Source organism: Setaria viridis, chromosome 9 (genome assembly GCF_005286985.2).
Source record: "Setaria viridis chromosome 9, Setaria_viridis_v4.0, whole genome shotgun sequence".
NCBI classification, from domain to species: Eukaryota; Viridiplantae; Streptophyta; class Magnoliopsida; order Poales; family Poaceae; genus Setaria; species Setaria viridis.
Genome location: NC_048271.2, coordinates 48246198 through 48362178, shown reverse-complemented (window position 1 = coordinate 48362178; position 115981 = coordinate 48246198). Strand labels below are relative to the sequence as shown.

The 115981-nt window shown below is 49.5% G+C and overlaps 14 protein-coding genes and 4 pseudogenes across 17 annotated transcripts; 8 read left to right on the top strand and 10 right to left on the bottom strand.

Moving 5' to 3' along the window:
• Positions 1-3895: 3895 nt before the first annotated feature.
• On the bottom strand, positions 3896-5659 carry LOC117837055 (aspartic proteinase PCS1). The gene has a single exon (XM_034716616.2). It carries the CDS (start codon positions 5459-5461, stop codon positions 4079-4081), a length of 1383 nt encoding a protein of 460 aa, XP_034572507.1. The 5' UTR covers positions 5462-5659; the 3' UTR covers positions 3896-4078.
• A 5068-nt stretch (positions 5660-10727) lies between these two features.
• On the bottom strand, positions 10728-11900 carry LOC117840754 (E3 ubiquitin-protein ligase RDUF2). Its single transcript, XM_034721275.2, has one exon. It carries the CDS (start codon positions 11680-11682, stop codon positions 10849-10851), a length of 834 nt encoding a protein of 277 aa, XP_034577166.1. The 5' UTR covers positions 11683-11900; the 3' UTR covers positions 10728-10848.
• A 4881-nt stretch (positions 11901-16781) lies between these two features.
• LOC117835766 (uncharacterized) lies at positions 16782-18942 on the bottom strand. Its single transcript, XM_034715089.2, has 3 exons — positions 18584-18942; positions 18279-18444; positions 16782-17030 (listed from the first exon to the last, which is right to left on the bottom strand). Exons 1-2 carry the CDS (start codon positions 18884-18886, stop codon positions 18310-18312), a joined length of 438 nt encoding a protein of 145 aa, XP_034570980.2. The 5' UTR covers positions 18887-18942; the 3' UTR covers positions 16782-17030; positions 18279-18309.
• Positions 18943-19126: 184 nt separating this feature from the next.
• Positions 19127-22446, top strand: LOC117839166 (uncharacterized). The gene is made up of 6 exons (XM_034719437.2): positions 19127-19438; positions 19544-19689; positions 20298-20348; positions 21138-21359; positions 21447-21549; positions 21641-22446. The coding sequence occupies exons 1-6, from the start codon at positions 19353-19355 to the stop codon at positions 22185-22187; spliced, it is 1155 nt and encodes a 384-aa protein (XP_034575328.1). The 5' UTR covers positions 19127-19352; the 3' UTR covers positions 22188-22446.
• Positions 22447-22457: 11 nt separating this feature from the next.
• LOC117839165 (pentatricopeptide repeat-containing protein At5g59600) lies at positions 22458-24511 on the bottom strand. Its single transcript, XM_034719436.2, has one exon. It carries the CDS (start codon positions 24162-24164, stop codon positions 22755-22757), a length of 1410 nt encoding a protein of 469 aa, XP_034575327.1. The 5' UTR covers positions 24165-24511; the 3' UTR covers positions 22458-22754.
• Positions 24512-24668: 157 nt separating this feature from the next.
• On the bottom strand, positions 24669-29546 carry LOC117839163 (protein TOC75, chloroplastic). The gene is made up of 7 exons (XM_034719434.2): positions 28124-29546; positions 27544-27765; positions 27294-27401; positions 26556-26750; positions 26217-26465; positions 25422-25676; positions 24669-25242 (listed from the first exon to the last, which is right to left on the bottom strand). Exons 1-7 carry the CDS (start codon positions 29414-29416, stop codon positions 25003-25005), a joined length of 2562 nt encoding a protein of 853 aa, XP_034575325.1. The 5' UTR covers positions 29417-29546; the 3' UTR covers positions 24669-25002.
• Positions 29547-29870: 324 nt separating this feature from the next.
• On the bottom strand, positions 29871-33036 carry LOC117839164 (RNA polymerase sigma factor sigB). Its single transcript, XM_034719435.2, has 6 exons — positions 32642-33036; positions 31980-32519; positions 31016-31246; positions 30789-30929; positions 30480-30677; positions 29871-30381 (listed from the first exon to the last, which is right to left on the bottom strand). The coding sequence occupies exons 1-6, from the start codon at positions 32834-32836 to the stop codon at positions 30088-30090; spliced, it is 1599 nt and encodes a 532-aa protein (XP_034575326.1). The 5' UTR covers positions 32837-33036; the 3' UTR covers positions 29871-30087.
• Positions 33037-34156: 1120 nt separating this feature from the next.
• On the top strand, positions 34157-35498 carry LOC117837135 (uncharacterized). The gene has a single exon (XM_034716718.2). The coding sequence runs from the start codon at positions 34705-34707 to the stop codon at positions 35221-35223; it is 519 nt and encodes a 172-aa protein (XP_034572609.1). The 5' UTR covers positions 34157-34704; the 3' UTR covers positions 35224-35498.
• Positions 35499-44210: 8712 nt separating this feature from the next.
• Positions 44211-49967, top strand: LOC117835951 (SNF2 domain-containing protein CLASSY 1). The gene is made up of 6 exons (XM_034715286.2): positions 44211-44369; positions 44943-45037; positions 45200-45435; positions 45544-46905; positions 47656-47811; positions 47905-49967. The coding sequence occupies exons 2-6, from the start codon at positions 44989-44991 to the stop codon at positions 49801-49803; spliced, it is 3702 nt and encodes a 1233-aa protein (XP_034571177.1). The 5' UTR covers positions 44211-44369; positions 44943-44988; the 3' UTR covers positions 49804-49967.
• Positions 49968-52935: 2968 nt separating this feature from the next.
• On the top strand, positions 52936-54988 carry LOC117835911 (protein PSK SIMULATOR 1). The gene has a single exon (XM_034715239.2). The coding sequence runs from the start codon at positions 53405-53407 to the stop codon at positions 54815-54817; it is 1413 nt and encodes a 470-aa protein (XP_034571130.1). The 5' UTR covers positions 52936-53404; the 3' UTR covers positions 54818-54988.
• A 1056-nt stretch (positions 54989-56044) lies between these two features.
• On the top strand, positions 56045-68475 carry LOC117835762 (ent-kaurenoic acid oxidase-like; annotated as a pseudogene).
• LOC140221415 (uncharacterized) lies at positions 64882-66213 on the bottom strand (annotated as a pseudogene).
• A 454-nt stretch (positions 68476-68929) lies between the features above and the next one.
• On the top strand, positions 68930-77072 carry LOC117837368 (uncharacterized). 4 transcript variants are annotated; one of them, XR_004636329.2, is made up of 14 exons: positions 68930-69108; positions 69232-69321; positions 69456-69578; positions 70250-70417; positions 71332-71418; positions 71549-71673; positions 72182-72898; positions 72978-73094; positions 73232-73372; positions 73481-73555; positions 73646-73771; positions 74440-75358; positions 75707-75853; positions 76683-77072. XR_004636329.2 is itself a non-coding variant. In XM_034716976.2 (12 exons), the coding sequence occupies exons 1-12, from the start codon at positions 69088-69090 to the stop codon at positions 75176-75178; spliced, it is 2529 nt and encodes an 842-aa protein (XP_034572867.1). In that variant the 5' UTR covers positions 68930-69087; the 3' UTR covers positions 75179-75425. The 4 variants fall into 4 exon arrangements, 1 of the variants encoding a protein (XP_034572867.1); XR_011897165.1 differs by having other exon boundaries at positions 76045-77072; XR_004636328.2 differs by having other exon boundaries at positions 75707-77072.
• A 4451-nt stretch (positions 77073-81523) lies between these two features.
• Positions 81524-82815, bottom strand: LOC117839718 (AT-hook motif nuclear-localized protein 22). Its single transcript, XM_034720123.2, has one exon. It carries the CDS (start codon positions 82491-82493, stop codon positions 81681-81683), a length of 813 nt encoding a protein of 270 aa, XP_034576014.1. The 5' UTR covers positions 82494-82815; the 3' UTR covers positions 81524-81680.
• Positions 82816-86980: 4165 nt separating this feature from the next.
• LOC117839717 (uncharacterized) lies at positions 86981-93025 on the bottom strand. The gene is made up of 3 exons (XM_034720122.2): positions 91476-93025; positions 87541-88101; positions 86981-87436 (listed from the first exon to the last, which is right to left on the bottom strand). Exons 1-3 carry the CDS (start codon positions 92364-92366, stop codon positions 87335-87337), a joined length of 1554 nt encoding a protein of 517 aa, XP_034576013.1. The 5' UTR covers positions 92367-93025; the 3' UTR covers positions 86981-87334.
• A 2165-nt stretch (positions 93026-95190) lies between these two features.
• Positions 95191-95781, bottom strand: LOC117837827 (uncharacterized; annotated as a pseudogene).
• A 10333-nt stretch (positions 95782-106114) lies between these two features.
• Positions 106115-112128, top strand: LOC117840385 (proline-rich receptor-like protein kinase PERK1; annotated as a pseudogene).
• A 143-nt stretch (positions 112129-112271) lies between these two features.
• Positions 112272-115005, top strand: LOC117840386 (tropinone reductase homolog At5g06060). Its single transcript, XM_034720891.2, has 5 exons — positions 112272-112456; positions 112543-112750; positions 114088-114304; positions 114411-114517; positions 114626-115005. Exons 1-5 carry the CDS (start codon positions 112356-112358, stop codon positions 114815-114817), a joined length of 825 nt encoding a protein of 274 aa, XP_034576782.1. The 5' UTR covers positions 112272-112355; the 3' UTR covers positions 114818-115005.
• Positions 115006-115981: the final 976 nt, after the last annotated feature.

The following is a 115981-nucleotide window of genomic DNA, read 5'->3' as shown; positions in this document are numbered from 1 at the left end:
AAGCTTAGCGATGAAGGTTGATGTCGTATTGCTTCTCCTCCAGGGATGGCGCGATATGGTGGTGGAAGTTTCCAGCGCGTTCTGTGACGCAGACTCAGGACCCATAGACGAACGTCGCGCCCGCTTCGAACGCGACGGTGGGCTTGATGATGAGTTGAGCCATCGAGTTCGCCGGTGGATCTTTCGCGAGAGTCCCTACCTGGTGCACTAGTTGTCGGTGTTTAGACCCGGCAACCTACCTAGGGGTACCCGAGGTAGTATTTTATGCGTGGGGCTCGCCGAGATCAGGAACTCGATGGCGAACTCGAACACACAATTTAGACAGATTCGGGCTGCTTATGTCGCATAATATACCCTACGTCCTGTATGTTGGTTGTGTTGTATTGCTTGAACTTGTTTGGAGGGATCCCTGCCTCGCTTTATATTGCCGGAGGCAGGGTTACATGTCGTTTGTTTACATGAATACTAGTCGGATTCGACTAGAGAGTCCTACTCTAATTGCTACGAGTAGTTTCCTAATCCTCGACTAGTTTTTATTCTTCACGTAGACCACGCCGTCCTGCACCATAGTCTCCATGCCTGACACGTCTCGGTGAACAACCATGTATTGTAGGGTTGTCCAGACCTCCCGGTGGGCCCATAGATGTATGGCCGACAATCGCGCAGTCTTTTTTGTCGCAATGCCGACTACTTATTTTAAATATCTTCTCTTAGTGGTTGTTAATCTACTCGAGCAGAACACACCTCAATTCGTGAAAGTCTCGGATCTTCTGTCATGGCTAAACGTTAGAACGCGAGACAAAGATCTCCGTAGCGTCAGTGCCAGTACGCGTACATGAGATAAAGATCTCACACGTAGTGGCAATGGCTAAACATGGACTGGGAGCGTAAACATAATAGGCTAACTACTCAGGAAAAATGTGGCCAAAATAAGAGCGTGACACATAACATTTACATTACATTCATTACTGAAATTTATAAATTTCAGTAGTTTCAATATGCTACATAATGTATGCATCTCTTTTTGCAGGTCAAGCTTCGGTGACGATTCTCTAGGACGCTTAGCGTACTAACAATGGCTCCACTAGCTCCCAGGCTTGGGGGTTAAGCGCCAATTACTACTCGGAATATCTCCAGTGGCTCAGCTAGCTTCCAAGCTTGGGGGCTAAGTGCCAAATAACTACTTGATGTGGCTCCTACGGCTCACCTAGTGCATAAGCTCGGGGCTGGACGCCAAATGACTACTCGAAAGACAACTGGCGTGAAGACTAAAGACCCTCGGATTGATTAATTAATCATTCCAAGGCTCGGGGGCTAATTAGCTACATCCAGCAGTTGTTTTCTTTTCAAGACACCTAATTCTTCGATTCAACCTAAGGCTCGGGGGCTACTCCATATGGAGTGCGACTTCCGCCGCTCTCCATATCACATTTCAAAGATGAAGATTACAAAATCAAGACAATCAAGAGCTTGAGCACACCATAGCCTCATAGCAGCTTTAAGGAATTTTAAAGATTCAGCCAGACAAAGTACTCGAGAAGCACTAAACTACTCAGCGAGGGATCTAAAAAGTACTCAAAGACTGCTGCATTTGACTATGAAGCGCTAGGGAGCTTGTCGAGGATAGATCCCCAATACCCGCAAGGAAGGAAGAAGATAGAGTCCTACTAGGACTCCTCCTTATAACCGACTAGTAATCCCGTCCCCTGGAGTATATAAAGAAGGCCAGGGGTCTCTAAATTGGTAGGCGAAGACTTCATAGAATCACAACAGAGGACCAAATACCTAATATTATCTGAAATTAATTTCATTGCATAGCTACGACAAGGCTTATGCTAGGTGATGGTGATGGTAAAGACTAAAGAGCAAGATGAGAGTATATTGGTCAGATATTTGCCTACACTTGGTACCATGGGTTTTATCACAACGCTTCCTCTCGCACCATTTGGTTCAGAAGTGTGGAGAGCATATGGATTTTTTTCCCACTGTAAGATTGGACTCCTATGCTCCGTACCGGTTCTTTTTCCTTTGGGCATGCATGCACGTGTTATAAATTTATAAATCATAACCATGCTATCTGTTTGGATGAATCTCGTACTTAGTATGTCAGTGTGGTAACACTGGAGACTACAAGTGCAGAGGAACAACGCATATCAATTATTAAGGATTTGTGTTTGTACTTCTTTGTTTAGATGAAGTACCCTGATCCTTCTTGAGCTGAGTGATAGTGTTCACGGTTCTGTTTATGGCCAAGCAGGCTTGGTTACTGATCTTTTTATCCTTCTCTTGACACACATTATTATTTTTGCAAGCAAGAAACAATTCTGATGGCAACCGCGAATCAATCTAGGTGTTACTCTGTTTACTCGTGGAAGTAATGCATGTGTTTTCACTTGTAGCTTACTTATGTCCTCATGACGTGCTAAATATTTATGTATGTTTCATCCATATACATAAAGAAAACAAAGTGTTCCGTAAAAAATTGACCATTGCATCGTCTATGTATCTATTAGGCTAATTAGTCCAACACTAACCCTATGGATCATCGGGCATGCTGTCGCCTCATGGTTTACCTGAATTGCTGGTGGTTGCATCTTCTATCAAAATGTTTCAGATTATACATTGTTTGTTCTTCCAGGACATGTGAAGTTGAGCTTCCATTATAAATAAAAATGGCTACATTATTATGCACCTGAGCTCCTTTAACTCTTGTTTTAGAAAAAGGAAGAACCCACTTGTTCCTTCGGCTTTTGCTAATTCAAATAAAAAAAATCAAGAGAGACAAGAAAATGAGTAGTTGGATTCTTTTTTATAGTTCCTATATATGTTTTAGTGAAACATTTGCAAATTCTATTTGATGCATGTAAATGGACATTCTGTTGTAAGATGTCTCCCTGCTATGTATTCCATTAGTCACAGGGATTAATTTTCTTATTGCAGCCTTTGACCTAAATTAATAATCTTAACCTTGTAGACTACATAGAGGGATAAGATGAGCACTCCGAAGTTGCACGAGTTCCTCCATTTAGTGCTGTCAGCTTGTTACATGGTTGATTTTGTACTTCTTCAGAACAATTCTCATACTATTCTATTGCAGAACATCACAAAGAAATAAAAAGGCCTCTGCAGAGATTTAGGGCAACTCCAACCGAGACCCTTCTTGATCCCTTGCCTCATCTATGAGGGCTAAAACGCAAAAAAACTCTGGCCGGTCTCTCATCCGCCCCCGAGCAATGAGGCGACCTCATTCTCCCCCTCTCGACTCTCACTCATGGGATGCCCTCTCCTGAGCTCTCATCCGGCGACGGTACCAACGACCGACGCTCCTGCGCTTCCACGGAGGTTTCCCCGCGCCAGGTAGGTCGATTTCTCATATGCGGCGACCATGTAGTCTATGGGAACAAGCTCTAACTCGGGCCTGTTCGCTTCAGCTTATAAGCCGGCTGAAAAGCTGAAACGGCTGATTTGTTGTGAGAGGAAAACACTGTTTGGTGGCTGATAAGCCGGCTGAATAAGCTGAAGCGAACAGGCCATCAAGATTCTCTCCAAAAGGTTGATTGCGACTGTGATTTGAAAGTTATAGTTGTTAGATAACAAACATAATTTATTTTCACTACTTTTCGCTGATGAAATTTCGTCGTGAATTAAGTTTTGTGTTATGTATTTTCGATTCCCCCTGCCACTTCTCAAATTGAACTGTAATAAGATCTGACATAGTGACCTCTGAGAAGTCAGGCATAGAGCTAACTTTGGTCCACCACTCCGCAACCAACGCAAAGTGAGACCACGACGTTCTGCTCGGCAGCTCGCACGCTAGCCAACTGCAGACATTGGTCAACTCTCTCTCAAAATATGGTGTAGACACTGTCCCAAATTCGAGCAGAGGGCTGGCATGTGTAAACAACTAAATTACTAGTATAGCAGTTTGTCATTGGCTCGTATATTTGTTCGCATAATACAAAGTTGACACAGCAGCAGGTGATCGGAGAGACCATCTTCTCTACAAACGATTTCGCGCCCTGCTGGCGAGACCCACAACGTCAACGAGTACAGATGCCACGGCGCACGCGTGGAAGGCTTATGCTCCGCTGCCGAGGCGCTGGGTGGCGAGGTCGCAGCGCGCCGGCGCGAAGCCGACGCGGCCGTTCAGGAGGTCGTACTCAACCCACACGTTCTGCTGGTGGTGGTGCCCGATCACGTACGCCGACATGCCCGCCATGTCCGAGTTCCCGAAGGTCAGGCACCACACCGCCTCGGCGCCGCCCTCCCCGCGCCGCTCACCGGGCACCCTGTACAGCAGCTTCTCCCCGGCAACCGCCACCTCCGCGCCGCGCAGGACGAGGCCCACCTCCGGGAGCAGCCGGCTCGCCGCGGCCACCCGGGCCTCCGGCGCGCGGAAGCACGCGTCGAACGCGCCCTGGAACACGAAGCCCGGCTCGCCGAGCGGGGCCAGGAGCGGGCGCGTCTGGTTCAGGAACTCGCCCTTGAGCACCCCGTAGGCGTCGGCGAGGAGGAAGGTGAACTGCGTGCCGGAGTCCACCATGGTCTGCCCCGCGCCCGTGTGGTCCGGCGCGAGCACGGACTTGGGGATTGGCAGCAGCGCGGCGCCGACGCGGATGCCCTCCAGCTGCACGGAGTAGGCCACGCGGTCGAAGTACGGCAGCGGCTGCGAGATCTCGATGAGCGGCGTGTAGTTCAGCGGCGGCGCCAGGGCGGCGCCGTCGCCGCCGAGGACGAGGAGGCCGGGCCCGTAGCCCGGGCCAATGCAGTAGGCGAAGCGGCGGGTGGCCGTCTGCGTCACGAAGGACAGGGAGCCCCGGTTCATGCCGAGGAGCCCCGTCGCGGCCTCCTGGGACGAGCTGGTGGCGTTGCCGCTACTGCCGCGGCCGCCCGTGGCGGAGTAGTACGAGGTGACGCAGCCGAAGAGCGCGGGCACGGGCGGCGCGCCACCGAGGAGGAACGTGTCGGCTGCCAGTACGCCGTCGGCGGACGAGGCGTCCGCGTAGGAGAGCGAGACGCGGCAGGAGTTGGACGGCGGCGCGGCGCAGAAGGGCGGGACGGGGAGGTCGCGCCCACGCCACTGGCACTCCGGCGACGGGCAGCGGACGGCGCCGTACGTTGACGAGGCGGACGCATTGAACACCGCCGCGGGGCCCGGTGGCGGCGGGGCCGGCGCCCGCGTCCCGGTCCCGTTGCAGAACAGCCAGGAGAGCTCGCTGCCGGTGTCGAGCACCATGGTCACGTTCTGCGGCGGCGTGCCCACGGCCACCGACACGGTCAGGCTCACATCGTGGCGGAACCGGAGCTTGTTCGCCGGCGCCTGCGGGGGCGGCGGCGCCCCCTGCACCCGCAGCGGAAGCAGCACTCTCCCTCCGAAGCCAGCCTCTCCGTCCGCCGCCGCCGCCGCCGCCGCCACCGCGTGGGCGAGGAGAGAGAGGCAGAGGAGAAGGATTTGCTGCATGGCATGCGGTCACTCTCTGTTTCTAAACTGCCCGCGCGCGCGGTCGCGGCTTTTTTTTCCCGCTCCATCCGGCTCCGGCTCCGGCTCCCGCACTGTGTGTGGCACGAGTGAGGGGTGTTTGGATAGCAGGTGCTAAATTTTAGCACCTGTCACATCGAATGTTTGGACACTAATTAGGAGTATTAAACATAGTCTAATTACAAAACTAATTGCACAACCCCTAGGCTAAATCGCGAGACGAATCTATTAAGCCTAATTAATCCATCATTAGCGAATGGTTACTGTAGCACCACATTGTCAAATTATGGACTAATTAGGCTTAATAGATTCGTCTCGCGATTTTAGCCTAGGGGTTGTGCAATTAGTTTTGTAATTAGACTATGTTTAATACTCCTAATTAGTGTCCAAACATCCGATGTGACATGTGCTAAAATTTAGGACATGCCTCCCAAACACCCCCGAGCTGGACCGGTGGAACCAAAATTTGTGGCTCCATCAGCTCGTTGCCGGTCTGCGAGAGGAAGAGAGAGAAAAATAACTCTTGTAAATAGTATAGCTACAGCACATGTATAGTACGTATGAGGTAGAGCCGGAGCCCATGGAAGCTCCACCAAAGTGGCCCTAAATCTCGCTCCCCGCTGACTGCTGCGTCACACTCCTCCCTACTAATGCCAGCGACCCAGCGTCCGCCTCTTTCCTCCGCCCAGCGGCAATCGTACGAGGGCACGTGTCAGGCCTTTTTGCAGCAACAGTAGGTTACACTGCGTCAGGTTGCGTCCCTCCCATCCAAGGCTCGACTCTTCTTCTTCTCCGATCCCCGGCGAAGCAGTGGTCGGCGACCTCATCAATACGCGTACTGACTGTGACTGGTCACCGCTCGGGTTGTCCGGCCAGGTGGCGCCACTGGAGCTTAGTTAAAGCGAGACATGCTCCTGGACCTCAGGACCTGAGGGCTGAGGCTACAGATTTGGCGTCCATCAGCGAGGACTCCCGCCGGAGGCGAGTGGCTTTCAGCGCAGCTGCCTCGCCAACGATCTCTCGCTAGATTTGCCGAAAAGGGCCCTTGGCGTTCGGTGTAGCGCGCGCCAGTTCATGCTGCCTGCGGTTGGGCAACCCGTGGTCGACAGCTGGAGACCTGCCAATGCAACGCAACCACATCCACAGGCCCGTCATCTTCCCGTGCTTCCGTGCTTCCGTGCTTCCTTGCCCCCGTTCCGTTGCTGAGCAAATCTACATGGAAGTCAGGAAACCCCAAGATTGCCCGTTCCAGTTTTTTCACGGCAGCCGTGGCTCTGCCGACAGTGCCGAGTGGCTCCGACTCCGAGGACACGGCGGCACGAGACGATGATGGTGACGGGCTGACGGCCGGCTCCTGTGATCTGCCCCGCTCTGCCTCTGCCTCACCGCTCAATCGGGCCACCATCACCACCGGCATCATGCGAGAATGACGCGACATTTCTTACGAACGAACCTGCAGGCGCCTTTAACCTTTACCACATTCCGATACGTGAAGGGAAAGCAACGGGCACCACGGGCTACGGCATCGGCGCACCAGAAAATAAAAGGCACACAGTGAGTCAGTGACAGTGCCACCCAGTACGTCCTCAACGTGTGGGCCACTTGAGAGACCTGTCGTGTGGCATTGGCAACATGATGGAAAGATAGCGCAGGAAAGCCGTGCAAAGAGAAATGAGCAGACGTTTCATACGGTTTCATCGCCGTTGCTTCTGAAATTTGGCCAGGTGAGTTGTTCAATGTTCATGCATCACAGCATCAGACATACGTGGCTCGCACTCGGTCAAAGCGCTGCTATGATCACCAGAATCTACACACGAGACGTCGAGCTCGTCGTATTCAGTTCCGTTTTTTGGCAAATGATTAGCTTCTGCCGCTGGATACACATGTGTTGACCCGACACGAATCACCACTCCGGTTCTTTTCAAATAGAAGCGATCATCATACACACACATGGCGCACCAATCATGCGCAACTGAAGGCTGGTGCCAGACTGCCGGGGGCGAATAAGATACCACCGCTTGTGCAAACCATCCAATCCACTTCTGCTCTACAAAGCACTCATGGATCTGCACGGCAGGAACGCTCGTATCCTGCGTGCGACCACGCATTCTTTACGTTCTGATTGCTCAAGTTCGGGGACAACCACACAATGGAGTACTCAAATCTTGGAACCAAACAAAGTGGAGAAGGCTTTCAGAAAACATGGAGCCTCAGTGCCTCACCAAAGCGTTGCAAGGACGCTGCAGGACCATTCCTTCTGAAGCAACCATTATAATGCATGCCACAGGAAGGTGCGGCTACATTATGCGTGCTAACAGCCGTCGAATTCCTGAAAGAAGCACTGGATGATCCCACAGTTCCACACCCAACTTCTGCCGTGCTGCCAAGAACCGAGTTCATTGCACTGAAACATGGAGCTGGAAGAAGGTTCACCTCTTTCGATACCAAAAAATATTCTCCTTATTGCAGGAAGGTATGCAGAACATCCACATCGTTTAGCACTTCCTGCGGTACAGAATTGGCACATAGATGAAAAGCTGTCAATCTTTCCCAAGGCCTCTTGAAAGTCAGGAATGGGCATAAAGCATTGAGCAGTGAGCAGTTCGGGTGCTCATTCGGCAGGAGTCCTTTTCCTCGAGCACTCACAGTGATGCCCAGAATGCCGAAAGCTCTCCAGGACCAGGTCCACCAAACCACCACCAGTAGATTCCAGTGCACTGAGCCATCCTGCCATGCCAAACATTTCCCTGAATGCTATTAAGCTAGCCTCAAGCTCAGGTTACCTAACAGAAGGTGCTTACCTTACCTTGAGTGAAGACGAGCCCCCATGATTTGCTGACTATAGATGGCTTGAAATGGGTCCAGTCCTGCTTGACCTGACAGCTGCCTTCCAATCTTTGTCACGAATGGACCCAATGCTTGATCATCACCATGGCCTATGCAGTATGCATGCAAGGTTGCACAAACAGGCTGAAGAATCAACCGACATTCAGAGATGTTGATTGCTCAACAACCCAGATAATACATTCATCTTGACACATAACAAAACTGCTCACTGCTCAGCAATTGGCAATTCTATAATGATGCATACATAGAATCGGATAGGGTACTCACCCATGCCCCCACATCGCCAGTAATGATACAAGAAGAAGCAGACTCATACTGTACTGTTGTACTGTGAGAGCCTCACAAATAAATGACCATCGCCGCTGTCAGCTGGAGAACCTTGTGAAAGGTAAGCAGTCACATGGACCACTGAAATTCTTCATGTCAACCTGCAACTATAAGAAGCATGAAGGATAATTATCAAGAAAAGTATACAGCATTTACATCCGGAATCCACAAAAGATAACATTAGCAACAGAGATGCATAACATAGTTACATAGACCAACATTTTTATAACAATTTAGCTACAAAGGGTAGCAAGACAAAGAACCAGTGTAAAGGGCAAAGCAAATAACTAAAAACATAAAACAATATACAGTCACTGGACGAGTACTCAGAGGATAGCAGGAAAAGTAACTAGTTAGGATCCGCTGTGAGTTATTACTGATTAGCTAATATACAGAATCTTCCACAACATATAATGGAAAAAATAATTGGTGCGAGAGCAATAAATGGATTACAGCTATATCCATAAATAGTACATGACAGCCCAAACGAGAGGTAAAGGAAAATGACATGAACTAAACATCAACAAGCTTCACTAGCAGCAGTTGAATTGTTGCATGGACTTAGACCTGAAGAAATGAGACTGATTTCTTGCCCTTACTGTAAAGATATTCAATTGATGTCAGTTTATTTTTCCACCTGCAGATAGCAGAGCCCTTGCAAGCATGCTGTTTCAGCATTAATTTTGTAAACAGAAAAGATGTAAAAGAAGAGGACAACAAAGGCATGCAACTGCACCATACAGCTGGTTTTTCCTAGGTCAAATGGTACATGCAGTACTTAAGTGAGCAAAGTAAAGATCAGGATATGGAGAATTGTATGCAGTTTCTCAGGTACCCTTCTGCTTTTAAGAAACTCCTAAAAGTAGCCACACATTTATATCAGATTAAAGGCAATACAAAATAATAAGGCATGGATGAGGTGCTCTAAACAACAAACTGGAGCAAACACAATAGATATGCAAGATTACAAAAATCCAAATAGATGAAAATCACAATAGCTATGGCAATTTGTCAGTGTACAGCTCATATCATCATTGAAAATTCAGTATGTTACTATTTGAAAGGACATGCAGGTGAAATAACAAGGATCAATTTCATGGTTAGGCCAACCACTATTATGACCCATATGACTTGCAAACAAGATGGAGAGCTACATGGATGGACAAAGACAAAGAATGTCTGCTACAAGATAGCACCCCCGCTATCTTACTCATCATATACAAATAGCTGAAAATAAATAGCAGGGACCTTTACTACTAAGAGCGAAGTTAGATCCATGATTTGTAGGATCCATCTGGACGTGTGTTGTATTCAAAGAAAATTCATCTAACCATCCATAATTGGACATGTGGTAATTTAAACAGTTTTCATATAACACGACAATGCTAGATTTAGATGCTCTTTTTAATCACCTTTACTCATTGTGCACCAACCCAAACTAGCACCCACACTAGTTGAAAACACTAGAAATACAATTTAAAATCATGATATCTAGATATAGCCAATATATTTTTCTCGGTGCATACAAAGAGTGTGGTGACTTGAGGTTTCCTTATTTAGCAGAGGAAACAAAGGCATCAAACCTGCAGGGGAAAACAACCAGAGAAATTAAGAGAATAAAAATGGCAGGTCGCTACTTAGAAACATGAGCACAGCTAGGCTAAGTTTTGACCATTAAACATTATTAGCTAGTGCTGGGGCGACCATTGTTATGACTAATCCATGATGCACATATTTTTTTGGATTCAAACAATGACGGGGTTTAGCCTGCTGCACAAAGTAACATCAGAGAATTTTTCAATTTTTAATATAAAATATATGATATAGCAAAATGGAAATTCATCTTGATCCAGTATGTACACAAATGGTAGGGATGTAAATACAGCCAATGTTCTCTCTAACTACAATCTTGCAAAGGACTGATTTCCCCAACATTCATTGCTATTACTTCCTTGAAGCACTTGTTTGACCGAATTTGCTTGCCATGCTCAAACTAATTTGGTTGCCATGTTCACTCCAAGATGTTTGCTCATACCCATCTCTCGATAATTCTTAAATGAGACAAAAGAGGGGATAATGCAAGACCTTCATTTACATCAAAAGTCCCAAGAAATTATAATCTGGATTCCCTTCTTACACTAACCCTAGTTCTTCAGCACTATCAATTGAAAACGAGTTACCAAGGAAAACTGTGCTCAGCCACTAAGAGATTGCGACGAACTCGCTTGCCGGCTGCCATGACCGAAACAGCCAAACAGATTCCTAAATACACGGCGAATCCGACCTTCACCGCCATCCACTTGCCTCTCTCCCTCTGGCCATGTCACCCTCCTCGGGCCGACCCCGTTACTGAAGCCCCCATCCAGCTCGGTGTAGACGACCGGGAGCTGCTCTCTGGGCCCGCCGGCGAACCTCCCTACGGCAAATCCACCGCGTGGAAGTCGCCAGATAGTGAGCCCCGCATCCGCCTCCGCATCTGGGGTGGCCGCGGCCGGAAGCTCTTGGCGGCAAACGGGGCACGAGTTGCGGAGGGAGAGCCAGGGCAAGATGCAGTCTTGGTGGTAGACATGCTTGCACGGCATCTCCCGCCCGGCGGCGCCGGGCTCAAAGGCCTCCTGGCAGACCGCGCAGTGGGCCCCGCCTCCGGCGATCGTCACAGATGGCATGGACTCCACCGCAGCCTTCGACGCCGGGGGTCGCGGCGCCGCCGCCTCCCGCGAGAACTGGTCCAGCAGGCGGTGGAAGCCGGACCCCATGAGGAGGTGCTGGACGTCGCCGGGCAGCGGCCGCAGCCCGTCGCCCGCGCCGTCGTCATAGTAGAGCTCGAACCCGGACAGCGATCCGCCCCGGAGCACGATGACCGGGTTCATCGTCCCGCGCCGGCCGCTCCCGCCGCCGCCCCGCGGCGGCGGCTGCGGGAACTGCTCCAGGAAGCCGCCGTCGCACTCCGGGCAGACGACGGTGGCCGGAGACACCCTCACGAAGCGGCTGCAGCGGTAGCACCAGTACGACACCGGGGACGACTCCATCCCCGCAATCGAAGCCCCCCGACCCTCCGACCAAAATCGAGCCGGAAAACTTGCAGACTCACTCCAGCCGCAGATCGAAGACGACGGCCGGCCTCAGATCCAAGAAATTTCCGGGGGCGAGGCGCCGAAATCCCCAAATCGAACTCCGCCGGATTCGATTCGGGGGCTTTCGGGGAGCGGAGACGAGGAGGTGGGGAGGGGAATTGCGGGGTGGGTGAGTGGGTGGGGCGGTTTTATGTGGGACGCCGTCCGGCGGGGCGGTGACGTCCCGGGTGACGGCGACTGCACGTGGAGCGTGGCGATTGGGAAAGGCACACGCCGTTAGCTAGCGGCCGGGGGTGACGTTGACCGGTCAGCCGGCCGTGGAAGGTCAAAGGGGAAGGCCGCCCGGGATGGATGGATCGGCGGCGCCCGGGCGGGTTTAGCAAACCGCCGCGTGGATGGAAGAAGGGTGGGCGGTTTTGACTTGCGCGGTAAAAGGCGACAGGTTTAAATTGATTGCGGTTTTGGTTTGACGCTGGCCACCAGTTTGGAAACAGCACTTCTGAGTTCTGCAGCTGCAGGCTCATACTAAACATGGCACAGTAAATAAATTTGTCATATTGCGGAATATGAATTTATAGAGTAAATAAATTTGGCAGACTTGTTGACGCAACCCATCTAAACATGGCACAAACAACAAAGATGAACACTATCATGGCACTATTGAATTTTCTTTGCGTGTGAATTTACCGTTAGTTCAAAAAAGAAGCGTACATGCATTCTCGTTCTTTCATTTCCTCAACACTTTTCAAAAATTCCTATCTGACTTTTCAATATATTGTTGTACATGTACTTCACTTTTGCATCTGGGTGAAACGATTCCCAGTTATAGATGGCTCCGCGAATGGTCGCCGTTCTTCCAACAACTTCACTTTCAGTCACTTTCGAATCACCACTAGAGGCTCATCGGTGACTACAGGGGTCAAAGGTCTCCTGCCGTTACCACCTCAATCACTTTCTGAATTATTACAGCGCTTTTGCCGGGTTAATAAACAAATAACCGCAGACAAATTGACCTTCACGTGTGCCTACAGGCCACATGTACAGGCACAAAATAGCCAGATGCCAAAAGTCAGTAATGTTTGACATGTGCTGGAGTCCATGTCAGGGGAGTAGATCAGATCTACAGAACCAACAAAGAAACTTCATATGCTGTCATGCTCAATCAGACACGCTACATCACCCCTTGTCTGCTGAGTAATGAAAGAGAGCTGATGAGAAGCTTCCGGCCCATCCCTTGTGGTCTTGCCACGGCCTTTCTGCTATTCTAAAGTCTATGAACAGAGCAATTCAACACCAAAAAAAAAAAATCACACACCGGTATTGGCTACTAAATATATGAAAACATGATATAACCTTCGTTTATAAAAAAACAAATGATATAAGACATTATCCTTACAGTCTAAAGGGTTGTTTTTGTATATCAAACATGGGAGGTTGTCCTGTACTGTACACAACATATCCATTAGCCATTACCAATCACCATATAATGCAATCCCTTTTCACAAAGGAACGGTCCATATTCCAGCAACAGACAGCGCTTTGCAATACAGGGCTCACAACTCACTTGGCACGTTTCACAAAGGAACGGTCAAGTTATTTTGCTCATCAAGAAGAATATTGAACGTAAAAATATAGCATATATGGACCTACCAGAAGGTTTGGACAGTTCTAAATATGAGGTTGGACACCGAGACATATCTGACATGTAGACTATGGCGCAGGACGGCGTAGTCTACGTAGAAAGACAGGAACTAGTCAAAGATTAGGAAATGTACTCTGTCATGGGCCTCAAACTAGGCTCTCCAAGGTTCATATTAGAGGATTTCCTGCATAAGACAAAACTTCAGAGACACAACAAGTCGATCATGAGCTACAATTAGTACTCAAAGAAGGAGCAACAAGACATACCTTATAGATCTCCTCAACTACAAAGAGAGTTCTCCTGTAAAGCGCAGCGGCTTAATGGTCGGAAATAGTCTCTTTGGCACGGCTTGAATGTCGCAGCATGATCATCGCCAGCCTTAGCCGCCGCCTCTGCTCTTCGAGTTGTTCTTGCGCCGGCAGGGTCCATCAGAGCAACATGAGGCTCCGGATCATCTTCAATATTGATCACCTCCTCAATGACTGGCAACCTGTCTTGCGCAGCCAGAGCAGCCGCCTTTTCAGCATCCATCACCGGCTCGAGTATCTGCAAACCATCAATGTCATCTTGAGTAGACACAGTGGTGATATTGAAATCGCCTACCGGACGCGGGAGGCACATCTTCTGCGGTGACGGATTTCTTCACGGCCCATTTCGCAACAATGGACCGCTTCTTCTTTGGTGGCGGAGGAATTGCAGCTTCGAGCTCCTCATCAGCTGTGCGCTTCTTCGATTCAGAGGATGACCCGACCTTAGCAAATGGCTGGACCTTGACTTCAAAATTCTCCGCAGCATCCGAACTGGTGCTGCTGGAGGCCTCGAGTACTTCCTCTTCCTCGTCATCACTCTCAGTGCTCTCCACCATATGCACGCGAGGAGCAGCTTCACAAATATCTTCCGATCCGGGAGGAGGAGAAGCAGAGAAGTACAAGCTGACATCTTCCTGCAAAGAAAGTCAAGTTAGCACACCCAACAACTACAAAAATAAGTATTTGGAGGCTATGGCTACGGGTACTTACAGGCTTTGGCGGGTTGGCAGCATTGAATTCCCGCACAATGGTGGGGATCTCGCCCACATTTTTGAACATCCGCTTCAGGCTCACCATAATCTCATCTATATTGAGCTCATCAGGCGAAAGTCTGGATGGATCATTGACTCCAGTATACTCATAGCCCCAGTGGCATCGCTGCTGTAAGGGCTGGATTCTTCGCTTCATAAAGCTGAAGGCTACTCCAACTCCAGTGAGACCTTCTTGCTTTAGCTTGGCTATTCTATCAAGGAGTTCGGGTAGTTGGAGGCAATCCCCATGAGTTGGCTCATCCAACCACCGGTTGTTCCAGGTGGGACGATGCCTTGTCAGTTTGGGTAGTTTGAGATCGTGGTTGCCAATGTAGCACTACTTCTCCTTCCACTCGACATTGAAGTCTATCAACTCATACTCTAGATACAGGCTACTGAGTTTCTCCCGCATCTGGATACCGGCGCCTCTGACTACTTGAGTATGATCCCTCATCGGTTGCGGCTTTACACAGAAAAATTTTCGGAATAACTGAAAGTTGGGGCGGATTCCCAGAAAAGCTTCGCAGAAGTGCACAAAAATAGCAGTATGGAGGATTCCGTTGGGGTTCAGATGAACCAGCTCCAACTTATAATAATCCAGAAGACTCCGGAAAAATCAGAAGTTTGTAAGTGCAAGACCGCGCTCGATGAAGTGAGCGAAAATTACTGTTTTATCAGGTATTCCTCCAATGGTCACGGATTGCCGTAGGAGGATCTCCAATTGATGAAGTCTTGATCTTGGAGCAGCTTGGCGGCCACAAACACCTTGATCTCCTCCTCTTTTAAGAATGACCGCTTCCAAGCGCAACTAGGAGTTGGCGGCGCAGTCTAATCCGTCTTCCCGTACTTGGGTGCCGGCAATTGTGGCTCCTTCTTGTCGGACCTCTTCTTCTTCTCACCCTCGACTTCTTTGGATGCATCAGCCTTCCTCACCATCCTTAATGTCACGAGCTTCTTCTGTCGCATACGCTCGGGGCCTCAGTGGTGGGGGACGGCGGCGCTAGCGCTCGGAGATTGGGCAGCGGCAGCGCTAGGGCTACAGTATGGAGGTCAGAAAAGCAAATGGCAAAGGTGAAACGAAAAGGAATAACTTCCTCCGCTATTTATCACCGTGGCACAGTAACAACGGCGCGAATAAAGGAATATTCAGGTTTAACAGATCCGCAGATTTCACGGCACCTGATTAGCCGTTACCTCTATTCTCAGAAGAGATGAGATTTCCTTTCAGAGATGGTCACGTTGACCAGAGGTTGCCAAAGGCTCGAGGTTGTGTGTCATGTGTCCATCATAAAAAAAAAATTTCTGGGTTTTAAGGAAAAGTGATGCAAATTACAGATCGACCCTTAGCCTGATTCTTCGATTCAAACTAATCCTCGGGGGCTACTCCATATGGAGTGCAACTTTTATCGCACTTCCACATAAAATTCAAGATTGAAGGACAGGGGACTCAGTTAAATGAGGCTTGAGTACATTCTAGCAGCATGACAGTTTTTTTTACATTTGAAGATTTATCCAGACGAAGTACTCGAAGAGCACTAAGAACTAGTCGGTGAAGTCTAAAAACACTCGAAACTGTTGCATTTGACTAAAAAGTACTCAAGGGCTTGTCGTACATACATCTATAAGCCCACCAGAAGGTTTGGACAGTCCTAAATATGGGGTTGGACACCAAAACATATCTGACATGGAGATTATGGTGCAGGACGACGTAGTCTATGTGGAAAGACAGGAACTAGTCGAGGATTAGGAAAAATACTCGTAGTAATAAGAGTAGAACTCATTTAGTCGAATCTGACTAGTTTTCTTGTAACCAACCGACCTGTAACCCTGCCCTCGGCAATATAAGCCTGCCCTCGGCAATATAAGGTGAGACAGGGACCCCCCTCCAAAGCAATTCAATCCAACCAACGCAAAGGACGTAGGGTATTATGCTATTCAGCGACCCGAACCTGTCTAAATCGTGTGTCTGCGTTTACCTTCGAGTTCCTGATCTCGACGAGCCCCATTAACCAAAGCACTACCTCGAGCACTCCCCTCGGTAGGTTGCCGGGTCTAAACACCAACAGATGTAGCTTCCAAAAGTCAATGCCTAACCAGTCCAAATCCAACCTACTTCAGCATGAAGCAACAAAGAAAATATAACAAAGAAAATATAACATTTCAGTTTCAAAGTTGAAAGTGCATAATTCAACAATTCAGGCGGATTTGATGCTTCATACTTCAATCTTAAATTCAACCAAAGCGGCACAGGGTTTGAGAAATCACAAACTGTTGATACACCCCAACACCGGTAACACACACTAGCAAATTTTGGCATGAAAGGAATCGTGTACACCCCAGGAAAACACAAACTGAGTAAAACATGTTAGTACTTCTTGATTTGTATTGAAGTACAACATGTTGGCAAATGCAATTGAGGTGACATATAAAATTTATGAAGCATCTGTTGTACAATAACTTTTACACAAACCAGAATAAATGAGAAGAAATGGGGTTAACTTGAACAGAGCTAACAGAAGCAAGCAGCTAACCAGTCTTCCAATGACAAAATATCTGAGAAAAGCACACACTGAAGACTCATCTGCATCCGAAGAGCATAACCTGTATAAAAGTAAATGCAATGGACAGAGGAGTCAAGACTTAAGTATGCAGTATGATCTATGTGGTAGATACATAGTAAAGGTGATCGGCTGTATGGTCAGGCTTCAGATAAGGAACAGCAACATGACAATGTCGACCATTGTAGAGGGAGTATGGTTCACTAACAAAGGGAGGAGCCAATTGCTCTAACTACTAATTAAGGCAACAACTATTCATGAAAAATCTACAAAAATTCTTGACTCATCAGCTCGATGTGGAAGGCCTAAAAATTTGAAATATTCTGTCAGCCTATCCTCCTGCATAGTGAAAGACAGAAAGAAACGAGAGAAGAGAATGTAGAAAAGGAAGTGTTCATGTCAGGAGTACAGCTAGACATCTGTATGAAGTGGCTAAAAATTTGACTCGAGAGTAAACTGCATCATAGTCTCATTTATGTAAAACTGGAATTGTTTGATTTAAACTTCCAAGGTGGGTGCAATTAGTCAATTGAACTTGAGAATCACTTATTTAGGCCATTGATCTAGTTTAAGTGGTGTGTTCTAGGTCTAATTTCTATAGTCTCACACCTCAACACACATGAGCCGCTAACTAAGATGTTGTCTGACAGAAGGCAAAACTAAATATGAACACACCCTGGATGACTAGCTATCAAACTATCTTGGATTAGTCTCTATGATAGTAGTACATGAAAGCTGTCTGCCTGGGGCATTGCGAGAAGAACTTCAGCAGAGGTATGCAGAGACTCTTCATGAGGTTCGAAATGGTAGCCATGTGGTAGAATATCTATGAAGTACCAGCAAGGTGAATTCAACTAGAATATGCATATCTCTACAGGAATCATCACTTCCTCCGAGTGACATGAGCATACCTGCGCTATCTTCTTCAGATTACCTTCTATAGTCCCATCCAAGCATATTCTACAGGACCAATTGAGTCGTGTCCTTAAGGCATTCGCCTTTCCAAATTCAAGTCTTTATCACTTTCACTTGCAATTTATTTTAAGTGTGGCGCAATTCACACTTGATATAATATGTTGGAAGCATTCCACACTTTTATAAATGGAACATTCCTAGAACTAGTTGTACGGTAATTTTGTTTAGCATGTCCCGCAGCTGAACTGATCACATCTAACCTAAGTGCAAACTGCAGAGGGAAGCAAAACCTCACGCGATACTAAATATGCAATGTTGCATACACTGTCACAGCTATTACAAGAAGCTAAGGCGGAAGAGAAGAGCAATTGCTCACATTGGGGTGGCAGACAAACGAGAGGCAGGAATCAATAATTTCTCCTCTTCTTCCTGGACTTGGCCCTCTTCTGCCTGGCCTCCTCTTTCTGCTTCTCGGCCTCCTCCTTCTCAAACTTCTCCTTTTCCCTCTTCTGTAAGAAGTCCTGCACCGCCAGGTAGATCACCTGCATTGCACAAAGAATCGAGAGCCAGCCAAAAACACAGCCTGGCGAGATCAGCATCGACCATCCCATGATCCAACACCACACCGGCTCGCAAAACGACCAACAATTATTCGCCACTCATGGAGGCCCAGGCACGCACACCGAGGGTGAGGATGGAGAGGCCGACGAACGCGACCGTCAGCAGCACGGACACCACCGTGGCGGTGACGCTGTCGTCGTCGGCCGCCACCCTCATCGCGGCCTCCGCCTCCTCCAGGGGCAACTCCGCGTCGCCGGCCACGGCCGCAGCAGCTGGGCGCCCGCGCCGCAGCCGCAACCTCGCGAGGCGCAGAGGCCTCGAAGCCCCTCCACCCTCCGCATTCCTAGCAGCGCGCCTCAGCGGGAGCGGCCTCCGCGGCGCGAGGGGCAGAACTGAGAGCGAGCTCGCTGCCGCTGCCGCCATTATCCCGTCCCTCGCGCCCGTGAAGCGAATGAACGGTCGAAACGAACGGCCGAAAGGGAGAGATGGAAAAAAGGCCTGGGCCGTATCAGAAAACCTAGGCGGGCCAACCCCGGGGCAGCACAATAAGGGCCCGTTTCGGCCCACTGAGCTTCCGCGCCTGGGTCCGAACAGCCGAGTGAATTCCAGAGAGATCCGTCCCTATCCCCAACCTTCCTCCTCCAACACCACCGTGATGTGACGCATTCGGCGTTTGTTTGGCGTTTTGGCTCGTCATCCCTGACCTGCCTGTTCTATCCAGAACCGGAAATATCTCGCATCGCCGCGAACGAACGCACACGACACGAGGGAGACGCACGCACGCATCACCGGCTTCGGGAACCGCAGAGAGCAACCGCACCGGACGCGCGGTGGTTTGGTTTCGCCGGCAGCGCCGTGGGATCAGGGAGGATTGAAAGAGGAGGACGGGATGGCGGGGGATAGGCTGAGCTGGGCGGGGCTGCTGAAATGGAGCCTCTCCTACGTCGACGGGGCCGGGCCGTCCCGCACCATCAGGTAAGGGGGATGTTCGATTGCTGGTGGGAAGGCGGCTTGTGTCTTTCTTCCGGATGTGGCCTGTGGCTGAAGCGCGTGTTGGTTTTTGGTGGCGCCGATCAACAGCGAGGAGGAGCGGCGGTGGCTGGCGGAGGCGGTGGAGCGGCACATGATGGTGGACGTGGTGAGCCGGATGCGGGAGATCGCGCTGCTCATGAGCACGCCGCCTGCCGTCCTGGAGGCGCAGGGCATCACCCACGACGATATCGAAGGTATGGGCGCCAATTACCAGTTGCGGCATTGCACGCTGCATTTCCCTTATCTCCTGCTGGGATTCGCTGAGCACGTATGCTAGTGTTGGTTGGTGTCGATTTCAGCGGTCAAATTTTAGGTTGGATGATGCGTTTCTGTTAAAGGGTGATAGATATGGAATGGAATCAGTCAGCCTTTTTTTTCTTTAGGCAGCTTGCAGCTTAGATAGGCAATTCAGATCCTAAATTGGAGCACACTGTAACGAATAGGTAATTTTACTTTAGGGAGCATATATTAAGGAATGATTCCCCCTCTGAATAGAAAACAAAAGAAAAAAAAAAGTTTACTATGTCTTTCTGTTGTTCGACTTTGAATATTCTGTGGTTCGATTAGATACCAAATACCTCTGCTATTCCCAGTTCCACCATTTTTAGGTCGGTAGAGATATGTTCCTATGCGCCTTTATGATGTACTTCTAATATTATGTTTTAATAGAATCGCATGTCTGACTTAGTATCTGATAGCATTTCTCCCTTTATAGGCATGTTTTAATAGAATGACTGATTTAGTATCTCATGGCATTTCTTATACCTCATTGATACTAATCCATGTGCTTTGAAAATCGCAGGTCTGTTGAGTGAGCTGCAGGTACATGTTGAGTCTATCGACATGGCAAATGGTATGTCCCAGGTTCATGTTTAATTTTTTCCATGTCTTGTTATCGTTTCAGGTGTTCACAAAATCACATGTTTTGTATCTTATTTTGCAACTAGCTTCTGTTTTTATGGTAATAATCTTTGTATAGCCCCACCCTGACTTAAATATGGCTCCAATTGTGGTATATAACATGGTGCCTCCTTTGTGGGATTCTTGAGGGCCCTTGATGTGGATGGCTCATTGTGACCATATCTTTGCACATTATTCTACCCATCATTTGACCCGAAATTCCTCGGGAGCTGTCTGATATTTAATGTGTCAGTTGGTAATTGCTGCATGTTATAAGGTTTATGAATGTTGCACTTATTCACACATAACTCAAATTAATCTGCTTTTAAGTGAAATCTACAATTCCATCTGTAGGAGACCATGGTAGCACTTGGAGGCATGCATTACTGGTGTCAAACTGAATACATTCACATCATTGGATGATTCAATGGCATTAGTAGTTTCTGTTGAGGTGGCTAAACAAATGGATGGAGGCAACTATAGTGGTTTTTTTGGCAATAGAATATTGCTGTTCAGGTGAATTCTCAGCTTCCCCTTTCAATATGCTAGCATACAAAATTTCAAGGGGAGCTGATCCGTTAGGAAAAAAAAGTTGACTGGATGTTGAACTAACTGTTTACAATGAAGCAATAATATCCATTGACCTAATTGAAAATGTTCTTTATGTGAAACTGTGGATTTTTATGCTAATTTATTTGTTATTTACACGGTTATTTTGTTTTTCCTCTCTGCTGTGTTATAGATTTGCACTCTGTTGGTGGGTTGGTTCCAGTTATCAAGTTCCTCAGAAATTCTGACGCCCGTATCCGAGCAAAAGCAGCTGATGTGGTGACAACAGTTGTTCAGAACAATCCAACCAGCCAGCAGTTGGTCATGGAAGCTAGTGGTTTTGAGCCCCTCTTGTCCAATTTCAGATCAGATCCTGACCTTACTGCCCGCATAAAAGCTCTTGGTGCTCTATCTTGTAAGTATTTTGTCCGCATTTTTAGATGGTAAGGGTATATTTTATCATAAATTGCCTTGTCTGATGGTGTTCTTATTTATTATTCAGCCTTGATACGAAACAACAGACCAGGAGTTGCTGCATTTCGTTTAGCCAATGGATATACAGGACTAAGAGATGCATTGAATTCAGAGAGTGCAAGATTTCAGAGGTAACATAATTGATATGAGATTGTTAGTGCTGTTTTTTGGGTAAATGCCTTGCTAAATGTTCTGTCTAAGATGTTTTTCCCTATTTGGCAGGAAAGCATTGAGTCTGACTCACTATCTGCTCAGCGAAAGCCATTCAGATTGCTCAGTATTTGCGCAGCTAGGTTTCCCCTACCTTATGATGCGCTTGGCATCCAGTAATGACTCTGGTGTTAGAGAAGCAGCATTAGGGGGCTTGCTTGAGCTTGCAAGGGACATGACACTGGGAAATAGGAGTCTACTAGCAGAGCATGACAGGTTACGACGGCTTCTCCGGGGACGCGTAGAAAGCATAAGGAGGATGACTCCTGAAGATCTGGATGCTGCACGGGAAGAGAGGCAGCTCGTTGACTCATTGTGGATCGCCTGCTACAATGAACCGTCCATGCTCCGGAATGAAGGGCTCCTTGTTCTGCCTGGGGAGGAATCTTTCGAGCAACCTCCTGATGTGGCTGGTAGATTCTTCGAGCCAATGCGCCAAGCTTCTGCAAGGAGGGCACCCCCTGTTGAGAGAACAGGCTCAGGAGATGAAGCTGGGGGTGGAATGATTTTGCTTTTAGGCCCAGCACCAGATGGTGGATCAAACTTCCAGAGTCATTGATCGTTCTGGAGGTAGACCATGCATGACACCATGAGAGAGGAAGTTGTGGGATCGTGCTACTGCCTTGTACTTATAAGTGCTTCGGGTGTTATGTAACTAGGGATTGATACGTAAATAATATCCTGTTCTGAAATAACTAAATACCATAATGCTGCTTATGCTTGTATAGTAACTCCCAGTTACGCTGTGATTAAGTAGTTATAAATATTCCGTGTCTAAACGTTGAGTAAATAGTGTGAATGATAAACATTTCTGCTAATTTCAGTAGTCTGCACAAGCATTTTTTTTATACTCGTGGTAGCATCCAATACATCCATATGTAGGAAGGGGGATTAGATGAGGTTAACATGAATGTTACCTTCCTGCGCATTTGCTTCTGCAATTCTGGGGAACCGTGAATCCATGATCAATCAATTCTGTAGGAAGGGAGATTAGATGGTTAACTAGATGGTGTTAACCCTCATGCCCGTCTTCTGCAATCCTGAGGAACCGCGAATAATCAACAGTGGATCCATGATCAATCAATTCTGTTCTTTTCTGATGCCAGAGGAATGATTACGCCCTCGCCTATGGAGGCTCTAGCCAGCTGCAGCCGTCGAGCTTCTTCATTCGCCGTCTCTTTGCCAACCTCTTCGTCTTCAGGACATCATCCTGTCTGCCTGCGCTCGCCAGCGCGTCTGAGTAAAGCAGGCAATTAGCTGCATTAGCCGGTTCGACGGTCAGCAGGCGGGACGCTGCCAGCTCGGCAAGCTTGACGTCGCCATGGCTCCGACATGCCCCCAGCAACGCCCCCCAGACGAAGCAGTCGGGCTCCAGGGGCATGGCTTTGATGAAATCATACGCCTCGGCGAGCTTGCCGGCTCGGCCAAGCAGATGCACCATGCAGGCGTAGTGCTCCAGCCTCGGCTCAATGTCATGCTCTTCCTTCATGGCGCGGTACAGGCCCTTCCCGAGCTCCACCATGCCGCAATAGCTGCAAGCCGTTAGAACGGCGGTGAACGTCAGGTGGATCGGCCTTGCTCCGTCACGCAGCATCCGGTCGAAGAGGCCGATGGCTTCTTGGCAGTGGCCGGAATTCGCGAGGCCGAAAATCATGGAGTTCCATGTCACCGTGCTTCTCTCCGTCATATTGTCGAACAGCCGGTGCGCCTCGAGCACGAGCCCGCACTTGGCGTACATGTCGACCAGAGCGCTACTTACTGTGAGGTCTTGCTCGATGCCGGCCACGATGGCGTAGGCGTGGACTTCCTTACCACGCTTCACGTCGGCGACATTGGCGAAGGCAGGCAGGATGCTGGCAATCGTGGCCGAGCCTGGCAGGACGCGGGTGCCGGTGGACACCATTCTCCGGAACAGTGTGCGCGCCCTGTCGTAATGGAAGTTCAGCACCGACCCGGAGACAAGTGATGTCCAGGTGACCGCGTCGGGCCGGAACCCGTCGTCTTGCATGGCCCGGACCAAGTCCTCGGCCATGTGGTCGTCGCCGGCCAGAGCGAAACCGGACATGACGGCGTTCCATGTAACCAGGTCGGGGCGCAGGCCCTGGCCTCTCATCTTGATGGTCAGGGCCAGCGCGCGCTCCGGGAGGCCGTGGCGCGCGTATCCCGCGAGCAGCGCGTTCCAGGCGACGAGGTCGTCTCTGCGAGGCATTTCGTCGAACACCCTGCGGGCGCTGGCGACGAGGCCGCACTTGGCGTACATGTCGAGGAGCGCTGTGGAGACGACGGCGTCGGAGGAGAGGGACGGGAACCGGGTGAGGAGGAGCGCGTGGATGAGGCGACCGGAGGAGGCATTCCCGAGGCGCGCGCAGGCGCGGAGCGCCGTGGGAACGGCCGCGGGGTGCGGATCCACCGCGCCGCGGTCGCCGGATTGGAGGCTGGTGAAGAAGAGGTGGAGGACGCGGCTGTGGTGGCCTTGCCGGGAAGCACTCGTCAGCTGCTTCATCCATGAGCTGCTGGATGTTGCGCCTGCGTTCATGAGCTCTACGTCCGTTCAGGTTCTCATCCATGGAATTCGAACGGGAAAATGCAAGCCGATCGAAGTGACGTCCCTCTTGTTAATGGTACTATAAGATAAGTAATTAACTTCGTAAACAGGTGACGACTCTAATGTTCCAGTAATATTGATATCTGCTGTAATTTCTTGAATTCGCCCCGCAGCTTTAAGAACTTTCACAGGTAAACTTTAATTAGCAACCAAATCAACATATAAACTTATTTCCGAGATTATCTAAAATACACTATCAAAAGCTCTACAAAATAATCATACTTAAAACTATGCAACACAAATCTTGTCCGTTTTGAATTTGAATTTGAAGCCAGTATTCAAGTCTGGTTTAGGGAAAAAAAACAAGCCGCAGACGAATGACAACATTCAGATCCAAGGCATCGTCATGACTCATGACAAGTTAGAGCTTCGCTACAATACACAATATGAGAATGGAACAAAACTGTAATACTAACCAACTGAACAAATGGTAGATGGTGAAACGACTTGACAATTTTTAACAGAAGCGATGCCAACACAATTGACGGTCAAAACAGGAGACATGGCCAAATTTGTGAACATTCATATTCCTTTATGAGCTCCAAGCCCCGAAAGACCTGACCTTACATCCTACATTAAAATAAAAAACTCAACTCACACTAGTTATCACTCTTCCTCAGGGAATAACAAAGCTTCATTATTTCAGCAGAGCTTTAATGCCATTTGAATCCTACCACAGCCCACAAGCATCACTCTTCAGGTTTCAGCTGTGTTAAAACAGTGCCGCGTCGAAAATATGTGCCTTCCCAAGTGGAGGAATGAAGTGCACTCAAAATCTCTCACCAAATCTGAAGAAAATGGTCCCTGTACCAGCATTGTGATCTACAATGTACTCTCCTCTTACCAACCCAAGCTTGACGCCAACACCATATGAAGATCCATGACCAACACGTCTGAAGAATTCTGTAGGGTTCCCTTTCACATCCTTAGAACTCCCAAGGTCAGTGCCATGTTCAGCAAATGCATACACATGGGTGTTCCTTACAGGGATGCGCAACTCAGTAGCAAGCTGCATAGATAACAGACACATAAACTTTAGTTACCATATAACACTGTGATGCCATGGTGTCAATTACAGGTACAAGTTCAGAAGCAGTGAATCAGTACATATGTACGGCAACAATATATTTATTGGTGATGAGAATGATGCATGATATTGAAATCTGAGAATTCCATGATAATGCATACCTCAAGAATATTCCTAGAAGCACCTAGTTCACCGTTACTAAAGCCCCTAACAGAGTAAGGACCTCCGAGTGCAAATGCATCATAGCTTGGCAAATCTCCCACACAACCAGCATAATGACCATGAAGAACCAAAACAGCTGGTAGTGGCTTGCCAGCACCTTTCTCTTGATTATTTAAATTGATGAACTTTGTCATAGTAAGCTGATGACGGTTGAAGAATGGGTTTTTGCTTCCGATGCCAAGACCTTGGTCCAACTGCAACCAAGGAAACTTTATTCAGTCTATGTATTTTACCATAGGAAACTCTAGTATAACAGCATGGAGCCATTAAATAAGAACCAGTGCAAGTTCAACATAGAAGTTTGAAAACAATTAGACCACTGAGCCAAAAAAAAAATGAAGATAAACAACATATAATCATAAGTTTTACTGAATGGTTTGGTGCACTGTGCCAAGCCTTGAACTGAAAACAATACTTAATCAAAAGATTATACTCCCCCGTTTCAAATTATAGGTCGTTTTGGATTTTCTAAATACATAGTTTTTGCTATATATCTAGACATGACCTATATCTAGATGCATAGCAAAAACTATGTATCTAGAAAAGCCTAAAATGACCTACAATTTGGGATGGAGGGACTAACAAAGAGGGTCTGCCATGTCCCTTTTCAAGTAATTAAATATAAATGAGTCTTATCTTAAAGAGTCTTATTTAGAGCCACAAGGAAAACGCTTGAGCCTCAAAGGCTTACTTTAATGTGTGTCCTTGAAACCACGAGGGTACAGATAGCTTACCTGGAAAATGTATCTGTCTCCAATAACTGCACCATTTACAAACTCAGTATTGTCTCGAGTTATATTGGCCTGTAGGAATGCCATTCGATCAACTCCAGTACCACTAAGGGTTGTGGGAGGCCCATCCATGCTCAAACCACCACTAGGCATTGCTCGAGAACCATGGGTACAGATACTATTAGTTTCATCGCGTGTTGTAATCTCTTCAACCACAAGGCCATATGTGAATTTGCTTTGCCTCGTGAAGCTCTGAGAATCCAAATAGTATTTTAATTATGTTACAAATATTTCTTGAATAGGACTGTTCATAAAATTAAGTAAACATAATGTTGTGCAAACCTCAGTTATGTTGGCTTTAAATCCAACTCTATCAATCCAAACAGGTGGAGCTTCATCCATGTTGGGACCAGCAACAAAGACAGGACTCAGTTTCCTGGTGTTGAAGCAGCTAGTTTTGAATGTGCGGTTCTTACTACGATCGTCCACACCATCCAAATAAGGATGGACATACTCAAGCTTGAATGAAAGATCATCCTAAAGGTTAAAGAAAAAAAAACATAGATAAGTTCACAATGTAAAAAATATAAGCGCGTTGCTGCCAAAAAAAAAGTAGAAAACACACAAGAAGACACTTAGACAGATGTTAGTCTATCCAAGTACATATAGAAAACATCACCAACAAACACAGCAGTATCTTAATGATGCTAACAAAGTAACAATGACACATCGACTTTTTGTCAGAAAAATGCATCGCTTGCCAGTATGCTAAACTCCCATCATAATGGAATATATTAAGGCCCATAATACTTAAATATATTTCAACAGAAAAGCACTGAAGTTTCAGACTTCTGAATGACAAAAGTGTATGGTTTTTGGACATGAACTTGTAAACAATGACACATGCGCTTTCAATATGACAGTCTAATATAAGATCAAGAATGCCACAATGAACTAGCTCATTGTTAAACACATTCCTTTTACAAGTAGAATAGTAGATAGAACCAAGTGACCAAGGTAGCAGAAACCAAAAGCAGGGAAACAACAAAGTTCACAGAAGAAAGTTGATTGCCAACCAACCTGAGGGTTCAGCAGGTTACTGGATGTAACAGAACCAACAATTGACCTGTTTAGGCCATAGATGTTCCGGTGCTCAAATGACACAGTTCCTCCTGGTTGAATGGATGCCTGAAAGAAAGTAGCCATAGAAGGATATAAGGTTCACAGCACAATTAACAACAAGAGGTATTTTATTCAAATAGCTGTTGTCAAGATTTTATATATAAGATTCCAGAAGGAACAGATTATTGCAGATCAATAGGTACATTACCAAAGTTGGTCTGCCTTCACGACCAGGTACGATACTCCATTCTGTGCTTACTTCAGCTGACTTGGGTTCCAGTTCCTTAAGCTTAATTTCAACTACTATACCCCCTTCCTTTGTCTCATCAGGCCGTGGGTTCACTTCTATATTGGAAAACAAAGCAAGTGAATTTATGTTCTTCAGAGCTTGTTTCCCTGCTCCAATGTTAAAGATGTGGCCTGGTCGAAGCTGTATAAGATAAGTAGAGGTATTAGAGGTTGAATAATGGAAGTCGCAAACACGCTAGGAGAAAATTCATGTCAGAACAATGAGAATTGCAGAATCAAAATTAAACATGTTGCACGTCAAACATCATCAGGGTAAGCACAAGATTTGTCCTTTTCTTCAAGACCAGCAGCAGCAAACCGAATGACTAACAACAAGTGTAAGTAAGTTTGCATGCTACAGGATATTTTAATTATAAATCTGCATTAACCTTCCTAGAGGGCTGCTCATAAATGAGTTACATTAGTCAAAATAGAATGTTGCAAGCATTACCAAAAGCTAAGCATTGTAACAAGCTTAGTGATGGTTGTAACCGATATACCTGTTGCGGCAGCTCTCGGTCTATGATAGGAAGCTGGGTATTCCCTTCAACAATATTTCCAAGCTTATCCTGAAACTGGTACTCCACCTTGGTGATGTCACCTTCAACCACCTCACACACAACCTCATTGGTGTTAAGGTTTCCAAAGTTAACCACCTGGGCGCATACGAAACCCTCATTGTGGTACCACTTCTGGACATGGTCCCTGATCTTCTGCAGCATCCTGGCACTCACCTTCTCCTGCTTCTTCATCATTCCCAGTACCTCCCCGCGTACATTTTCCGGTAAGATGCAGGGCTTTGCACCTCGGACACGCTGCTGGTAATCACGTTCCTGCTTGCGGAGGTAATCCATCTTCTCCCTCTCTGTCATATCCTGGTCGAAATCAACCTGCCCCCCTTGCGACATGAGCCCCACATTGATGCACTTGAACTGCTTTGCGGCACTCCACACACTCTCCACAAAGGAGACAGTGAGACCAATGGTGTTATCTGGCTTGGGCTTCACCTCCAGATCAACCCGCTCGAACATGCCACAGGAGACGAGTGTCTCAAGCTCCTTCAGCAGCTGCGACTTGGTGTACACACCACCGGGCTGCAGGGTCACCATTTCGAAGAAGGAATCCTCTGGCCCCGTGTAGGCGCCGCCCCCACTCGCAGCACGGTCGAAGAACTTGAGCTCGGACAACTTGTACCTCTTCAGCCCGCTCAGCTTCGTGAGCGGCACCGTCATGTTGACGGGGAGCCCGTGGGCGTCCCAATCCCCCGACGACTTGTCGTCCGCGTTCGCCGCGCCGGCGGAGAATAAGCTGGACCAGAAGCCCCCACCGCCGCCGCCGGCACCACCGCCCCCGGCGCCCCATCCGCCGCCTCCACCGCCCCCGCCGCCGAAGAGGCCCCCGGCGCCGCCACCGAACCCGCCAAACGAACCGAGGAGGAAGGCCGCGCCAGACGAGGCGATGAAGAAGGCGGCGCCGGTCTTAGCGGCCTCGGAGAAGAGGGTAAACACCGCGGGGAGCTCGATTCTGGGCTCGGCGGGGACCGGGTCGCCGCCGTGCTGCGCGCCGGTCGAAGCGGCGGCGCGTATGGCGGAGGAGGAGGCGCCTCCCCGCCACGGATGAGCGGCGGATTCGTACCTGGCGGACGAGATGGATAAGGCTTGCCCCGCGTGGGGCTGCCCCCATCCGCGCGAGGCCGCCGCGGCGGCAGGCACGGAGGAGGAGCGCCTCCCGCCGTGGCCGCGGGGGCCCGCGGGCGGGGAGCGCAGCGAGATGCCTTGGGAGGTTAGCGCCATTGCGGCGAGGTGGAGGTGTCGGCGTGGGGAGGAGAAGGCGGAGGAGGAAGAGGGGAGAGGGGGAGAGGTGCCTTCCTCGCCTGCCTAGCGCCTGGGTAAGGGTTTGGGTCTCCCCTATCTTTTGCCCCCAGTTTTCGAGTTTTCTGTTGAGGGTTTAGCCGCGGTGCGACGCGCCCTATGCTGCTGCTCTGCGTGGGCGCGGCGGCGTGGCGCCCCCGGCGGCTCGTGCTGGCGTGTTTACGAGTTCAGATTTGAGGGCTTTTTTTCCTTTTTTTTTTCTTTCTTTTTTTGATTGAGTGTTGCTTTCTGTGTGCCTTTGTAGATCATCGCCAGAACAATCTTGGAAATCTTGCTCTCTTCTGATGGATGGCGTGACTTGGAAGAAATTTTCAGAGTGTGCTGTACAGTACAGATCAGGCTGTTCATCGGGGTAGGCGTGTGCGTGCTGTGTACATGACAGAAACTGATGGCTTTATCGTCTCTATGCTTTTACCGTGTTCTTTACTTATGGGAGGAATGCAGTTCTTGTATTGTTGCATACAAAAAATGTTCCAGCCTCTTTATACACGTACTATACACGAATGGATCAGACGCGTATACGTTAAATCCTTCAAAAAGACGGTGTACGTTTGCGATGCAGGCCGTGCCGTGTACCTGGCACGGGAACACGGCTACCAGCTCTCGGCCGGCTGCAGGTAGTGCTGCAGCGACTGCACCTTCTTCTTGGCCCGCAGCTTCCGGAACGCGCCCAGCTCGATCTGCCGGATCCGCTCCCGGCTCACCCCCATGAGCTGGCCGATGTCGTGCAGGGTCCTCGGCCGCCCGCCCTCGATGCCGAACCGGTACCGGAGCACCTGCTTCTCCCGCGGGCTCAGGCTGTCCAGCGCCTTGTCCACGTCCTTCTTCATCAGCCACCGGTGCAGCACCTCCTCCGCCGTCTCCGCGCTGGTGTCCGGCATGATCTCCTGCGGTGTCCATGAAGCGAGGTGATGCGAGGCGTTAGATTCAGGCGCCATTGTGTGTCAAGCCGTCAACCAGGTGCAACATGGAAGGACGAACGAACCTGGTATGTCACGTCCGTGCAGCCGACCTTGCTGCTGAGGGACACGCTGTACCTTGGGAGGCTCATCGCGGCCTCCACTCGCCGGATTGGCATGCCGGTGTCCAGCGCGATCTCTTCGTTGCTGGGTAGCCGTTTCAGCTGACGGTGGAGCCGGCGCCGGCATTCCTTCACTCGGGAACTCGCTTCAGCCATGTGCGACTGCAGAACAGCATGAGAAATGTTGTGGGTACAATGTAACATCAAAACTGAGCTGCGAGCAACGTCGACAAATTCAAGATGTTCAAAATGCAAGGAGGAATAAACACATACCGGCAGGCGAATTATATGGGTTTGTTCTAAAACAGACTTGCGTATTGCTTGCTTGATCCACCAGTGAGAATACGTGGAGAATCTGAAACCCTTCGAAGCATCAAACTTTTCGGCGCCTCTTATCAATCCTTGCATCCCTTCCTGCCACGGAGACACAGAGATGCGAATGTGAAATAGTACAAACAGAGCAACGTGTCACCTATTTCTCAACAAGCACATTACAGTACCTGAATAAGATCGGAAAAATCCATTCCAGGGCCTTCATGCTCTCTTGCAATTGAGATTACAAGCCTGACATTAGATTTCACCATCCTGTTTTTGCAGTAAACTCCGTAATTCAGGCGTTTCCGCAGAGTGTTCTCATCGGTTCCAGCTGCTGCTGCCCACTGGGAGAATGTCGGTTCGTCACCGTTATAGTGTGCGAGCTCCTTCTGGATAGCTTCCAGTTTCAGGAGGTCCTGCATACGTTCATTGCGCCAGGCATGATAGGTTAGCCTGATGGTATGGTAGCAACAGAACAACGGTAATTGGCAGAAACAGGTGATGAAAATAGTGCGTTGATTTCCTGATCAGTAGGAAAAAATTGTCAACGACAAACACCATGTTGATAATGCCACCAAGAAGAGCACACCAAACTATGGGGTACACAAATTTGCATCAAGCACGCGAGAATTTTTCGCAAGCTATGATTCAGCAATCTAGGACTGATGAGCACATATGTGTTTGGTTATGACGCCACTAGAAAAAAGCGGCGTTGCAACACTCTACATTTCACTTTCAGAATTCAGAAGAACTTCAGAGTACAGAGCACAGGCAGGCTACAGGATGATACAACTGCAGATACGTTTTAATTTGTGTCTTAGGCCAGCTTCTAAAATTCCTGTCATATCGAATGTTTAGATACTAGGAGTATTAAATATAGACTAATTATAAAACCAATTGCACATATGGAGGCTAATTTGCGAGACGGATCTATTAAACCTAATTAGTCCATGATTTGATAATGTAGTGCTACAATAAACATGTGCTAATGATGGACTAATTAGGCTTAATAGATTCGTCTCGGGAATTAGCCTCCATCTGTGTAATTAGTTTTATATTTAGCTCAGGTTTAGTCCTCCTAATTAGCCTCCGAATATTCGATGTGATATGAATTTAGTCCGGACTAAGATCCAAACACCCCTTTATTACCTGAATGCCTTCTGAGAACTCGACCTCTTGCTTTGCCGTCAGAAGCCTCGGGCCGGTCATCTTATAGAAGCAACCCAGAGGATTCCGGCAACCCTTCAACCGCTTCTTGCTCGAGGAGGACGCTCTGACGGGTTTCCCAATGCTCAAAAACTTAGCCGCCTTCATCGCCGCCCTCACCCTCCGAGCCCTTCTCTCGGACCGACGCGCCGACTTCACCGCTACGACGCCCTCAGTGCTCTCGCCGTCATCGTCACCATCCTCGGCCTCGTCGCTGAAAATGCTGCTGAACTCTTCGTCCTCCAGCAACTCGAGGCCGGCGCGCCTGGATGACTGCCACCCCACCTCGGTGCGGCGCAACTCTATTGCCAAGAAGCTGTCCTCCGTGTCATCTCGTGGAGAGAAGTCTGTCCGGTGGTCCTGATGCGCCATCCGGGCAACTTCTCCGGCGACCTCGGCCGCCGCTCGAGCCAGAGCGACGGCCTCCGCGGCCGCGGCCGCCACCATGGCCTCCTTGTTGAGAATCGCCTCACCGAAACCCCCCTGGTTGCGGCATTCGAAGGAAAGATGAGACGAACAATTCAGAAATGCCCCAGTCCGAGACTCCGAGCCGTATTGAAATTTGCAGCTACAGCTGGGCCAGACGAGACGGAGATAGACGTTACCGGAAGGGTTGGATGAGGAGAAGGCGGCGGCCCGACGGATAAGCACTCGAGGCGCTCTGCATCGACGACTGCGGTGGAGGACACGGAGCAGTTTACCCGACCGGGGCGGGAGCCTGCGCCGCCGGCGGGCTCCCTGAACACCGCCGCGCGGGTGGAAGGTGGACACTTGAACCGCGGCGGCGCGAGGAACGCCATCGATGGTGGTCCGTACAGGCCGCCTCTCAACAAATGCGCGTCGTGGTGTTCGCGGCCGAGCGGCGCATTCGTAACCCAGAAGCCAGCTCTCTCTTCTTTGCCGCGAGGCGGTGAAAGTGAACGCGTGGACGAGCAGGGGCGCGGTGAGGCTGCGGGGAAGGAGAGAAGCGGGAGGAGGCGGGACCGCGGGAGGAGGAAGCGCCGAAGCGGATAAGAGATGGTGGGGACGGGATCGTGCGGAAAAGAGAGCGGCCAGCCGGCCACCTCCACTCTCCACGGCCAGCCGGCCGCCGGCCACGTTGTGGGCCGGGCCGAGGAGGCCAGGCTGTGTGATCCGTCCGGCCTCAGTTGGAACATAAAGCGGCCCAGTAGAATAAATTTGAGTTTGAGATTAGAGGAGACAGGAGAGTAAATTCGAACCCCCAACCCATACTTTTAGTTATTTATTTAAAAAACCAGCAATTTTTTTTTCAAAAAAGAATTCCTTGGAACAATCAACTTGTACAATTTATACCGTTCAACTTGAACATAACTTCGGACGTTCCAGCTTTCTAATCTAATCACTACTATGTTCTTGCCTTCTTCATTCAGCGTTGGCATGCATCTCCCAAGGGCAGCCTCACGCTGTCGCGCAGGTACTTGTCCGCCAGGCGCCAGCTGCACCCTCTTGACGTTCTCCTGCTCGTCCACAACCACCAGCAACCTGCCCTACTCCATCAGCTTCCTCAGAGTCGCCATCGCCGGCTGGAACACAGGCAACCCTTCGGTCGAGTTCACGAGCTTCCGCCCGACGTTACGTCCACAGTTCCACACCGCAACCCACTTCCTGACGTCATCGTCGTAGACCCTTTGCCCTCAACGCGCCAAAGAAATCTGCACGCGCGCACAGCCACCTGAATTAGTACCCAACGCGGATAAAAATGCCGTCAAGAAGTTCGTAACGCACGCTAGATGCAGTGTACCGATGGGCTGGCCGGGGAAGGCATCGACGAGCCTGGCCACGTCGTCGCTGGGGACGCCGTCGGAGCGGAAGATGCCGGCGCAGACGACGCCGACGCGGTCGGCGCGCGTGGGCGCCCAGTAGAACTAGGATGGAGGAGGACATGTACCTAATTTAACTCTCTAACTTTCTTGTTCATCGACACGACATTGACGACGCATTGGCTCACTAACAGACGCGTTCCCAAGTTCCATGGAGTTGGTGTCGAGGGCGCAAAACTACTTTCGGAAGGAAAACGACGTGTTAAAGTATCGGTGAAGAAATTGAATAAAGCATTGGCAGTTTGGCACTTGTATCGATTAACATAATCCACCTTGCCCTGCAATCTACTCCATATTGCACTTCCCCCCAGTTGCCGTGAACCAACGCTTATCACTCATCGGTCGTACAATCCCAACAATTTCTAATTCGGCCAAGTTTTGACGTCCAAAACTTTCCACGCCGTCGGCACGTGACGTGACAGATGACATGTTTGGCATCTCGGCCAGGGGACAAATCCAGTCCGCAGTCACACATCCCAAGAAGATCTCCGATCCCAATCGGATCAGAGCCGCAGAACTGACCGCCCCGCCCGCTGCCCGCTGGCCTCTCGCTCGGAAACGGTTGCGGAAAGGGAGCGAGCGTTACACGCTAAACAAGGGAACCGCCGCACCGTTCGCTCCCCACCGTCCACGCCGCACCGCGTCTCCTCCAGACCCGGCCGCCCACTCGCCAGCGCGCCGCTCTTTATAGCCATCCACGCGCCCCGCATGCACGGAAAGTAGCCAAGCCCTTCACGCACAAGCCGGCCGGCAGGACCGATCGACCAGAGCGCGACCGATAGAGATAGGAGGGGATCGCTCGCGGCAATCCATCCGGCTGCGGATCGATGGAGATGAAGGTATCCGGCTCAGGCGAGCCGGTGCGGAGCGCGAGCGCGTCCGTCTCCAAGAAGCGGCCGCCGAGCAGGCTCCAGAAGCACGCGCCGGCGTCCTTGCAGCTGGAGCAGGGTGCTGCTGGTGCGGGGGCCGCGCCGGGGGCGGGGGCGTGGGGCGACGGGAGGGCGGCGATCCCGCTCCTGTCGCCGCTCGTCATGACGCCCACGATGCCGGTGTGGGAGGCGGACCAGGCGGGGGCCGCCTGGAGGGAGGGGGGAGCTGACCAGGCCGAGGAGAAGAGCGGCGGGGAGCAGCAGCTGCAGCATCACCGTGGCGCCGCCCGGCACGGCGGCAGCGGGGAGCGCCAGGCGCACGACGCGTCCCCCTCCCCCAGGCCGCCCGTGCCGGCGCCTGCGGGCGGCGGGGGATGGCGGCACCCGGCGCTTGCGACGCCGGTTGCGGAGCCGGCGTCCCTCGTGTCCTTCTTCCAGTCGCAGTGCGCGGTGGAGGTGCGCAACGCGCAGCAATGAGGGAAGGCGGTTGCTCAACCAGGCGACCAGGCCCGTGCGTTCAGGCAGGAGCCGCAGCGACGATGATCGATCTCTTTTGCGCAACTTGATTTCTGCTCTTCCCTGGCTTGCCTGTACAATGCTGTTGCAGCTCTTTGTGAATATTTCAACCCTCTGTCTTAGCGATGGCTTGATAATTGGTAACTGTGCACTAGCATGTCATTCGCCATTGTTGATGTGATGTAATAAGCACTGGCGTTCAGCTAAGGACACGTACAACGGCTGTTACCAACCTACTCCTATGTATCGTAATGAGGGGATAGAACAATTCCATCGTCTCGACGACGCCGGCCGCGGCTCACGCTCCTATGTCATATCGCCGCCCCTTCTCTCCTGTTGCGACCAAGTGCGGCGTGGAGGCGACGGGGAAAAATAAAGCCTTCATGCATAATCCCAACCGTTACCATACAACTTGCGTTTGCCAAGGCCCAAGGTGCCGGTGAGCCACAAAGATCCCTAGGCTCCAGGGGCATCTTCATTCACTTCTTTCCCTCATCAGGTAGCTAGAAACACCTCCCCCACTCTCTCTCTCTCACTATATTATACAGTATTATCAGTTGTCACTTTTACTGGGCGTTTGAAAACCTGGGGTTAAACTTTAGTCCTGTCACATCGGATGTTCGGATACTAATTAGGAGGACTAAACATAAGCTAATTACAAAACTAATTGCAGAACCCCTAGGCTAAATCGCGAGACGAATCTGTTAAGCCTAATTAATCCATCATTAGTGAATGGTTACTATAGCACCACATTGTCAAATCATGGACTAATTAGGCTTAATAGATTCGTCTCGCGATTTAGCCTAGAGATTATGTAATTAGTTTTGTAATTAGTCTAGGTTTAATACTCCTAATTAGTGTCCAAACATTCGATGTGACGGGAGCTAAAATTTAGCCCCCTCCTCCCAAACACTCCTAGCAGCACTATGGTGGTATGATAGCTAGTCTTTTCAAGTCTATGCACCTTTCTTTGGACTCAAAAAAGCATTGAAATGCTTGAGTGAGGGGTATAGACAACCCCAATCGCTAAAAATAGACGTTGCTCCAATGGTTACTTTTTTGTTATACGCTGGACAATTTGGCGTGTGGAACATTACAAGCACCAAACGATCCGACGTGCACATCTTCGAACAAGCCATTAAACACCATGAACAAGCCATAGAAATGCTGTGAAGATCTCTATATGATTATTCAGAAATATATGCCAATCACATCAAAGTTTGTGGAAAAAGTTCAATTCTTCCTCTTTATGTTTTGACTTTGGTGGCTTCTCTCTTATTGCATCCATTAGAGCTAACCTTGTAAATCTTGGCACAAAAATTGTTAGTCTCATTAAGTATAGTAGCAAAGTGTCCGTACGTTGCTACGGTCAAAAATCAGTTGTATTTTTTATTTTTACCACTAAAATTTATTATACTTGTTGGATGTCTACATGTTTGCTAGAAATACCAACAAAATTTTAGTTTATTATATTTCCTTCAACTAAAATACTCATTAAATTTCTACCTTTTTTATTTAAGCAAAAGATTTGCTAGAGAAAAATAAATAGGTATGGTACAACCGTACAACCATAACGTGACCATATTTTCAATTGTATTTGGATTCGTTTCTCAGTGCAAATAGCTAGTGTGCAGCCACTCTGCACCGCCCTTGCTCAATATGTGATAACTTTTATTGCTCCATGCAACTTTTCTACTCTAGCACATATTGGGCTCCTCATAAATGTCATGTTCTTCTCAAGCAACAAATAGCTCGAAAATTAAATAGATAGCTATAAATTTAAAACTATCGACCTTATGCATGCATACGTGTATGATCTTTGCAGGATATCCTTTTACCATAATATCAAAAGGAATATACTTATAAACAATGCCACATGGCAGGTGATAATGGCTGCGGTCTATGCGGTTCATAATAAGCAAGACTGTGTTTCCAACTCACAAACGAAATTAAGCTGAAGCGGTTGAACTGCTTCTTTGCTACCTGGTGGGTTAGGGTTTGATTCTTTTCCCATGTATTGTAATTTTTTAAGGTTTATGTTTTACGTAGTTTTTTTTCCAGCTGCGGTTTTCCCAGTTTGCGGCCAGGTGGGAAGCTTTTCCAGCTTCGGTTCTTCCCGATCCGCTTGCAGGGTGCCGGTTTTCTTGTTTTCCATGCTAGGTTTACGCGTATATGCCGGTTTTCCCCTGGTTTTCAACACCAGCGCCCGATTCCACGCCTTTGACTCGGTCAATGACGTACCAAAAATCCTAGCAGAAGCTTTACTTGCTTTAATATTAGATATAGATATAGATATAGATTTTCATTATTAACGAAAATCAAATATGACCTAGCTAGGGTCATTTCGACCAAAGGCATTACGCCCAGCTTTATTGAAAGCTTAACATCTAGCTAGGGTCATGGTTCGTACCCAACTTAAATTGCCCATGAACATGGTATGGGATATGCCCATAATGTTATATCTTTTTTTTTATTGGAGGGAGTGAGGAAGGCTTATGCTGGGGAGCAGTGCGCTGCTGTGTGGTTGCACATGCATTGGGAGTGTGGTTAGTTAGGTTACGGTTAGGTCAATTTTTGACAAATTCGAACCACACATTAGGATCTAACGGTCTGAATATTGATTGTTGTTAAGATGTAAAATGAAGGGAAAATTAGATCCATGCTATTAAAAGATTCAGACTTTAGAAAAACATCGTCAAAAGATTCAGATTTGGAAAAATAGCATCGAAAGATACTCCGTTACTGATTTCTACCATTCTCGTCAACTCCACGTTAAACAACCGCTTGGTCTCAGTCTTGTTTGCCGCCGCCATGGCTGAACTGATATCGACGCCATCGGCGACCACCTAGCCGAGCTGCTGGACTTCGAGAACTTAGGGGACTCGACGACGGCGACGCGTGCGCAGGTGGGCTCGGGGGCGCCGGACGTGCTGTGAGCGCGTGCGATGCTGCCTTGTTCCTAGCGCCGAGGCCGCTGGGACGTTTGGTTCGCTTCACTTATTTTTAGCACGTATATGTTTAGATACTAATTAGGAGTATTAAACGTAGACTATTTACAAAACCTATTATACAGATGGAGGCTAAATGACGAGATGAATCTATTAAGCCTAATTAATCCATCATTAGCAAATATTTACTGTAGCAACACATTATCAAATCATGGACTAATTAGGCTTAATAGATTCGTCTCGCCGTTTAGCCTCCACTTATGTAATGATTTTTATAAATAATCTACATTTAATAATTCTAATTAGTATCTAAACATTTGATGTGACAGGTGCTAAAAATAAACAGGTAAATCAAATGGGACCTCACCATCGTGGGAACCGCTGAACAATTTAAATATTGCCTAGAGCACTTCAGAAACATCAAACTGCGGGGGCGGAGCCAGCTCACGGGGCCACTGGTGTCAAGCTGCATTAGGGGGTGTTTGGATACGAGGTGCTAAACTTTAACAGTGTCACATCGGATGTTCGGATGCTAATTAGGAGAACTAAACATGAGCTAATTATAAAACTAATTGCAAAACCCTGTGTTAATTCACGAGATGAATCTATTAAGCCTAATTAATCCATCATTAGCAAATGGTTACTGTAGCACCACATTGTCAAATCATGGACTAATTAGGCTTAATAGATTCGTCTGTCAAATCATGGACTACTTAGGCTTAATAGATTCGTCTCGCAAATTACACTCCATCTGTGTAATTAGTTTTGTAATTAGCCTATGTTTAATAGACCTAATTAGTATCAAACATCCGATGTGACAGCACCCACAGTGTTTGCCCTTAGATACCGGTGTCAGCACCATAGGTGGTAAGCACTGCATTACACTAATTTTCTATTGATTTTGCAACAGATCATTGTTGTCAGCTGACAACAGTAAAAAGGTTTAGCTCCGCCCCTGTCAATCTGCATTAAAAACCGGCCAGCATGCACCTGGATCTTGGTGTCTCTATTTGCGCATGGAGAAAAAAAATTATAGCAGAGAAGCAAATGTAGTATAACGAAACCTGATAGATTTTCCTTTCAACAAAGCCAATACTGAGCGGCTGCGATGCCGCTGTGTGTCCTGGCGCGGGTGCCGGCGCAGGTGGAGCAGGTGAAGGCTGCCGGCCTGTGCCGCGCTGTAGTGGACCCCAAGCTCTATTCAACCAGCGTGGAACTTCGACAAGGAGGGGGGGAGTGTTCGACGGCCGCGCGAGAGGCTTCATGGGGTCTTGCCGCGCCTGCTGGAGGTTAGGGATGACGAGTGGGGCCCAGGTGTCATAGGGAGAGGGAGGCAGCAGGTGAGGCCTGAAGCTCTTGTTTTACAGCCACTAACGGTGAGCTCACGTGAATGGTAGAAATCAATAACGGAGTAACCTTTCAATGCTCTTTTTCCAAAGCTGAATCTTTTGATGGTATTTTTCCAAAGTCTAGATCTTTTGATGGTATGAATCCAATTTTCCCTAAAATGAAGGAGGGACAATTTGGTAGCTCTAGGTTCAAACTGACCCTGGAAGTGTTTCAGAATTCTATGGAAACATTTCTATGATGAATCAAATTTATTTGTGAAATCGTTTCGCTAGCTAGTTGGGTTCTAATTCCTGAACGAAAGGATGGTGGCTAAATTGGGTGCTCTACCCTGTTGGGTTGGGCTTCCTTGTGCATATGACATTTCACTAATACTCTGTTTTGTTTTTAATACTTTTTTCCATGATAAGATTCTAAAGTATACTGCAGTAACAAATATCTAGTATTGCTCAAACATTAGTGAAATGACCACCGATTTGCAATTCCCCAATTAAATTTTTCATGACAAGAACATACCATGAGTGTACACCAAAATTATAGTAAAATTCATGACAAGCTACCATTCATACATGCGAAAATCAGATATATGATGGGTAGAATCTTGACATCTGTACGTCACAAGGAGCAGTGACGAAGAGCCGATATAGAGGGATATTGGCTTCAAGACTCAACAAAATCGGTGGCAGCATGTGTATAGATCCACTTAGTTAGACATTCACCGAGCACCCGTCTCACTTCTTACTCAGACAATTATTCTCTTTGAAAGAAAATTCTATATGTACTCCTATAACTATTTTAACAACAACTGTATTCTCCATGAAAGAAAATTCTATAAGTACTCCTAGATAACAATTTTTTTGAAACGATCCTATATAACAATTTTAACTACAACAATTTTGTAGATTACCCAGTACCAAAGTTTGCACTAGGGCATATACACACATTTGAACACAGATACACTGAAGAAGACTGAAGAAATGAAATGAATAGCTGGTCTGGTGCCATTGTTAATTGTTACGTTCATATGTTTTATTATACACCTAGACACAAGTATATATTTAGATGTATATTAAAATATAATTTATAATTTGGGACAGAGGAAGTACTGTACTAGTAAAAGAAGATGGTCCACTCATGACTAGATTGTATTTTGAGATTCCGCCACTAACCCCAGTGGCAGCTGTGGGGTCCCGTTGATCACCTGTATTAGTCCCTGGATCAGTAGGCTAATACAGTCATCATCTCATCAGTATTTTAAGCAATAAAAGGCGTATAAGTTAATAAGAAAAGATTTTCACCTTAGGTGCCCATCCACTAACAAGATGGTTTATAACACCTCTGAAGTCCTATCCATGTACAATGAAAGCAAGGTTGAGTACACTTATGGTTGGTACTCAGCAAATCGCAACAAGTACTAAGTAATTATATGCATTTTGGGAGGTGGACAAGGAGTATGGTTGAGAGGCAAAACCTACCTAAAGCATCTCACATATGCAAAGTGGATTAAGAAAGGTGAGTTTTGTAAAGACTCTCTAAAAAGGGTATTAGTGTGTTATTAAACGGAAGTTGTGGTCCTGGAGGGGGAAAACTACCTCCCCTACCCGTCCCTAGGTTTTAACTCTGGAATCTGGCCCATCCGTCATTTTCAAAGCACTAATTCCCACCCAAAGAGTTTTAGAGGTAATCATGGGAGCTTTAACTTAGTGAGCTCATGACCGTGAGCCTCGACTATTCGAATAGATTATACTCTGCGCAGAGGTGTACACTTTCCCCATACGTCCGATCAGTCCTCACCCTCGCGAAAAGGTGGTACTGACCTACGAGATCCATACCCGTCCGTTTCCATCTCTGAACAGCATTCCCTAGGTCCATCCATGGATATACTGGGGTCTAAACAGGAGCCACTAACATCCTCCTTGCAAATCCTTTCCCGAAAAATGTGCACAAATATATAAACAGGGCCTCCGATCCTCAGGGTCTCCAACCCTCCAAACAGCCAACCCGTGCCGACTGGACTTGGGACTTTGTGAAGATCCTACTCCAGCATATCCATTGCCCGCCTTGGCCCCTTGGGATGGATGACTAGATTCAGCTAACGGAGTTTGAACCAAGGCCTCACATATACAGGCACTCCCGAAGGCTGTACCTTTTTTGCATATATGGTTGTACGTTTCACAAAAAAGACTCGCCCAACGAACCGGTCCTTGTATGACCGGAGTAAGCTTTGGGATGAAGTATCCTCCACTGAGGCCGTCCCCTTACTCCTAAGTCCAAAACACACCCTAGGGGTTGTCATCACTATTATTTCATCTTTTAACTCACGGTTTCCCAACGAGAAAACCCTTCCTAAGCATCTTTTTTAATATAAAATGATATTTTGTTAGATCCTCTCCATAGAGGATCCAACTGGTATTTCATTCCCCTTTATGGGGCGTGACTCGACTGGCCTAACATTTAGTATGGGATGGCTTATGAAAATGTAGTTTCCTAGGGTTATATGGCATGTGGCATTTCAATAGCAAAAAGGATTAATCACGTATTTTTAAAGAAATAGTTCTCAAGAATAAAACAATGCAATCTTTATTAGGTTGGTAATATTATTAACTCTCACACTCAATAGGATAAAACATGAGCTAAGAGTCGGGACTTCCCCTCATTTAAGATCCTTAACATTTCCTAGGGCGACTAGGGTTTTTGGCTTCATGCCTTCTGGATCCTTAGCTTCGGGGCAGAGTTTGGTTGTTTACTGGCTATAAAATTACATAGAATAACAATCAATATAACAATACACCAATCAATTCCTAAGGAATTGGAAAAGGAAAGAATGAGGGGTATTTTGGGAATTACTTGGTATATTTTTCCCCATAGCAAGTCACTGTTAGGTATAGGCACATCATACTTGTCCCTAATCTTTTCTCTCAGATCTTGTGTTTCTCTTGACTTCCATGGTTCCGATGTACGACCCAACTTTAACAATAAATCACGACGACCAGAAAAGTCTTTCCAATCACATGTCCTTCCCTCCTGCAACAAGATGTTCATATGTAACAATAGATACACATTTCACATGTAATGGCATAAACGATCAACAAAAAAGATGACTAGTTACTCACCCAATAGTCGCCATGTGCATTGCCATAGAACGAACCATATCCAAGCTTAGAAGGCAACACACCTTGTGTTGCCAATATACCACACTTGCATCTATCACTAGGAGAGGACTCACATGGTCATGGTGCCTTTCCAGTCTCGAACTCCCGCACTTGCTCCTTCGTTGGCCACATCGGCTTAGGCCCATAGATATACTCACTAAAATCACATAGCGACCATCCATCCTGCATAAAAATAATGACAAGATTACACGGTGCATATCAGAAAACTATCACTGCTTCCTACACATGATCCTAACATTTTCCTACTAAACTTACATGGGTAGTTAGCGAGCATCGAAAGAATGGAGTGAACTTAGATAGAACCCCTAAGTTAGGATGCATAAGTTTAGCAGCAACTCCACACTTGCATATGGGAGGATCCCTCACACGCCTACAGGCAGCCTCCTGCTTCTCCTCCTTGATCATTATAGGTGGGTTTGTTGGAGGAGGAACCCAACGCCTAAACTGATGGTATAGTTTAAGCTGCATGCTATAGTATGGGAATAGGCGGATCCTAGGATCATATTTGTCGGGTCCATCTATCCACTGAAAGAAATAACAAGGCGCGGCAAGCATAGGATCAAACTTCCACTTGCAAACATAGAAGGCTCTTTCGGCGGTCTTTAGGTGCCTTGATTGTTTCACCTCGGCTGGCACGCCACATCTACGATCTGGTACCAGAAGGGCTGGAGGTACGGGAGCATCCGCATCAGACTCGTCCGGGTACTGCATCTACCCCATACGCCGCTTGTATTCTAACCCGATCGCCATCATCGCACTTACACACCAAGTGACAAAAATGAACTAAACGATCCATCTACAAAATACAAACACTTTACCATACCAACTATAGTAAGTATATTACAAAATAAATATATTGGACATATTAATTGGACATCAATTTGACATATTGCACAAATAAACCTACCAATACCATGTACACTATACAAATGGATCAATAAATAGATAAATCTAAGCATGCAAAAAGTTCTACACGTCAAAATCGCGGGCAGAGAGTCTACTGTGTATGAACTAAACATCCACTACTATATAACAACATTAAATTTTATCAAAAATTCGAAACAATATCCTAAAACCTAGGTCACCTAAACATCCACTGATCTAGCAAATGGTACGGTAAAACAAGAAAAAAAAGTGGGGAATATCTTCCCAAGAACAAGGGGATTGATTCCCCCCAATTTTCCCACCAAAAATCGCCGTATTTGGAGGGGATTTCAGGGGTAGGCGGCAGGCGGCGAGTTGGAGGTGCTGCTTGGGTCTGGCTGAAAGAGGAAGGGAGGAGGAGGAAGGGCGTCGCGTGGCGGTAGGCGGTCTGGCGCGTCAAGCGCGCCGCCAAGTCAGCACTGCGCTACCGCGCCATTGTATGTAGCGCGGCAGTCATGGTCTACGGCGTGATAAAAACGTCCCACCGCGCCAATATAGTTGGGAGGTTTTTTTTTAAAATATATCTTTAAGAAAAAGTTAAAATTTTAAAAAAAATCCCCCAAAACGAGGCCATTTGTTGCTGTTGCAGTCCGCTTCCCTTCCTCCGCAATCTTTCTTCCTCCCCTTCTTCGTCACTGTTCACGGCATCTCCATCCTCCTCCTCTGCCCGTCCGCCGCCGACCCGCCGTTCTGTCTCCATCCGGACATTGGATTGGTAAGGTGCCTCTATTTACCTTTCTGGTTTAGGTGCATATACAATATGGGGACTATCTGCAATCTCGTTCTAGGAATGGACTTGGGTTTTCCTGTTCTTCTCCATTCCTCATGAGTGACCATACCGAATCCTATGTCACAAAATGTTCCGCTTCTGCTGAATAAGGAGAGGAGGTGCTTAGAACAGTAATCGGCTGTGGGAGAGGAATTTTCGCCGACCAGGAAGTGCTTAGTTACAGTCATTCTATCTCTTGAATGTCTTATTATCATTATAATATTCTGCACACAGATGCATCGATTTTGTTACTAGCATAGGCACGACTCTTGTGCGGTCGGCCTTGCCGCAGTTTTCTATTCAACCGCGCTGTTGATTTTTACCTTGATGTAGTATATCTTGTACCTGTAGAATCTGTCTGCATAGGGCAAAACATTAAGTCAGCTGCTTATGCATTTTCTCATGTGTACTGCCATCAGTAAACCAAGATGCATTGCCTTCTGGATATACTACGTAGTAACCGTCTAAGAACTTCGTTTTGTTATAAAATGTACCTTCTGTCTATATTCTGCTTAACAGGCACTTCAGTTTGTGATCGTGCGGTTCAAGTAATATTGCTGACAAGATGATCAAGGGATCCACAAGCCACCGTAACCATCCCATCGGTTCAGTTCGTAAGTGACATATTTCAGCAGCTGACCAATATAGGACAAAACTTACAATTCATACAAAACTTACATTTCAGCTGCTGCTTTCGCTGTGCCAGCATTGTTAATATCTTTCAAACATTGCTGAGAAATATAGGACAAAACTTACTGTTCATACTTTGCTTACAGCATTCGAGGCATTTCATAACGGATCATGGCATGCAGTTAATTCTATAAGGATACGGAATGGTGGTCTCTTTGTGAAATTTGTCCACTCTGGATCCACTGTCGAGCATAATATTGATGGGGACTATCTGCGCTTACATTCCAGAAAGGCAACTTGCTTAGATTGCTCACATATTCTCAGGCCAGGTGCTGATGTCTGTGTAAAGCAAGCAAGTGCCAGTGGAGAAAGGAAATCTTGTGTATGGCATTTAACTATTTATTTTTATAATTTTTGAGTTTCACTTTGTTACATCTTCCACATGTATGGCATCATCTCACAGGTTCCTTTTGTTCTCTTATGAGCACAGGTACCATTGTATCGTGATGCAAGGCTCATCAAAATCAATAAAAAACATCACACAGACCAGTGCCTCTGCTTGTCTACTGTTAGTTTCTACAAAGATCAGTGCCCTGGCAGTAAAGGTAAAGTGATAACTGGTACAATGTCCATAGTGACACTAGGTGATGTTTTCATCTTGCAAAAGCTCCATTCTGGGGAGCTGCAGGATGGCAGCATGCAATGGCGTTCGGCAGAGGATTGCCTCCATCAGAATAGAAGCAAGTTGTTAAGTGCAAGATTTTCTGCAGAAGTTGCACACCTGATAGTTTTATCTAGACTAAGGGGAATGGAATTCAACATCAAGGCGGTAGAAGGCAAGATCATTTATCAAATTATCAAAGGAGATCAAGCGCTGTATAGTGATGATTCCATGAGCATACCTCCAGGTTTTGGCAAGAGCATGGACATAATATCATTCAAAACACGTGATGAGGCTTTACGCCCAAGAATCAGAACAGTTCCAGTCACTCAGGTTAAGAAACACAATCTCACGGAAGACAGGTGTACCACCGTGATGGATGAATTGGATGGTACACAAGATGTTGAAGTCTTGTATGAGCATGTGGACTTGAGACGTTCAAAGCGTATGAAAACTCAGCCAGACCGCTTTACTAGTTATGATGCACCTAATTTCAATCGAACCTGCAACAAGAAGAAAGAGGGGAACACATCATCTACCAAGAATAAAAATTCACAGAGTGATTTTAGTTGGGATTCACCAGTTCAGGAAGAATCAAGTGATGAAGAGGTGCTAGGAAATCCTTCGGTGAAGCAAACAGTTTCCGGGCCTTTCATGGTCAAGGAAGACCCAAGGTCCATGGAAGGCCAGCGCAAGAACCCAGTGAAAAGAACAAAATGCTCTTTTCCTGTAAAGGAAAAACCAACCTCCGTGGAAATAGAGAAGAGTACAGCCAAGCAAAGAAGCTCGGATTCTCACATTCCACATGCACCCGCGAAGAACAAGGAGAAGTACAGTCGTCCACCTTTATCGTTTCAATTGAAGCCATTTACTTCATCTCACATCTTACGTGGCAATAGTGAACCAGCATTCTGCCAAAAGAGGGGCAGAAAAAGAAAGAAACACATGCGCGAAAGAGAATACAAGGAAATGATAGACCAATGCATTGGAAATATCCAGTGTGAAATGGAGAGAGATTCTGATTTCAAGCTAGATGTACATATAACGAACTGTAGCGGACATGCATACCAAGAAGGGGATTTTACATGGCCGTCTTCCACTGATAGTCAAGAGGAGAAGGATGAGTTTGAAGAACTGTGGAAACAAATGGACTATGCATTGACCTCACTAGCACTTCTTGAGCAAAAGCAGGTCTGTGAAGCATGATTTTCTTTCCTAGTTGTTTTCTGAAAGGAGCTTATGTTTGGGAAACATACAAAGAGTTGCTTCTCTTTTTGTCTATGAATATCTTTATTCTACGCTGCATACTTTGAGGTATAGACAGTAAGGGATTTGATCCTATTTTTCAGTAGAAAAAAGGGAGTTCGATCCTCCTATTAGTAAGTTGTTGGGTATTGTTCGAACTTCAAGTACAAAATCAAAGTATTTCAGATAGCAGAGTGATAACAAACATGGCACTCAAGTACAAACATTAAAGGGATGCAGCATTTCTAACTACTCTATGTGTGAAGCTTTGGGTCTTATGTTTTTTTCCTAATAATGCTTTTAAAATGATTAAATCAGTAATAATAAATCTCCGTATTTTGCTTGACATATCCTTGATATCTATTGTTTACTTACTCAACTGGATTACAAAATTGGACCCCATCATTGGAAGTTTAGAACTTGGAACTAGTTTACATTCTCTTGCACAAATTTAACTATCACAAGCAAAATTCTTAATATGTTCCACTATCGAAATATTTTATTTTATTGGTTTTTATCATTTGGACGGGCTTGTAGCAAAATGAATTTTTGGAGGGTCCATAAGGATTATAGATCAATGAATTATATCTTAGATTCCATGGCAATCATACTTGCCATAAGTTGCTTCATGTCCTTTACTGGGAATCTGCTACCTTTTATTTTTGTGGCTATAGAATAACAAATGTGCACTTCCAGATGCAAGATTCAGAAGCCACTCATGAGAGCAATACTGATTTAGGAAAAGGAGGAGAACGTTGTCATCATGACTGCATACTGGATGAACAGCTTGGTCTAACCTGCAGATTGTGCAACGTTGTGTGCACTGAGGCAAAGGATATCTTTCCACCAATGGTAGCTTCGAGACAGAGATCAAACTAGCATATTTCTCTTTTATTTCACTAGAGACCCTATTATTGACCGGATTCATATTTTCATTCTTTGCAGTTTGCTGGTAAGGACCATGAGAGGCCTGGATGGAGTGAATTTTCTCAAGATGAACATGTGCTTGATTCTTCTTTTCTTGAGATCTGCGCACCCGAATTCTCCAAATTTAAGGGATCTGGGAATGTGTGGGCTTCGATCACTGATGTTGAACCAAAGCTACATGCTCATCAAAGAAAAGCATTTGAATTTATATGGAAAAACTTGGCAGGGTCATTACAGCTTGAAGAAATGGATGATTCAACAGCGAGTAGAGGTGGCTGTGTGGTTGCACATACTCCTGGAGCGGGTAAAACACTGTTGCTGATCTCATTTCTTGTCAGTTACTTGAAAGTTCACCCAAGAAGCCGACCATTGGTGCTTACTCCAAAAGCTGCAATCCATACATGGAGGAGAGAGTTTGAGACATGGGGCATTTCGCTTCCTTTACATGTGCTCCACTACTCTAACCGAAGAGGCAAAGCAATGGGGACTCTTACTTCAAAAATGCACGCGATTTTGAAGAACTTCCACCAACCATCCTGGAAAATGATGCGGATGATGGATAGTCTGGATAAATTGCGCAAGTGGCATGAGAATCCAAGCATTCTCCTCATGACATATCCTTCTTTCTTAGCGCTTACAAAAGAAGACACAAAACTGCAGCATCGGGCGTTCATGGCGAAAGTTCTGGTGAACAACCCTGGGCTACTTATCCTCGATGAAGGGCACAACCCAAGAGGCAACAAATCAAAGTTGAGAAAGCTATTAATGAAGGTGAAGACTGAATTTAGAATTCTCTTGTCGGGTACAGTCTTCCAGAACAACTTCGAAGAGTATTTCAACACCTTATCTTTGGCTAGACCTCGTTTTGTCAGTGATGTTATGACGGCGCTAGTTCCAGAAGCGGAAAGGGAGACACGGAACAGGACTGGTAAACATCAAGAAGCACTGGCAAGGCGTATTTTTGTGGAAAAAGTGGGGCAAAAGATTGAGTCTAGTAGCATACATGACAGAGTGGATGGCATCTCTTTGTTAAACAAGCTTACTTGTGGATTCATCGATTCATTTGAAGGTACAAAAGAGAACAATCTTCCAGGGATACGTGTGTATACCCTTTTCATGAAACCCACTGACATACAGGAAGAGGTGCTCACAAAAGTAACAATGCCCGTACCGGGCACTGCCCGTTATCCTCTGGAGGTTGAGCTGCTCATCACAATTGCTTCTATCCATCCTTGTCTTATAAAAACAACCAAGTGTGCTAGCACTTACTTTACCCCAGAAGAAGTAGCTAGAGTTGAGAAGTACAAGCAGAAGTATGCTGTTGGTTGCAAAACAAAATTTGTGATTGATCTTCTGCACGAGTCCTCATTCAGAGGGGAGAGGGTGCTGATATTTTGTCACAATGTGTCCCCAATAAACTTTCTCGTCAAGCTGATAGAGATTGTTTTTGGATGGTGTCTTGGGGAGGAAGTCCTTGTGTTGCAAGGTGATCAAGAGCTCCCTGTGCGCTCGGATGTCATGGATAAATTCAACGGTGACAAAAAGGGAAAGAGGAAGGTGCTGATTGCTTCAACAACAGCCTGTGCCGAGGGTATTAGTCTGACCGGTGCATCAAGACTAGTGATGCTGGATTCAGAGTGGAACCATTCAAAGACAATGCAGGCGATAGCAAGGGCATTCCGGCCTGGGCAGGAGAGAATGGTATATGTCTACCTTCTTGTGGCATCTGGTACATGGGAGGAAGATAAATACAACAGCAACAGGAGGAAAGCTTGGATTGCAAAAATGGTCTTCTTTGGACGTTATGTTGACGAACCATTGCGAAACCATGTGACTGAAATCGATGACGAAGTTCTGAAGGAGCTGGCTGATGAAGATGAGACCAAAACTTTCCATAAGATAGTGAAGCAGGACTGAGAAATGCTGCTAGAGTACTATATCTACTATGTCCTATATTATGTTGCCTCATGATTTTAGCTGGAAGAATCTAGGTATCCTTTTCTTTAAAACTTGAAATGTCGAGATCTTATATTTTTTATGTTAGTGATCTGAAGTCCTAACAAAGACGATACTTGCCTGTATGAGGTGATTGTTTGATACCCAAAGATGTGGTTGTGTCCATAGTTATTGGACATCTGAGAGCACAGGGGCATAATCCAAATAGCGCGAGCATGGCATGGCTGCACTGAAGAACGGATGGGCAGGTGCTTGTAGTATTGTAGACGTAATGTGTCGGCCGGTGATGCAGCATGGCTCTTGTACAACGGATGAGCCAAAGAAAGTGGCTTACCTGATTTTGGCCGGGGGGGGGGGGGGGGGGGGGGGGGGGGGGGGGGGGGGTTGTTACGACGGTAGGGTAGGTAACTCACGTTGCAGCTTAATCTGCCGGCCTAAAGCTTTAAGTAGCAGATGCCGCTCTTAACAGATATGTTTGCTCCTTTTGTCTGATAGAAGGTAACATGTGTTGCAAACGTTCATTAATCTTTGCTGATGACATAGTTCCTATTTCTGCCTTTTATAAGTTGTAACTGAAATCCATCCCGCTGTACCACAGCAGCATCTCAGCACTTGCTAACAGACAATTACTATCAAAATTCCCCCAAAAATTCTTTGCCGTTTGGGCCACTCTAAGATCATGATCCAAGATGAATTTCCAGACAGTTGGCACCCAACTGACTCATTGCTTATGGGCCTGGCTTTGCTGCTAGTTGCTTTGTACTCGGAAAAAGGAAAATCGAGTTGCTTTCTTTGGCAGGGTCTGTACCGTGGCAGGGTACTATTCTACCACTAGACCACTGGTGCTGGGACGATAAATTTGTGTAAAAAGTTTTATTGTTTCAATTAAATCACGTGCCCGCTTTGTTCTCGTTCCTGCTCTGGCCGGCGTTGCTCCGCTCGAGCCCTTCAGGCCCTCCGGCCATCTCCGATCCTCCCAGGCAACTGCCATAATAGCAGATTTACACATACAATACAAGAAAACGAGTGGACAGATCACAGATGCAACATCCTGACGAGGGAGGCGATGGAGCGGATACGGCGGCGAGAGAGCTCGGACTAAGGGATGAGGGCGTCCAAGTTGTTGTACTCGAGGAGGGCGACGTACACGCCCATGTCGGCGAACGGCGATGCGCTGATCATCCCTGATTTTGCCACTGATTCCTGTAAAAATGAAGGATGCTGCCGGCTGCTTTCCATTGGCGTCTTAAACCTGCAATAATCCGTCCATCCGATTTGTTTTGTCCAAACTCTGTCACTTGTGGTGCCTATTTTCAGTTTTCAGCAGGAACCTTATCGCTTGCGTTGGCTTATTGTTTTTATTCTTATTTTGCTGAAGCTACCTTTGTGTGCATTCATCCATTCAGATGCGGCCATCGTGGCAAAATCATCTAGTACGGGCTACTGGCAATTGTTTGAGAGCAGCCTGATCCTGCAGGAAAACAACAAGCTAGCTGCGCCTAGCTCAGAGACATTCGGATACAGACAGCGACTCAAGTGTTTGCTTCTTCAGCTCCGGCGCACAATAAGACCAAGCCATTATTGAGAATATCGATCGCTCAAGGACAAAACAAAATGGAAGTGAAGGAAGGCCATGTCCATCAGTCCATCATAATAGTTGCTTACAATCCGGTGACGGAACGAATAACAACATGAAGGAGAATTGTCGAAGAAGACACCTTTATGTAAATTTTATGAATCAAACTGGAAGAATAATCAATAAGTTTGATTCTTATCGCTTTGTCGTCCTGCTAAATCATTCATTTTCGCCTTGGCCCACAAACTCAGGAGTCACCGTAGCGAGGCCCATGTTAATTTAGGACTATCATTTTCCCCTTTTCTCTTTAGGCTATTGGGCCCGATGCATCCATGCCATGGAAATTAGGGAGCCCATTACCAATCGCAAAGAGAGTAATGTACATACACGAGACCTTATCTATGGTCTCTCCACGATGATAGTTTATGTTTAAAAAAAAAGTTTATGCAACAGTCAAACTGTTTCCTTTAGAATTCGTGTGAAAACGGTTTTAAAATTTGCGTCTTCGCGTATGCGAGATTGTTTTGGTACGCAAAAACTTTTCCACGTCTTTAAGCAAAAATCAAATGATTTCCTTTAAAACCGTTGCAACATCTTTTTTGTTTTTGGCTTGAACGGCGCGAAAATCTCACGAAACTCCTACGTTGAACATGCTGGTATCCAAGGACGACGCAGAACAAATTGACTGTGACTTGGGGAAGCAAAGCGAGCACGGGACGCGACCATCCTTCCCCGTGGCAGGATGGAGACAAAGGTACGATACGTTTCGTACGTGGTGGTGCGGTCAAAAAGGCGGCAGCTCCTGGCCCTTGCTTTCCCAAGTGACGACGCCCGTGACGGCTTTTAATTTGGTGGCGCCTCTCTTTTGGTTCCGTCCATCAACAATGACGCCGCACTCGTTGTTCGCCGCTCCCACCACCGCGCACGACGCCACGACCAGTCGACCACACTTGCTGCGTTCTCGCTTCTCCTCGGCAGCGCGGTCGCACGCTCGATCGCAGGGGCAAAATAAGCTTCGACCTGGGCCTTGCAATACGATCGAAGACGACGCGAAGCCAGCGTGATTGGTTCAGGTGTTTGGACGGCTACCAGGCAGCGTACGTGCACTGCAGATCATATCGAATAGCACGAGCAGGACCTGAACGATGACATGAAAAGGTCTTCGATTCCACTGGGTAAAAACTGTGTAGCGCTCCCTGCACGGTGCCCTCTTTTTTCCAAAGCGCACTTAAGTGAGAAAACGACGGCCATAACTCGTGACCCGGGGGTGAGGCTGAGGCGACATGTTGGGACACGCTGCTCCGGCGCCATGCGGCCCCTTCCACATGCTCAGTGCCCGTCGCCAGCGACGCGTCGTGGACGTGAGCGGATCGGATCGGACATGTTCCAGCGAGACGAGGAAAAGACTCAAGGCGGGGGAGCGAGGCGTCGCCGTCACCGAAGACTTGGCCTGCGGATCCAAGTCGGTCTCCGCCCGGGCCGGCTCCGTCGCTTCTTTAATCCAGAAGGGATTCGATGACATGTTGCTTAAGTGGGTAGCGCTACCGCCTCCGCCTCTCCCCCCGCCGCGCGCCTGCATGCGGTCGAAGAACCGGCCCGCGCCCCGCTGCCGGCGCGCACATGGCTGCCTGTGATTTGCCTGCGGCGTGGGCGACTTCGCCTCTCGCTCGTCTCTTGACCCAGGCAAGCCGGCCGCACCGCGCACTCGCGGTGCCGACTCCTCGCCTGCTCTTCCCCCCTTATCCTGCTGCGTAGAGCTTGCTTGCTTCGCTCTGCTCTTTGCTGTTAAACGCGTTGTGTCCACGTGAGAATTCGTGACTCATCTCATACGTATGATCTCGCGCCATTCTCGAACTGGGTGGTAGTATAAGAATCCAGCCGCCGCTGTTGCTGCTGCTAAGGTCAACCACAGAGCTCCTTGTTTGTTTCTTTCTTTGGTTTGCTGCTACGTATTATATAGGCGATCGAGCAGAGTGGTTTCCGGCCATGCCGGCCAGGTCATGGCTCGCCGAACTGCGGTCGCGGTTCGGCGCCGGCGGCGCCAGGGCCGACGGGCTCGGCATCCTGGCCTTCGAGGCGGCTGCCACCATGTCGCGGCTCGTGTCCCTCCACCGGACGCTGTCCGACGTGGAGTTCCGGAGGCTCCGCGCCGACGTCCTGCGCGCCGAGGGCGTCGCGCGGCTGACGTCCCCGGACCAGAGCTTCCTGCTCCGCCTCGCGTGCTGCGAGCTCGTGGCGGACCTCGACCGCGCCGCCGCCACTGTCGCGCGCCTCGCCGCGCGGTGCCGATCCTGCGCGGAGGCACCGCTCCTGCGGGACTTCGACCGGCTCTACGCCGAGGCCAAGCGCGGCCGCCTCGCGCAGCTGGACGTCGCGGTCGGGTTCTCTAGGGGCGCCGGGAAGCGGCTCCGCAAGATGGAGCGGCACGTGGCCGCGGCCGCGAGGCTGTACGAGGAGATGGACGCGCTCAGGGAGCTGGAGGCGTCGGAGCGGCGGATGGAGAACTGGAAGCAGCACAGCGGGCCCATCATCCCGTCGCAGGCGGCGCCGGGCAAGAAGCCAGCGGCCGAACCCGGAGAGAAGCTGATGCACGAGCTCAGGGCGCAGCGGCACAAGGTGCGGCGGCTCATGGAGGGGTCGCTCTGGAGCGTCGACGCCGGCAGGGCGGCGAAGCTCATGGCCAAGTCGGTCCTCGCCGTGCTCGCGCGCATCTCCATTGCCTTCGGCCCGTTCGTCCCAGGGCTGCCATCTTTAACAGTGGGACGCGCGCCCGGCCACTCTTCCGGCCCGTTGCACCGGTCGGCGATGCCCGGCGCCGCGCTCCGGCACTCGGCTCCCATCTTCGGCCAAAAAGATGCCGCCTTGTCAGTATTGGAATCGACCAAGCCATTGGCGAGCACGATCGGCGGCTCGGGCATGGAGCTGCGATACGCGAACCTGATCTTGTCCGTCAAGACGCTGCTCGCGGCGCTGAGGCCGCCGGCAGCTGACGGCGAGGAGGTGCAGGAAGGAATGATGGACCTGTCGGCGAGAGACGGGCTCTACAAGATGTTACCAGTGAGCATCCGCGAGGCCGTGAACGCGAAGCTGAGGGAGAGCTGGAGAGGGCAGGCGGTGGACGAGGAGGCCGCGAAGGCGTCGAGAGGCGAAGCGGAGGTCGTGCTGCGGTGGCTGGGCCCGATGGCGCACGACACCGTGCGGTGGAGCGACGAGCGGAGCATGGAGCGGGGGCAGCGGTTCAGCATGCAGCCACGCGCGCTGATGGTGCAGACGCTGCACTTCGCTGACCGGAAAAAGGCGGATGCGGCGATTGTTGATGTGCTCGTCTGCCTCAGCTGCGTGTGCTGGTATGACGATGAGCGGCGCCGTCTGGAGTCTGTGGACTGGGACGACGAGTAGCAGGCTAGCAGCTACAGATGTCTGAGCTGTGGATCGTGGACTTTACTGTGTGTGAATATTATTGCAAAGCATCTGTACATACATAACTATATGTGCGCTAGATACTAGTACAAAACAATTGAATTGTTGTTTTTGTTTCGGGAAAGCTAAAGATTGCTTGGGTGTGTTGCACTTGGAGCCATCCAGCACTTTTTTTTTAAGAATGCTAAACTACACTCGGTTTTTCCTTCGCTCTTGCGAGCCACGCTGAAGCTTCCGGCAAAACTCTGATAATGCTCCGCTGAGGATTCCGAGTTTCCACGAGTTAATGTTTGGGATTAGGGAGGGTTCAGGGTTGGAGGTTAGTCGGAGTCCGACGATTTTAGAAGAAGGCTTCGGGGGCCGCAGGACGCCCCGACAGTGGTGGCGAGCGTGGGGGTGGCGAGGGGCAAGGCAATGGTGATGCCGCCAGTCAGGATGGCAATGGGTGGTGAGCGGGGTTTGGGCGGATGCATCGATGACGACGGCTACGGCAGTGGGATATAGCGAGGAAGGGGAAAAGGGAGGCAGCCACAAGGCGGGTAGGATCTCGCAAGAGCTCCGCGGCGGCGCATTGCCACCATGGAGCTCTGATGGGACTTGCCAGATAGAGGTTGAAGATGATGCAGGGCCATCAAATAGTTATTTCACGTGGGAATTTTCGAGTGTTGGGCACCCGAGACATACTCGAGTGCTCGAGAGACATCCCTTTTTTAATGGCCTAGGATTTGTGCTCGACCGCTTCATGTCACCTCTTCCAACTCCATCAAGTCTTTGGCGAGCTTGTTCGAGGTTCAAGGGTGGTGGGTCTCACTGGGGCAAGAAGAGAGAGGGTTATCGGTGATAGTGGCGGGCGCGCGGGTGCTCAATAATTTTTTAAATAATTAATTTATTCTAAATGTTATATATTAAAAATGAAGGGCATATGAACTTTTAATTTAGGGTTGCGATCATTAATTTTAATGGGCTGACTTTAAAACCGAGAAGGATATATGCAAATTATAAACTACCACACCACTATTCCATAACAGTTATAGCACTATCTGTGAAGTACATGGACGACGTATGCCCTTTCGATTGGCGCATGATAGAAGATTGAAGATGGATGTAGCCGGTCGCCCAGTCCGGTCCCACCTAGATGATGAAACTTCCAGTTCCAGTAAACTTTCAATTCCAGTGTAGTAGGTACTCCTGAAGGATCGGGCACGCATGGAGGAAGAAGGTAGCTCTTCCCCTTCTGCTGAACACACCGTCGACCTGACGGACGGAAACGGCGACGGCCCAGTTTGCAAAGCCCACGTGTTGCTTAGGCCCGAGAACGAAGCAGGCCGACGAAAGACTTTGAAAAATCCTTTGCATCGGGAGGCCTTTGCAGAGTTGCGGTGGATGCCTGGGGCTTTTTGGCAGCCTGCATCACCTTTGGGTCAGGTCGAGATGGTGCAGGTAGCTATGATTGGTAGGCTGGATGGGGTCATGAGTTAAGCCCATCACGTGCAAAAGAGACCTCCCAGCCTGCACCGCGTGGAACGCAAAAATCGATCGTTCCACGTGATGCAGTCTCGAAGCAGCACTCGCGACGTGTTGCAGTGACCCCGGTGGAGCGAACCGCGTGGACAAGAGGAAGAAGGTGCAGGGCCTCCCGCTGCCGCGTCCCGCGCAACGCAATGCCCGCCGTCGCATCCATCGCCCGCCTCCCGTGCCGCCTCCCCTGCGTCTCAAACGCCCTCCCAACTGCTACATCCCGCGCGACGCCATGCCTGCCGCCGCATTCGTCACCAGCCTCCGCCGCATCCGTAGCGAAGTTGAAGTGCCTGCATCCGAGACTAAGGTCCTTGCTGTCCAAATTGAAGTCCCTGCCATGCCAATCGAGATCCTTATTCAGAGCTCGTGCTCCCCGTGCCCACAACGATGTCCCCACGCCAAGATTCCACGGCCGCTCGTGTGGCCAGATGAGGACATGGAGTTCTTCTGGATGTGCAGGCGTGCGGCTACGTGGTCGGGGATGCTGTGTTCGTTGCCCACCTCCTCGGCTCCCCCATGTTTATTACGAGGCATCCCCACTACCGCGAAGCTGTCTCCACCGCCGCGGCCCGCATCGTCCCCACCGCCACAAAGTTGTCCTGGCTGTTACACCTTCACCATGTCCCGCATGACATCGATGCCCTTTGGCCACGTGAGGATGAAGAAGAGGCGGCGGGTGAGGGAGAGAAAGAAGAGAGCCGTGGCAAGCTGGGGGTTGCAGCCGCAGTGGCGCGAGCAGCCGGGGGTTGGTGAGCGGCGCGAGTGGCCGGCAGGGATGCGTGTAATATTCCATAATTTCGAAATATTAATTTAAGTGAAATTATTAAAAATTTAAAACCTTTAATTGAGTTGTGTGTTTATTTGAAAAAGTGAAGACAAATGCTACTCACTTCTAGAATTCCCTAATAAAATAAATCTCAATTTAAATTCAAACTTGCGTGGATTGAATTTGGTTCTTCTTGAATTTTATTTGGATCTCAAATATGAGTGTGTTTGAATTTTGAATAATTCAAAATTCAAACTAAACATAAATAAAAACAAAAACTAGAAGCTAAACTAACCCACCAGGTCGGCCCATAACCAACCGGCCTTGCCCACTAACTTCTTTCCTCTCCCGCCTGCAGCCCAGTGCCATACCGGCCGAGCAAGCCTAGTCGACCCGCCCAAGCGCCGCCGCTCCCACCTCTCTTCTTTCTCTCGCCGCCAGGAGGACCCCACCTGCCAGACGGCACTATGCCACCTTCTTCTTCCCCGCATCACGTGCACGGCGCGTGCGCGCCCGACGGGACCCGCTTGCCAGCAGCGCTGGCGCGCACTACCGTGCCCGCGCATGCTTTCGGAGCCTTCCACCGCGGGGAAACGACCACTCTACCCCTGCGCTGCGCCCCCAAACCAAAGCGTGGAGCCGCTCAATGGTCGCCACGCTATGGCCGGGCGCGCCCGCCGAGGATCGACAGCGTGCAGCATTGGCGCGCCGCTCGAAACCCTAGCCCCGGCCGTGGGCTATAAATAGCCCCTCCTGACAGCCCCCTTCCGCTCATCCCAAGCCTCAGGGCCTCTTCCCATCGCTCTAGTTCCAGACTCGAGGAAACAGGAGAGAGCTATCCACCTACTAGGGCTCCGGCTGTTAGGTGGGGTTTGGACGGATCACTACCGTTCAGGCTCCATCCGTGCAGGTACAGTTGTACAACCTCTGCAAAGTGTAAAATCTATAGCTATAGTCCGTGTCCACTAGTTATGGGCAGTGCTGTTGACTACTGCTACTTCTGACTAGACTTTGTTTACTCTTCTACCTCCCCCTTTTGAGATAGGCCGACGTTTGCCGTTGAGATGTGAGGGAAGAGAGCTCTCACATCGCCTCGTGTGTTTGGGTGCTGGATCCTTGGGTGAAGGATCCGGTGATTTGTGCCAACTTCCTTGACTGAGGTGTTGACCTCGGAGATGGTGTTGCTTTGCTCTTCCTTGATTGTTGCCGCTGCCACCGCTGTTGCATATACCTCTACAACCATAAATAGGATTATCCATGCATGCAGTATTATTCCCCCATTTCCTTAGCTTGTTGCTTTGGGGATTTGACATGGCCTACCCGCTTCTTGGGTAGATGGTGGCTTTTCAGGATCGGAGCCTGACTACGACTTCGATAACGATGGAGGGAAGACAAGGGATGATCCCTCGCTTAAGTCTCCTCTGGAGATGGTATTCGCCATAGCTTATGTTTCCGCTGCGTAGATTTTTTTACCTTTCCTGATTCAGTCCTGACGGACTTGTATCGGCATGTGACAAAGAGATGTACTTGATATTTATGATATTTATACTATGTTGCTACTCTATATTTTTTATGTTGGTATGTATTTGTACTATATGAGATAGGGATTCGCACATGATAACCTTCCTAAGACTATCGCGGAAGTGCATAGGCTTGAATTCTTAGAAATGGAAATTCGGGTTGTTTCAATGCGAGCAACCGTCATCGAGGTGGGGTAGCGAGCGGCGAGGTGCGGCCAAGCTAATGGCGTGCGAGCGGCCAGTGGGGCAGTGAGCTGGAGCGCCCGGGACCAGCACCCGCACCGCCAGCGCTGCGCCCATGGCAGGATCGACTGAGGGACAAGGCGAAAGGAGAGAAGAATGGAGAAAGGAGGAAGAATGTAGTAAATCTACCTTAGCCCGTGTGCAAGATAGACACACAAATTCATCCAACCCAGCAAACACCCTACCAACCTAGCCAGCATCATGAGGTGTGGATTTGAGCCTAGTCCGTCTAGCTCGAGTAGTCTGCCCCATGGGCCAAGGGAGCCTGAAGTTCAAGTCCGCATTGTTACTACAAGTTCAATCCGCATGTACACGACCTTTGGCCTTTGCAGGCCCAATCAAATTTACAGTCGCCCGGTGGGAGGCTTCCCACGGGTGATCTCCAACAGCACATGCCCCACCCGTTGGCCCACCCCCACGTGACTGCATTCGCGCACGGTCGGAAAACAAAAGTTTTTGAAAAATGCTGGGAAAAAATCTGAGAAAAAAAAATTGAAACATAAATATTGGGAGCAAAAAGTTTAGAATAAAAACTTTAAACCAAAATTTTTAAAATATTTTAAAAAAAATAGGGGAAAAAGATCTTAATACAAAATTTGGCACAATTTTTTGAGCAAAACTTAGGAAAAAAACTTCTAAAAATTTATGTGCAAAAAACAAGGGAGAAAGTTTTGAAAAACTTTTGCATAAAAAATATAAACAAAAAGAAAATGAAAAAAAGTGTCGTACTTGGTCGATGCAGCAGCAATGGCTGGAGGGAGCCGGGGCCTGCTTTGCGCCGGGTGGCCAGAGTAAGCCGCCGCCGCCACGCGACCAGGGCGAGCCTCGCGCCCGCCGGGTCTGCTCGCCACAGCCGAGCGGTCATGGTGAGCCACGCGTTGCTCCCCGCTGCCGCTGCGACCGAAGGAGGCCGCACACCGCTGTTTGCTCGGTCTTGCGGCGTGGCGCGGCTGGCGGTGGTCGGTGGTTCCAGCGGCCGCCGCTTCTTTCCCTTTTTTTTTCTAACTCATCTTCTTCTAAATGCTTTCGGTTACTACTCTTCCCCGACTAGATCTATAACCAAGAACCGCTCTGGTACCATTGATAGAATCTTGACAAGAACTCTAGGTGTACAACTAGCGGGTAAATCACTTAAGTCAAGAAGTTACCGTGAGAGCGGCGACGTAGTACGGGTCGGTGTAGCCCAAATGACGGCGGCGCGGCCGACGGCGCTTCCTGTCACTGCAGCGCGCCCACGATCGGAGGGGCCTTAGGGTATCTTCGGTGGGTTAGTGGTGGCGGTAGAACTCGTATCTTACGCACTGGCCCCCACCTTTCTCTTTTATAGCGCTGTGTGATAGGGGTCCATCGACCAATGGTCGGTGGAGTGTCCCCGATTAGGACGCGGACAAGGGCCCAATTGGCCATTGGGCCAATTGGTGGAGATCAAACTAACACACAACACATTGATCACCATAAGTCCATCACCACAACACCGCATTCACCAGTCACCATCTCACCACCGTGGCGCCATCTATCACCCTATCCTCCTCATCCTTGCACTTGCACTGTTCTTGCCTTCCAATCCGGACGACACCTGTTGCTTATTTTCTGGGATGATCTCCGCGGGCAAGGTAGGTGAGGGCATGGCAGGCCCAGGCTTTGTGGGCAGTGGTTGCCGCTATGCTAGTCGTGGTCATCGACACCATTGTGCGGAAGGCCCAGGGGTGGGCCAGGGAGGCCTCCCTTGGCACCGAAAGGCGGGCACGGTTGCAGCCCGGGGACATGGGTGGCCCGTCGTCGGCGCCATGTGGGCGTTTCTCTGGGCCTTCAAGTCCAGCAACCCCGACTCCTTCATCGGCTCCTTCGTCCGACAGTGAGCATGGCCGTCTCCTCCCTCCAGCACGAATCTTGGTCGTCCATTGGTGCACGTGAAATTAGACACGAGTTTGACCCGTCTGACGAGAGACCATCACTTGTGCTGCTGGTGTTCACGGCATGCAGGTTCGGGCGCACTGGCGTGTACAGGGCCTTCATGTTCAGCAGCCCGACGATCCTGGTCGCCACCCCGGACGCCTGCAAGCGGGTGCTCATGGACGACGAGAGCTTCGTGGAAGGCTGGCCCAAGGCCATCGTGGCGCTCTGCGCTCATCGCCCATTGGCAGGAAGTCCTTCCTCACCTTGCCCCCACGAGGAGCACCGGAGATTGAGGAAGCTCACGGCCGCGCCCATCAATGGCTTCGACATGCTTAGCACCTACCTGGGCTTCATCGACCGTACCGTGGCGGGGACGGTGTGCCAGTGGTCCGAGGCCAGCGGCAACATCGAGTTCCTGACGGAGTTGCGGCGGTTGACGTTCAAGATCATCGTGCAGATATTTTTGACCGTGGCCGATGACGCCACCATGCTAGTGCTCGAGAGAAGCTACACCGACGGACCGACCTCAACTACGGGGTTAGGGCCATGGCCATTAACCTTGGGAATTGGAGATCGGAAGCAAGAACACGAGGATGGGATCGGACGGAGTAGTTCTTCAGAACAGAAGATGGTTTGTTACAAATGCTCTTTTTGATGATTCCTTCCTTCCTCACACACGCCTCCTTTAATAGCTAACAAACTCATGCACGCACACAACGCTTACACCCATTCTGGGCCATACATCCGAGCATTAGCTTCCTTGGGCTGGTTCCCTCGGTGGAACCCATCTTCACTTGCCCGTGTTGCAGCTGATCCAGATATTGTCGCTGGTGACTGTTGCCGGTCAGCTGATGCGCTAACATCTCCCCCTTGAAGAGAACCTGCTTGTCCCCAAGCAGGAGCTTGTGGACAACGCTGCTTCAACGGTGTGTAATCCTCCCAGGTAGCTAGAGAACGAGGCATACCCGACAATTTGATAAGCACCTGCGACACACCTTCAGCTGACATGCGACGACGAAGAACTTTCTCTGGAATCTGAAGGCCATCAAGGTCCACAGGAAGCTGGGCAACCTCTTCAGACGAAGCCAAAGCTTTCTTCAACTGTGAAACATGGAAAACAGAATGCACTGCAGAAGAGGCCGGCAATTCCAATTTGTAAGCAACAGAACCCACATTGGATAATATTTTGAAAGGACCAAAATAACGAAATGCCAGCTTCTGATTAGCACGAGGAGCCAAAGATGATTGCACATATGGCTGTAATTTCAGATACACCATAATGCCCACTTCAAAACAGCGGTCTGAACAGTTCTTATCTGCTTGCTGCTTCATACGATGCTTGGCGCGAGATAAATGCTGCTGCACAACATTTTTATCTTGAAGCCATTCCTCCAAAGATGCAACAGGACAGGCTGAAAGCAAGTCAATGCCAAAGTGCTTTGGAACATACCCATATAACACCTCAAAAGGGGAAAATCCCAAAGCTGAGTGCCAACTTGAGTTATACAAAAATTCAGCCAAGTAAATCCACTCCACCCACTTAGTAGGACAAGCATTGACAAAACATCTGAGGAATGTCTCCATGCACTGATTAACCCGTTCAGTCTGACCATCAGACTGAGGGTGATAAGATGTACTCATGCACAATGTAACCCCAATAAGAGCAAACAAAGCCTTCCAAAAGTGATTGGTAAAAATCCTGTCCCTATCAGACACTATAGCAGAAGGCATTCCATGGAGCTTGTACACATGTTGCATAAATAATTTGGCAACTATGGCAGCAGTAAAGGATGTCTCATGGGGATAAAATGGCTGAACTTCAAAAATGTATCCACCACTACCAAAACACAGTTCTTGCCACCAGAGAGTGGTAATCCTTCCACAAAATCTAAACTGATGGTCTGCCAAGCACCTGAAGGAACATGAAGTGGTTGGAGTAAGCCAGGATATTTGACCCGTTCAGCCTTGGCCTGCTGACAGACTTGACAAGTTGTCACAAATGTATGTATGGCTTTCCTCATGCCAGGCCATGCAAACATCTGCTTAATACGGTGATAAGTGACTGGAAAGCCAGAATGACCCCCAATTGCAGAACTATGTAAAGCCTGCATAACTTGTTGTTGCATAGCAGAATTATGACCCAACCAAATTTTCCCTTTAAATCGAAGCAACCCATTCTAAAAGGAAAAACCAGGGACAGATTCAGCATTAACTTCTAGCTTGGACATCAAAGCTTTAGTGGCCGGGTCAGCATAATAGCCCTCCATTATGTCCTTGCTCCACTGAGGGGAGACCACTGACAGAGACAAACAAGCAGGAACCTCCTGAACTCTCCTAGACAAGGCATCTGCAACTCGATTTTCAGACCCTGGTTTATAGATAACTTTGTACTACGTCCCCAACAACTTGGTAAAAACTTTCTGCTGCCAAGGGGTGTGAAGTCTTTGCTTATTTAAATGCACCAGGCTCTTTTGATCAGTAAAGATAATAAATTCAGCATGTAACAGATAAGATCTCCACTGCTCAATAGCAATCAAAATGGCCAAATATTCTTTCTCATAAGTAGATAACCCTTGAGTTTTAACTCCCAGAGGTTTACTAATGAAAGCTAAAGGATGCCCATCTTGGAAAAGTACAACACCAACCCCATTTTTGCAAGCATCTGTTTCAAGGCAAAACTGCCTAGAGAAATCAGGCAAGGCTAAAACAGGAGCAGAACTCAGAGCTTGTTTCAAGGCAGCAAAGGCTAAATCTTGGTCTTGTGTCCACACAAACAAAACACCTTTCTTGAGCAATTCAGTGAGAGGCTTGATAATAACAGCAAAGTGTTTCACAAATTTCTTGTAGTAGCCAGCTAGCCCCAAAAAGCTTCTTAACTCCTTGACTGAAGTTGGAACTGGCCAACTAACAATAGCCTCCACTTTGGCTTCATCAGTAGAAATGCCAGCCTGACTAATTTTGTGGCCTAAGTAATTTCTCCCTCTGGGCAAACTTGCACTTAGATAACTTAACATGCCACTGGTTTTGTTGCAACAGAGTTAACACCTCCTTCAAATGTGTTACATGTTCCTTAAAGGATTTACTATAAATAAGAATATCATCGAAGAACACAATAACACAGCGCCTGAGTAAGGGGGCTAAAGTGGAGTTCATAGCGCCCTGAAAAGTGCTAGGAGTACCAGATAATCCAAATGCCATTACCAAAAACTCAAACTGCCCATGGTGAGTTTGAAATGCAATTTTATACTCTTCTTCAGGTTTTAACTTGACTTGATGATACCCAGAAATCAAGTCCAAAGTTCTAAACCAGCTAGCTCCTGCCAACTCATCCATAAGCTGATCAAAGATAGGAATAGGAAACTTCCCCTTAAGAGTGAGAGCATTCAGATATCTGTAATCCACACAGAACCTAAATGTGCCATCCTTTTTCCTGACCAATAGTACAGGAAAAGAAAATGGAGAAAAGCTTGGTCTGATGATACCCAATTGAACCATTTCAGCAACTTGCCTTTCAATTTCATCTTTCAGTGAGGGAGGATATCTGTATGGTCTGATAGTAAAAGGCCTAGCCCCAGGAATTAGAGGTATACTATGATCACAGTCCCTGACAGGAGGGAGAGCAGTGGGAGAAGCAAACACTACCTAAAACTGCACTAACAGATTGGCAATGTCAGGAGGTAACTCACTCACCCCATCTGTAGCTGATTGCTGAGATACTGTATTTATCTGAATCAATAACTCCTGATCATATTCAGGTAACTGACCCTGGAGCACAGTTGTAGAACCTTCATAAGGAATTACCATCCTTTTGTGTCGCTAATGGACCTTCATAGGGCTAAAATGTTCCGACCAATCCATTCCCAAAATGATGTCATAAGACTGCAATGGTAAAATTTTTAGTTGCTGCTGAAAAGCACAGCCCTGGATTGTCCAAGTGGCCTGAGAAATAGCCGAGACACAAGCCATGAGACCCCCATTAGCAACCTTAACTTGAACATTGGCTAGACAAAGAGACAATGCAGGCATTTTATCAACAGCCTGTTGATTGATAAAAGAATTTGTGCTTCCAGAATCAATAAGAATGTGGACCTGGCAACCATTCATCTCCCCAACCAAATGTATGGACCCAATTCCTCCACATTAAAGAGTTCCCACACTTCCTGCATTGCTTGGAGTTGAACTGTGGTAGCACAAGTGTGACCCTGATGCCATTTTTCAGCACACCTGTCACACAACCTTTTAGCACGCCTGAAAGCACGAAGAGCAGCCAACTTGTCTTCAACTGATCGAGCAGCTGGCACAGAACATTGGTCCACAGGTAAAGCTAACTTGACAGCTCCCATGGATGGTGGTGGTGCAGGTAAAGGCAAGGGACTCTTTGTAGAATATTTGCCCCAAGAAATAGCTTCAGGTTTACGAAAGTCCTTGTGCTTGGCCGGCTCAGCCACTTCTTCCTGCAAAAGGGCGAGAGCACAAGCAATATCCAAGTCTGATGGATGCTGAACAAGGACAACAACTCTAAGATCATCACGTAAACCATCAACAAACCGAGTACTAAAGAACAATGGATCAGAAACTGACTCATAAGCAGACAATTGGTCCACTAAATTGCTAAATTGATCAATGTACTCTGCGACTCAACCTAATTGCTTGATACAAAATAATTGCCTAAGCAGCAACTGATACTGATCTTTGCCATAGCACTCATGCAACAAGGAGCAAAACAAAGGCCAATTGAGCACAGGATATTTGAGTTCTACAGACTGAAACCAACAAGCCACAGCAGGAGAGACATGCATGGATGCCACCCTAATCCAATCGACCGGATCTACATGGAACATGTCAAAATATATCTCACACCTAGATATCCATAATCTAGGATTGTATCCGTCAAACACAGGAAATGAAATCTTTGGCAACTTGCTCCCGAAGCGAGGCACATGATCAACAGACTGAGCCCGTGCAACAGAAGAATCATACAGAGAACCATGGAACTTAGCATGTGAAGGAAGTGAAGAGGGATCGGGCATACCCTTGACCGAGCCAGGAATTAAGGTCGCCATGGACCGAAATCCCTAATCCCGGTGATGGAGTTCGTCGTGGTGCCCACTGGGGCCGTCGGTGGGGAATCCGGCAGGTGGGCGCGCGGCCACCGACTCAGGCTTGATGAGTAAGCCCGCATCAACAGCAGTGTTCTCCATCACGAAGCGGCCCCATTGCTTAGTGAGCCGCTTGAGTTCAAGCTTGATAACATCCATCGCCGCATCCACGGACGGCTTCCAGGAGATAATTTCCTCTTGAGCATTTTCTAGAACATCTAGGCACCCCTCCTTGGCGTGCGCCAGATCCTCGAACTTCTTCTCCCACTTGGAATCCAACGCTGAGAAGCGCTTGTCCATCTCATCCAGCAACAACTTGGTATTGGGATCCATGGCGCCAAGACGTCTCTGACGGTGAGTAAAGTGGTCGTGATTCAGGAGCGGATCCAGAGCGACTTGACCCTCCGCAGGCACCTGTGTCTCTGATACCAATTGTTAGCAACACAGAAGCGAGGGCAGAAGGATAGCAGGGAATTGGAGATCGGAAGTTAGAACACGAGGATGGGATCGGACGGAGTAGTTCTTCAGAACGGAAGATAGTTTGTTACAGATGTTCTTTTCGATGATTCCTTCCTTCCTCACACACGCCTCCTTTAATAGCTAACAAACTGACGCACGCACAAAACGCTTACACCCATTCTGGGCCATACATCCGAGTGTTAGCTTTCTTGGACCGGTTCCCTCGGCGGAGCCCATCTTCACTTGCCCGTGTTGCAGCTGATCCAGATATTGTCGCTGGTGACTGTTGCCCGTCAGCTAATGCGCTAACACCTTCCCGGCTTCGCCTTCCACAGGGCTTTCAAGGTCGCTCTTGCCCAGTTGCATGCCCGATCTTGCGAGCAAAAGCGATGGGCATGAGTTTCCAGTGGGCGAAAGGCGTTTCCAGATCGAGCATGGACATGATGGACCGCCTGATTGAGGCCGAGGACGAGCATGACAGGAGGCTGGACGACGAGATCATTGACATCCTCATCATGTACCTGAACGCGGGGCATAAGTCCTCCGCACACATCGCCATGTGGGCTTACTGGGCTACGGTGTTTTTTCAGGAAAACCCAGAGATATTTGCAAAGGCAAAGGTAGGACACATAAATCGACAATGATGGTGCGTTTTTTTTTCGACGTTCGATTTTAGTAGCTTTTGTGTTTAGTTTTTGAACAGATAGTTGTGTGGTGCGATTTCAGGCTGAGCAGGAGGAGATCATTCGAAGCATTCCACTAACACAGAAGGGGATTAACCTGAGGGACTTCAGAAAGATGGAATACCTTTCCCAGGTACAGTCTTGAGCTCAACGAAATACTTCCTATGATGTAGGAAGCAATTCCCCTTCCCTCTGACATCTCTTCACACTAACAAAATCCTGAAGGTCATCGATGAGACGCTGCGCTTTGTCAATATCTCGTTTGTATCATTCCATGAAGCAACGAAAGACGTCTTCGTGAATGGTGCGCTTAATTCAGAAACCTCATGCTCTGTCTTCCTCTGGCGATCACTTCTGAATCATAAATCAGCATCTCTGATAAGCAGCACATGCCAACAGGCTACCTGATACCAAAGGGCTGGAAGGTTCAGCTCTGGTCCAGAAGTGTGCACATGGATCCTGAAGTTTATCCTGACCCCAAGAAGTTCAACCCATCAAGATGGGAGGTAGAAATGATTTCAGTTTACAGAGGGTTGCCGCTCTGAATAATCATAGAAGCATCAAATAGCATGCTGAGCTTATTACGGATAAGCTAAGCTAGCTGAATTTTACAGTTTTTATTGAACTATTTTCAGGGTCATACGGCGAGAGTCGGCACGTTCCTTCCTTTTGGACTTGGCACCAAGATGTGCCCCGGGAATGATCTTGCAAAGGCGGAGATCTCTGTCTTCCTCCACCATTTCCTCCTTGGTTACAAGTACGCTGTTTACATAGAAACCATTAGTAATTTCCCAAGCTTGCATCTAGTATTCTAGTTTTTAGCGTCGATTTCAAGAAATGAGCTTTAGTTTGTTCAAATGTAAATTATATACAAATGCTCAAACGAAGTTGTCTTTTGTTCTTTGCTGCGCACAGGCTCACAATGAAAAATCCAAGCTGCCGGATAAGATATCTCTGTTAGGATTGATCTCATCTGACTCAATCCAACGATTGAGTCGGACCCCTTGACCGTGTCCTGATCGGGGACGCTCAACCGACCATTGATCGGCGGATCCCTATCACATAGCGCTATAAAAAGAGAAAGGTGGGGCTGGGGCGCGGACACGAGTTTCGCCGCCGCCACTAGCCCACCGAAGAACCCTAGAAGGCCCCTCCGATCGTGGACGCGCTGCAGTGACGGGAAACACCGTCGGACGCGCCGCCGTCCTCTGGACTCTACCGGCCCGTACTACATCACTGCTCTCACGGTAACTTCTTCCTACTCTACCCCCTCTGCCAAGCCCGAAGGTATGGATCTCTTCTTCTCTCCCTTCCTGGATTCTCCAAGTTTATACCATGTCTAACTGAAAGCACCCGAAGATCTACACCTAGACGATCCTCTATCAATCTCCCTCACCCCAGGCCGGTGGACAATTGCTTGGCAAAGATCACAAAAGTTTGTGATAAACGATAAGGCCTGGATCAAACTATTTCATTCGGACTTCCTGTAAAAATCACCTTTATGTTCTTTCAATAAAACGTCTTGCATTGTCATGCTTTTGTGAAGCTCCGAGTCTCCTGTGACAAGGGTTCTATGACACGCCTTCCCGAACTCATGTCCTTGCTTTGCTCAATCATCACAAATAAACTGAAGTTCCTTCATTGCAAATTACTTGTACATGATTCTGACACTTCCCAACCGTGCTCTCAAACGGTCAAACCTGTCATCGGACGTGGTCTAAAAAAACGTCACCGGGCGTCGCAACACGAATCACACACAACGCGACGCAACGATCGCGAACTGACCAGTCGGGCTAGAACCGAAAAGGCTCACGCGGCCTATAAAAGCCCACAACACCGCGGCCTTGGCCCAAGTAGAAGGCTTAACCGGATCGGGCTATATCTGATCTCTCACGTGCCGCCCCCGCCCCTCCGCTGCATATCTCTCGTCGGTCCGTACTCTCGTCGCCTACCCTTCCCCAGCGGCACACGCGGACGCCTTCGAACCCTAGTCACCCGCGACCCCCCTGCAGTCCCCCGACGCCTCCTGCCCCCGGCGGCGGCTGCGGCATCTGCGTCAGCGAAGATGTCGGGCGGCTTCTTCCGGGTAAGCTGCCCACTCGTTGCCTCGATCTATCTAGCTCGCGTTTCGTCCCTCCGTCGTTGTTCGGGGTCGTCGGATCTGCGTCTGTGAGAGAGGCCGCGCTGATTCCCCGTGGCTTTTGCGCAGGGGACGTCCGCTGACCAGGACACGCGCTTCTCCAACAAGCAGGCCAAGCTGCTCAAGACGCAGAAGTTCGCGCCTGAGCTTGACCACTTGGTTAGTTCGTTCGTTCACTCGTGTGCTTCGTTTCTCAATTTGGCTGTAATTAGCGCTGAATGTTTCGGGGTTATAGCTGTTACCTTCAAGGGCATGCTCTGATTCTGGGATTTTGTGCTTGGGGTTGGTGATAGGTGGACATGTCAAAGGTCAAGATGGATGTGATGAAGCCCTGGATCGCCAAGCGAGTCACTGAGCTTCTCGGGTTCGAGGACGAAGTGCTTATCAACTTCATCTATGGCCTCCTCGAAGAGAAGGTGAAGTTTCTACTAAAGACACGCTTTATTCGTGTCTAGCAATGTTGCATGTTTATTACGCCCTTATGGAATAGTGTGCGCATGGTGCATCAATAGGTACCAAATTTGATTGAATTTTTCATTGAAAAAAGCAGTCTCTCCTACTTGGTACCTGTAGGCATGCCTGGATTACAGTGGATTTAGTCTAAGCAGCTTCAGTAATGTAGCTAAGAAACTACAGAGCAGCTATTTTATGATCTAGCTCAGGAATTAGAACTGAAATACTGCTTTAGTTTAGGAGTCAACACAAACCTGAGAGCATATGCAGGCTTGTTTGGACAGTGGCTTGTAATCTGATCAATCATGTGAAGATAATCCTAGCCAATTTCTGATTTCACAAAATTCCAACTGGATTCAGTTATGCCTTGTAGCCAAGCAATGTCCCCATCTTGTGTGTTACAGTTGCTTGTGCATGATGAGAAATCTTTCTGCTGGGAAGTTGTATTTCTGACTGCTATGCCATATAGTCCAATGTTGCTCAGCTATAGAATTGGTTTTTTTTAATGTCTTTCAAAATCACATACAGTACATCCATATTGTTTCTTTTGTAATGTGTAATATTATTTCACTTGTATCATAGATGATAACTGATGCCGATGAGGTGTGTTTATGCCTTTTTTTTTCAATGGCAGGAGGCGGATGGGAAGAAGATCCAGATCCAGCTGACAGGGTTCATGGAGAAGAACACAGTGAAGTTCATGAAGGAGCTCTGGGGCCTCCTCTTAAGTGCGCAACAGAATGCCAGTGGGGTACCTCAACAGTTTCTAGATGAAAAGGAGGCTGAAATACAGCAGAGAAAGGTTTGTTTGACTAAAAATATATTAGTGTACTGTCACCAATTTGACCGGTGCCTGTTGGATATGCTATTTTCAATTAAGGCCAATTGCACATTTGCCACCAGTTCGAACCATAGCTGTACATTTGCCACTAAAAAGACTAAACTGCATATTTGCCATCGGATAGGCTGGTCAAACATTGGACTGCCGCACCTCATGAAATCCGTTTGACTGACGCAAATTGCCCTCTCTGTGCTACGATACGCTGTCCTCGCATGTGGATGCATTGTCAATGAAGTTGGGGAGGAGTGTGGCAGCGTCAGCATGCAGTGGAGGAGCAGGTCCTTGGGTTGCAGGCGACGAGAAGCTCCAAATCAGCCACTCCTGCTCCCGATTCAGTGGCGTTGCCGTGCATTTTGGCAGCCACTGTGACTTCTCATTTGATGTTGGCCCCTCCTCCCGCCGTAGATCCACCCGAGGCCAACCTCCTTGCCGAGCTCCTCATTCCTGCAGCCCGACCTGCTTCTCCACCGGTTTTGATGGCAAATTTACAACTTATGGTTTTATAAAGGCAAATTTAAGTTAAGATCAAAGTAGTGGCAGATGCGCAATTTACCCTTTCAAGTTTCAATTAACTCAGATCATTCATATGGGAGTTTATGGCCTTTTGGGTCCTTAAGCACTGTAAGCACAACAATGGTAGTTTGTTCATATGGCAGAATGCATATATTTTTATGGGCCATTTTGAGTGATCACCGTGGATGGCTATTAGAAGCTTAGTTTCTCCATTCTTTGGTTGCGATTTTTAGACTTTCGGGGTTTAGTGGGGCCTTTTAAATTCTTTGTTCATCCCATGAAACTATAATAATTTTCAGAGATCATTGAAATGTTGGTCATATTTCATTTTCAGAAATGTGAAAGTCTTATACTTAATGCAGGCGGAGGATGATAGAATTGCACAGGAGATCCAAAAGAAGCGGGAGAAAGAGGGAATAGACTTAGAACTGGAGAAGCAGAAAATGATGGTGAGCATTTCAGCCATTTTTTTGTATCATTGATTTTAGGTTATATCGTGACATCTTTTGTTTCTGATGGTATTCAGATAGCTTCTCCGATTATTTGGGTTCATATCATTCTTTACCTCAACTACTGTAGGATGGGGATACTAGCAACTCAAGATCCTATGGTGATCCAAATGGCTCTGCTTTAAATAAAACAAATATCGATGCCACGGAAGAAATGGAATTGGACTTCAAGCGCAGCTCAAGAACAAAGAACCGGTCAGTGTTTTTTATGGCTTTAACTACATCTTAAATGCATGCTTCACACTATGCTATCACTGTATGCCTATATTTAGAGGATCCAGTCCTTTGCATTGTGACTATTTATTTTCCGAAGACCAATCTTTGTGTTTTACCTGTAACCAGTCAGCTTGTGGTTGCCACCCTTTATTACTGACTTATGTAAGAAACTGTCATCACCAATCAAAATTTAGGCCACTCCTCTTAAGTAAAACTTTTTATTAATGCATCAGTGTATTTTGAGAACAGTTAAATAGCTAATAGATATTAAGTAATTATGTTCAAAAGGCTGTCGTGATCTGAAATCTTTCTAAACCGTCATGAATTTTTAGATAAATCATTGTAAGTATGCAAACCATCATTCTACTGTTTTCTTTCTTATCTTTAACACTGATGTTTCTTTTCTCAAATAGCCTAATCACGTTGTAGGGTTTGTTCTAGGTGAAATTACTGTGGAGAATAAATTTATTGATTTTTTTCCTTCCAGGGGAAGTCGCAGATCCAGGAGCATATCTTTGTCGCCCCGTGGTAGGCAAAGATCTATTTCTCCCAGAAAGCGTTCTCGATCTCCTTCCAGGCGTTCCCGCTCCATTGATAGACATCGTAGATCATCACGGCGTTCAACTTCACCTAGACGCTCTGCTTCTCCCCGAAGGCATTCTCCAAGAAGTACCCCTTCAATTTCTAGAAGGAGATCACCTTATTCAAGGAGAGGGTCACCTTCGCTGTCAAGGTATCCGTCCCCACCTTCACGCAGGAGATCTCCTCTTCGCAGAAAATCACCATCATCTGGATCACGAAGGTCACCTTCTCCTCGCCATCGTCGTTCACCAGCTCGTGCGCCAAGGAGGTCACCATCTCCTGCACGTCGAAGGTCTCCTGTTCGACACAGATTTTCACCAGGCAGACATCGATCTCCATCTCCAGCAAGGCGTAGGCCAAGGTCCCCATCTCCAGGAAGGCGAAGGCCAAGGTCCCCATCTCCTGGAAGGCGCAGGCCACGGTCCCCATCTCCAGGAAGGCGCAGACCACGGTCCCCATCTCCTGGAAGCCGCAGGCCACGCTCCCCATCTCCTGGAAGACGTAGGCCATGGTCTCGATCGCCAGTAAAACGTCGGTCCCCATCTCCAAAACGCCGAAGGAGATCCCCAAGTTCACCGAAAACTCGTTATGCAAATCGACGTCCATCTCCACAGCGGAGAAGGTAAATCTGCAGCGATACTTTCTTTCCACCTCTCTATGCATGGAATCAGCAACCAATTCTGATATATCAATACCTGCAGGAGTATCAGTCCGTACAGTAGCAAAAGTCCTAATCGTTCTCGCCGGAGTTTGAGTGTGGAGATTGAGAAAGGAACAAATGGCACCCCCTCCACTAAAGACAGAGTTGTGCCTGAAAGGTAACATAGTTTTCTTTTGAGATATGTTTATCAGGAACTATTCCCTTACGATACCTAAGGAACCAAAAAAAATATTTTTAGATATGCTCTTTTGCTTGTATCCAGAAACTAGTACCTTACAGCCAATATTGTCTTAGGGACCGAGAACGAAGATCAGGTGATGATAGTGACAGGGATGGTGCAAGGACTGGTGATCATCGTTCCCCAGATTCTGAACGTAGGTTGTCAAATTCCTTGAGGCCGCCAAATAATGAAGAAAGAAACTCCACACGTGATAGGTGTGTATTTTTCTGCATTGTGTTGTATATGCTTTCTTCCATATTCTGCCCTTAGAGAACATATTTGGATGTTGAAAGGTCTCATCATCTGTTTGGCGGTTCTTTCAGGAGCTCAGGGAAACAATTACCTAGTCAGGACAGCACAGATACAAGTGGAGATGAGGACGAAGGCAGTCGTGCTAGGTTGGTGCCATATTTTCCTCTATTGTGCTTGTAAAATTGTTTCCCTTGCATTTTCTCAATATTAATGTTGTTTCTCTATTCCTGTTTCAGAGAGAGTGCACGAAAAGCAAATTCAGCACGTAGGAAAACCAAGGATTTCTCAGCAGATCGGCAGCTGAATAAAGTTGGAGCTGGTGTCTTAAGCCCTGGAGAAAAATCTCCATTCATGTTACAAAGGTTGGATTCCCTTTCTGAAACTGCTTTTAGTTCTTGAGAATTGAATGCTCGCTGGAACTACTGTGTGCTCTGTACCCATAGCTTTCTGCTACTATTTGAACCACTTTGCAACACTACCTTTTTCCCTAATGTACAGAACCTTAATATATGTTGTAATTCTCTTATTGAAAACTGCATAATACTATATAAATCTCAGATGAAGATTTATTCTCTGATAGTGTCTTCTTCATCCCTTGAGTATGAAGGCATGTGGTTGACAAGTTTATACAGACCTATCGTTTTGGTGGATGTGCCATTTGTTACTGTTATATATTCAGGGCCAGTTTGGTAGGGCTCCAGCTCCTCCTAAAATGAGAAGGAGCTGGAGGAGCCACTTTTTTTGGCTCTGGCTTCTCCATATAAAACGGCCCCGGCTCCTCTAGTGCTCCAAGGGTGGAGCCGTTTTTGACCAAACTGTTTGGTAGGGCTTCAGCTGGAGCCGCAGGAGAAGCCAGAGCTGGAGCCCTACCAAACTGGCCCTCAGTTATAACTATGATGATGTCATCGTAAAATAAGTGCGATCTTGCTAAATACATGTGTAGCTATATATATATATCAGAAAGCACCATCTTGCTCAGCACAATGTGCATCTTCTCAGCAATTGTATGATATTGTTTTCTGTTTTCCAGTGGCAAGGGCGTCCAGAAGAAACACCCTGATCAACTGTCTGAATCATCAGAAGATGAGCTTGTTGGTAGAAGAATGAAGCGTAGAACTGATTCTCCTGATGAGCGTTCCCCACCTAGAATTGAAAAAGATGACTCGCATTCAAAGGATGAGAGGAACAGTGAGCGTGCCGTGAGGGGTTCACGTGATGATTCTGATAATGCTACTGGGGCAAAGAAATATTTTTCTAAAGTCAATGAGGGCTCCCAATCGGAAGATGGAAGTCCTGTCAAAAAGCTCAAGAAAAGAACAGATGTTAAAAGCCACATTGATTCTGGCAGTTCAGGGTCCGAAGAACCTGACAAACATAGATCCCATTCTGAGAAGCAAAGGAACAAGAAGGCCCATAAGCATAAGAAACAGTATGATGATAGTTCTGAGTCTGATTCCGAGCCAGATGGCAAAGAGGCAAAGAGGAGGAGGAAGGAAGAAAAGAAGCTAAGAAAAGAAGAAAGACGTCGTAGACGTGAAGAGCGGCATCGCAGAAGGGCAGAACGCCATGCCAGCAAACAAAAGTCGAAGCATTCTGATACTGTTGCACCTTCAGATTCTGAGAAGGATCGGGATTCTGATTCAGATGTTGATGTTAGGAAAAGAGGTTCACCCGTGGGCAGAGAAGAGTCTGATCAGAAGAAACTTGAAATCGAGCTTCGTGAGAAGGCCCTTGAATCTCTTAGAGCCAAGAAAGCCATCAACAACTAGCCTGAGAATTTTATTCCGACGCATTTGAGTTTCTATTTTCAAGTGCTTATCTCAATGTTATGGAAGTGTGGTTATATGATGCCTATTTAATGTTCTGTATGTTTATGTGGCAGTTGATCTGAGGATTCCTGATCTGTTTCCTTGATGCAGCTGCGTGCAGGCTTAGCTGCCAGTTATCTGGTAATGTTTGCTTCTACAGATTTGTATGAACCATAACACTGAAATGGAGATATTTATGTTTCGTGAATTGCTTGGTTTTGTTTTCTTTCCTTAACTGGAAGTTGATATTCTGAATTTCTGATAAGTTCTATACTAGCGTACCTTGTTGTGTAATTTGTTAAAAATATATATTAGTGAAACCTAGCATAGCTATATTACATTATTCATTTACTGGAAAGTAATAAGGAAGATTGATTTTGGATAAGGGCACCCCTGGGCTTGCTGTGAAATGATACCTGCTTATTTATTTTTCCACTTTTGTGGACACCTTGCTGCTACTTTGTTGATTTGAATTTGGATTATTGGCAGATTAGCACCATGTGCACAAGCTTTTTATGTTCCTCAGGATGATTTGATCCACGCCTCAACAAAAACAAGTTGGTAACATTGTTGATTGGAAAGTCTGCTAAAGCATTCCTTCTTACCAGTTGTTTGGTCGGTGCTGCTTAGTTTCAGGTTTGTGCAGTAGCCAATATATTTGATTGCTATATCACGCAGGTAAATATTTGATGCTATAGCCATCATTCTTTTCAGAAACGTAGTTTTAATGCTGACTTAAGAGAAAGTGAAAAAAAATATACCATGATAAACTTTTATGCTTGGAATATGAAACCACCAAACCAGCTGATGATTTGAGCTACAAACAGTATTTGCAGAAATCATCTTCCACCTGGGATGACCTCCATCTTTAGTTTGCCAACTTAGGCTATTACTTGCTGTCCAATGATGCATGGGCATGTGTGCTTTAGAAAGAAAAAACCGGGGGACAGGGGGAGCTTCCTGTTCTCCTTGTTGATTAGTGCCCTGAGTTTATAGAATCTTTATTGACTGGTAATACTATGGTTCCTTTTCTTGGCTTTGACCGTTATCTTGGTTTTCCATGTTCATCCTCATGACAAATCTAGCATAGTTTTTAACTGACGGCTTAAATAGCGTGCTAGTGCTGTTTCTTTTCGAAGAGGTAGAATAGCTTTGGAGTCATCCAATTCAGTACTAGTTGTACAAAATGCGTTCATGCATTTGGGAGACCACGTGTAACCAAATCATGCTTTCATCTGTTCACCTTTGATCTGTGGGTCACTGATGTTGAGACTTAAGGCTACTCAGTTCATTTATGTTGGGTTGCAAGCACTTTGTGCCCTTCTCTATGTTGGTTTGGATGTAGCATCCTACCGACACCAGCACATTTAGAATTCAGTGTCTTGTGTAGACGTGCACGTCAATCGATTATTATATTAGCATTTATGGAGATGTGATGCTGAGTATTTTTGTTGCTGCGACCTAGGGTTGTGTTCGGGGAGATCAGCATGCTTTGGTTAGTCGTGGATTCAGATTGCAGCATTTTGTAATCTGAAATTTTATGGAGCCAAAAAAGTGCAACAAATTTGAACAGTCATTAGAAATTTCTTGTGTGCTGTCATGTTAATTCCCAGGAGGGGACACGTGAGGAACTCAGTTCCAGCTAGTCGCCAAGGGGCAGTGAGTTGTTGCCAACAGTAGCGACCACTGGAATCTGAGTTCTTACGAAGGTGTATCCCTAAACGTGGCGTCAGCGTCACATGGGAATGCTTCTTTAGAAATTGCAAATTTACATTTAGTTTAATTAACAATGCAATCTTATGTGTACTCCATTATTTTCTTAGCTTGTTCCAGTGTATCCTTATGATCTGTTTCACTGTTTGGATGCCCTTCAACCTACTTTCCCCCATTCATTGAAAATGCTATATTTACATCTCTGTCCGATGCAACAAATCCCTGTGTTTACATCGCACTGTTTTGACGCCAGCTTTATTTACGCCCCATTCTTTATGTGCACTGGAATCGTTATTTGCGCAGTTCACAATGCTTTCATTATTTGTATTTTTCTTTAGCTTGCCCAGTTGTTTGCTGGCGCGCTTGATTAGACCAGGTTTGCGTATGCGTGAGCATACAACATATAAATGTTTGTCTATCAAAATGCGTTTTTTATATCTTATCTGGGCTGTAGCCTGTTGGTCGAGAAAGGGACGCCTGGAATTTGTTGCGACTGTTCGTGACGTTCTGCACCCAATGTATCTCATTGGTGCATCGCGATGGGTTGTCACTTTTATTTTTTTTCTCGCCCCGTGATGTCAGTAGATGATCGCCATGCCATCATTGGTGTTCCTTTCCATCACGAAAAACAGCTCCCTGTCATTGGAAATTTGCCGTTGTCAGTGTGCGCAGCGTTTGCACTCTACACCGGTGGCTGCGCTCAGCAATCGCGCTTTGCTCCCTCTACTTGTAGTCTGGCGCCTGCCTCGCTAAATTTGGTGGCCTTCGGAGCTATGATTGCTACCCAAATAAGGCCAGCGAATTCATCTTCTACCGCAGCACCCGCGCAGACTGCAGACGCCCGGCGACCGCTTTGCCCCAGCTGTGTTAGGACCTGGTCGCCCTGCCAAAAAGTCCAAGAGCTCTGCCTACTGTTCCCAGGCGCGGGGCTCGGACGCTCGGTCACCGCTCGTGCCGCTCTCCCCGTTCGGTCCGATCCACACGTGCGGTGCAATGCAATGCCGTGTTGGTCGCGGCCACGTTCATTTGCAGAATGGCAAGTTGGTTGGACTATTTTGGATCTTTCCTTGTTTTGGAAGCGAGAGCCGGTTGGACTCGGAACAGTTGCTCCGCGAACATGCATGGGACCGGGACAAGGTCGTGCTCGTAGGGATGGAACGGGACTCCTCGTTCCTCACAGTGCCTGGGACGTTGACCCGTCATCTACTCATCTTCCGCCCGTAGCTGTTCGAAATTGAACGCCGCGAGAGCTAGCCCTGTTCGCTTCAGCTTATTCAGTCAGCTTATTAGCTACCAAACAGTGTTTTTCTCTCACAACAAATCAGCCGCTTCAGTTTTTCAGCCGGCTTATAAGCTGAAGCGAACAGGCCCAACTCGCCACGCAGACTCCTGCCTAGCTGCATTGACACGGCCCCGAACCTCTGATGACGGTAGTCGGGCCAGTATAGCTGCGTCTGCGTACGCGTCGCAAATGGTAGCGCACGAATTTATTTGCATGCGCGCCCGCACTTCAGCAGTGCAGCTACCTTGCCGACGGCAAACAGTCCGCCGGTTGAATGGCGCGACTGCTCCCACGTGGGGAGGTTGGGTCTGCGAGCGGCCATGCGCGCGTGCGTTGCCGACACCGTGGTCGCGCTCCCGCTCCGTGCCATGCCTCGCGCGGGCACCGGCTGCCCCAGTGCCCCTGGCCGGGTACGTGCTACGTGGTGGGGCTGGTGGCACCGTCGCCCCGGCACGCTAGCCAACGGTCGGGATGGGTGAAAATTCCCGGTGCGCCTCGGTCACTCACGCCCATGCTAGCTCGCCGCAGCGCGCCTGCCTTGCCCGTGGCGTCTCCGTGAGTCAAGGCAGCGCACGTCGCGTCGTGGGTCGGGAGGACTGCTCAACTGCAGGCGCGTACGCTGCTCGTGTGCATGGAGGTGGAGGAGAGCGTGGGTCGCACAGCGGCGGTCGGGGAGAAGTTGGTGAGGTCAAATCCGTGGAAATGTCAAGCCTAATCCGGGTGCGAGGCGTGGGGGGTGGCCGGGTGGGGGCTTTACTTCCTGAACGGGCTAGGCAAAGCGGGGACGGCCGGACGCGTCGCACAGCGGTGGAGGGCCCCGGCGCGCGCGGCCGCGGTGCAGAACAAGGTCAGGTCCGATGTGAACGCCTGCACTCCAAAGGCCCAACCACCGCTAGCTGCTTCCTTCCCTTCTCAACGAGACGGGACACGGGCATCGCCACGCCAACTTGGATCACACTTCGGAAATCAAATCAAATCAGACACATCGCCCATCCATACCGGAGTCACGCCTACCCTACCATCCTTTGCCTTTGGGGGAGAGAGGGATCGATCTAGATTCTAGAGAGATGGGAATGGACATTGGAGAGACGGGAGTCACGAGAGGTAAGTTGGGGCATTGGGATATTCCTACCTGCACGAAATCACGGCACTAGCAGCAAGGCGAATAAGCTTTTTTTTTTTGGCACGAAGGTTCTTTTCCGCTCCGCACACCGTTGTAGCGTGTGAGTCTGTGAGAGAGAGTGAGCAGGCGATGGACATATATGGCATGTTCTCCGAGCATCCAAAGACGGGCAGCGAACAGTAGGCGATCGATCCCTTTCGTTTCGTGCGGGTTTGGAACATGTAGACACACGAGCACACGCACTCACACACCTGTCACTTCGTTTCGTTTCGTTTCACCTCACCCGCCCAGTGTCGTACCGGTGGGTGTAGGGCACAGTGCCGCCATGTCGCCGTCTCCATGGGGCCATCCATGCCCCTCTAATTTAACCACCAAGTCCATCGGCGGTGACAAGCTTCATTCAGCTAACCCCGGTAGCTAGCTGCTGCTGCTACTGCTCCGTGATGAGATGAGAGCATTTCTTCCTGTCCGGGTGGTGAGCTGATATGGGAAAAGGGGTGAGGGAAGGAATGGGTCGAGCAGTAGTGGGGGAAGCTCTTGACGGGACGGGGCTTTTCCTGGAGGCAGACAAGAATTCAGCAGCGGCGCTCGATTCGGAGCGGATGGAATTTTGCTGACCGGCGAATTTGGCTGCTCCCTTTTTAGTGTTCCCGATCATGTTTCAGCTTGTGCTTGGAGCATCGTAAAAATGGCAAAAAAGCAGTCCTGAGTGCTACTGCGTCGTTGTTGATCGTTGTACTTCGCTTGTTAAGACTAGGTGACCAGCGCGTTGCTTTCTTGGATAGTTTATTTCGTTCGCCAGCCAGTATTGCTCTCCAGTTTTTTTATGCTCCAACAGTCCATGATCGTCGAAACATCATGGATTAGATGATTGTGCATGCGTCTTACATAAAGAAATTGAAGTACCCGTGCCAGTGTGGCAGTGTGTGTGTGTAACGATTTGCATCCGTAATCCATTACAGCACTAATCTACCAAAGATTTTTAGATTTCCAACACTTACCTCATTTGCATGCTCCCTTCTCCCCACCCCTTCACCATTCCCTGTCAGTATGAGCCTTTTTTTGGGGGAGCCGGACCTGAATTCATTACCAAGATGGAACAAAGTTACTCCCTCCATTCCTGTTTACAAGGCATGGCATGGCATGGCACGGCACGGTCTCCCAAATTAGACTTTGATCATTTATTTATTTATATTATATTATATTATTTATAGCTCTAAACTTATAATCATTGGAGAGTACATTTGATTACAAATCCAACCATGTTTACATTAAAAAAATAAAAAAATAAATTACTAAATTATTAGTCAAAGATTATAAAGTTTGAATATGTGCATCTTCTAAACAGAAAAGGAGGGAGTACATAGTTTCCAACAGTTTCCAACTTTTTGTTAACGACCACCTTACACGTGCCATATCAAAACCTAGCACGGCAGCTTAAACAACGCCTAATAACCTCCCCCGCATGAATCCAGCACATGTAAACACGTCCTGTGAACACCCTTCACCACTACTCTATGTAGATCCAATGCATGGCTTAATCTGTCAAGCACTTGTGTACTTGCTCATGGTGCATGGCGGCGAAGAACCCCAGACTACGTGAGTCTGAAATAATGGTAAGGCGAATTCATATGAAATGGATGTATCCGTCAGCGAAAAGGTAGATTGATCTAAGAAATAATAAACTAGCAAAATGGAGTGTCAAGATCAGCGGGTCTCCTCATAGTGAAGTTCAAAGTCAGCAATTAACATAGTTTATTTTGAAAGAACTTAAGTATTATTTTTTACAAATTCAGAATCATTCTGAGAGTTCTTCAATGGAATGATGATCAAACCTAAGAACCAAATTGGGGTATGAGGAGCAAATAAAGAAACATGTGCATTTGGCGTCATCAGTTCATGGCAATATGGTATAATTATAACATCTAACATGTAGGCCCTGGCCTTCCCACAAGATGTAGAGCAGAATTCAAGAACAAGGCTTGTCTAAAAATGAAATGAATGGAGATTAACTTAGCAGTTCAGATGAAACTGATTCGCGTAACTAGCTCAGCTCGTTGATGCTTGCAGAAACGTCAAGAGCCGATAGAATGATGAGCCAGTAAGCATTGGTCGATGCTAATTCGCAAATACTAATAGGAATCGTGCATTATTAACTCCACAGGCTCCAAATAGAAGAGAGAAGAAATGAAAAGATCACACATATGCATGACATAGTAGCACATTAATTAACATGGCAGTCGAGCTACTCAAACAACTAGCTAACTACGCAAGAAGTAGAAATCTAACTAGCAAAGACGCAAAGAGAAACAAAGAGAGATCAATCGCCGGCCAGCCGGTGCTTTCTAGAACGACGTCGGCGGTGGCCGCGTCACGGCCGCGTGCCCCCACTGCCCGAACATGTCGTGCGGCGGCGTCTGCGGGACGGCGTACATGGACGGCGGCACGACGTTGCCCCCGCTGCTCTGCTGCTGCTCCATCTGCTGCGCGGTGGCGCCCTCCGACGACCCGGACAGCACGGCGCCCTCCTCGGCGTCCTGGTCCAGCGGCAGCCTCTCGTAGGTGGCGTTCCCGAACGTGGCTGCGATCACCATGACGGGCCCCGACGCGATGAGCTCCCCCATGACGCTCCCGCCCACCACCTGCCCCTGCCCTCCCGCCAGGTACACGGCGAGCCCCGTGGCTCCCGGCGGCGCAGGCGCCGGGAGGAAGGCCCCGGACAGGGACAGTATCTCGAACCGTCCCCGCAGCGCGACGGCGGCGGCCCCGGCCCCCGCGGGCTGCCGCAGCGTGACGTTGGTGACGGTGCCGGTCCCGCTGAGGACGGAGACGCCCCGCTGGCGGCGGCGGGAGAAGCCCGCGATGGCGTCGACGATATCGGCGCCGCTGGCGATCTCCAGCACGTGGGAGCGCATCGCGTTGGGGCTCTCCCGCGTCACCACCACCGGCGGCTTCGGCTTGTTCTTGGACCCGGGGGGCCGCCCGCGCGGCCGGCGCGGGCCCGCCCCCGCTCCTCCTCCACCCGAGGCCGGCGGCGGCGACGCGTCGTCCTCGTCGTTGTTGTTGCCGCCGCTGTCGGCGCCCCCGCCTGCGCCAGCGTGGGAGTGGGCGTAGCCGTGGTGATGGCCCTGCAGCGAGTGGCCGTCGAGGCTCCCCATCTCCTCGGCCGCCGCGCCGCCGGCCGGCCACCGGTTTGCCAGCCCTACTATTTTCGTACCCGTGATAAGCACCACGCGACTGCGCGAGGCTACCAGGACGGAGCAGCCTCCCTCTGTTCTCTGAACAACTAGCTAGCAAGTGGTCGGATCGAAACTATGGGCCGGCGCGTTGCTCGCCGCCGCGCGTGGCTGCTATTTATGCCTATTTCTTCTCTGGAATGCACTTCTCCCCCTCCGGATTTCCTGTTCGTTACCACTCGATTGGAAACCTTCTGGGGCGCGCTATCAGCTACGGAGAATCAAGCTAAGGCCCGGCGCCTCGGTCCCCAACCGGGTCATATATACACGGTACAGTCAGTGGATGCCCTCGTGCCCAGTGGCGAATTGAAGCTGCTACTTGCGCGCGGTCACTGTTGCGGCACATGTGTACGTTCGTACGCTAATCATCAAGCAGTGCTATCACGAGGCAGAGACGGTGAAGGTTCAGGGAAGGCGCGGGGGGTACGGCCGGTGGCCGGTGCTGCCCATGGCGCGGCGCGGCGGCATGGCTAGTCTGCTGATCGCCGCAGATGGGCCGGGGTTTGAAAACTGGTCGTGCAAATCGACGAACCAGGCTGACCGAGCCGGGAGCGCGAGGGCCATGCGCCCCCTGCGCGCGATCATGCATCGCGCGGCGCTAAACCACGTGCGTCTTTGGACGCGAGACCACCGTTTCCATCTCCTGTCATCAGGCGGCCAGGCACATGTAATACTACCCCGGAACCCCAGTGTAAAGTGACCGTTATTTCTTCGCGATCCGACGGATGGAACGTGACTCGCTTGCCTACTCCGCTACAATCGCACGAAGAAATGGGTCAGCAGCCAGCTGACTTTGTCTTGTACATGCGTAATCATCATCAGAAGAGTAATCACTGCACCCACTTCTTTTTATCGGTGAGCGCTGCACATACCGGAACGTACTAGCAAACACACTGATACACAATTAGTACACACTACTGCTGTCTCTAGATTAGGACGGACCACGATATCTAAGAACATAGAATAATCCATTTTTTGCATGGCATTCAATCACGAACATTTCCTCAAAAAAGGTCCCTCCTCCCCTGCTTCGTGGCGTAAGGGTAAGGCCAAAAGTAATGAGCATGGTAGGGTCTGAGGCAGTGGGGACTCCGCGCACAGGGCGGTGCCATACCGGTGCGTTTCTGCATTCATGCTATCAATCACTAAAATCAGGTTTCGCTAGCCACCCGTTCTTGTCGCGATTTGTTTTTTAAAGACCAGCCATGCAGGTTAAATTAAAGACGACTGGGGACTGACTACGGACAAGAGGATGAGGACGCACTCTCCTTTCAATTCCCCATTAAATTCCAGTATCTTTTACTCGCATATTTTATGTGCACAAAAGTACTGCGAGCACTGATCGACCAGTATCTTTTACTCGAGTGATCATTGTAATAAACTGACACCGGGTGTAGCAATCACATTCGCCTGTGCTCACAAACAATTAACAATGACATCTCTACTACAAGGGTAAATAACACTAATCAAGCAAGCAGCAGCAGCAGGCTACTGATTGGCGCGGGCTAATGGTCTAGGGTTGGTATGACAAACACGCTCCCCCGCAGCTTTCGTGCCGCCCGGCGGTGCCATTACACCGCGCTAGCTGCACTGGCGCCGCATGGCCAAATAGACACACGCCATGGGGTCGCTGGCGCGTTGCGATCGGCGACAGCGACGGCCCGCGCGGTGGCGTCGGGGATACATGGGCCCCCTGCTCCTGCATGCTGCCGCGCACCCCCGACCCCGATCGCGCCAAGTACATTGCATGCACCCCTCCTCCCCCCCCCCCCCCCCCCCCCCCCCCCCCCCCGCCTAATCCGACGCCCAATCCAACCCCCTCGACGTGACGTGACGTCTCGACCTTGACTCCGCTCCCAGTAGTTGTTAATGGTTTGATTTTCAGGGCGGGGCCGTGCAGTGCTAGGAAAGAACACGACCCCCGCCTGGAACATCTCCGGTCGACGACGACGTTGCTCGCGAACTTTGGGCGCTCGCTGGGGTCGCCACCGGCCGTGGTTTTTCTCGACCGATGACTCACCCGTCCGCGTCGATGAGCAGTCGCGGAGCCATTAGCCTCCGTTGTTACGCAGAAAAGCAAGGCCATAATTGCCCGTCACTAAAAGCCTCGTTGCGTAGCGTCTGCTATCAGATGCTTCACTCTCACTCTCACCTAGCTACAAGGTCTTATCCCTTTTTTTTTTATCTCCTTTTGCGATCTCAATCCTGTTAGGTCTTGATCGAGCAGATCAGGATCGTTAATTTTTCCCTTTCCACTAAACCCAGTAGACCATTATTAGCCACCCATGACTGTCTGTCCCCCGAATTTTTTCCGCACCTGAGAATGTGAACTCGAGCTATGGCTTTCTATGCCTTGAGCAGGCACGAAGAGAAGAATCGATGCCCCGTTGCTTCCCTTGCAAACGAAGCAAAGAGGGCACGGGGTTTGACAAACATGGACACGCCGCCGACGTCGGCATGCATGCATGGTCTCGGAGCTGAACATCCACCTATCGCGCCGCCGTCGGAGCAGCCGGCCGGCCGGCCGCCGCAAAGCACAAGACTTTTCGAGCTGCCACGCCACTTGCCTCGCGCTCGCCCCTGCTTCTTCCTTGCCGCCGCGCTTACGAATCGAATCCGGCGCGTTCAGATTGGCCGGGCATTGCACCGGAGAGCAGCAGTACAATTCATGTACGGCGGCGCAGGACTGCAGGGGGTGCACGATTACATCACCGGTTACGCCGCGTGACGGCGATCGCCGCGACTGGCGCGGCGTCGAGTCCGACGGCGCCGAGCTGTCGAACTGCTGGGAGGAACTCAAGTCTGGCCGCTCTACCTCTACCATGTGGAGACAAAAAGCTCGTGCTCGTGTATATCCGCATGCTTCGTATTCAGTGAAGTTGTTTTCCGTGGACTTGTTCTTTAAATTTTTTTTTTGACCAATGCCCGTATTTGGCTCTGGCTATAGCTGTCCAAGTTGCCATGCAAGCATCTGCGTGTGTTTGACTTGCAGCGGAGGAATGAGAAATAATAGCAGAACTTGTTGTAATCAGATGGTGTACCTGGATTTCAAAGTGTTGATAGTTTCGTATTCCTAGACGCGTAGTTTTTCAGTGAAAAATATCTGATAAGACCATGCACTGTTCGAGTGTGACTGGGCATGCACGTAGATATATTTCTTTTTCAAAAGAAAAGGAAATTATAGTATCTGACCTGCTCTTCTATTCTAACAAAGTCGTGGAAAGTGGCAATCAGATAGGTGACTGATAGCTGCTCCAATTTTCTATAAGTCATACATCGATATCTTACAGTAAGATTTTGATCAACAATTACTCTATTAATGTTTTCTTCTTATGATACAGAAGTGGAATCATAGAAAAGTATTTTTCAATACAAATCTGATGCTATCGATTTTGTGATGCATCAATAGAGTAATTGCTTATCGAAGTCTCATCTAACGAGCTGAATAGATCTTGTAATTTTGAACTGACGGAGTATATACATCTCAGACCCGGTTGACTTTCTTTAAATGGACGGGCCAATTAGACCGTGTGCTACCAAGGAACTCATGGATAATTCCACGAGCAATGTGAACCACACAATGTTGGACGGCTTGGATGTTTGACCTTCTACACTGCTCCCCACTTGGGTGGCGCTTCAAAAGGGACTGAGATGCCATGTCCAATTTTATTTCCTCCCCTTTTTTTCTTTCTAAAACTTTCACTAGGCTAGCTCAATACCCTTTTTTCTTCCCATCAGACCATCACTGATGATCACAGTAGTACCTTTTGTTCTTTTGTTGGGACGGCGAACAAAGTGGCTACTCACTGCTTATGTGAAATCTCCCGGAAAGGACGCTCCAGAAAAGGAGCAGAGAACAAATTCGAAGTTCATGCAGATCGACTCTAGTGCCGGAAAGGTTGGGATGTAACTTGTGTGGAAGATAACAGTCTTACAGTTCAGTATTTTTTTTGTTGAAAGTTTTCATAGTTCAGTATTCGTAGATGTAACCCATTGTACATTAACCATCAAAGCTTGAAGACAAGTTTCTACTTTCTATACACTGCTTAGCTTCCGATCCTCCAGCGTCGGGGGACTCAGGAGGACTGACCCGATGTGCATGTGCCGACATCAGCAACTCTTATTCCGATCCGACCCATTTAAATTCCAAGCATTCTGTCTGGGCTACCTTGTAAACGTGTTATGGCCCAATGGGCCGTCGTACCTCTCCTGTTCCGTTTCCTGCATTCTCCATCCATAAAAAAAATTCGTTTACCAAATATCAATACGTCCCAAATATCAATACGTCGATGCCTAAGAGATGAAAGTCGCACATCCTGAAAACTTGTGTTTTCCTCCATTCATGATTTTATGCAAACAGACATTTTCCCCATTTCGGAATCAGTAAGCTACAGGAACGAGGTAAAGTCTGAAAAATACTGCAGGGCCTTGACACTCCTTTTGTCATAATCCATCACTTGTCTGCGTTCAAACGGGACATCTTGCTCTTTACAGTACACCAAGCCAGGCCAAACAGGGAAAAGAAAGTGCGGGACCTGATGTACGCACGCACGTATGCATGATCTGTATGTCTCAGTCTCGTAATTCATGGAGCCATTTATACACAGCGAGGGGAATATGTCAATCGCCAGCAGGGAGCAGAACAGAACGATCCTTAGCTTCCTCGATTCGTCGCACCGCGAGCAGCGCCTGCATCTGTTGTACGTATCACACTACCGCTACTATCCTCGTGTAGTCTGTCACCGTGGCAAAATCACGGCGAACTACGGCGACGTGAGCTCTCCTCTGCCGCAGCGCCGTATCCGCACCTCCAGCACCGAACCCCACCTCGTCCGCCTCGTCTTGCAGCAGTGCCGCCGCGGAGCCTGAAACATCGTAGGCACATAATTTAGCATGGCTCTGCTGCAGCAAGCGTCGGATTCAGAACGACGCGAGAGATCGACGCCGCCGCCGGCGCGCTGGCACTTACCCGTCTCCAGTCACTCTCGCTCATCCTGGGGGCGATGACCCTGACCGTGTGCACCGTGGACGCCGCGCGGAAGCTGGCCCTGTCGCACTCCTTCTCCGGCGGCTTGGCGTCGTGCCTGGCGTACTCCGTCACGGTGGCGCGCGCCGTCTCGTTCCGGGCGCCGCTGAGGAAGAACATGGCGGGGCGCGCGCAGGCGTCGTGCGGGCTCAGCGGCCGCGTGTTGAACACGAACGGCCCGTCGGCCCAGCTCCGCCAGGTCCGGAACGTCTGCAGCGGCACTTCCAGGTCGTGCGGGGCCACGGCCCACGGGTACAGCTGCACGGTGTAGCCCCACGCCACGGAGACGGACCAGACGTAGCCCGGCCCGCGCTGGTAGCAGAAGCTCTGCTGCAGCGCCCGCGCCGGGTCGAGCCGCGACGCGCCCACCAGCGGCCGGACCGCCTCCAGCGCAGTCTTGCCCCGCGGGCTGATGGGCTGGATGTGGTCGAGGTGGTGCAGCGACACCAGCGGCGCCACCGGGTGGGCCGCCAGCATCCCGTACGCGTCGCCGCGGATGTCCACCTGCACATGCACGGGCGACGTGTCAGTTTAAAAACAGTGATGGCCATTTGAAAAAAAAAAGTAAACAGCGGTTGCCAACAACTTTTCTGCATGCGCGTGGAAGTCCGTGCTGGTAGATTGTCTGAGGCCAGGTGGCGGTTCATGGCAAGGTTCAAGGTTGGCAGGAAAAGGATCGGGGCACGGGACGCGTGAGGAGACAAACGGCATCCGGGAGAGTGTGCGCCACGCGACGGAACGGAACGCAGAGATACCACAGATCTGGAAGCACGTTCGTCGGCAAAGCAGCGCACGGTTCAAAAAGGCGTGAAGAAAACGGGCCGCCTGGTCGTCTGTCCTAGGAAGTGGGGGGAGTCTTTCTCTTTGTCCATTTTTAGAGACGACTCCATGAGTCCACGACACGTCAAAGCACGGTAAAAAAAAATGGCGGTAAGTACGTAGACAGACTGCGCTGGGATGCGGCACCGTTCAGCTTAACTTTCTTTTTTCAATTGGTAGGGTATTAGGATCAGATTTCTCAAGTTCGAATCCCGACGGGTGCGATTAAATAAAATAATTACAGTTCACTTCAATCTCTACGTATGCGACTTGAGGGAGAGGGGGAGTGTTGAAGTTTAAGGACTTGTTTGGGACTGCTCCACTCAAAAAAAATATAGCTCCACTCCACCAACTCCACCTTCCTTCTGCTCCACTTCATCAAATCCACGAAAACATGGAGCTGTTGCACCAATTTGTCAAATGAGAGGATTCCAGCTCTAGGAATATGATATTTTTACGTGCATTGTCTATTATACCCCTGTATTGTGGGATCCACACGTCAGTGTATATTGGACTACAACGAGCATCCCGTCTCCTCTCCTCCGACTAGCCTAGCCCAGCAGCTCCTGCGCGGGCACCAACCATGGCGTCCCTCCCCTTCATCTACCTCATCCTGGTCATCCTACTTCTCGCCACCGCACAGCAGATGCCCTCTTTCTCCATCAACAACACGGCCTAGCGCCCCACCGACAACAACCGCACCCTCCTCTCACCGCAAGGGGACTTCGCCGCCGGGTTCGTGGTAGCGAGCTCCGCTCCACCCAGGTACTGCTTCGCCATCGACGCTTCGGGTCGGCTCACCTGGACTATCGGTGGGAACAACACCGCCATCTGGTCAACCCCTCCCATGAATTCCTCCACGAGCACAGCGGTTCTGCAGCTCAACGACACAGGGAGCCTCGTTTACAGCACGGCCTGGTCGAGCTTCTTCGAGGCAACCAAGGCACCATCAACCGGGTGTGGCGGCTCACGCTCATCAACAACAGCATCCTGTGGCTCTACAGCCTGCTGCCCAAGACCCGACGGTGGAACGTGGTGTGGCAGTTCATGCGGGAGCCCTGCACCATCCGGGGCACCTGCAAAGCCGGCAGGATCTGCGTCCCCGTTGGCACCGACATCGTCAGCTGCGTCTGCCCCTGCCATGAATTCCTCCACTGGCACTCAGCGGCGGCCAGGGGTGAGTGCGGTCGGCCAGGCTGCGCCCGACCATGGGCGCCGGCGGGTGGAACAGGAGTCGCGCCTCGCGGCGGCGGGTCAAGGCGGCGACGGACATGCGGGGCCGCTGGCGGACTCGCGCGTCAGGAGGCAGCAGTGGACTCGCTGGGGTGGCGGTAGTACAGAAACAATCACGACATTGGTGGGTAATTTTCACCCAACTCCAAGAGGAGGTATGAAAGTAGTTTTTGGTAGCACCCTTTGAGGAGCTTCAGGAAAACCTTGGAGTTGCCTCCCAGGTCCACCTTTTCTTTGAAGTTGGTATAGTTGGAGCTGTAGGTGTTTGGCAAGATGAATCTAAAGCGGAGCTGCAAAACTTAGAGCGGAGCAGTACAAACAGGCCACTCTACGTATGCTCCCTGAGGGAACCTGCACATGAGAGGAGCGTTGGAGTATAAATGAATTGCTCAATTCTTCTCATCAGCTTAACTTTTAGGACATGCAACTACGACCTCGCCTGAACCGGAGCGAATGACGCCCGTCGCTCTCGTTGCACCGGCCTGGTGCCCCTAATCCTAACGATTTCTCAGCAACTGCCGTAGGCGTAGAGTACGAGACGGTTCGATGTACCCTAGACCATGCGGCAGAAGCTACTCGCCTGTCACGACACGGCAATCTCGTCACCGGAAAAGGACGGCCACACACCTGGCCCGGCAAGGTCACACGTCGCACCAGCCAACCACTGGCACACTCTCCGGAAGGCGACGTCGGGATTTTAATTTGGACCACCGCCCCCGCCGGGGTCTTTTTACAGCCATGAACACCAGGGTCTCCAAAACGAGCACAAGCTTTCCCCCTGCGCCACTAGTCGTCGACGCACCACCACGCCGCCCGGGCGCCCGGGCACCACTACGGCTCTACCGCGAACGCGTGCAGCGGTCTCATCATTTCGAGCGCACGACGTAATGTTCAAAAGCCGCGCGCGACTCCTCCGGCCGCAGTGCAGGTATCCTCCGGGATTCTTGGCAAAGGCGCAAAGCCCTGCGTCGAGCTCGAGCCCATTCCTCTCTGGGACCAAGCGAGATGCTACACATGATTTGGCTCCACGCCTCCACCAACCGATCGCCGCGCCCGGAGAAAATCTACCCCAAATCTGTGCGCTTCCCTGGCTCGTTGTCCTGCTTACTACAGAGACGCCCGCCGGCTGGGGCATGGCAGAAGAAATGGGGTGGCAATGTGGCATTGGCAAAAAGAAAAGATGAGGGGGATGTCCTTTTGCAAGCGGTGGTTGGCTGTGCCAGTCAGTGCTCTTGTGGCCTGTCGACGCTTGTCCTGATAGATGCCCGCGCCACATGGGGTGAACTGGTGAAAGAGAGCGAGAGCCGAGAGGGAGGGGGGACTGGCGGACTGCAAGGACTAGTAGGCCTGGGTCCGGCGACTCCACGCTGTCCGGCAACTTTAAAGAGAGGAGGCCAGGGGTGGCATTTGTCCGGCGTCGCGTTCGCGTACCGCCACGGCGGGGCTCCAGCGATTTCCAGAAAAGGTTCGGACGCAACTATATTCGCCTTTGCAGCAACCGAAAGATGCTTCCGTGGATTCTCAATGCAGAACGAGGGGATCCTTAAAGCTGCTGAGCCCTTTTTACTAGGGGGAGCGGTGAAAGGTTCGGTCAAATGGCTCTGATCCAGGGTGATGCAGGGGAAATCGAGTAATTTGGCAAGAGAATCAGAGGTTCAGATTATATGTTATCTATTCCAAAGATGGTTAAAAAAGCACAATTTTGGGTTGATTAGCCACAAGGTGCACGCTCTTCGTATTAAAAATTTGTCATTTTGGTGTTTTTCAAATGAGAAGGAATTAGTAGCGGAGAAAGTAATGGGGCAGCTAGCGTTAAGGATGCTCACCTGGTGGAATCCTGGCTCGCGGGTGAGCGGGACACCGAGCTCGGCGAGGCAGGCCTGCACGCGCTGATCGCTGCCGTAGAAGTACACGTAGCGGTCGAGGCAGCCGTCGATGGCCTTGGCGAGCGCGGCGGCGGCCGGGTAGCTGACCGCGAACCCTCCGCCGCCGAAGGCCATGCCGTACGAGTGCATCACGTCCTGCTCCACGCTCTCCGACGGCGCCCCGACGTAGTACATCTCCCCGTGGTCGTACTTACGCAGCACGGCCACCAGGTTGTCCGGGAAGAACACCGTGTCGTCGTCGCCCATCACGAACCACCGCAGCTCGTCGCGGGCCGTGTCGTTCCCGAGCTCCGCCGCGACGGCCAGGAACGAGTCCGCCGCGATCCTGGCCATCCGCGCCGCCGACGCGCGGTCCCCGAACCGGGACGCGTCCGCCGAGACGCGGTACGGCGGGCACGTCGCCGCCGGCCACGGGCTCACGGGCTCCTCGTCGAGCCACACGTGCCCGCGCATCTGGTCGGGGCGCCACCACAGCTCCGCGTAACCGCGGCGCTGGTCCCACGTCCGCGCCGACGCGCCGATGCCGAACACGATGTGCGACAGCGTCGTCGGCGTCCGGGCCGCGCGCGGCGGCGATGGCCCGTCGGCGGCGGCCGCCTCGTCACCGGGGAACTCGCCGAGCTCGCCCGCGCAATCCTGGCACCTCCAGAGCCGGTACAGCCCGCCCGCGCCGTCGTTCGGGAAGAAGGCGACGTAGGCGAGGAACGCCAGGGTGGCGGCGATCAGCATGGACAGCGACGCCGCCACGCACCGCCGGCGTTGGTCGCCGCCGCCGCCGCCAGCGACGCCGGCGCACCCGCCGGCCTCCGCGACCTTCCATTTGTGCAGCATCCGCGCCTGCCCACGATCGCCGCCTTCCCCGCGCTACCACAACGGATTTCGCCGGGATCTCGCGACGCGCAGCGTAATGGCCGGCAGGGCTCGAGCCCCCGGCCGTTCGTTTCCCGCAAACAATGATGTGGGCGTGGTGCCCAGGAGGCCCTTTCCGTCCCGAGTCCCCCTTCTCGGGGACGGCGGCGGAAACGTGGCGGGCGGGCTCGCGCGCCCGTGGGAACGGAACGCAACACCGCTCCCTCCGCCGCTTCGCCTCGCCTGGAGCTGCTGCAATCCGGCCGGGGCTCGATGGGTGTCGCGGCCTTCGGTAAAGAGATGAGGCGGCGGCGACACACAGCGTGCGGCGTGGGATGCTGTGATTTGTTGGGCGCCCGCCTCCTCTCTTTCCTTGTCGCGCGCAGGTGGTGTGGTGTCTTGTGTCTAGCTACCGTCTAGCTATGGGAGGGGGCGCGCCGCGGCGTGGCACGACCGGAATAAAAGGCGCGTTTTCAATCTAGGTTTGATGGGGGCGGGTCGGGGTTGGGCCGGGAACGCTTGAAAAGCAAGGCAAAGGTGGCGAGATAATTTATTTGCTTTCCCCGAGATAACCGAGCCGTTAAGGCGTTAACTCCCTCCCGATAAAGGCTCCAGGAAGGAAACCGCCCGTCCGCGAGGCGTACGAGTCAGTGAGTCACAAGCTATAGCTTCGGTGTTGGGTTGTCCCCGCCGCACCCGCAGCGTCCATCTCTTGATGCTACCCGTGAGGCCGCGCCGTGACGCAGGCGGCCGCCGCAGCCGCATGTGTGGTGCGGTGGCCGCCGGGCCGCCCCGCCCGCCGGATGCGGCTTGCTCTTGGCGCCACGCAGGTCGGCCAGCCGCGTGGTGCCATCGCCCATCGGAACGCCTATTTCTGTCGCCTTCGCTGTCTAACTTTCTCGGCGTGTTCCGGGATTTTTCCCCTCCTCCATCAAGGTGGCGCGCACATGGACGAGTCAGCTATCAGCAATTCAACATAGGCGGGTGCTAGAGCGGCAGCGTTCAAATGTGCGTTGCATCTGGTGAGCGAACTCTGATGTGCTACTGCCGTATCGGGAACGAAAGACTCCTGCATGGGGACAAGGCCCTACATGTGCTTCGTTGGGAAGATTTGCATCGATAGACAGCATACCATTAGCAGCTGTATATTTGCATCAATAAACAGCTAGACCTTGAATGATTTCCTGTTTGAACAAACTGATGCACCCGGTGGCTGGCGCCTGGCTGAGATCTAGTATAACCTGGAAGATGCCAACAACATTATGGCATAATTAAGATCACAACATGAACTAGAATATGTCATTGGCATGTCTGCTGCCCAGTCGGTTGATAGCACTCCTCATTATATCGTCGAGGGAAGAACAGTGCTACAAGGACACACTGATACAGATCACAGAGTATACTGGCTAATCTAGGAACAAAAATTCCTCCATTCAGAAATAGTATGGTGCCTCCTGCCTAGCTATATCCCTCATTTCCATAGTTCCATTCAGCAATTTTTTCCCTGGAAATGTGAGTTACAGACAACCTTCCGCTCTTTTATACAGCTTCACTACTTCGGTGCTCCGTTTCGCCTATGTTTCCATTCCCAGGCTGTCTCTTGCACGAGAGACAACTTCGATTGTTCTTGCTCCCCTCGTGTTTCTCTTTGATCGCCGTTCCATCTGCTGCCTAGTTATGATTGAACCAACTAGACACTAGTCACACGTGTGCCCTGACGTGAACTCGGTAAGGCACTGCACAGCACTCATTAGCAGAGGAATGCTGAGAAGGCGATCCAAAAAATAACGTCTGTTTGCAACATAGAAAATAAACGTTTGCAACATAAAAAATTATCGTTTGCAACATCAAAAAACATGTTGAAAAAAATTATTAGCCATATGTTGATGATGAGGAAAAAACCCGCCGCAACATCTGTTTCGTGTTGCATGGAACATTCAAATCTCTCATTGAAAATGTAACATCCAGATAAAATACTTGCAACATGTGTGTGAAACATATGCAACATCTAGATCCACTTTGCAACATCCACATGAAACACCTGCAACATTTTTCTGAAACATCTGAAACATACTCTTGCTACATACAGCAAATCCTGGCAGGAGGAGTACTGCACAGTGGGATCCGACGCTAGGAAATGGTGGAGGAGGAGGAGGATGGAGGCGGCCGGCGCGGCTCGCCCCTTGGCCGTGGGGGAGTGGCGGCCCGCGCCCCGGCACTCGAGCGGCGCCCGACACCCTTCCCAATGGAGCTCCTCCGGCGGCCGGCGCAGCTCACCCCTGGCCGTGGGGGAGCGGTGGCCGGCGCGGCTCCTCCGGCGGATCAGCTCCCTGGCGGTCATGCCCCTCCCCGACGGAGCTCCTCCCCTGTCCGTGGCCTGCATCTGGGAGAGAGAGAGATTTGGTGGTGTGAAATGAGCGGTGTGTAAAATCCATATAAGGTAGGGGAGCAGTGGGTGGGGTCCGCGTCCGATATTTCACCCGACGAGCATTACCGTTTCAAAAATCAGGAAAGGCGTATCGGACACACTGTGGGCTTTTATGAAAGCTTGGCCGGGGCCCGACCTTAAGAGACAGGTTTCTTGATCACTGTCCTTCATTTTAAAAACAAATCCACTAACGATGCATGTGTTGATATCGCGCGCGATCAGGGAGGCATTTCTATTTAAATCAGTCTTGGCCACACATAACCATGTGCAAACGAGACGGAAAACACTCACTTCCTGTTACCACCACAAAAAGAATGAACCAAGTTGGCTTGGCTGTATACATCTAATTATTATATTATCCTTATTATATTATCCCTACTACAGCATTAGTGCTGCCTCTTTAGGCTTGCACTCGTATATCTCGACGACCAGAGAGTCCTCTTCCTTAGTTCCTTCGCGCTCTCTGCACTTTGCAGCATTGCCTTCTTGGAGCCTGAGTCCAGACAATGATAGTTCAAAACAAAATACGAGAACACAACCAGGTCAGATTCCGAAGACAATCCACATTATGGATCCATCGCAACTTATAGGAGCTTCAATCCGACATGAGCACGAACACGTACGGACGTATCCGCTTCCAAACGGCAGGGTCCACCCTGATCGAGCGCGCGCACTTGGATCGCCTGCACCTTCGCGCCCGCGTCGAAGGCTGTGCCGTTGCAGGCGTCGCCTGCTCACCAGCTCCGGCACGTACTCCGTCAGCGTCCAGCTCTCCCCGGCGGCCGGTGCAGGCCTTTCGTGACGCGGTCCAGGTAGAACATGATGGGCCGTGCGGTGGCGTTGGGCGCGGCCTCCGGGCGCGTTTTCACCGTGAACGGGTTCGCCGGCGACCCGGACCACGCGCGGAACGTGCGGAGCGGCGTCTGCAGCTCGTGCGGCGGGATTGCAAGATGGGTAGAGGTGCACCATGTAGCCCCAGGAGACGGACACGGATAGGGTGAGCCCGCCGCCGGAGCGCGAGCGGGAGCGGTGGTAGCAGATGGACTGCTGCAGCGTGCGAGCCGGGTCACGGCGGGACGCGCCGACCAGGGACCGGACGGCGTGCAGCCGCCTGAGCGAGTTGGGCGAGATCGGGCTGGGCCGGTCGAGGTGGTGCAGCGACACCAGCGGTGCCACCGGGTGCGGCGCGAGCAGGCCGTACACGTGTCCTTTCAGGTCCAGCTGCAACGAACACAAGTGTGAGTGAATGAATAGACGGCGGATCGCGCATTCCTTGTGGTCCGGCTCGTGTATTCGCCTAATCGTGTTCATCCAGATCTGTTCCATTGAACGGTGCGTCCTGCTTCTACCTCTACCGGAAAAAGCAATTCTGAACGAGCTTGTGTTGTATTGTATCCAGATAGGAACAAAGAAAACACCGGCACGTTTGCGAACGAAACTGACATGAACATCGCAACCGCGCAGAGATTTTGGAGCACGTCCAAAGGTTCGTACTTCCTTTTCTCTGGGCACGATGAGTCGTGACAAGCATCCCTCGTCGCGACGTGGAGGGCCACAGCGGGTGTGAGGTAAACGTAAACCGTTGCGTCGCTAACAAGGTGACTGGCGCGAAAATTACCTGATGGAACCCGGCCTCTCTGGTCAGCGGCACGCCGAGCTCGGCGAGGCAGGCCTGGACGCGGCGGTCGCAGCCGTACAGCTCGTTGTAGCGATCGAGGCACCCATCCATGATCCCGGCGAGCGCCGCGGCGGCCGGGAAGCTGACGGCGTACCCGCCGCCGCCGAAGGCCATGCCGTACGCGGTAGGGTGGACAGGATGGGTGCCAGGGCCCGGAGGGCTCCTCGTCGAGCCAGACGTGGCCTCGCATTGCCCCCAGGCGCCACCGCGCCACCGCAGGGTGGTGTACGCCCGGCACTTCGGCCACGTGGTTTTGGACGCGCCGACGACGAAGACGACGTGGGCGAGAGCGTCGATGCGCTCGAGAGCCGCCGAGCGTAACAATTCGTACTATAGACTCACGGGATAATTGATCCATAAGGATTAGGATAACTAATGGATCTGAACCTTCAACCTGAAGCTCATTAGTGTGCTCCATAAATATGAGAGGTGTGGTTAGGGGCACACCACCCTACCACGCCGCAACCCTAGCTGCCACTTCCTCTCGGCCTAAACCCGAGACCCCTGTTGCGCGTGCGGTGCTAGCACACCGGCGCACGGTGTTCCTTCCCTGTACGTGTGGACTCCGTGGAGGTGCTGTTGCTGTTGCTATTGTGCTGATCGGTTATGGCGGCGCGAGGTGGCTGCTGAGGCGAGGACGACGAGGAGACGATCCGATCGACTACTTACACCGACGCGCATCTATATTGGACTGGCTGCTCCAACTCTTGTTGCGCTGCGCTGCGCGTCTAGTGGTAATGATCCATGACTTCTACTCGCAAGTTTTCTGGGTGAAGCGATAGATGTAATTGTTATTGCTAGAGTAGCCTACCCGCGCTTCTCTACAGTAGCATCAGAGCCGTCTTGTGTAGTTTTTAGTCTGGATCTTGCACATATAGGTGATATGTGATGGTAATAGATGTGATCTATTACGGTTAGGTTCATGTGATAGATCTTATGTTGCACAGTTTGATTAGATCATTTGGTCATAAGGGGATGGAACGGGTTCAACAGATTGCATCATGTGACAAAAAGATTAGTTCGTGCTCCTTCTCTGTTGTGCGCGTGACTTGTCCCTACTGGCTAGAATTACCATCAGGGCTAGTCGTGTGCATAGTTAGTAGATTGAGTCAACAGATCGAGGTCATGTGTTGCGGTCTTCTCATGTACGCCTGTCGCACTGATCAATATGATTGATCTAGTGGAAATTGAGACATTCTGAATGGCTCAGAAATTGGGTTGATATGATTAATCTGATGAGATTTCCATAGTGATTTCATAGATGCGATCTATGAAATGAGACCGCCGTTGCTATCTGCTATAGTGATATCCTAGCATCGTTTTGGTAGAAGGCATTCTACGATTAACTTGTTTTTGCAGGGTATGATGTGAATGGTATGGTCTCATTGTCATGTGATGATCTGTGTGTAACATTTGTGCAACCTGCGATGTTGCAAGTTAACACAACTGCGTTGAGGTTGTCCCATTATTGTATAACAACCTGCGCGTCGACTTGTGATGCTTGATCCCTCATGTAATTTATGTATCAGCTATTAGGTATAGTAGCTTTGCATATGTTCATGGAGGCCTTATCAAGTATGGTGGCAATGGTGATCACCACAAGACAGGAGGCATGGCGATGGAGACCACTATGATTTCAAAGGGCATACTATTCACAATATAATATGATTATATGCCTATGATGTTTATTTTCCTATCTTACTATTCTGTTCATGCTTTACATGTGGTGGATGTTTTTGTCATGATAGAATAGCTTCCCTTAGAATAGTTGAGTTTTTGATGTCTTTTACCAATAGCTGCACCTACAAATTTTGATCGTTGTGTGGTAGGTTTGCCAAAGCAAAGTACCATCATCTATCATTATTAATAGGGTGGATGTCGGACATTCGCAAGCATAGTATTGGTTTACTTAGAAAAGCTATCAAAACGGTTTTAAGCTTTATGGGAGCCGGGGCATTGGATGCCACCCAACAAACAAGAGTCATATAGAGATATGATTAACAAATTTTTGTTTACCTATGTCACTAAGTTTCTAGCAGTGAAGCCAAAGCTCACTAGGATTTTAGTGAATATGGATCTTGAACCACTATATGTCGTTGGAGGGAAGACGACGTTGATATAGTGGAGGTGTCTTTTATTAATTGGTTAATGGAAGATTGGTACATAACTTAGTGCTAAAACTTTGCATTTTTATCCTATGTTGTAGACCATGTCTGCTAGTAACAATTTCGGTTTCAATTTGCGATATGTGCTTGAGAAGGAAAAGCTCAATGGAGCTAACTTTATTGATTGGTACCGCAACCTGAGAATTGTTCTTAGGTAAGAGAAAACTAAGTATGTTCTTGAGAAACCATACCCTGATGATCTCCTTGATGATGCCAATGCTGCAGCCCACAGAGTTTATCAGAAGCACTATGATGATGCACTCAACGTCAGTTGTCTCATGCTTACCACCGTGTCCCCTGATCTGCAGAAGCAGATGCTCACACTATGATTGAGGGGCTGCGTGGAATGTTTGAGAACCAAGCTAGGGCTGAGAGGTACAACATCTCAAAATCCTTTTTTGCATGCAATCTGGCAGAGGGTAGCCCGGTTAGTCCCCATGTGATCAAGATGATTGGTTACATTGAGACTCTGGACAAACTTGGTTCTGAACTCAAGGATGACATGTGTCGGTGTTTCGAACCGCCGACTAGTGATTGCACACCGCGCTCTGCTCACTTCTGATGGCTAGCACACGAGAGACAAGGAGTTATACTGGTTTGGGAAAATCCCTACGTCCAGTTTCAGCAAAAGTCGTGTTCCTTGGATCAAGTGCATTGGGCTTACAACGGGGTGCTTGCAAGCAAGCATTCATGCAATGTCTGGGTGTATGTGTTGAATGCGAGAGAGAGAGAGAGAGAGAGAGAGAGAGAGAGAAAGGAGGCTCGGTTCCCCTTATATAGGCCAGGGACCGGGCAACAACGTTGAGAAATGGAGGGGTTCTCGACCTTAGAGGTCGGGGGTTGTGGCGTGATCGGGTCTTCCTTGCACCAAGAAGCCTCCTTGTACTGTCCCCTTGACTAGTCGTGGACTTTGCACGCCCTGTATGGTATCTCCTGTGCGGTGTGGGTTGCTAACGCATGGCCCGGCCTGCTCTGTGGCGTGCTCCCATCCCGTTAGCCAACTCCATGGCAGTGAATGGGACGGGTGTTGTTGTTGTCATTCGTATTGGTGAGAAATGGGGGGCCATGATTAGTGGCCTGGATGGGGCGCGCCGCTCATCCCAACTTTCCCCGATTTCTTTAGTGCGCTCACGGTCGCTCTTTGACGTAACGTCTGTCGCTAGGTCCCACCTCACCTGCAGGACTGTATCGAGCCTGGCGCGGTGGCATGGCCTTGATCTTAACAGGTCTCCTTGACGGCGAAAGAGATGATGACGCCCGGGCGTGTGGGCGCGTACAACCACGCATGGTCTCATTCTACAGGCCATCCTGGGTGGTCCGAAGGGTGTAGCCTCACCCTTGAACCCCCCTGGTTAAAGGTCGGCTCCCCTCACTTGGTCATCTCTCCGACGTGGGGTGGTCGGGGAGGCCATGACGTGCATTTAATGACTCTCGTACGGTGCATGTCTTCCTAAGTTAAGGAGTGGGTGAGACGTTGTGGGCCCCTTTTGGGCCCTGCCCCCGAGCTGGCTGAGCCGGCAAGTCGTGGCTCTTGTCTTCCAACCAAGGAAGGTCGGCCGGTGGGCCGCAACGTTGTCTGGGCTACTTCCAGGATGCTTCTAGCTGTTGGGCCTTTGGCCTTTTGGCGCCTGGTTGCCTTAGCCCCTTTCGTGAGGGTACCCCAGGTATAGGTACCCGTCAACCTGGCTATAGACGTCATTCTCCAGTCGCTCCCGACGAGCTATGAGCCGTTCATTATGAACTATTGGATGAAGGAGATGGAGGAAACGTTAGCTGAGTTGCATGGCATGCTGAAGATAATAGAGGAAAGCATTAAGAAAAATCCTACTCATGTGATGATGGTTCAAAAGGAGAACAAAAAGAGAAAGCGTTGTATGCCTCCCGAAGGCAAACGCAAGGGAAAGGTCATTCCTAATGAGCCCCCAAGCTCTAAGCCTAAGCCAAAGGGAAAATCTTGCCCTTCTCCTGGTGATGAATGCTTCCACTATCATCTCAAGGGACATTGGTCTAGGAACTGCAAGAAGTACTTGGAGGATAAGAAGAAGAAGGGAAGTGAGACTTCCACTTCAAGTATAAATGTCATAGAAATTAATATTGCTACATCTTCTAGTGAATCTTGGGTATTTAATACTGGATCGATGATTCACACTTACAAATTGTTGCAGGGACTAAGTAAGACTAAAAGGTTAGCAAGAGGCGAGTTGGATATTCGTGTTGGCAATGGAGCACAGGTTGCAGTCATAGCAGTCGACACTTACCACTTGTCGTTACCCTCAGGATTAGTTTTGGAATTGAATAATTGTTATTGCATTCCTTCTTTGAGTAATAACATTATATCTTGTTCATGTTTGGAAGAAGTTGATGGTTATGAGATTGTAATAAAAAATAAACGTTGTTCAATTTATTATAATGATATTTTTTTACTTATTGTCCATTGGTAAATGGATTATATGTTCTTGATCTTGAGGATAAATATTTCTTTAATATTAATAAAAAAGGGCTCGATCGAATGATTTGAATCCTACTTTTATTTGGCATTGTCGCTTATGTCATATAAATGAGAAACACATTGAAAAACTCCATAAATATGGTTTGTTAAATTCATTTGATTTTGAATCACTTGACACGTGCAAGTCTTGTTTGCTTGGGAAGATGATTAAAGTTCCTTTCATCGGTCAAAGTGAGAGGGCAAGCGACTTGTTGAAACTTGTACATATTGATGTATGTGGACCAATGAGTTCTATAGCCAGAGGTGGTTTTCAGTACATCATCACTTTCACTGATGACTTTACTAGATATGGGTATACTTATCTAATGAGGCACAAGTCTGAATTGTTTGAAAAGTTCAAAGAATTTCATAATGAAGTACAAAATCAACTAGGCAAGACAATTAAAATTCTGCAATATGATCATGGAGGTGAATATTTAAACCATGATTTTAGTGATCATCTAAAACAATGTGGAATTGTTCCATAGTTGACTCCGCCGGAACGCCTCAATGGAATGGGGTCTCCGAGCGGAGGAACTGAACCTTGTTAGGCATGGTTAGGTCGATGATGAGCCATATTGATCTTCCACTATTTTTTGGGGGTTATGGTCTAGAAACTGCTGCGTTTACACTGAACAGGGTTAACTAAGTCTGTTAAGAAGGCACCATATGAGATGTGGACCGGGAAGCGTCTCGGATTATCTTTCCTCAAAGTTTGGGGGTGTGAGGCTTATGTCAAACGTTTGATGTCAAACAAACTCACTCCAAAGTCAGACAAATGTTTCTTTGTGGGGTATCCGAGGGAAACTAAATATGTTGTGCAACCTGAACCTATTGTTGAAGCACCAGCCCCATGAAGGTATACAAGGGCACGTCGCGCAACTCAAAAGTTGACATCCCTAACTACGGAGCAGCGTGACATATTATTGTTGGACAATAATGAGCCCATGGCCTACATGGAAGCATTGATGGGACCCGACTCTGAGAAATGGCTTGGAGCCATGGAATCCGAGATAGAATCCATACATGACAATCAAGTTTGGAACTTGGTTGATTTGATCGACGGTGTAAGACCTATCAATTGCAAATGGAGACATGGATGGAAATGTTCACATCTATAAGGCACGATTGGTGGCAAAAGGTTTCAAACAAATTTAAGGTGTTGATTATGATGAAACATTTTCACCTGTCGCAATGCTAAAGTCTGATCGGATTCTCTTAACAATTGCTGCATATTTCGATTATGAGATATGATAAATGGTTATCAAAACAGCTTTCCTTAATGGAAACCTAAGTGAAGATGTGTACATGACACAGTCTGGGGGTTTTGCCGATCCTAAAAATGCTAAGAAGATATGCAAACTTCAAAAGTCCATATATGGATTGAAGCAAGCATCTTGGAGTTAGAATCTTCGTTTTGATGAAGTAGCCAAAGGGTTTGGTTTCAGCAAGAACGTAGAAGAACCTTGTGTTTACAAGAAGGTTAGTGGGAGCACACTTGTTTTTCTTGTCCTATATGTAGATGACATATTGCTAATTGGAAATGATGTTCCATTGCTTGGGGCCATTAAATCTTCATTAAGAAAGAGTTTCTCAATGAAAGATTTAGGAAAGGTAGCATATATTTTAGGCATAACGATGGATAGATCGAAAAGGCTAATTGGATTAAACCAAGACACGTACATTGACAAGATATTGAATCGGTTCAATATGTAAGATTCTAAGAAAGGTTTCTTGCCAATATCACATGCATTACTCTTAGCAAGGATCAGTGTCCTTCGACACCTAATGAGCAAGAGAGGATGAGAGCAATTCCTTATGCTTCGGCTATTGGATCCATCATGTATGACATGCTATGATATCTCCTATGCTCTAAGTGTTACGAGCAGGTATCGATCAGATTATGGTGAAGCTCATTGGACAGTTGTAAAGAGCATCCTTAAGTACTTTAGAAGAACTAAAGATGTGTTCCTAGTGTTTGGAGGTGAAGAGGAGCTCGTTGTAATATATTACACTGATGCTAGCTTCCAAAACAGACAAGGATGATTCCAAATCGCAGGCCGGATTTCTGTTCTGCCTCAATGGAGGGGCAGTGAGCTAGAAAAGTTCCAAGCAAGAGACGTTAGCTGATTCAACGACGGAGGCTGAGTATATTGCAGCTTCTGAAGATGCAAAGGAAGCTGTTTGGATCAAAAAATTTGTTTCTGAGTTGAGTGTTGTTCCTTATGCGCCTAGTCTAGTGGATCTCTTATTGTGATAATAGTGGAGCCATAACACATGCAAAGGAGCCTAGATCACACCAAAAGTCCAAACATATACTGCGTCATTATCACCTCATCCACGAGATCATTGATCGAGGTGATGTGATGATTTGCAAGGTGCGTACGGACTTGAATGTTGTTGATCCATTGATGAAGCCTCTTCCACAACCAAAGCATGAGGCGCACACCAGATCTATGGGTATTAGATACTTACATCGGTGATCCTAGTGTGTGGGGGAGACTTGTGTCATGAGTATGTTTATGTACTATTGAATAAAGTGTTATTCGTTCCTTGAGTAACCATTCACATTGATTGATAAGTATGTGACTTGGTTCGTGGAACTCTTTGTTGATTATGATATTATTCTAAACGATCCCTAGTCTATATCATTATGCGGGACAATAATGACACAGACTGGCACATGTATTAATTGATGATCATGTTTCACGGATAATAGGTATGGAGATATCAGATTAATAATGTGAACACATGTTAGTGAACATGGTGTTGGATTGACCCACCAGAGACACTACTGGTATTGTTATTTTGTATGTGCCATCAGTTGGTCTCGAGTGGTACACCTACTAGATCCTTAGACATGAGATCGCCCTTGTTTCTCACTATGTGTAGTGATGCACTTTGAGACTTCCAAACGCTACTCCGTAACTGGGTAATCATAAAAGTAGTCTTTAGGTGTATCATGAAACATGGAATGGGATGTGAGCGGATCAAGATGGAATTTGCCCCTCCTAAATAACTGGAGAGATAGCTCTGGCCCCTCGAGATAGTTGGATTGGGAAGTGCATGGCTACGCCAATATGATTAAAGAGTTAATCACAATGACTAAAGATTAGTCATGAATTGAATCCACTATTTGATCGAGTGAACGGTTGAGCTATCACAAGGGTGGCACGCATCTCACCTTGAACTTGACTGGTATCATGAGGCAAAGGAATTAGTATGTGAGTAAATGTACCTAGGTTTGGCCGATATGATCTTTATGTACATTTGGGAGTCAGTGTGTCCTGCTAGGTACCACTACTGACTTGTGGTTCGGAAACGGTTTCCGTTCATAGCCATTTGCACATGAACCTAACAGCTCACACGCTTAAGGGGTTTGAATATTGGAAAAATGTGCCCATATAATTGTCTCTAGTGCAAGTGTCCATAAGGGATTAGGCTAACTAATGGGTCTTCAGCCTGAAAGCCCATTAGTGTGCTCTATAAATATGAGGGGTGGGGCTAGGGTGCACTACCCCACCACGCCGCAACCCTCGCCGTCACTTCCTGTCGGCCTGATCCTGAGACCCCTGCCGCGCACGCGGTGCTAGCACACCGGCGCACGGCGTTCCTTCCCTGTACGTGTGGACTCCATGAAGGCACTGCTGCTGTGCTGATCGGCTACGGCGACGCAAGGTGGCTGCTGAGGCGAGGACGAGGAGGAGACGATCTGATCGACTACTTACTCTACACCGATGCGCATCTACGTTGGACCGGCTATACCGATGTGCATCTACGTTGGACCAACTGCTCCAACTCTTGTTCCACTGCGCTGCGCGTCTAGTGGTAACGATCCATGACTCCTTGTCTAGATGAAACGGTAGATATAATTGTTATTGCTAGAGTAGCCTACCCGTGTTTCCTAATGTAGTGTATGCCCGGCACTTCGGCCACGTGGTTTTGAACGCGCCGATGACGAAGACGATGTGGGCGAGAGTGATCGGCGACGGCTAGTGGGTGGCGTCGGCGCCTGCCGCGGCGGCTGGAGGCTGCTGCCGAAACGGGAATTGCAGAAGGTTGTGGGCGATGCTGTTCCGGGATAATAATGTGGCGAAGTATGAGAGGGAGAGGAGCACGAGCGCGTACAGAGAGCGCCGGAGCCAGCTCCACCGTGTGTTCTTGACGCCGGCGTCGGGGAAGGCGCCCGGCAACGCAGGGACATGGCAACGGACGCGATGCAGCATCTCCAACGGCGACAGACCCTAGATTTTTGTTGCAACCTTTCCGACCTGCCAAATTTAGGACAATATAAGTCCCGGTCCTAGATACATATTTTTGGTCCTGTTTTTTGCTTTTACGCAGTGTTATGATCTTGTCTTACATAATCATTTGCAAGGAAACTTTTAGAGCACTAGACTAATTCATTTGCAAGGAAAGCAGTAAGAGATTGCAAACTCGAAAAGTGGTAAACTGCGTACTTTCACACAACTTGGGCCATGTTTACTTCCCTTCAAACTCCCAACTTTGACACTATGAAAAAAAAGATTTCCCATCATATCAAACTTGCAGTACATGCATGGAGTACTAAATGTAGATGAAATCAAAAACTAATTGCACAGTTTTGTTGTACTTTGCGAGACGAATCTTTTGAGCCTAATTAGTCAATATTTGGACAATAATTCACAAATACAAACGAAACGCTACAATTGCGCATTTATGGCAAAATGTCAATTTTGCCTATCCCAAATTGGGAACTAAACAAGGCCTTGATTTTACAGCAACTTGGTGTCTTGTATATGTTTTTTTTTGTTTTTTTATACATGTGTATCTGTTCTGGCCTATTGGCATGATTGGCTGACCGTGGCATCAACTACTTTATGATTTGAATCCTTTAATTTCCTGAATTTAACCTGCTGGCAACAAATGAATTCTCCATCCTGCATTTGACATAACCTAATGCTGGATTGTTCGTTCCAGTAGGCACAATAGGCGTAGAACAGGTCCAATCCACGGAAACACTAACGACTAGCAATTCAGGATCCCATCATTTCCGGTCGCCCAGCCCACCGATACGGGGGAGCTGATGATAGAGACGGTTCCAATGGAAAAGTACGCGGCCATGAGACCCAACTCCCATGCTGAGCTGATTGTTTCTGCTTTCCCGTGCGCTCGCAGCACTCTGTTCGACGGAAACAGCAGCATCAGGCGCCGCAAGGTTACGAACGACGTGCCGATGCCCCAAGGCAACCATGCCCGGCCGTTAAATCTTGTATTCCCGCGTACTACTTGATTACCTGGTGTTCTGAACCGTACGCGCAGAAGCAGAGATGTGGGCGCGTTTCTGGTTTTCCATGCCGGCCGAGAGGACGCCGCCGCCGCCACCGTTTACGCCCCCACCGCCACCGCCGGCGCCGCCTCAGTACGGCCCTCTTCCCGAGCCATCATCTGTCGCGTCGCTGTACGCGCTTGCCGGCGACTTCCTCGACCGCGCCAAGACAGCGCTGGTCACTGGCGGGCCGGCGGGTCCCGATGCCATCTCCTCGACGTCGGGCGCGCGACGTGCCGTGTCCGAGCTGACGGCCCCCGCCTCCAGGGCGGCCCCGGCCGCGACGAAGAATGACAAGAGGACCTTTAGTTCTCGGGCCGTGCACTGGATCATCGTGGGGCCCGTGGTGGCTGCGGTGCTTCTGGTTCTGTGCGTGGTGGCTTGCGTCGTCCGGCGGCGGAGGCGGCGGCACCGGCGCCGGCCGGTGCTGCCAGCTCAGCTGCCGCCACCGATGGTATATCACAAAGGTATGTCCTACAAGGAGGTCAGATGTACAAGCATCGTCTCTGCATGTTCTTGTCAGACAGAGTCGCTAACCGCTCGCCTGCTTTCGTGCGTGCGTACCCATGGCCAATTGGCCATGGAGTTTCAGATGGCCTGACATGGCCAGTGCTTCAGCAAGCGACGCCATCGGAGTACTACTTCGCGCAGCAGCAGCGGCCCACGCCCCCCCAGACCAGCGGCACGTTCTCGGACGCCGGAACTGACCGCCACCATTCCGTCGACGTCGTCACCGAGCTGCCGACTGGCGGCTCGCACTCGTACGACCAACTCGCCGCCGCGACGGACGGGTTCGCTCCCGGCAACATCATCGGGCAGGGCGGCTTCGGGTGCGTGTACAGGGGGATGCTGAACGGCGCCGAGGTGGCGATCAAGAAGCTTAAGACGGAGAGCCGGCAGGGGGACCGCGAGTTCCGGGGCGGAGGTCGAGATCATCAGCCGCGTGCACCACCGGAACCTTGTCCCGCTGGTTGGGTACTGTATCTACTCCGACGAGAGGCTGCTGGTCTACGAGTTTGTCCCCAACAAGACGCTCGACTCCCATTTGCACGGTGAGTTGCTGGAAGTTCTTGGTCCTCAGTTCTGCATGTATGCCTGTTCGATGAATGTTCTTGATTGGACTTTGGCTAAACTAGGCCTGTGCATGGGTGCATTTACATGGATTTGGTGGGTTTTTGACCCACCCATTTAGGGCACGTTCGGTTCGGCCAGTTTAACCCGGAATGCAGCCCAATTCAAGCAGATTGGAACGGCCCGGAATGGAGACAGGCCTAGTTTGGATCCGCTGTTCGGTTAGATCTAGCTCGGAATGGAAACAGGCCCGGTTCGATTTTCCCTCTCTACTCACGGCCCGGAATCATTCCCCACCTCCTCCCCTCCGAAACGGACCACTCGCTCGACTCTACGCTCGCTGCTCCCCTGCGCCTCTGCGCTCCATGGCCATGACCCCGCCGTCGTGCCTCCACCCATGGCCCAACTACGCCGCTGCCCACGCTTCCCGGTGCCTCTACGCCCCCAAGGCCGCCGGCCTGCTGTCGCGACCCCGGCGCCGCTGCCGCGCCCCACGGCGCCTCCACCCGCGGCCCGACTGCACCGCCGCCCGCGACTCCCGGCGCCTCCGCACCCTATGGCCGCCGACCTGCCGCTCGCGCCCCCAGCGCCGCCGCTGACCCGACGCCGCCGGCTTGCCCCACGCGCCCCCGTGTGGCCGTGGCTGCGCGCTCCTCTGCGGCACCAGCTAGCTGGCTGTGCTTGCCGGCATGCCGTCAGCTCTTTCCTCTACTTCCTCACCTCTGCCGTTGTCGCCGCCTTGCCCTTGTCGCTCAGCCCCGCACCGCCCCGGGCATCGATGCTGACCAGCACGCTCCGCTTGTCAGCGGTGATGTCGAGGCCAAGCGTGAGCGAGCAGGGGTTCTCGTCGGTGTCCTCCTCGGCCGTCGCGCCGCCGGCCGTGCTCCCACCCCCGCTCCCCGTGGGCTTCGGCTGGAACACCTCCTATTGCTGTGTCACCGCGTACGCGGCCGACGGTGACCCACGCGGGTCCGCCACGATGGGGTAGTACCGCACAGGGCGGCAGGCAGAGTGCTGGCGGGCCCGATGGGCTGCCCGTGATGGTGGTGGTGCTCATACCCGGCACCGGGCGGCCACGAGCCCCAGACGTAGGGCACCGGCGGCACCACGGTGTACAGGAACCCTGGCTGCGGCGGTGTGGCCGGTGGCGACAAAGGACCGATAACACTGGCGACAAAAAGACGTGATGTGCCAACGTGGTGCGGTGACCATGTGACGCGCGACGCTGCAAGTTACCGAACAAGATGACACTGAGGACACAGCTACATGCAGCAACTTTTTTCTCCCTTCCCAGGAAGGACAGGCTGCTGAAGCGACTAGAAGGGAGAACACCTGAGCTGACTCCCCTACGCGGATTGATTCCATCTGTGCCTGTTCGGTTTGAGTGGATTGGTAGGATTAAATCCTGACCGGATTGAGTGGCACATGTGGAATCACTTGAACCGGGTCTTGAAGTAATCTTGGTCGGGATCCAATGTGGCTGAAACGAGGCCTTAATCATCACTTTAGATGGTTTGGGTAAGAATGTATTGGGTGGGTTAGTCGGTTCAAGGAACCAACCAGTGCTGCTGTGCCGCCGCGTCGTAACCAGGACCATCGCTCCATGATCCTCCGCAAGCATCCCTCCATGAACCTCCGCACGCATGCGCTCAGCCATTTTGGTTGCCGTCGTTGCACTTGCCAGTCCCACGCGGTCGCTGTTATTGCTGTCTCGCACTTGCCACTCGCGCGCGTGCGATCGCCGATGATGTTGCCATTGCTCGCGCGGCCGCCGCTGTTGCCTTCGCCTTGCTGTCGTCACTCTTCACGCTCGCGCGCGCCGCCGCCGCTGCCGTCGTCATCGCACTTGCCGGTTGTGCGCGACTGCTGCCACTGCCGTCGTCACGCTTGCTTGCCGCTCGCGCGCGATCGCCGCCGCTCCGTCGTCGTGATTGCCGCTCGCGCACAGCCACTGCCGCTGCTACTCGTTGTCGCGGGCACCGCTCACTATAGATGGCCAAACGGGCGGCCCAGCTCGGCCTGGCATGAGCCCGATTAGGCCCGGCCTTCTTAGGCCCGCACAGTAATCGTGCCAGGCCGGGCCGGCCCACATACCGAAGGAGCAGCCCAGGTCCGGCCTGCTGCCTTCTTAGGCAGGCCATGCCGACCCGCTAGCCTGGTGGGCCTTAATAGGCTCGCCGTGCCCCTGCCGGCCCGCGGCACGGTTCCGGCTCCTCTTTTCCCGCCGTGGCGGCAGTGGAGGGCCATGGGACCAGCGGAGGGGCACGGCTCCGGGGGCAAGGGGAGGCGCGGAGGCCGCGACGTGTGAGCGACCGGTCGGCCGGGCCGTCGGGGGCAGGGGGAGGCGGTGGAGGCTGCAACAAGCGAGGGGCCGGCCGGCCGGGCCGCCGGGGGCAGGCCGACAGGTGGAGGCGGCGGAGGCAGGGGAGGCGTGGAGGCCGCCGGGGGCAAGCCGGCAGGGGAAGGCAGCGGAGGTGCGGAGGCGGGGGAGGCGTGGAGACAGAGGTAGTATGGGGACGGGGAGACCGAGGAGGCGGCTCGAAGCAGCAGGAGCGGAGGGGTGCGGGACTACTTACGGTCGGCCATTTATTCGGGGTTTTGGCCGGGCTGAGGCAGGCCTGGGAGGCCGTGCCGCCCGTTTATGGCCCACGGGCCAAATGGGACAGGCCGTGCTGGGCCAGCCCACGAGCTGAGGTAGTGGCCCGAGTCCAGCCCGTGGTGTAGGCTGGGCTGGCCCAGCCTAGAAGGCCGCCGTGCCAGGCCGTGCCTGGACTGGGCCAAAATGCCGTGCCGTGGGCCAGCCCATGGGCCGCGGGCCAAATGGCCATGTATACCGCTCACAATGCCCACAGGCCACACCCACGCGAGGCCTATGCGTCGTGGAGGACGAGCCACGGCACTGGCTCCGCCAGCCAGCCCGACGGCGGGGACATGCGAAAGGTGCTGACCCATGGGTTTAATGGATTTTACCCAGATCCACCCAATCCATATATCAAAAATTTAAATGGGTTGGATTGGGTGTATGACGGGTGGGTTGGGTGGATTTCACGATCCATGCACAGCCCTAGGCTAAACTCTGATCAGCGACTTACTTTTGTGCTGATAATTTGACATTGAACTTTATGAAGGGCACAATGGGCCACCGCTTGACTGGCACCAAAGATGGAAAATAGCTGTGGGATCTGCGAGGGGTTTGGCGTATCTTCATGACGACTGTTAGTCTATGTTATGCCCATTTCTTGTTTTTTTCAGTTTCGGATCCAGTACCGTAGTACGGAAATCTGACGAGCTACTTCGATAACATATTGCCAGGTTATCCTAAAATCGTACATCGTGATGTGAAGGCGTCCAACATTCTTATTGATCATAATTTTGAGCCCAAGGTATCATTTTCGCCACGGAGAAAAATATTGCAAAACATACCAAAACAGGAGGTGTATTAGGAGTTCTCTATTGTAAAAGAACCAATTGAACAACATTTCAATCTAACCTTTGGTGTAATTTTCTTTGTTATCTAAAATCAATTGCCCAGCATTTCGAGCTAACCTTTGGTGTAACTGTAACGTAATGCTGCACCTGAACAAATTTATGCAGTTTTAATTGAACTTTTGGAGTCTGCTATTAAGTTCTTCACTCATGGTTGATCTTCAATATTTTCAGGTTGCCGATTTTGGGTTAGCAAAGTATCAACCAGGAGATGACACGCATGTTTCCACAAGAGTAATGGGAACTTTCGGGTCAGTCCTTCTATCGTTGCCATTCTACACTCTACAATACCATTCAAGAATTTTCTATTTATTTGTTTGTCATAAACATCTTCAGCAGATGAGCGTCTAACCACAGTCTCTTCTCCTCTTTCCCGCAGGTACATAGCTCCGGAGTTCTTGTCTAGTGGAAAACTAACCGACAAAGCGGATGTTTTCTCTTTTGGCGTCCTTCTCCTGGAGCTGATTACCGGAAGGCTACCGGTCCAGTCATCTCAGTCCTACATGGATGACACATTAGTTGGTTGGGTCAGTCCATTAGAAACAAGTTCCTGATATTTGAACTCTATTGACATCCATGATCCATGGCAATTGCTCTTACGTTATGGTCTTGTAGGTTTAATCTGATTACCTGAAGGCTCATTCCAATGTGATTGTTTCTGCAGGCTAGACCCTTGATTTCACAGGTTGCAGAGGGCGGCAGCCTTCAAGCCCTTGTCGATCCACGACTTGGAAGCGACTACGATCCTCCCATAATGATGCGAATGGTCGAGTGCGCTGCGGCTGCTGTGCGTCAATCTGCACAGCAGCGTCCATCGATGGTTCAGGTTCGTTCACTGACCATACTCCCCTGAGTTCCAACGCCTGTGGCCTGCTTCAGAAGTTTGATACCATGTACTCTGCAGATCCTTAAAGACTTGCAAGGTGAAACACGAGCGGACTAGGCCGGCGCGGGGGGGGAGGGGGGGGGGGAGCGGCGCGGCGGCGCACCGTGGAGGAGCAAGGCCGACGCATCGGGGAGGAGCCAGGCCAACGGCATAGTCGGAGGAGCAAGGGTATAGCCGGCAACGTCAGCTGAGGAAGAAGATAATATGAGGTAAAAAAGAAAAGAGGTAAAAAAAGAGGATGATAGATAGACCCCGCAACTGAAAGATGAGATATATTGCTAACAATGTTAAAATGACATTGATCCCGTCCCTCTCAACCCCTTCCAACCTGGGTTAAACCTAACCCGGGATGAACCCAACCCGTTCCGCTTATCCCGAAACCAAACGCATGCTAACCTTTCTCACGTCAGCGGCTGAGCACGGAGAGGCCACAGAGACCACACGGGAGGAGCAGCAGCGAGATGGCGGCGGCGGAGACCTCGGGCACGGCGATAGGGTCCTCGGGAAGATGGGCGCTCCACGGCAAGACGGCCCTCGTCACCGGCGGCACACGCGGCATCGGGTACGGCTCGCCTCGAACGCCCATCTCGTTTTTTCCCCACTTGCAAACCCGCTACGGAGGTTCACTCGAGGACGCGTGCGTCGCAGGCGTGCGGTCGTGGAGGAACTGGCGGCGCTGGGGGCGGCCGTGCACACTTGCTCCCGGAAGGAGGAGGAGCTCGGCGAGCGCATCAAGGAGTGGGAGGCCAGGGGGTTCCGCGTCACCGGCTCCGTGTGCGACCTCTCCGCGCGGGACCAGCGGGAGCGCCTGCTCCGTGAGGTCGCCGACCGCTTCGGCGGCAAGCTCGACATCCTTGTGAGTCAGAACGAAAACCTCGCTCTAGTCCCCGCTTGTTCCTCTTTCTTAGTTCCGATGTCTAATGTGGTATTGAACTTTGCATCATTTCTCTTCTGTTTTTTCTTTTACCTGTGAATTTATATTGTCTATACTCACCCATTTAAAACTGTGAATCTGTGATGATTACTATTACACATAAAAGTATGTTTGGCAACGGTTAGGAATGGAAATGCCAGTTTAGGGGATCGAGTTCCTGGTAGGACTAGGGTTGGTAGTTCTTGTTTTTGTCTCCGATCTCTGTTTGGCAAGAGAGTGGGAAATTGTAGCGTGTATGACATGCTAAAGGCTAAAGCAAATCACAATGAAGGGCTGAAATTGCACCCATTTTGTGTAAAGATCAATTCCCGCTGCCCATCTTGCGGTTGAATTAAAATGCTGGGAGTTAGACCATCAGTTTCTCATTCCGCATCCCACCTCAATTCCTATTCTGTCTTTAAAGCCCTAAACCCCAATTCACATTCACTCGATTTCATCCAATCAAACAAGATTTTGGATTTGTCACATGGCATTGATGTTAGTAGATTTTTCAATAAAATGTATTTTCATTGAGCATTGTTGTAGCATTTATCAGTGACATGAACAGCACTAGGGTATTGCAGTTTATGTACTTTGTACGCCAATTGTGGAGCATTTGTGCGAAGAGAATTGCAGGAAGCTGATAAACTTGACCCTTGGCTCCCTTTTTCTTGAAACCTGCTTGGATCCCTGCACATGTAGTAATCTTGTCCATGTGAATATATGGAGGTCCAAATCCGAATGAGCTGTTAGCAATGTCCTGTAACTTTGATCCTATTCAAGTTAGATAACGTTCCTGTAACTCTTATCCTATTCAAGTTAGGCAACGTTCCGTCGCACACATCCCTTGTGACCTCAGAGAGGTTCACGGGCTCCCCTATCAACTTGTGATCCAGAGAAGACCAGCCATCATGGTCTTTGGCCATTGGAGTCCACAACCAACTAAGGTCCCAGGTGCAACTCATCCTGAAATACTAGCCTAATCGGTGAGGATTGCCCACATTATATTGTGGTTCCCCCACCATAAATTTCCAATTTGGGACTGAACCCAACACTTCCATGAAAGATTACTATGAATTAATGAATTAATGATATGTGGCTCCAGGAAGGTACTCCCTGTTGAGATGTTCAGTTGAATTAATGATATGAGAATTGATAGTTTTGAATCTAAGTTGTTCATGGTGGCACTGTATCGGCTGTTGTCTAAAATCTGGCTACATTTTTGTCTGCAAGTTATTTGTAAACCCTACATTTTGCTTATTCTTCATTTGATCTTTCAGGTAAACAATGTGGGAACAAACATAAGGAAACCAACCACTGAATTTTCTGCAGAGGAATACTCATTTTTGATGGCCACTAATCTGGAATCTGCCTATCACTTGTGCCAAATTGCACATCCTCTTTTGAAATTGTCTGGTTCAGGCAGCATTGTCTTCATATCATCAGTTGCCGGAGTAGTAAGTGTGTTTAGCGGAACTATATATGCTATGACTAAAGGTAACAGTTGAAGCTCAATACTAAATCAGCCTATTTTTTCTTAACCACATATGAACGCCACTTGCTTTGGCACTTGCATGCATAACCAGCTAGAAGTATTGTTCAGGTGCCATTAACCAGTTAACCAAGACCTTAGCATGCGAATGGGCGAGAGACAACATCAGAGCCAACTCTGTTGCCCCGTGGTACATCACGACTTCACTTACTGAAAAGGTGGTTGCTTCTATTGCTTGTACTAATGTGTCGAGCTAGTACCATATTTTGGCTCATTAAGTGTAAACCTGAATCCTTTAGTCACCTGATTATTGCTTCTTTGTGCAGCTATTGGAGAGTAACTCATTCAAGGAGCAAGTTGTGAGTCGAACTCCGCTTGGGCGTGTTGGAGAACCTGGAGAAATATCAGCACTTGTTGCTTTTCTTTGCATGCCTGGTTCCACTTACATTACCGGCCAGACGATCTCGGTGGATGGCGGTACGACTGTAAATGGGTTTTGCCCAACCAAGCCCTTCTAGGTGGAAGCTACTATGGTGGTGTCCTCGGAAGTTGGAACTTGGAACAAAACCTAATAATATCATGAATCGGTCATGATTATTGTTCAATGCATAATTCTATCATAATCATGTGAAAAAGGATGTCTTGAGATTTGATCGGTGCTATGCAAATCTATGATCTCGCCGACCTGTTTGGCTAGTTAATTTCATCTGTGATCTATTCTATATGTTCAATAGCTACTGACAAGTGGGACCATGATATTGGGTATTCCATTCTGTAATCCCAAATATTACTGCTCTCCCAACAATTGCAAATCTTTTGGTCAGCCATCAGTGATCAAGAACACCACATGGAGGGGCCACACAGTCCAGGAGCAGCAGGGAGATGGCTGCACCATAGATCGCAGGCACCACAATAGGGAGATGGGCACTACAAGGAAAGACAGCCCTCGTCACTGGTGGAACCCAAGCATCAGGTTCGGGTAAGACTTCCCTCCAATGCTTCTCAGATCTCCATTTCACCAGAGCGGCTGTGAGGCTTCACATTATAACTTGTGTGTTGCCCGCAAAAAAAAATTATAACTTGTGTGTGTGCTTGTGCTCCTGTAGGCATGCGGTGGTCGAGGAGCTCACGCCTCACGACACTGGGGGCTGCTGTGCACATGCCCTCCAGGAAGGAGGCGGAGCTGGGGGAGCGCCTCGAGGAGTGGGAGGCCATTGGGTTCTGTCTTCTGTGTCACTGTGCGGGACCAGGAGGAGTGCCATCCTGACCACTTCGGCAGCAAGCTCGACACCCTTGTAAGTGTGAATTACTCCCTCGATCCCATCTGTTTGCCCATCTTTCCATATTTCACTATGCTAATGTGATATTGAGACTGCATCGGTTATTTTTATCTGGAATTAGAATGTGTGTACTTAAGCATCTAAAACTTCAGGCGCTAATACACATAGAAACATGCTTGGCAGTGTCAGGAATGGGAGCATGGGTTTAAAGGATGAACTTGTGGTTGGATTAGGGTTGCGAATTCGAATTTTTGTTGGTTATGGCATTCTAACATAAATGAAGATATGAAGGGTTGAGGTAGTACCTACCTTCTGCAAAGAGCAAGTCCCTCCCAAAGTCTCAAGATTGGCAGCCCCTCGATGGGCTTAAATTTGTGGGAGGTGTACTCTCAATGTTTCATT

Coding starts and splice junctions, on each gene's coding strand:
- LOC117839717 (XM_034720122.2), bottom strand. CDS start 92,366: ATGCTGCACAAATGGAAGGTCGCGGAGGCCGGCGGGTGCGCCGGCGTC. Junction 88,102..91,475: donor GCGAGCCAGGATTCCACCAG/GTGAGCATCCTT, acceptor GTGCATGTGCAG/GTGGACATCCGCGGCGACGC. Junction 87,437..87,540: donor GCGAGAGTGACTGGAGACGG/GTAAGTGCCAGC, acceptor ACGATGTTTCAG/GCTCCGCGGCGGCACTGCTG.
- LOC117839164 (XM_034719435.2), bottom strand. CDS start 32,836: ATGGCGTTCCTCGCGCCGCCGCGGTTCAAGTGTCCACCTTCCACCCGC. Junction 30,930..31,015: donor ATTTTTCCGATCTTATTCAG/GTACTGTAATGT, acceptor TCTCCGTGGCAG/GAAGGGATGCAAGGATTGAT. Junction 30,678..30,788: donor CCCATATAATTCGCCTGCCG/GTATGTGTTTAT, acceptor GCTGTTCTGCAG/TCGCACATGGCTGAAGCGAG.
- LOC117835911 (XM_034715239.2), top strand. CDS start 53,405: ATGCCGGCCAGGTCATGGCTCGCCGAACTGCGGTCGCGGTTCGGCGCC.
- LOC117839718 (XM_034720123.2), bottom strand. CDS start 82,493: ATGGGGAGCCTCGACGGCCACTCGCTGCAGGGCCATCACCACGGCTAC.
- LOC117839165 (XM_034719436.2), bottom strand. CDS start 24,164: ATGAACGCAGGCGCAACATCCAGCAGCTCATGGATGAAGCAGCTGACG.
- LOC117840386 (XM_034720891.2), top strand. CDS start 112,356: ATGGCGGCGGCGGAGACCTCGGGCACGGCGATAGGGTCCTCGGGAAGA. Junction 112,457..112,542: donor GGCGGCACACGCGGCATCGG/GTACGGCTCGCC, acceptor CGTGCGTCGCAG/GCGTGCGGTCGTGGAGGAAC. Junction 114,518..114,625: donor CGACTTCACTTACTGAAAAG/GTGGTTGCTTCT, acceptor TTCTTTGTGCAG/CTATTGGAGAGTAACTCATT.
- LOC117837055 (XM_034716616.2), bottom strand. CDS start 5,461: ATGCAGCAAATCCTTCTCCTCTGCCTCTCTCTCCTCGCCCACGCGGTG.
- LOC117840754 (XM_034721275.2), bottom strand. CDS start 11,682: ATGGAGTCGTCCCCGGTGTCGTACTGGTGCTACCGCTGCAGCCGCTTC.
- LOC117839163 (XM_034719434.2), bottom strand. CDS start 29,416: ATGGCGCTAACCTCCCAAGGCATCTCGCTGCGCTCCCCGCCCGCGGGC. Junction 27,766..28,123: donor ACCGAGAGCTGCCGCAACAG/GTATATCGGTTA, acceptor TATCTTATACAG/CTTCGACCAGGCCACATCTT. Junction 25,243..25,421: donor CTTCTAGGAATATTCTTGAG/GTATGCATTATC, acceptor TTATCTATGCAG/CTTGCTACTGAGTTGCGCAT.
- LOC117837135 (XM_034716718.2), top strand. CDS start 34,705: ATGGAGATGAAGGTATCCGGCTCAGGCGAGCCGGTGCGGAGCGCGAGC.
- LOC117835766 (XM_034715089.2), bottom strand. CDS start 18,886: ATGGCGGCAGCGGCAGCGAGCTCGCTCTCAGTTCTGCCCCTCGCGCCG. Junction 18,445..18,583: donor TCTCCATCCTCACCCTCGGT/GTGCGTGCCTGG, acceptor TGTGCAATGCAG/GTGATCTACCTGGCGGTGCA.
- LOC117835951 (XM_034715286.2), top strand. CDS start 44,989: ATGATCAAGGGATCCACAAGCCACCGTAACCATCCCATCGGTTCAGTT. Junction 45,436..45,543: donor GTGGAGAAAGGAAATCTTGT/GTATGGCATTTA, acceptor TTATGAGCACAG/GTACCATTGTATCGTGATGC. Junction 47,812..47,904: donor AGGATATCTTTCCACCAATG/GTAGCTTCGAGA, acceptor CATTCTTTGCAG/TTTGCTGGTAAGGACCATGA.
- LOC117837368 (XM_034716976.2), top strand. CDS start 69,088: ATGTCGGGCGGCTTCTTCCGG. Junction 69,579..70,249: donor ATGGCCTCCTCGAAGAGAAG/GTGAAGTTTCTA, acceptor TTTCAATGGCAG/GAGGCGGATGGGAAGAAGAT. Junction 73,556..73,645: donor GACGAAGGCAGTCGTGCTAG/GTTGGTGCCATA, acceptor TTCCTGTTTCAG/AGAGAGTGCACGAAAAGCAA.
- LOC117839166 (XM_034719437.2), top strand. CDS start 19,353: ATGGCGGGGGATAGGCTGAGCTGGGCGGGGCTGCTGAAATGGAGCCTC. Junction 19,439..19,543: donor GGGCCGTCCCGCACCATCAG/GTAAGGGGGATG, acceptor GCCGATCAACAG/CGAGGAGGAGCGGCGGTGGC. Junction 19,690..20,297: donor CACCCACGACGATATCGAAG/GTATGGGCGCCA, acceptor TGAAAATCGCAG/GTCTGTTGAGTGAGCTGCAG.